This window comes from Mytilus edulis, chromosome 3 (assembly GCF_963676685.1).
Source record: "Mytilus edulis chromosome 3, xbMytEdul2.2, whole genome shotgun sequence".
NCBI lineage: Eukaryota > Metazoa > Mollusca > Bivalvia > Mytilida > Mytilidae > Mytilus > Mytilus edulis.
The window spans coordinates 76,737,903-76,848,012 of NC_092346.1; the positions used below are offsets into that span (position 1 = coordinate 76,737,903).

The 110,110-nt window shown below is 32.7% G+C and overlaps 4 protein-coding genes across 5 annotated transcripts; 2 read left to right on the forward strand and 2 right to left on the reverse strand.

The window, feature by feature from the left end:
- Nucleotides 1-3,871: 3,871 nt before the first annotated feature.
- Nucleotides 3,872-71,474, forward strand: LOC139517483 (CARD- and ANK-domain containing inflammasome adapter protein-like). Of its 2 annotated transcripts, XM_071308591.1 has the most exons (28): nucleotides 3,872-3,905; nucleotides 4,305-4,509; nucleotides 6,968-7,276; nucleotides 7,501-7,561; nucleotides 10,176-10,234; nucleotides 11,544-11,621; nucleotides 12,595-12,690; nucleotides 15,204-15,287; nucleotides 15,931-15,977; nucleotides 18,515-18,603; nucleotides 22,128-22,271; nucleotides 23,439-23,556; nucleotides 24,053-24,126; nucleotides 29,636-29,776; nucleotides 32,297-32,411; nucleotides 35,067-35,090; nucleotides 36,252-36,331; nucleotides 38,076-38,225; nucleotides 39,189-39,267; nucleotides 39,795-39,880; nucleotides 41,898-42,038; nucleotides 45,177-45,273; nucleotides 49,440-49,516; nucleotides 52,901-53,035; nucleotides 55,331-55,541; nucleotides 68,719-68,810; nucleotides 70,460-70,606; nucleotides 71,148-71,474. In XM_071308591.1, the coding sequence occupies exons 1-28, from the start codon at nucleotides 3,879-3,881 to the stop codon at nucleotides 71,266-71,268; spliced, it is 3,087 nt and encodes a 1,028-aa protein (XP_071164692.1). In that variant the 5' UTR covers nucleotides 3,872-3,878; the 3' UTR covers nucleotides 71,269-71,474. The 2 variants fall into 2 exon arrangements, with proteins under 2 accessions (XP_071164692.1, XP_071164693.1); XM_071308592.1 differs by lacking the exon at nucleotides 35,067-35,090.
- A 6,493-nt stretch (nucleotides 71,475-77,967) lies between these two features.
- Nucleotides 77,968-78,504, forward strand: LOC139515432 (uncharacterized). The gene has a single exon (XM_071305002.1). It carries the CDS (start codon nucleotides 77,968-77,970, stop codon nucleotides 78,502-78,504), a length of 537 nt encoding a protein of 178 aa, XP_071161103.1.
- Nucleotides 78,505-81,206: 2,702 nt separating this feature from the next.
- LOC139517447 (uncharacterized) lies at nucleotides 81,207-86,498 on the reverse strand. The gene is made up of 4 exons (XM_071308481.1): nucleotides 86,147-86,498; nucleotides 83,401-83,560; nucleotides 82,815-82,971; nucleotides 81,207-81,600 (listed from the first exon to the last, which is right to left on the reverse strand). The coding sequence occupies exons 1-4, from the start codon at nucleotides 86,278-86,280 to the stop codon at nucleotides 81,479-81,481; spliced, it is 573 nt and encodes a 190-aa protein (XP_071164582.1). The 5' UTR covers nucleotides 86,281-86,498; the 3' UTR covers nucleotides 81,207-81,478.
- An 8,561-nt stretch (nucleotides 86,499-95,059) lies between these two features.
- On the reverse strand, nucleotides 95,060-97,030 carry LOC139515433 (uncharacterized). Its single transcript, XM_071305003.1, has one exon. It carries the CDS (start codon nucleotides 97,028-97,030, stop codon nucleotides 95,060-95,062), a length of 1,971 nt encoding a protein of 656 aa, XP_071161104.1.
- Between the last annotated feature and the right edge of the window lie 13,080 nt (nucleotides 97,031-110,110).

Below are 110,110 nucleotides of genomic sequence, written 5' to 3' on the forward strand. Positions count from 1 at the left end.
TCGAACGGTAGTGTAAAACCGGTTACATCGACATTGAAAGCGTCTCTTGCTATACTAATTAACCAATGCGAAGCCAAAATGCCACAATTGCAAATAGCAGGCATTCGGGTAAAATTGCAGACAAGACCACAAGTTGGGACACTAATATCCGTATCAGATAACCAATTGGTATTGTCTATTTCAGTTGTTCTTACTCATAACTCTGTTTAAACATTTTCTGTGGAAAGAGCGCATAATTTCTATCTCGCATAGGCATAAACAAACAAGTTCTGTAAAACTTAAAATATTAACTTAACTTGCGGAACCAACGGGGTTAAAGAAACTGGCCATTACCTCACTGGTTAAACATTTATTTCTGTGTCAATGTTCTCTTTTTGACAGTTTCCTTTCAAGCAAAACTGTTGGGAAGTCCTATCTCACTTTGTTGAAAATCCTAGATTTGCCATTTGTAATCACAGTGATTTAATGAGTTGCACACAATTTTTCACTTAAAACCATACATGTCAACAGCAGTCTAAGTTCTTTCTCATATTTATCTTACTGGTCTTGTCATAATCTTGGCTACATTATTCCGATGAAGCAGAATCGGTTTACCCTTTTGGAGCACTCGAAATCGCCACAGTTTTTGGTGGGGTTCATGTTGCTCAGTTTGTTCCACTTATGACTTTGAATTTACCTCTGGCCTCTCTTTTACACTAGCTTGGAAATCGTATTCGGTCTAAGTAAAGCTTTCGGACAATATTATAACCAAAATAATTCGAAAATTTATGCATCAAACAATTAAGTTCTACAATTTCAAAAGTAGAAAAAAAAATCCATAATTCAAAAGAAATGCAAACATGAAGAAAGGATAAATAAAAACGGAACAAAAAAAAAAATTTCATCGCTAAATTCTCGTAGTTGTAGGCACTTTAACAGTTTAAAGTTATTACCTACCTGATCTATAAATATATCCACCCGATTAAAATCCAGTTTATTTATAAATTATAACAGGGAAGTTGTATATATATGTATGAAAGCAATATTAACAGAGAAGAGAAATGAGGTAAGATAGAGACTAACAATTATAATAACTACATGTTTATCTGTAATTGTGAATAAATGCATACCCAACTTAAGTTAAATACTATAAAATTTAGAATTTATATGTTTCTTTCGGTTATATAAATAGATATGGGCACACATTACATGACCAAACCTGTAGCAAGTAAATTGTTCATACAGTTTTTATTTTTGTTTCTTATTAGTTTTACGTAGTGTTTCTACGATTTATTTTTAACATTGTCATAAAGCGGGAGGTTTCGTATGCCATCAGACCAGGTTCAACTCACCATGGGGTTTTTTCTCAAAATGTTCTGTACCAAGTCAGGAATATTGCTATGTAATCAAATAGTTCGTTTCTACGAGTATATCTGTTCGCGTTTGTTTTGTTGAACTTCGGTGGTCCAGTTGTTCCTTTGTTTTCCTCTAATGGTTGAAATGTTATCTTCGGATTTGGTCTATAACCCGGATTTGTTTCTTCTAAATCGATTATGACTTTGAAAAGGGGTTTACTACTTTTGCTTTTATTTATCAATTAAATAATTCAATGAAAATACAACTTAAATTGTGTATTGATATGTTTTGTTCTGAAATTAATTCCCATTCCTTTTCAACTTTGTATAAATGACACTACTCTGAATTTTTACTGATAATTAGTCATTTATTACTGTTATTGTTCCTAGCGCAACGCGTTGCTGTTGATATAGAAATATCTGGCGTCCGTTCATCCATCTGTGTATGCGTGCGTCTGTACGTTCGGTCTTTCAAGCTCTATTACATGTATATCTCGCAAGATTTATGATTTGTTTTAGATTAATGAGTTTGACTGTCCCTTTTGTATCTTTCGTCCATCTTTTAAAATAAATTTATATCAAAGGTTAACATGTTTTAAAATCGGTACAGATCAGCAGTATTTAAAAGAGTTATGCGATATAATTCTCCTCAAAAGACAAAACGACACAGAAATTAACAACTATAGGTCACCGTACGGCCTTCAACAATGAGCAAATCCAATATTGCATAGTCAACTATAAAAGGGACCAAAATGACAAATGTAAAAGAAGCATGTCTTCCTGCAATATTTATATGTAATATTACACATAAAAAATAAAGGGAACAGTAGTATACCGCTGTTCGATAGTCATAAATCGATTGAGAGTAAATAAATCCGGGCCACAAACATGTAGTAAACACATCAACTATAAGAGGAAAACAACGAAACAACAGAAACAACGAAGTGCAACAAAAACCAAAACGACAATGTAACACACATAGAAACGAACTATAAGATATCAAAGATAGGAATTAAGTCATCTGTATTTTTCGCCTTCAGCATATAAAAATAGAAAAGGAATTTCGATAATTGCAAAAAAGCTTGAACTTAAATACTGGTCTCCAAGGTAAATTTAAAAAGGATGATTCTATAAAAGAGGGACGAAAGATACCAAAGGGACAGTCAAACTCATAAATCGAAAATAAACTGACATCGCCTGGCTTAAAATGAAAAAGACAAACATCATAACACATGACACAACATAGAAAACTAAAGAATAAGTAAGTTGACCCCCACCAAAAACTAGGCGTGATCTTAGGTGCTCCGGAAGGATATGCAGATCCTGCTCCACATGTGGCACCCGTCGTGTTGCTTATTTTATAACAAATCCGGTATATAGTCTTATTCGATAGGTCTTATTCATGAAAGGGAAGAGGATTGTAGTTACGACGTAAGGAACATATCCGATCTCATTTGTGAAACGGTTATTCCATAACGGTCAACCAACTCGTGATGGCGTCCGTAAAATTTACGAAGGGATGCTTTCAACTTCACTATTTGGAACTCTTGGTAAAATAGATTCATTGTGACCAGCAACCGTCTATCAAGACAATCATGATAGGAAATGCAAGCACGGGAATATCGTATCAATTGGGAAATATATACTCCGTATGCAGGAGCTGCTGAAATGTTGCTACTTAGAAATGTAAGTTCACAATTGGGAAGCTGAAATCATCTCTTTTGTCGTAAAGTTTTGTTTTCAACCTACTCTCATTGTCAATTTCTAGATGTAAGTCAAGATATAAGGCCGACTTGACTGTATCTGTTGTATCCTTTATCTCTAGTTTGATGGGATGGATGCGTTCAACATAGTCACCAAATTTTGAATTATTTTAATAGTGAAAGAACGTCATCTATATAGTTGAAAGTAGAGTTGAAGGATATGGCTAAATTCTTATCTTTTTTCCTAAGAACTCCTGTATGAACTCAGCCTCATAATAATAAAGAAACAAGTCGGCAAAATGAGGGGCGCAATAGGTTCCCATTGGAACACTATAAAACATTGCCAGACGAAACGCTAGACTATGCTAGTTAACTAAACGAATTAGAAACAACTGTAATTTTGACTTTGTACGCACAACCTCCTAAATATAATCGGGGTTTATATTTAGCTTTATCTCCCACTTGCAATTTTCGTACACTAGAACTAAATAAGATAATGCAGTCGGTTCAATATCTTATGTTGCACTATCGAGCGACAAAGAAGATATTGACCTTAATTATGCAAATGAAAGTCTAAGTTTAAGTTACTGTTTAAGTGTTGATTTTTTTATCAGAGATATGTGTGGGTATAATATTTAACAATGTTGCAAATAAATGATTGCAAAATTTTCCGAGTCTAAACCAAAACAAATTAAGTCTATCGACCTATGGGAAAAACACGCATATAGTGCATCAACATTGGTACCGTAGTTGTTGTTACTAATATTACTCTATATACCATTAATGTTTTAAGTACAAAAAAGATAACAACACTCCTATTTCTTTTTTAGATAGCAAACTGATGGAATTTTTTACTGTATTACTAGTTGTAAGTAACAAAACAGTATAGTTAAGTTTATTCATTTTCCAATGTTCGACGGTAAATCATGTAGTAGTTATCACATTTTGAAATTGTAAGATCATTGATTAATTGAATTTCATCTCATATTTTAAAAACTAGATGGTAAAATTGAGAATGGAAATGGGGAATGTGTCAAAGAGACAACAACCCGACCATAGAACAGACATCAGCAGAAGGTCTTCAATGCAGCGGGAATTTACCGCACCCGGAGGGCATTCTTTGTCCGTTTTTGATTTTTTTTTCCAGTCAAATATTACTAGTTATTAGAAATTATGTAAACATGTGACGTTGTAAAATAGTATGCTATTGAACGTATCTCGCCTGATTGAACCATTAACTAATTGCTTATTAAAATTCTGAATTAAGTTACAGGTACCATTGATAACAATAAATGCCAACTTTCTCGGGATAGTTAACCGCACAAGAGGTGGTCGCTGTCCACGTACACTTCAAGAAAGACAAGCAAGATCGGAATTAGTGAATTGTGCGCCAGTTGAAAAGTATCATTGTTTATTTGACTCAGAACTCATATTAGTAGAAGCCTGTTCCGACTATAAACAACTTCCTCCAGGTATAACTTTAACGGGTTTCATTTTTTTAATGAAATACTCTACCATGCTAAAAATGTAATGAAATCAACAATCAAATATGAAAAAAATATACGACATTCAAAAACTACCCAAACTTGAATTCACCTTTTTCTCATGAAACACATGAATGCAAGTTATCAATTCAATGAAAATTTTAGATTTATCTTAACATATACTTGTGGAAGCTGTAAGCATAGCAAAAACACAGATGTTATGATGTTCTCTCAACAAATAATTCAAATTTGGTAAATATGTTGAACGAATATATCCAATTGAACTCGAGATAAAGGATACAACAGAACAGTTAAGTCTTTCTCATATTTTGACTTCCATCTAGAAATTGACAATAAGGGTCGGTTGAACACAAAACTTTACGACGAAAGAGATGATTTCAGCTTCCCAATTGTGAACTTTCCATTTCTATGTAGCAAAATTCCACCCGCGCCTGCATACGGAGTATATATCTCCCAATTTTTACGATATTACCGGGCATGTATTTCCTATCATGATTTCCTTAATAGAGAATTACTGCTCACAATGAAGCTATTTATCCAAAATTTCCAAAAGGTGAAGTTGAAATTATCTCTTCGTAAATTTTACGGACGCTATCACAAGTTGGTTGACCGTTATGGAATAACCGTTTCTCAGATGAAGTCGGATATGTTCCCTATGTCGTTACTTAAATCACCTTCCCTTTTCACGAATGTGACCCACCGAATTAGACTATTTATCGAACTTGTAATAACAGTAGAAACACGACGGGTGCCACATGTGGAACAGAATCTGTTTACCCTTCCGAATCACTTGAGATCACCCTTATTTTTTGTTGGGGTTCGTGTTGCTTTGTAATTAGTTTTCTATGTTTTTTCTTGTGTACTTTTGTTTATCTGTTTGTCTAATTTTCCTTTTTTTTGGCCATGGCGTTGTCAATCTATTTTCGATCTATGAGCTTGACTGCCACTTTGGTATCTTTCGCCCCTCTTTCTTTAACTACAAATAAGAAAAATTGACTAAGAAAGTGGTCTATTGTCATCAATTTTCTCGGTAATACTTTTTATAACAATACTTATGAGATCTGCCTGACTACTGATACCTTTAGAACTTAGTCCCAATAATGGCAACAGTAGTAAACCGTTGTTCAAAAGTCACAAATCTATTGAGTGAAAACAAATCCGGTTTACAAACTAAAATCAGGGGAAACACATCTACTATAAAAGGAAAACAACGAAACAATAGAAACACTGAAGTGCAACAAACAAAAAAAAACAACAATAACACAAACGACAATGCACCATACATAGAAACGAGGTATTACACAACAACTGCCATATTCCAGACTTGGTACATGGCTTTTTAAGAAAGAAATAGTGGATTGAACCTGGTTTTGTGTCTAGCCAAACCTCGCGCTTAATGGCAGTGTTAAATATATCCAAATCGTTTTCTTGTTCAAATAGATCAAACGCAAAATATCCATTCAACTTTCGAATTTGATTTCAGATACATACTAGTAAATAACAAAATGAAATACAAATGACACATTGCAATCATCTCTTGTGTAGTGTAACTATTTCTTGAATATGTTTTACACTAGTAATTTTGGGGCCCTTTATAGCTTGTTGTTCGGTGTGAGCTAAAGCTCCGTGTTAAAGGCCGTACTTTAACCTATAATGGTTTACTTTTTAAATTGTTATTTGTATGGAGAGTTGCCTCATTGGCACTCACACCACATCTTCCTATATCTATTATTCACAAAACACGTAATTTTTTTAGCCCTAATATGGATTGCCTTTGACGTGATGGTCACAATTATTTCGGATTTTTTTTGGTATTAATTAATGATCTTCAAATTCGTGTTTGATTGGGTTTTGCTATTGATTTCATTTGTGTGCTACTGATAGATCTTATGAAGACGAAATGAGATTACGGTGTATCAAATTACATGTATAAGTCTAATACCTTTGATGGGTTATTATTATTCAGTTTGAACACTCCACCGGTTGAAGCTCAATGTATGTTGCAAATGCCGAGTATCATTGCTTTGGCTTTTTTTTTACTCGAGAGATACTTGTGAGTCTTATGACAATATGCTTCTTGGATAGAAGAAATGTCACTGAAGAAAACACTTGGACTGACAACCATATACTACGGAACTAATGGTTCAAACACACCATTGATAAAACAACAAAAATATTGTCAAGTAATTAAATAGATATAGGAAGATGTGGTATGAGTGCCAATGAGACAACTCTTCATCCAAGTCACAATTTATAAAAGTAAACCATTATAGGTCAATGTACGGTCTTCAAAATTGAGCCTTAGCTGACACTGAACAGTGAGCTATAAAGGCATGTTGATGATTGTGATAATGATTATTTGTTTCGTTATTTGCATATGAGTGTTTTATGACTGCTTTTGTAATACACTTTGAAATGATTGAAGGTAATTATCCAAGATTTAACAGTTATGCCACTGGAAATCCTATAGACTATGACTCTTGTCCAGATGATAGATTCCAGCCTTGGCCTGTGAAGTCCTATGAAATAAGTGAATGTATATCAATAAAGTCAACATGTAGTGGTGAGGGACAAGACATTTGTGAGCCTGGGACTGATCGTACAGACAGAAAATGTCAGTGTGATTATAAAGCAGGTTATGCAATGAATGGTGGTGTATGTTGTTCTCCGTCTGAACTACCAGACTGCTTTTGCTACAAAAAGATATGTGGCATAAATATGGAACTTGATGAAGGTAATGAATGTTTCATTTTGTTGACCTATCTTTATTTGGAAATTAGCATATATTATTGATGAACTTATCTCAAAATAATAAGTAATGTTAATGTAAAATATACTTTTTATGATATATAACAAAAAGATATATAACTCTTTTTAAAAAGAACTTTTATGTTCATGAATCGGACACATTTCTGTTATTTTATTCTTTTTTTGTCAAATATATTTGTCACTTTTCAGGATACAACTGCATAGAAAAGTGTAGTATATTAGATGCTAACGGACGCTGTTCAAACCATAGGTAAGTTTTTGTAATTCGAAGAGTAACTATAACGGAGTTTCTATTATTGATGTTTACAGAAGTAAAAAAACAAATATGGATGTAAAGACACTAATTTCCCGGAAATAAAAACAGAAATGCTCCTGTATTTTTCATTCAAAACTATATTACGACAAATGGAATAAACCGTAATGAATTAAAGTCATACGATACTTTAAAAAATTGGAAAGTTTTACTGTAAGAACGTGTACATATCCCTTTTTGTGCAAAATTCTTCAAAAATGTAATGCTACTGAATTATTTGCTTTTTGTACTTTTTTTTCGACAATAGCTTAAAATTGGGAATGGAAATGGGGAATGTGTCAAAGAGACAACAACCCGACCATAGAAAAAACAACAGCAGAAGGTCACCAACAGGTCTTCAATGTAGCGAGAAATTCCCGCACCCGGAGGCATCCTTCAGCTGGCCCCTAAACAAATATATACTAGTTCAGTGATAATGAACGCCATACTAATTTCAAAATTGTACACAAGAAACTAAAATTAAATTAATACAAGACTAACAAAGGCCAGAGGCTCCTGACTTGGGACAGGCGCAAAAATGCGGCGGGGTTAAACATGTTTGTGAGATCTTTACTGTTTTTCAGTGACTTTAACCAGTATTTCATTAGAACTTCGACAATCGCACAGCAAAAGTGCGAGGCGAAAACCTTAAGAAAAGAATAGGATACATATTTGGATAGAAGATTGCATAAGCCGATTATTAAATTTGAAAAAAAATACACTTAATCTTTAAAAAAAAAGGTGGTGACAAAGTTTAATTAACAAATGGTTAATCATGGAAAACATAAACAAAAATGTATATCGCTCTTTTGTCTCACTTATGTTTTTACGTATTTCATGGTAAAGTAAAAATCCGAAGGTCAATTTAAAATCACAGGATAAAATCTTTTGTATCGCTTATACTGTATAGATTCGTAAGAAATGTTATAAAAAAAACGTACACAAAGAACTAACTTGAAAATATGTACATGTAGAAGTTCCATAGTTTCATCAACATGATTATGAACAGAAACTTGTTTCAGGTGTCTTAAAGAAAATAGAGATTATTGAAGGCCAATATCAGTTTTTATATTAAGATTATTTTAGTACTAAGAACCCCGGACCTTCATAAAAATCTTTTAAATCCTCTGGACAAGGTACAGTTTTGGAAGGAATCAAATTTAATGTAAAGTTGGACACATCAACGATCAGATATTCTTAAACATTTAAAAACTGCTTCCGATATTTAAGTCGTGGAAATAAAATACAAAACAATCAGTAGTTTATTAAGGCAATTTTTCCTGCATATTTATCTCAGTTAAAAAAAAATCATCAGTGACTTTTTCATAAAAATTGTAATCAAACCTTAAGCTGTTTTAAACTAAATGGGGTCCATGAAGACTCTTTTGCAAGTATATTCAGTCTGGAAGATAAAAAACCAAAAAAAACAGTCAAAAATCGCAGCTGTTTCCGATATGTCACATTTTGACGTTGCAAAAATAATAATTTACGCTAGCAACGTCGCTACTTCCCCTCTAACTGTATCTTATGCCCTTCAGGGTCCTAAAGGGTCATTTGATAAATAAACTACAAAAAAAAATTCCCTAAAATCCTGACACTTTGTTAAAAAAAACTGTTTTTAAAGAATTGTCGTACATATTAAGACCATATTTATGTAAAGACGATTTTCATAATGTGTTTATGAAAATCCGCATGTGTTTATCTGTTGTAATGAAAAAAGTTAGGAGTGTCTATCCAAAAAGATAGAAATGTAAAAAAAAAAAACCATTTAGATAGAGAAGATATTCGACATGCTTTTGCAAAAATACGCTATCGTTAACCTTGTAAAACAAAAAGTGAAGCATGTCTTTCTAAAGGATAGAAATGTCAAAAAAACAAAAAGTCAAGTAAGTGTCTTAAATTTCAACCCAATTTATCTCTAAAAGTGCAAATGCAGGTATATTTTTATTACATATCTGAATTGACTAGGCTAAAGCTTGTATGCCAACTTTCATCAAATAGTTATCAAAGGTACCAGGATTATAATTTTGTACGCTAGACGCGCGTTTCGTCGACATAAGACTCATCAGTGACGCTCATATCAAAATATTTATTAAGCCAAACAAGTAAAAAGTTGAAGAGCATTGAGGATCCAAAATTCCAAAAAGTTGTGCCAAATACGGCTACGGTAATCTATGCCTGGGATAAGAAAATCCTTAGTTTTCGAAAAATTCAAAGTTTTGTTAACAGGAAATTTGTAAAAATGACCACATTAATGATATTCATGTCAACACCGAAGTGTTGACTACTGGGCTGTGAGATAAAAAAAAAAAACTATATCGAATGCCCTTAATATCGCGTTGGTTGTACGTCTTTTCTTCGTCTTCCGATATAGCCATTGCGTTGTAGGTTTTCTTCAACTACCAACCTGCGAGTTTTAAAAATCCCATTGGTATTCCGCCTGTATATCAAGTAACTCAAATCAAATTGTCAGAAGTAACCCAAACCCCTTTCCTTTCTATAATTTGGATTATATTATACTTTCTCCGTTCATGTTATTAACATTTAAACAGTGTGTGTATCTTCTTTTTAGTGAGCATGTTACTTTACCATTCCGGCATACATCTACACTTAGAATTAAAGAAACGAACGGTGAGTATGAACATTAAAATACCTCTTGTTTATACGATATATGTACTGATTTACATCTTTAGAGTTGTAGAATATAACTGCCTTTAATCTGATAAATTCATATTTCTCTATGATATTGGAGACTCCACTATGGATATGTAGACTTTTTATAGTCGATTGTGACGTTTGTATGTCTTCCTGCAAATGATGCTTGTGCAGTGAAGCATTGATTTAAAAAAAAAAGATGCTAAACATTTAATTTTTAGAAATTAGTTCTAATTTTTACGTTTCAATATGTTCTTGCCCTTACTCTTTTACAATAACAGGAGGGATATTCTTTTTATAAATGATATCCCTATATTCTTTTCCACAAAGCAGGACAGATCTATCTTATAATATCGTAATCTGTTTGCATGAGTCACATGCAACATATTTTCTTAAAATTATACAAATTAGGACATATATCAACAGCAAAAAAACTTACCTTTTTGTTTCTGTCGATCGAGCGATGGTATGTATTTTAAATCATAATCTCCGGCGCAGAGTTCATATCCGTTCGAAACATGCTCCGCAATACTGCACTTAAGATGACCTCTGCCATACATATTGATTGTAGTGTTACGAAGTATTGAACAGATTGAGAGAAAAACATATCCGGGTTATAAACTAAAACTGAGGGAAACATATCAACTATAAGAGGAAAACAACGAAACAACAGAAACACTGAAGTGTTAAAAGTAAAATACTTAAAATTCTAAACTCCGTGGAAAATTCAAAACTGAAAGTCTTAAACCAAATGGCAAAATCAAAAGCTCAAACACGTCAAAGGAATGGACAACTGTCATAATCCAGACTTGGTACAGACATTTTTTTATGTAGAAAATGGTGGATTAAACCTGGTTTTATAGCCAGCTAAACCATTATAGGTCAAATTACGGCCTTCAACAGTGAGCATTGGCTCAGTCTGAATAGCAAGAGTTAATAACATGAATAGTGTAAAACCATTCAAACAGGAAAACCAACGGTCTAATGTATATAAAAACGCTAAACACTTATGAACCACATCAACAAAAGAAAACAATTGAACAACGGGTACGAGTCTATTTCTGACAACAAAAAATGACGTCAAACGTCGGAGCTGTTTAATTCAAAACACAAGAAATGGATCATGATTTCGAAAGTTGAATGTTGTTAAATATCGCATTTTTTTTTTTAGGAAATTTATTCGGATTTTATAATTCATCCCTTGCTTATCCGGCGTATTGTAGTCCTTTGACACCAAGTGTCATTTAAAGATGTCAACCTAAATAAAACATTGGTTTTTTTTCAGAGGTGGTATATATTCATTACACTGGCGCTTATTTCATATTTATTATCGTGGCCATATTTTCCTTCTTCTGCTTTATTGGTGAGTATACGCATATAACACATTTATTACACAACAGGATAATACTCATTTTGGGAAATTTAAAATCTGTTTGTTGGAATCGGTCAAGTTAACATACTGTAAGCAATCCGAGGTTTTCATGTCCAAAAACAGAGTACTTTACTTACATACACTCACCAAATTCACTTTCTTCTCCATGAAACACCTTTACAGAAATATCGTCAGTTATTATGCTATATTTTGTTCTTCTGGTTGATTAATATGTACATTTACATCCTAAATAATTTTCTATTTTTGTTGCACTTTTGTTACTTGCAGCTTATCATGGTTTTAAGTTGTGAAGCAAATTTAGTTTCACCAAGTTATACGAATATTTTTTGTGTATGTACCTAAGCTTAACAAATGCAGCCGACATTGATATTGATGGGGTCCCACGTGGTGGAAGATATCTTGTGTCTGCTTTGTATCGATTTGATGAATTAAAGAAAGCCCATTTCAACTGATTGTTTGTTCTATTTTGTACCTTTTACTACTGTTCCTTCTATGGAAGGGTCATCGCCTTCAAACATGAATAATTCTGCCTCATTCTTCATGTACCTGTCCAAATCATGAGCCTGTAGTGGTTGTATTAAGTTCATATCTTTTTTTTTATTCGGTTTCTTTCCCTAAATTGGTTGGTTATTGATTAGGCCGTTAGTTTTCTCAATTGAATTAACTTTTCTATTTTTTCTTTTTATAGCCGACTTATCCTTTTTAATAGCTTAAGACGAGTATTTTACGAGTAACCTATTTCTAGAAGAAAAAAAGAGTTGAATACAGTATGCATGAAGTCAAATAATTCACTTGCAAGTGAATAATTCATCAGCGATATTTCTTTACCTTATTTTGACCAAATTGTCATAAAGCAAATTATTATTTTATTTATAATTGAACCAAAATAAGTCATTTTTTAATTTATGTATTTCTCGAAGCTAATGCACTTTAATTCATTTAGGTGGTTGGTATATCCTGAGACGACACCTGTACATAGGACGAAGACGAAAATACATATATTTGCTGTTCCTTGGCTTAGTGCTTTTAGGCAATTGTGGTATGATTATAATTTTTTTTCTGGTATTATCTTTCTTATTACATTATAATCAAAACTTAACTGGTAGGAGCCTACACTTGGTGAATTGTACATGACAAAGAATATACAAAAGATTGTTCATTATATTTGCTAACATTTACTCAATTTTATAGAGTATTGCATGTAAAAATTTTCCTTCGAACTTTTGATTTATTACAAATCTGAAGATAGTGGCTTGACGTTAGGCTTGATATGAATAAACGTGGGCGTAAATAAAAAAACACTACAAAAACGACTGAATTAAGTGCGTCGACATGATTAGTTCCCGAGCCAAGAAAAACAATAACCTTCACAGATATTTATCGCATGCTTGATTGAAGAAAGTTTAACATCCAACTTCAATACTATAGAAAAATGAACAAACGAAAAGATTGCTATAACTTGTTATTACATAATATTTGCATAAAGTGTAATTCAAAAAATAGAATGCTACTTTTTGTAATTTTACCGGATTTGTAAAAGCATTTATCGTGCGCCATTTTTAGTATGAAGCGTAGAATCTTTATATAAAATAGCCTTAGTCAACGCTTTAATATCAAAACGGATACAGAAAGAAGTAGTCATTTTGTTATTACAATGTGGGCTTCCGGAGGGATTTCCGGGATTTACCTTCATCAGTAACGCTTAAATTTCAAATTATCTCAATTGCTATTTAACGTACGTGTACATTCATTTTATAAAGATATTATTAACATATGCAGAAAGAGGAACGACTTAAAACTCAGGACCCCAGTTTTATGATCACCATCATAATGACGGGCAATAACGGTTGTTCGATATGATGTAAATGTTTCTCAACTCATAAGAGACACAGCGTCTCACGTCTTTAGAGATACCAGAATGATTAGATTAACAAGATTTAAACATCGGTAATCCATTGTATTGTAACTTGTTGAACGAAGCCATTTAAGGCTCCCTGAAAGAGGATGCAATAGTTCTTTTTCGTGCAAACAGTTAGGCATTTCTTTACCAACGGGTTTCAAATCTAACGTCCCTATTGTACCTTGATTGAATTTTTGTAACATCCCACTAAACCACCATCGTCACTTGAGGGGAAGGAGTAAGTATAGGATATCGAAACCGTAAGCCGCATAAATTGTTCACAATTTCTTAAACCTGGTTTCTCTTCCAGTCTAATGCCGAGAAAAAATTATCCATTCAGGTATTGTGTCGTTATAACTTATATGCATGAACATCATAACATTCTGTTGAAATCTTATGATAATCTAGACGATTGTGTTGCCTTTATCAAAATCAATACTTCATAATACTTGAGCACACAATTCAACGTTTCCCATTATGAATACAACACATTTAAAAAGATAGGAAACGATCCATGTATTATATTGAAAATGTCTGACAGAATGTTTATCAAGCTTTTACTGAACATCACATTGTACATACTGTGTATTGGTTACACAATTATTCATTACATATTTTTAACAATTTTCTTTATCGTTTATAAATTATGCAATTACTGTGAAACAAAGAAACTAAGGTTCCAACTGCCTCAAGCAAATTTGACCTCCGACGAAATTGGCTATTGATTTTAGTCCTTTTACGTCATTTACCTACATAAGGTTTTATAAATTTATACGCCCCTGGCTTAAAAATGTTTGGTTTTGAGTGTTCTTGCAAAAGGTACATATAGGAAAGCGCTTCGGAAACACAAAATGTATTAAGGGGGGACAAGAGGAGGAACATTCAAACTTATAAATCGAAAATAAACTGACAACGCCATGGCTAAAAATGAAAAAAACAAACAATAGTACACATGACACAACATAGAAAACTACAGAATAAACTACACGAACACCACCAAAAACTAGGGGTGATCTTAGGTGCTCCGGAAGGGTAAGCAGATCCTGCTCCACATGTGGCACCCGTCGTGTTGCTTATTTGATAACAAATCCGGTAAATAGTCTAATTCGGTAAGTCACATTCATGAAAGGGGATGGTAGTTAAGATTTAGGAAACATATCCGATATCATTTATGAAACGGTTATTCCATAACAGTCAATCAACTCGTGGTGGTGTCCGTAAAATTTACGAAGTGATGATTTCAACTTCACCATTTGGAACTCTTGGTTAAATAACTTTCTTGTGAGCAGCAACCCTCTATCAAGAAAATCATGATAGGAAATGCAAGCAAGGAAATATCGTATCAATTGGGAGATATATACACCTTATGCAGGTGCTGCTGGAATGTTGCTACTTAGAAATGAAAGGTTCACAATTGGAAAGCTGAAATCATCTCTTTTGTCTTAAAGGTTTGTTTTCAACAGACCCTTATTGTCAATTTCTAGATGTAAGTCAAGATATGAGGCCGAATTAACTGTATCTGTTGTATCCTTTATAAGTCTTATATCAAGTTCACAAGAAACTAAACTTTAACAACATCAACATTTGGAAATCATACCATAAACAAACACAATGAATCCTGAGATGTAACTTAATTTAAACCTTTGTTTTAGTTTTTAGCACTTTTATATACTTAGAGAAGATACATGTGGATTCCGAAATCGCCTTGACTGCTTTGTTCGTGGTTCCAGTGTTTGGTAAAATCATTAGATATAAATTATTTGATCTCTAAATTTATTTTTAAAAAAAACATCTATTCAGAATTACGTAGAAATAAAACACTTTATAAAGAGTTCATTCATCGCAAATTATCTTAATTTTGATGAATATATTTAATGTTCTTAAATATACTTTCTTCGAATATAAACCAATGTTTCAATTAAAAGATAGTATTGTGATAAAGTTGCATCCGGTTTGCGATCGCTTGCATTTAACGCAAATTTGAATAAAGAATTTACATCGAAAATAATAATCAAATGGGATGATATATTCCAAAGAGGAACGGCATTTTGCTTAATATGATCTTTATGTAGATATTTCGCCGACAATTGATCGACAATCATTCTATTATTTATAATCCTAATTATATCGTGTTTTCAGTTTTAAGTTTTCGCAATATGCACTAAATGACAGTGATGCATTTCAATAATTAAGATGATATGTTTTTATTTCATTGCTGATATCAGCTTCTTAAATTATTATTTGAAAATTGAGGAATCGCAAACAAAACTGATTGCCTCATTCAATATGTCTCTATTTACATTCCCAAATAGAAAACGGAACTGAATGCGTATTGTAAGATTGGTTTTATTTTCAAATTAGAAAATCTGTTTTTTTCAGGTTGCATTTTTGCTTTGAGCATGATTTTCATCTATGAAATACAAAAGGTGTGGTAATTACATTATTTTAAATTACTTCTGGAAAATCACACTGGTTTTCCATGCGTTTGGTTTGGTTGAGCTTTTCATGTTAGCTTTTTTTTTATAAAGGACCTACCGTTTTGAGTTTCCCTTGGAGTTCAGTATTTTTGTTATTTAAGTTATTTCTACACTTACATCAAAATTTTATTGTCATTCTTGAAACAACAATTAACCATATATAAAATAAAGAGATGAAGTATTATGTTCCATGATTCAAATATCCCACACAGTCCAAATGAAGTAGATTTAACGAGGCTACTACGTTTCAAGATTGTTAAGCTATTTTTTCATCTGTTTTTAGTATACAACTAAAGAATATGATATCAGTTGTCTTGTATCAAACTTACGCCACAGATGGGGTTGAGTGATAATACGAAATCGCTGTTTTTTCCATTTTAAAATTTTATGAAAGAAACTGAATGTAAATGAATGATACTTGACCTTCCGTCTTTTGTATCTTTCGAATGTATGTGAACCATGTTACTTCAACGATCTGTCTGATGATATTTTGAACACGAAGTTGTATTTCCTATCATACAACTGTTGGTTTTATTAATTCTTCTGGACACCGATGTTTGTGGATTCATGAAAACTTACATATTTGTGCATATTTGTTTTAATTGTTTTTGCTAAAGTCTGCATAAAATCCGATAGAAAATTCGCAATTTGTTGTACATTCAAATTCGATCCAAATATATACAAAAAGTTTTATCCAAAGAGTGCTTATGAATCCAGAGTATATGAAATCATATTTTTCCCTTGTCAACATAACAGCAACATATATTATATGCCAAAGTAAAAATCATATTCATAACTAAATTGAACAATAGCCTCCGAGGAGTATATATCACTATAAATATTTCTGATAGAATTTTGTTTCCTTTTAAGAATGCTTTAACATTTCTTTTTAATTAATAAAGTCTTTGCTGACGTCTTTCATAGTTACCGTCTATAAGCAATTATGAATTGTTCACATTATATTGTACGCACATAAAAGTTCAAAATAGTTGATTGGGTGATTGAAATATATGGTCTTGGGACTTCTTACATTTGTTAGTCAAATTCTTGCTTAACTGGTCTGTCCGTTTTCCTGCGCGGGATTTGTAGCTACGCGTCAGGGTCAGAATGATGACTTTAAATCATATAACTAGTGTATTGTGAGTAAATTAGTTTTCGCAAAATGTTATCAAAGATATCCTCATTTCCAGTGGCAGTCCAATTTTGTGGACCGATAGCGCTGATTACCTTATAAGCAGATCGTACCAAAAAAGACCTCAGGGAAGTTTTGAAATAGTACGTCAAATTCGAGGAAATTGGGTCCTACCTACCTCTTCATAACATATCAATATTTGATTTTCAATAAAAAAAAAATCATATCTATGCATGCTAACAAATCATTTGGAGCCACAATAGGGGATGGTATATAAAAGAAATAGTAGAGGAACAAATATATATAAAAAAAAACACATCACATTTGGTTTAAATACAAGGATTCGAGTGAATAATTAGTGAATGCATTAAAAAATTTGATTTTTTTTTTTCTAACAACTCACCTCTAATATATAAGAAATCTAATTTGTTATTAGTTTCCAACAGCTTTTATAGATTATTGTAGATATAATACACGTCATATTATTTCATTCGAAAAATATTCATAGCTTGGGGAAATTATACCTCCAGTATCGATTAACAATAAGTTCAAGCTTCGCCTTGGTGTAAAATTTTACGTGTATACTATTCGTACAAAACTATTAAGATGCGTATGTTTATATTATCTTAGATGGGTGTCTCTTCAACATAATAAATCAGCAACAAAACAAATATATTATATTTTTTGTGACGTATGTTTCACTCGATGTGTTTCAAAGTTCAAAGTCTATATTACTTATCCCACTCTTAAAATAACAGTGAATTTTGAAATTGATGCCTTACTTGTGACCCGGATTTGTTTTCGCATAATCGATTTATGACTTGTAAACAGCAGTATACTACGTTGCCTTTATTTATTAACAAATAGAGAACATTGAAATCGTGTGACTGATAAATCGTTGATTGCAGAAAAAGAAACCACGGTTAATGAACTACCAAAGGTTTTGTACAAAAACAGTTTAAAATCTTAAAATTGAAAGATGTCAAGTCTCTTGGACCGCTTCCAAGAAAACAAGACAATGAACCAGTGATACAATTATCTAAGAAACAAACATCACTACTGCTGTCGGTAAGGCAGATACCAGAGAATCTGCGATCTTGTCAGCCATTTATACACAGCACATGTTTTGTACTGCAAATTTCGTACAGAACTAAGATCAGAAATTTAAAATAGTAAAGCAATTAGATAAAAAATAATCGTTTGTATAAACGTAGATAATATAATACTAAAAGATATTAAATAAATATATGTGCCTTTGATTTATTCACAAGATACTAATTAATTGTTAGAGACAGAAAGACAAATTAAGAGGTTAATGTTAATAATTAATAACGAAATAATTGATACCTTGTAGGATCGCAACATATATAATGAGGAATATGAAGTAAAAATTTCTGAACTCCTGTATGCCGCTAAACAAGGGGACGTTGTTGAGCTGCGACGGTAAGAGCTTTGATATATTCCTGTGATGTGTATGCTAAAAAGTTTTGAATGCAACGAGACTGATGGTTAATTTTTACCAGCTAAGTATTCTCTATACTTAGATTATTCAACACGACATCATGAAGTTCAAATAGTAGTATTTCCATAGAAGAACCTCGGTTAAAATTCATTAATCAGTAATTCAAACCTAATTGTTTAAAATAAACTGACGATCCGACAACGGCATGGATTAAAAGGGGAAAGGCAAACAGACAACCAATAAGGGGCCTCCTGAAGGACACCTCCGGGTGCGGCATTTTCTCGCTGCATTTTAGACCCATTGGTGGCCTTCGGCTGTTATCTGTTCTTTGGTCGGGTTGTTGTCTCTTTGACACATTCCCTATTTTAATTCTTAACTTTAATAGTACACAAAACACAATATGGAAAACTAAAGACTGAGCAATATGAAACCCACCAAAACTGTGGTGATCTCAGGTGCTCCGGAAGGGTAGGCAGATCCTGCTCCACATGTGGAACACGTCGTGCTGCTCATGTTAGTACAAACCCGTTAATATGTCATATGCGATAGGTCACAGGGAAAAGCGGATAGGATTGTAGTTACAACTTAAGGGACATATCCGCTATCACACGGATATTCCATAACGGCCAATCAACTCGTGATGGCGTCTGTAAAACTTACGAAGGCGTGATTTCAACTTCACTACTTTGCACTTTTTTTTCAAAGCTTCCTTATGAGAAGCAACCCTCTATCAAGGAACTCAGAATAGCAAATACAAGCCCTGGAATATCGTTTCAACTAGGAAATATATATCCCGACCGTGCAAGGGCTGTATAACCAGTCAAGGTCGTTAAAAATTCCATTTGTTGTTGTATATATTCCGTTTGCAAGCACTGCTGGAATATTGCTGCATACAAATTCAAAATTCACAATTTGGAAGCTGAAATCAACAAACGGAATGTTCACAATTTGGAAGCTGAAATCAGCAAACGGAATGTTCACAATTGAGAAGCAAAAATTAAAAATGGTTGAGGCCAAAATATTTGAAAATCAGAAAAATATTACACAGCTATTCAATACAAGCAACCTCGATGTACATTTCTATGCATGGATATAAACTTTACATTACCAAAGATGTATATGAAACGTAATCTGTGAAGCTATACATGAAATGTACATCAGTAAAGCTGTATATAAAATGTACATCTGTGCATAATGCATATCAACAGTGCATTTGTAAAACTGTACATTAACTGAACAAATGTGAAGATTTATATGAACTGTACATGTTTAGTGCTTTATATAAACTGTACATTTTTAAAGCTATTTATAAACTGCACATATGTTTAACTGTACACTAACTGCACAATTTTAAAGCTTTGTAAAAACAATTCATATGAATATAATTAGATTTGGTATGAGTGCCAATGAGACAACTCTCCGTCAAAGTCACAATTTGTAAAAGTCAATCATTATAGGTCAAAGTACGGTCTTCAACACAGAGCCTTTACTCACACCGAATAGCAAACTATATAGGGACCCAAAAATGAATAGTGTAAAACCATACAAATGGAAAAAACAACAGTCTAATTAATAAAGGAAACTATAAAAAAGAGAACCATTTATGAGCCACATCAACAAACGAGAACCCCTGAAAATCAGGTTCCTGATTGAGGACAGCGGGTTCAAATGTTTTAATAGGTACCAACCTTCACCATTACCTGAAACAATAGTGTAACATCAGGACATAGAAAGACATGTTTAAATACGTTAAAACGGTACATAAAAACATATATGTAATATATTTGGGATAAGATGATAAAAATGTAGATCTTATGTTCAGTTTATATAAATCGATAAAAATGTATATTTCTGTACAGCTTCGCAGATGTACAGGTTATATACATTCTTACAGCTGTTCAGTTTATGTAAGCTTTAAAGATGAACAGTAAATATTCAGCTTTAAAGGCGTATAATTTATATACAGTTTTGAAGATCTACATTTGATATGCATCTTTAGAAATGCTCATTTAAATTGTTTGTACTACAGTAACTGTGTACACACGCTAAAGGGCTAATAATACCAAATCGGAAAAAAAGTCAATTCAAAACAAGACAGGGAATTAGAGCCATGAATGAGGGAGTTACTAGATGTCATCAGTGATGCTTGAGGCCACACCATAGCAAAAATCAAAAAATATTCCAAAAGTTGAAGAGCAGATAAAACGAAAAATAACCAAATAAAGCCATAACCCGGTAAATTTAGAATCAATAACTTTTGTGTAAAATCGGGTTTATGGTATTCGCTTATATGTATTGCCAGTGTGAAACAGCATTTATTACCAAGAGCAACTAAATACAAAACAAATTATAATAAATACATTCAAACCAGATCAACAAGCAAACTATAATATAAAAAAGAAGATGTGGTATGATTGCCAATGAGACAACTATCCACAAAAGACCAAAATGACACAGACATTAACAACTATATGATGTTCATGTTAGTTGATAGAACAAACCGAAGTTATTCTCTAAGTTCACGAGATGTAGTTGAAGAAGCACCAAACGGACAAGAGCAAAAGTTATAAGTATATATAAATAAGGGCAACAGTTACATACCTTCTTTTTATAGTCATACATGTAATTGAATAAAGCAATAAAAATTCTGTGCTACAAACTAAAATCGTGAGAAACACATCAAATACAGTAGAATTCTAGGAAAAGAAACACTTAAGTACAACAAAAGTACAAGACAACATACACAGAAACGAACTGCAGATAACAACTGCCATATTACTTACTTGGTAAAGGATATTTTAATACGAATGGTGGGTTGAACCTGGTTGTATGCCTAGCCAAACATCCCTCTAAGAATGCAATGTGAAATTTACCGCTAAAATAACACGTATGCGTGACATATATACAGTATAAACAAAAGCAATAACACCCAGCACAAAGAAATACATACATAAAAAGGAGTATAGTATATAACAATATCTAATCAGCAAAAAATTACAACGGCCACCTCCCAATAATTTAAGATAGCATACAAAGACAAGATAAACGAAACAGAAGCATGCACGAGATTAAATTTCTCCGAAAAGCCTAATTCCATCTTTTTAACGTTCTGATTGTGCGCTTTTCATATCCAAGTAATACACATGTACTAAATTTATGAAAAAAAATATACTTGGCATACTAATTATACTTGGAAATGCGAATTTATTATTGAATAACTAAATGAAAAGTGTCCAAATAATTTGTAAAGACCCATTACTTTTCCGTTCCTCGACGATAATCATTTAGGAAATATCTGCAAGAAATCATTTCCAATTTATGTAGTATTTATATATTCAATGTCATGGATACGACACAAATTGTGAAAGTAATTTCGGAAAATCATTAAGGTAAATAATCCACGATTATTGATAAATGGCGTTATTATCATTGATAATTGATTATTATAGGTAAAATTCAAATGTTTCCACGATGAAAATAATATATTTGGTTGTATATTATTTAGCATTGCCCACGAGAAATACGTAGAAATGCATGATGTTGATTATGACCAGCGCAGTGCTCTACATTTAGCTGCTTGTGAATGCAAAGTAGAAGCTGTTAAATACCTACTAGATCACCATTTCTGCAGTCCAGGTGCAACTGATAGGTAGGTATTTACTTAAACCAGTTTAGATAATTGTAATATAAATAATGACAATTAATTGCTAAAGGTTATACTCACAATACTGATGTTTGATAACTACACCCACTATTTTAGGGAACAATCATCAATGTTTCTTTTTATGTCCCATTTATGGACATTGTGTTTGCTGGTCTGTGCAGCCGTTCGTTCGTCGTACCGTTCGTTCGTCCGTCCGTTCGTCCGTCTGTCCGTTCGTTCGTTCGTTTGTCCGTCCGTCTGTCCCGCTTCAGGTTAAGATTTTATGCCCCACCTACGATATATAGTAGAGATGCATTTTATTTTCTGATCTGTGCGTCCGTTCGTTCGTTTTTCCGTCCGTTCGTTCGTTTTTCCGTTCGTTCGTTCGTCCATTCATTGGTCTGTCCCGCTTCAGGCTAAAGCGTTTGGTCAAGGTAGTTTTTGATGAAGTTGAAGTCCAATCAACTTGAAACTTAGCTCACATGTTCCCTATGCTATGATCTTTCTTATTCTAATGCCGAATTAGAGATTTTATCCCAATTTCACTGTCCACTGAACAAAGAAAATAATTGTGCGGATGGGGTACCCGTGTACTATGGAAACAGTCTTCTGTTATATTGTTTGGCCGTTTGGCCATTGCACAATATAGGTTTTTCCACAACTATATATATTTAAAAAAGGAGATGTGGTGTGATTTACAATACGATTTATAACTGATGGTGATCTCATGTGCTCCCGAAGGGTAAGCAGATCTTGCTCTACACGTGACACCCGTCGTGTTGATCATGTTATTTTAAACCCGGTAAATAGTCTGATTCGGTAGGTCACATTCGTAAAAGGAACGGGTGTAAGTTATGTAAGATAATCAGACATATTAAACGATATTTATTATAATTTATTCATGAATAAACTAATTGTTTAACTAAAGATGCAAATTCTTTGAACAAGGTTAATGTTTTATAATTCATTGTAAAGGCTTTTTCATTTTGATAATTACAAAATGTTTTTACATTTGCTTCAAAACATCTAGTCTTAGGATAACCTGATAAAGTCATTCTAGGAACACGATGAGTATTTTATCTTTTATGGCAGATTTATATTTTTTTGTATGATGTTAATATTCCGATAAACATTGTTTGTTCATTGTATGAAGTAATGAAAATGTATCTACAGATGGAATCGAACAGCAAGTGAAGATGCAGAATGGCACAAAACATATGATGAAAAGGAAATGGACTATATCGGAGTTATCAAACTTTTAGCCCAATATAAAACAAAGAAAACCAAAACGGTGAGGTTAAACAGATATAACATTAGCCCAATATAAAACAAAGAAAACCAAAACGGTGAGTTTAAACAGATATAACAGAAGATATTGACTGGATAAAACTTTCAAAAATTTAAAAAAAATAGATTTGATTTGATTTTGATTTTTTTTAGTTTTAAGGCCACTTTTTATTACCGCTTTTTGAGATTTTTTCGTGGCGGCCAGTTTTTATTGGTGAAGGAAACTGGAGGTGCCCGGAGAAAACCATCGACCTTCGATAGGAAAACTGACAATCCTAATCAATAAAGATTGAAATCGAGTGCAACCGCACGAGCGGGGTTCGAACTCACAACTACAGTGCTGACTGGCTAGTGATCATAGTAGAAAGTACTTAGACCACTCGGCCAAAAATATAACACTTAAAAAATATTAGCATGACACTTTATTGATAAAATATTGATGAATGATTTAAATAAATTCTGACTGTATAGTTTCTGATATAAAGCGATATAAATTGCAGGAACATTTCAGAGAAAAATGTGCTACAGAAATAATACATGCAGCGAAAAATGGAGAAATTCACACTCTTAGAAGGTAATTTCACTCTGTTAAATCCAATACTTATATCGCAGCTGAAATTGCTAATGGTAATGTATAACACGAAATTTGTGTAAATATTCGTTTAACTTCATATAAAAAAAACATGTTTTACCGTAAGGGTTCACACACACACACACACATACTAGCATGGAGATAGAATTAAAATGTAATGAATTGATTCTAACCATTACTCGAAATATTCAACACAACTTGTCTGCTAAACAAATCGATTTACTTTTCCGTATGCAATTTGTTTTATCAACGACAAAAACTCTTATTGTGACGCTATTGTCAAATTTACACTGTTTTGGTAGCTGGATTCCAGTTAGTGTCACTATAATGTCTGTTTTGGTTGCTTGCTGAGATTTGTATAAATTACGAACCTATAAGCAACTGTCAAACAAGTGGGAGGTTAGCTAGCTATTGAACCAGGTTTGGAAAATGACTGAGCAAGTCTTAGATATGGCAATTGTTTTTATATTCTCCCGTTGATTGATGACGTTTGATGTTTTCAGTTTTTATGGAATTCCCCCTTTTTGAATTTGCTTTACACGTCGGTTTGTTTTTGTATTTTTTTTTTTTACGAATTGTGATATAGATTTCACAGATATATCAAGTTCAGTTAAGACGTATTTTTTTCTCAATTATTATATCTTATGTGATAATACAATACACAATGGAAGTTGCTTGCATTTTTATTATTTGTGAGTTTATTTTAGTGCATTTAGTATAAATCAGATGAATATTTTTTTCACCATTGCCGTATCATATGCAAAAGAATATGCCATTTTACTATCTATGTCGTTGTATTTGTCAACACGTATATGCTTTATTTACTCTTCACGGAGACACTTGATTATTTTATTTACGAGAAATGTCAGTCTTCGCTTTACTTGCACTTATCGAAATCATCCTCCTTAACATTGAGGCATAACAATTGAAATATTAATTCATTCAATACGACTGAGAATTTTCATTTTTTGTTGTTTTTGTTTATAAAGTTTATCTACTACACAAATGTTATCAAGATTTTTATCGACACTATGCAGTAATCTATATGACATGACATTACAGGGGATCTCTACATAATTCAACATTAAAACCTGAGATGTGAATTCCCATGAACATAAGTTTAAGGAACCCAATCACATCAATTGGAAACATAACTTCAAAATAATTTTGAATTCCATTGAAGATTACGCTAGAGCATGGGCTAAATAAGACAAAGTTGAAGTGAACACTTTGTCAGAATGCGTCAAAACAATCAGGTCTCTGATAAAACGTCGCATTCCTAAGTTCAAAAACTGTGCGAATGATCAACCAAAGTTCTTTTTCAGAGAAAAAGAGACAAACACAAAGAGACTGTGAAATGTCAATCATCTCTTCATGATAAGTGTGTTGTTTTTCCTGCGGACAAAGCTTCAAATAATATTGTTTTTGTATTGCAATCGTACTACTACGAGTGTCTTGTAAAAGAATTAGGAGTAAATAAGTACTCATGTAATCCCACATACAAAATCTTTTGGCAAGGATGAGATTTAGGCGAATCATAAGTCCTTCATAACATCAAACATTGGATTGTAAAACAAATCAGAGTACTTATAAAAAAAGACGATGTGGTATGATTGCCAATGAAACAACTCTCCACAAGAGACCAAAATGACACAGAAATTAACAACTTCAGGTCACGGTACGGCCTTCAACAATGAGCAAAGCCCATACCGCATAGTCAGCTATAAAAGACCTTTGTTTGTATTGGATACCTAAGCTTCACAAAATTACGTACAAACAACGGTACATTGCCGGCTCATCTGCATGTAATACAAAAGAATTGTCAACAAGATTGACTAAAATTCTGTCCGCAGTGATATAGGGTTTCCAGAAATACTGTGAAAATGTTTGCTCGCATAGTGGTACTAACCATTTGTGGAATCTGAAAAGAAAAACCTGAAGAACTTCTGGATCATTTTAAAACTCAAACTTTTTCTGAAATTGGTTCTATCAAATTTTTTGATTTCTCAACCATGTATAGCATCATTCCCTTGTGAAAAAATCCACAATGCTTTTCAACATAGAAATGATAGCATATGTAAGCGTAATTTCATTTCACCGTGTATACACCTAATCGCTTTTTATTCCATTCCGGATAAGTTCTAAAATTACACAACTTTTTCATCCAGTTGAAGCTATCTGGGACCCTGTTTAAACAATTCACCATGCATGATACTTTTTAATAAGACCTGTTTAAACTACCGTAAATACTTCAAACAAAATATTTTTTTACTTCAATTTTAATTTCGAAACAAGTGGATCATACTATATCAAAGTTTCTTGATGATCACTTTCTAAAGTTTTTTCTCCCTCAGCTCACTACTGATGACCTCCATTTTTCGGCCGGTGACCCAAACAGGAAGTTGTATAAATGACTGTTTTCCCGGAATGGACTAAATAGCGATAAGGTATCTGTTTTTCACTAAAGAATATTGGGTGAAAATAGTGTGAAAGGGTCAGTGTTGATAACGCTGTTTTGTTAATTTTAGACCGGTTTATTGTTTACATAAATTAATGGATTGGAATAAGAACTGAATCAATCTAGTGTTTTATGAATAAAGTATTGAAAGTCGTACATCGTATATACTAAATAAATATAATAATGAATAATAAATATAATTCAAAATACTTTAAACAATGATCAAGGCATTGAACTTGATATAGATCAGAAATTCCAAATATAGAAGATCTCCTAGTCAACCAAAATTACATCCGAAATTAAATTATTCGTTAATGACATAAAGCATTTTCGTGTTATCATGTGTTCAAAATGAGTACTTAAACACTTCATCAATATATGGATCTAAAACACTAGTGTAATCAAATCCAATTCAAAATTACTAGTGGAATCAATCCTGGTACAAAATCACTAGTGTAAGAATTCCTGGTTCAAGATCACTAGTGCAATAATTCCTAGTACAATACTTGTGTAATCATTCCTTTTAAAAACACTATGTGAACATTCCTTGGAAGAAAACAATGGTTTAATTTGTCCTTTTTTTTGCTTTAATCAACTATGCAGCCACGTTTAAGTTAATTCAAATATCCCCAAAAAATACCAATCCCCATTTTTTTTTATGATGAGTGCTGGATATTTTACACTGGTGCCGGATTTAAAAACCTAGGGATTTTTGTTGGTGGATAAAAAAAACACCAGGAATTCCTCCTGATAGAGTTCACTGTCTGAATCAAACCACTGTTACACATACCCTATAAATTTATTTCTTTGGGATACCATACGGCTTATTTTGTTAATAGTGAACAAAAAGGTAACACATGCTTCGCAGAGGAACAAGTAATCAGTATCATGGAGTATCAGTATCATGGAGTTTCTTATTGACAACATATTTGTTAAATTTAGAGGCAGAATTTTTCAACAAATCGTCGGCATTCCTATGGAAACGAACTATGCTCCTCTTCTTGCCGGCCTCTTCTTATTTTCATATTAACCGGAGTTCCTTCAGACACTAGTAAAAAAACAAGAAGATTAAAGAGGCCGGGTCATTTATCTTCACATTCAGATATATTGATGGTGTTCTTCCCATTAACAAACTTTTCTAAATGGGTGCCAATAATATATCCCCAGAACTAGACATTAAAGAAACAATAGACCCGGCTTCTTCCGCCTCATTTTTAAACTTATACCTCGAGTTTGTCATGAAAATTAAAATAACAAAAAAACTGAACTCCGAGAAAAAATCAAAACGGAAAATCCCTAATCAAATGGCAAAATCAAATGATGAAACACATCAAACGAATGGACAATAAATGTCATATTTCTGACTTGGACAGGCATTCTCAAATGTATAAAATGGTGGATTAAACCTGGTTTTATAGCAATAAACCTCTCACTTGTATGACAGTCGCATTAAATTCCATTATAATTATAACGATGCGTGAACAAAACAGACATTATAGGTAAACTTGTCAAAAAAGGGAGACAGCCATCAATACCATGTCACAATCTCAATCAGAACAAAACAAACAAATATATAACAAAGAAGCCCAAAAAGGAAAATATAAGATTACACAACCACATGCATTACTACTTATATATGTATTTAAAATCAACCCAAATGAATGCATGGCGAGGTTCCACGTGTTTGATGTTGGAATGTTACGTCAAACGAAAAGATATAAAATAATTTTGTCGTTCAAAGTATTTTCAATATTATAATAGAACATAACATTATAACATTATAATATAACAATAACATATATGGTGGGATCTAAAAAGTACAAAAATACGTCATATGTACCAAAGAAACACAAACGTAGCACGTACAAAGCACACCAGCGAAAATGAATGATATTACAAACAACACATTGATATAAAATAATTTTGTAATTCAAAGTATTTTCAAAGTCATAATAGAACATTAAGATAATGACCTTTTAATAGAACAAAAAACATAATGACGGGATGTTTAAAAGTACAGAGTTAAAATGAAAATCGTCACTTTTGGCATAGATTCTGGTACTGAAATGACTACGTATGTCAAATTCGAGGTATAAATCCAAAAATGAGGCGGAGGAAGCCGTGTCTGTTGTTTCTATAATGTCTAGTTCTGGGAGATATATTAATGGAACCCAATCAGAAAAGTTCGGATTTTTAATTGAAAGAACATCATCAATAAATCTGAAAGTGAAATTAAATAATCTGGCTTCTTTGATCTTCTTGTTTTTAAACGGTCATCTCAGTACCAAATTCTATGACAAACGAGACGTAATATATCAAGATAATATCACACAGTCTATTAGTAACATCATGTGGTGTATAATGAGTCATCATCTTTTTTTTATTCAATACTGACGGCGAATAACCCTTTACGCTACGTTGTCATTGATATGTTCATAATTATAAATTAACTGTTAACAAAACTTTGAATTTTTGAAATACTAAGGCTTTTCTACCTCAGGAATAAATTACCTTAGCTGTATTTGGCAAAACTTTTAGGAATTTTTGGTCCTCAATGCTCTTCAACTTCGTACTTTATTTGGCCTTTTTAATATTTTATGATTCGAGCGTCTCTGATGAGTCTTTTGTAGACAAAACGCGCGTCTGGCGTAAATATAAAGTTTCAATCCTGGTATCTATGATGAGTGTATTCACATGATTTAAATTTTTGACCGTTTATATCAACATAGTTTAAAATAAGGATGTCCATATCAGTGTTAGGTTGTAGCATGTAAACATGCAATAATGACAGTGATCCGTTAGTTAATCATTAAGGATGTGCTTGTATCGTTCAAGTATGTTTATGATACTAATACAAGGTTGAAAAATACTAATCACTTGCAATATATGCTTATGATATTGCATTTTCATTGGAACCTTATAATTGTATTATGTTTCAAGAATTTACTATTCTATTATACATATCCGTTTATGAAAGGTATGTTCTATGATCATATTATATAATATCATGGTTCTTCTTTCTTAAATCTCAAGATTACAGGAACAAGGTGTGGACATGGACCTTTCAAACTCAGCAGGTCGGACTGCCTTGCATGCAGCGGCGGTAAACGGTATCGAAAAGGTTGTTGATTTCCTAATTGATGAGTGCAAGGTTTCTCCATTCGTGAGATGGATGTAAGTATGTTGTATAAGACTTTTGTTCTCGTAATCTAAAATTTAGAAATGTTCTATTTCTATTATTGTTGTTTGTTTCTTCTCATTAAGTTTTTTTTAATAAAATACATTAATTGGTAATTTGTCAACATAAAAATATTTTGAAACTCATTTATAACATATTTAAACGTTTATCCAAATTGCAACAAGGAGCAATTAAAAATGCGTGGAATCAATATTTCGTGTGTAATTTAAAATAGATCAAATTGAGAATGGAAATGGGGAATATGTCAAAGAAACAACAACCCGACTAAAGAGCAGACAACAGCCAAAGACCATCAACAGGTCTACAACGCAGCGAGAAAATCCCGCATCCGGAAGTAGTCCTCATCTGGTCCCTAAATAAGATTTTGTACTAGTTTAGTGAAATGTCACACTTAACTTCAAAACTTATAAATGAAATAAAATTAAAAATAAAAGACGCCATCTAATCAACCATCTAGATGCTCACCGTCAATATCCATAGGTTATTTGACCTGAAGTAGACATAAAAACAAACACAATATATAAATATAAATATACAGGAAAGCAGATGCAATCGCAAAACGACAATTTATCAAGGTCTGTTTGATTTCATTTCAGATTAAATATATATATATATATTGTCACAGCTGTTCTAATGCACTGGCTTTAAAAATTCACTTTTATATATACATATTTATTATGTACAAGATTTTTCTACATAAGAAAATGCCTGTACCAAGTCAGGAATATGACAGTTGTTATCCATTCGTTTGATGTGTTTGAATTTTGATTTTGCCATTTAATTAGGGATTTACCGTTTTGAATTTCCTAGGAGTTCAGTGTTTTTGTGATTTTACTTTTTTTCATATATATACACTTTCATTAAATTACATTGTTCATTAGAGAGACACATCTATTCCCTATCACTAACTATATTCAACTCTCTTCGCATCTCAACATTCACCAACTTTATCATCGTAAAGGCCTATTCTACTTTCACGACTTCCTCACACATAAATTGTCATTTACCTTCAGATCACACAATTATAGTGACAGAATATGAACAAACAGAAACATAGATTATAAAGCTTCTAATTGGAAACGATTACAGTTAAAACACATCTGTATCATACATTAAATTTAACTGTCAATCAGACAGTCTGCTAAATTTCATAAAAACAATAAATCTACAAATACTTAACACGATTGACCATAGTAAATTAATAGGAGCAACTAAATAACGATTTCAGATAAAAAAATGAATGTACAAAATTTTACTCTATGACAATATGTATCGTTGTTTTAACTGTAGTAGGAAGAATTATTTTTTTTTGTGTGAGCAAAACCAGTCAATAAAATGAATCTTCCAGGTGAATGCATCATTTCACTCTCATTATTGACATTCATTCTTTTCTAATAACTGAACATGCCTAGTCCATGCGTAGCCCATCCTTAGTTATAGGGTTAAATTGAATTTCATATGAATACGGATTCAAATGAGTTGAATTATTGACTTATAAGCCATTAATACAATATTGATATTTTTCACCTTGTATTGATAAAATTTAACTAAAACTGAAAGCTAATAGCGAAAAATCATTTCATCATTCAGCTTTTGTAAGTGTTTGAAACAACAAAAAGGCATATTTTATTGTCATAAAAAGTGTGCATTCGTCTTGCCGTGTATTTGAATCGAAGGATACATCAGCAGATAATTTGTTTATCATTTTTTTGTACATTCTGTTAGAATCAGTTAGCTCTATGAGGTAAATACACTTATGTGCAACAAAAGTGAGTTTATGATACAATGATAGATTGTACCGTTTTGTTCAGTAGATAGGTGTATATTTGACATGAAACTTTTAGGAATTTTGTAATTGATATGGGGACGCTCCTTACATGTTTCAATATGCAGCCACTTTTTCAATAAGGAGCTGATAGAAGAACGTACTGAAGTTTGGTGACACTCAATTTCATAAAATATTCTAATCCCTCCTCCCCTCCTTTCCACCTTGAAAAGAGTTTCTTGAATTTTTTATTTAAAGGTGATGAAAAGATGTGTTATCTGCTCTGAGATGTTACACTATAATCAACAAAGTTGTCGTCAAGGGAGATAACTCTAAATTGATTGACTCTTCAAAAATTTCAATTTTGATAATTGATGGCTTTTGCCTTTTCACTTATTACATATTTTGCTTATTGGTTCAGATTGTAATGAAAGTATTGAATATTTAAATTCACAATTGGTACTTATAATTGTAGTTTATGCCAATTTTATACATGTACCTTTCGATATGATTGATTTTGAAACATAAACTGTCACATCATACCATGTGTTAGTTTTTATTTGACTTCAGCGGACCATATTTATGTATGTGATTGCAATGTCTTTTTTAATGCTTACAGGGAGTTTGAGTCTCAGTGTTCTTTTTATTATTATTAAATGCAATGTGTAATGATTACTTCGTCAGACTGGAATCGTTTCTATGCAATAATTTTAATTCATGGCGTTTACAGGCAGAAACGACCTATTGATTATGTACCCGACAACGATAATCAAGTCAATCGGCGCATAAGGGAGAAACTACGTGTCTACATGGATAAGCTACTAATAGATGCAAGCGTATCAGAGGTAAATCTCGATTGATGACAATACATTTAATTACCGTCCAACAAATAATAAAATACAAAAGTTTAATCCTGGTATTATTCATGAGTTTATTTATTAAAGATTATCTGTCAATGCATCTTCCAATAAATTAATTTATTTGATCCATACTATTTATCCATAGATGAGTAATATCGCTTCCAGTGCAAATATTGTTTTAACATATGTGTCATAAACTGTCTTTGCATCAGATTTTTAACTGTTTAAAAACGCAAAAATATTGAGAGCAACATTGAAAAAAAAATATTTTATATAACAAGATCTTTCTCTTTGTCTACATTTTTTTTTTAATTGATAACTAACCAAATAGTAAAGACAAAGTTTAGAGTGTCTATTATGTTGTAGAAGTTGCAAAACAAAATTGAGGTAAAAGAGGGTTGAAGTGAAATGACTAACTTATTTTACACTTACTAATATAGTTCTAACAATGTCCTTGCAAGTGTCAGATGGTTATAGTAAAGGTAGTTCGCAAAATTAGTTGGACTACTTTTTGTAAAGTCTTTGTCTTTTTGTATTTGATAATGTCTAACAACGTCATAGACAGAAATGAATTAATTGAGACGCTGGTTATTTATTAGTCATTGTAAACAAAAATAATTGTAAGTTTTACCTTGTAAAAATGCATAACAGAGGTGACGTTTCCCTCAAAACATTGACCCTAGTTTCCACACAATATCGCGGAAACAGTTTAGCTATCCTATTTTTAAGGAAACAGGCGGGTCTGAAGGGCGTAGGATACAGTTACAGGGAAGCGTTGCTAACGAAATCTGTTATTTTTCGCGACGTAAACCTGTAACATATCGAGAAAAATGCATTTTTCCACTGTTTTTATCATTCAGACTAATTTAATCAAAAAACGAGTCCATGCTCCTCTCTTTTTAAATATGACACTTGACTTGGTAATATATTTCAACTATTTCTACCAATTCGTATGGCCATTCCACCGATGAAATTTTTAAATCAAATGCATATACAGCCAGAAATTCTGAAATCATGAAAATGTGATAAAAAGAAATATTTTCAACGAATTGTTAATCAAACTTAAAACACACTTATGTATAGAGGAAATTCCTAATGTGTTTACAAAACTCTGCTTGCTTTTCTTTTTTTAAACAAAAACGTTAGGTATGACTTTTAAAAGGATAGAATTGTCTAAGAATCCGAAATGCCCAGAAAATGTATACGATATAAATCCCATTTGTCTGTAATTAGCACATGAAGGTATATTTTTATCAAGTTTTTTAATTGTCTAGGTAAAAAATAGGTTTCATGCAAATTTTCGTAAAATATTCAACCTGAGATCAAAACTGTATCGTATGCCCTAAACCTAAATTTTATAAATCGAGTGTATACATCTCTATGAATGCGCCTTCTTCGTGCAGTCCTTTTTGTAGTTGCATTAGCTGGTAAATTCATGTTCACCGATTTGACTTTAACTCTCATATTTGGTTTATAATACACTAAAAATATATGAATATTACAAGTTCAAAATAAACATTGACTCAATAATATGTATCAATATTCCGTGAGTATTTCGGTATAGACGCCATCGAAATTACCATCGAAATGACCTGCGAAGACTATAGACGGTCATATAACCACATATAAACATAATTACAAATAAAAATAAAAATAGAAAGCAAGTGCGTGTTTTGATTTTTATAGGTCTATTTGAATCTGAGTTTTTGTTTCATGTTTTAGGTTGAAAACCATCGTATTTACCTGTATACATATGCTTTTTGTGAATTGAATCAGTCAACCAAATGCTTCACCCTTGTTTCACTTTCAATGTTGACATCATTTAACTTTTAATTTCTGAACACGACTGGCATCTTTAACTAAATGGTTTAATTGAAGGTCATATGAATACGGATTCGATGAGGATACATTACTGACTTGTAATAATGCATCAGCTAGATATTGAGCTTATTTTTACAAAGTTGAACCAAACTTACTGTCTGAAAAGATATATTATTACAAAATTCTCTTTTATCAACACTTGAAATAAAAAGTATAGTATTCCCCTTTTTTTGCTTTAAAAATATATAATGCCCCATTAGGTTTTTTTTGTCTTTTTCTATTTCAGTTTTTTTTTAATTGTTTGATGGTATTTTTGTTTGTTCGTTTTATTATCTTTTAGAAATGTGTTTTATCTTTGTGCTTATCACACACAACGAACTTTCCTTGAAACCAAAGTAACAGTGCAATTTACATTGTTTATTTAATTTACTTGTATAGCGGTATAAGTAGTACTTTGTACAATCTTTATACCATAGAGATCAAGTAATGTTTATAGCACCATTTCTGTATAGTAGTGCTTTTAAAATCAAAATGATATGATGAAATATATAGCTGTTTATTGGTATAAACCATTTTCATAATTCTTTGGTAAACTTGAAACTTACTTGTTTACTGGCTAGTAAATGTAGGATTGAAAACAATGTATTGATGAAATATGTTTTCTTTTTCATCAGGGTAGAAGCATCTTTCTGTTTACTTTTAATTCCATGCGACAGTGCTGATTAGCATACTGTGTGCGTTTGTTTTCATTTTTTTTCCTTTTACTTGCCTGCTATTAATTTTCAAATTTAATTGTATTTATTTCCATTTCCCCTAAAGTTAAAGTTCGTTTTGGGTGATTTCGTGAGTACATGTATTCTGTTGTTATTCCACTGTTTCTTTCTGTTCACTTCACTTTTATATATTCTTATATGTACACAAAATTATATGTGTTGATTTTCTATAGCTTATATTTAATAAAACTGTTTACATAATACATCATTTACTGTTCCTAGTTCACCAGAAAATATGATTATTTACATTGAAATAGTATAATCGAATTGAGGTGAATTTTATCTGTATCAGAACAAAAAAATTGTATGTTTTTATTATTTTTATTTTTTATTTTCTAAAAAAGAGATTAATGTCCTGGATAAAATTTCATGTTAATTTTTTATGCCCTACCTACGATAGTAGAGGGGCATTATGTTTTTTGGTCTGTGGGTCCGTTCTTTCGTTCGTTCATCCGTTCGTTCGTTCATCCGTTCGTTCGTTCGTTCGTTCGTTCGTCCGTCCGTCCGTTCGTCCGTTCGTTTCGATTCAGGTTAAAGTTTTTGGTCAAGGTAGTTTTTAATGTAGTTGAAGTCCAATCAACTTGAAACTTAGTACACATGTTCCCTATGATACGGTCTTTCTAATTTCAATGCCAAATAAGGGTTTTTACCACAATTTCACGGTCCACTGAACATGTAAAATTATAGTGCGAGTGGGGCATCCATGTACTTTGGACACATTCTTGGTTTTTTTCTCTAATCACATATGTTTATTGTGTAAAAGGCTTCGTTTCTGCCCTTTATAGTCGATTTGGACGGTACAATTCTTAAAACATTAGCTATACCTTGGTCCGAAGTTATATTGTAATCTAAAAAAGGCCGGATTATTATAGCTTATTTAATAAATGCACATTTATACCCAAATGGGGTTGAAGGGCACACAATTATAATTCATCAGTAGCATTATTATTTTTAAAGTTATGTTTCGTAAAAAAAGTTTCGACAAAGTGAGGGAATTTTAACAATATCGGAAACAGCAACTGTCCTAACGGGTACTGTCATTATGAACCATTATATATATATAACATTTGGATGAATTATTCTTGTAAACTGGAAATGGTTTATATTTTAAATATACATTTGTTTGTTATCTATGTTTTAGAAATGAATATCTCCTTTGATAAAAACTTATCATATTTTATGCAAACATTCATTACATGCATTTTCATCTTATCTTTTTTTTCATAAATAGGAACTACCACCCGATAACCAAACACAAATCGTTCGTTTATTGAATTGTGCATCTAGGGGAAATATTCAACGCATGAAATCGTAAGTTTTTTTACATTTCATATAAAAATAGAAGCAAAATAGCTTTGGTTGAACATAAATATAATAACCAACGAATCGAACACTAGTATGCTTGTACAAACAAACTTAATACTCCATGACTAGATCAGACACACTTTATAAATCTGAGCTATAGATGAATGAAACAACAGATAATCAGTGTTCAATAATAGACAGTCGACTATACAGTATCGCAAGCTGGCAAGCTCAAAATCGTCGATATTTCTATTAGAATGAATGTTCCGAAAACGAACTGTTGAGATTTATAGTCCTAATGTTTAGTGAAGGATCTACATATTTGATAAAGAAAATGAATATATATTATTTGGTTTACATATAATTTGTCTGAAAAATAATACGAATCCGTACTAATTTCAGACCATGAAAATCCCCTTCATACAATGCGCCCGATCATCGATGAATTAGAGCCGGTACTTAATCGCCAAAATAGAAAATGCACTTGAGGGTATTCTGGAAATGCGAATTCTACCAAAATTGGTCAAATTTTGCGTTTTTGTTTATAATGAATCCATATAAATACTTCGATGCCGAGACGATCGAATTCGTGTATACAAGCGTTTGTCTGAAACTCCATGATAGAAATAATTTTGCGGATGTAGTATAACGTTGTCGAAACACAATTCTTTAACAAAGAACACAGTAGTTTCCAACGCCTAGCAGTATGTCTGCTTTGCGATCTCTAGATTATTTTCTTCAACTGAATTTTTATGCTCCACCTAGGATAGTAAAGGGGCATTATCTTTTCTGGTATGTGCGTCCGTTCGTCCGTCCTTCCGTCTGTACGTCCGTCCATCCTTCCGTCGGTCTTTCCTTCCGTTTGTATGTTCAGGTTAAAGTTTTTGGTGAAGGTAGATTTTGATGAAGTTGAATTCCAATCAACTTGAAACTTAGTACAAATGTGCCCTATGATATGATCTTTCTAATTTTAATGCCAAATTAGAGTTTTTACCCCAATTTCACGGTTCATTAAACATAGAAAATGGTAGTTCAAATTTCAGGTTAAAGTTTTTGGTCAAGGTAGTTTTTGATGAAGTTGAAGTCCAATCAACTTGAAACTTAGTAAACATGTTCCCTATGATATGATCTTTCTAATTTAAATGCCAAATTAGAGTTTTTACCACAATTTCACTGTCCACTAAACATAAAAAATGATAGTGCGAGTGGGGTATCCATGTACTATGGACAAATTCTTGTTTGTCTTGATACCAAGACGAAAAACAAAATTCGGCATGTTGACGCTATGCCGCATATAGCAGTGCCACTGTTTATTTCTTTGCGTATCAGAATGTTAGTGTGTGCATTCCAATGAAGATTAGACTCATCTCATAATTTGCCGCGGGATAGGCAAAGTCGGTGATTGTGAGAACATCCACTAGTCCTGCAACCACTTCAAGATTTCAAGCAGTTGAATTACAAAAAAAGTATAGGTAGTTAGCATTAAGATAAATACCAATCAGAGATGTGGTGCAAATAAAGATTGACCGAAACAATATTTACATTATCCTCCGTTCAAATGATTGTTTATTTCCATTCATATTCATAAAAATATATTTTGACTATCAAAATGACCGGTGTACATTATGTGTATATGGTTTGTTGCACTTAAAATTTGATTTGTAATTTTATGAATAAATATGTTGGTCTCATATGACTCTTGTAAGACACACTGTTTTCAACTCTCTTTACTTATCTTTCCAATTTGTAGTTTTAAAGAAGCAAAATATAAAATGGACATTTGTGATTATGATAACAGAACAGCTTTACATATCGCTGTTAGTGATAACCAGGAACATATTGTCGATTTTCTTTTGGGCGAGTGTAATCTTCAAAATGTAGCACGTGATATGAAAGACAGGTATTTTATTTAAACAAGATGTCCAAAAGGAGAGTTGAGAGTAAAGTCTAAATAATTAGTCATCAATAGTCTCATTGAAAATGAAAAAAAAAATGGAATAATTGCCAATAAGATAACTAGCCACTAGATAAACAAAGGCCAAGAAAAATAAACAATAGCAAAACCCTTACTTTAGTACAGTTGCACTGAAACCCTGGAATAACTAAACTTAAATCAACCTTAAAGAGGAAACCAGACATCAACAAAGGTCAACCGTTATATTACAAGCTCCTGACTGAGACGGTTTTATAGCTAATATGACGTGATTAACCATGTACGCAAACTCCCAACCCTATACTTATTAAGGGACAGTAGTGTAGCGGCACAGCTGTAACATCATGCAAGAAAGGCCTTGACTAATAAAATATACCTGCACAAAGTACAAAATACAACTGCCGATAAGACAAACGACCTGACGAAAAGACAAAAGACATGACGTGCCGATCAAAAATTATTCCAAGTAACTAAAAAAGCTACCTAAAAACTAAAGACAACTTTCTATATAATCATGCTGTACCAGACTATCAATCAGTATTGTTCATTCCGGATAATTTGGTCTACTTTACAAATCAAATATCGACATTACACGAAAAGGAGAGTGGAACAAACAAAATACACAAACTTAAAGCGTAAGATGATAAAAACTTGAAGGTTTTTTTGCGTATTCGTAACAATGTGCTTCTTTAAACTATTGATAAACATTACTTCTGACCTATAGCAACATATGAAACCAAAAGGACTTCAAACATACAACAGTCAGCAAAATATCACACTAGATATCACGTTAATGTAGCTGAACTAAACTTGGGTTTTACTCAAATGCTCCTCAAATATTAGCTATTCCTGCTTTATTGGTAGTAACTTTGTGTTGTTCATTTGTGAATTTTATAACCATGATAATTTTTTTTAACTTTCTTATTTTAGATGGAACAATACCCCATTATCAATTGCAAAAGAACCTGGGCATGAAGAAGTGTACAAAGTGTTTTTGAAGCATTGTATAGTAAGAACATGTACTTTAATGATTTAATGTGGTTACTGAAATGTGATAAAATCGGTTAAACAATATTGCATACAAATGTAAACGTGTTCTACTTATTGCATTGTATTATTTATGTATCGTAATAATTATTCACTTGTTTTTTATGGAAGATATTTATTCGATAATTTTCCAAAAAACTATATTTTGGTCCCTGTTTTCAAGGGTACATGTCGATGGCATCGAGAACACAAAAAAATCAACGTTGTCAGAAGCTATACCGATGCAAAAAGCAGCTTACCAAGAGTTTCATTAGTTATAACTGCATTCAGTATTTGCAACATGCATCAATATATAAGCTTTAAAAAGTGTTCATAGTTCATCTAACTGTTTCAAAGTGTTGCAGGCACTAGTTCTCATCGCTAGATTGTCATAGAATGGCTTGACAGAAGAAAAACATCTCTTTTTTAATCGTAAAACGAATGCAACCATCTCTCAGTAAATACATTTTGATTCTTTCTATTGTAACTCTTCTGTCTTTATTTGTATAGATATTAGTAGATACTGAAAATGACGAATATAGAACTTATGAACTACTTGATGCTGGTGCTAACGGGAAAATAGAAGTACTTAAAAGGTATTTGGCTTCAGTTTATATATATTTTATTAATTATTACACCTAGAAATATTTGACTGTTTATGGCATTTAGATATAAAATTGACTCGGTAAAGACTATGAACAGTGGTATGGAGGGTTAAATAGAAACCTCCATAAAAAAAACAATCGAATTTAAAATCACGAATTTAGAAAATCCTGATCAGGGAATAGAATTATGAACATAAATTGCATAATTCGTGATCACAAGTTATAAAAATCAGTGATCAATGTTTTTATCTGTAATCACAAATATCAACAATCTGAGATAACTACTCGGATTTGTTATCACGAATTTAATACGCGATATCGATTAATTATCGCAAGTGTGTACTGCTATGTAGGTTTTTTCATGGCCAATAATAACAGGAAGTCATGTTTGGTTATTTGCCCTCGGGGCCAATATCGATATCAGCCCTCGAAATCCATATCAAGCCCCCGAATTTGAATTCCGGTACAAACCTGTCAATCAAAAACTATTTGTAAACAAGATGTCATCTGAGTAGCTAGCCGAGTTCAGTATCAAATGACGTTTTAAGTAAATTCATACAAGAAATGAAAAATGAGAATCCAATGGAGAAAAAAACAATGAATTGTGTAAAACAATAGAAAGTTATTAATCTGCTGTAGCAGAAAAAAATGTAAAAATCACCAGTGGCAATATTTCTTTTCCGCCATTAGTGGATATCACAAAAGTTGCTAACAAATGTTGACGTCGTAATAGAGTATATATGACGCCACAATTGAAAAGTGATTGTTGTAGGACATTGAAAGTTCAAGCTGAATTGATTTCCAAATATCGATACGTATAGTCTTCCTCAGAATTAATTTAAAACGTGACACTTAATATTTAACTATGAGAAATAATATGTGTATTGTTAATTATTTCTTACTTTTCACAAAACTTTGTTATCTCACTGTGATACATTTTTTCATATTTTTTTAAATGTTTTTCGAATTTTTGTTGAAAAATATTAAACACAATTTGATGTATGCTTTCTTTTTTCTCCAGCTTGAAAATATGTGATAAATAGATCATTAAATGTCATTTTCCATATTGGTCGTGGTATCAGCCCACAACCCATATCAAGCCCTCTCGCTTGATATGGGAGTCTAGGGCTGATACCAAGGCCAATATGGAAAATGCCATGTAATAATCTATAATTAGCAAAATGAATAAAGGGATCACTAAATGCAATACAAATCAGTTATGTACATTTATCAAAATTTAACAAAATTGATCAAATATATAATAGAAATAACTCTGCACTATTAAATGTAAATTTCTTACACTTTAAAGTAATCTCAGTAACTTAAGATTTTTACCGACACAACATGTAGTTGGGATAAACCAATTTTACTTACATACAAACTCCCACATTTGCCCATCAAGACCATATGTCCTTTAGCTTAAACTCATAGATTGAAAATAAACTGACAACGAAATGACTAAAAATAAAAAGACAAACAGACAAATAATAGTACAGATGACCAAAAATAGAAAACTAAAGACTAAGCAACACGAACCCCACCAAAAACTGGGGGTGATCTCAGGTGCTCCGGAAGAATAAGCAGATCCCGTTCCACATGTGTCACCCGTCGTGTTGTTTATGTTATTACAAATCCGGTAAAAAGTCTAATTAGGTAGGTCACAATCGTGAAAAGGGAAGGGTATTGTAGTAACGACATAAGGAACATATCACTCAATAAATAACATGCACCTCGTAACTACCTAAAGGAGGACTATAATTGAAGAGGAGGGCCAAAATATAATCGCTACTACAGGAAAATAACTAGAGTAGCTTCATCTGTTGGTTGAATACTGCCACTAATATCAAGTAAAATCCAATTAACATATATTTTTACATAAAGATGTTCTTTTGTACATTGATTCGGTTAGTTGTCCTATTAATTATGCCCACATTTATCAACATTTTTTACTTTTACTTCTTGTCTTGGCCTTCTAATGTGCAGCATATTTTAAAATGTCTAATTACAGATTGCATAGCAAGAAGGTTAATATGAATTTAAGAGACTATGATGGAAGAACAGCATTACATCTAGCCGCTGCTGAAAATCAGATCGAGGCCGTTGAGTTTCTTGTAAATGAAGCAAACGTAGAAAAATCTATACCCGATAGGTAAGCATATGTTCTGAAAAAAGAATACATGGTAAATATCATTAATTCATAACAGTTAACAACACAATAAGCATATAATTACACAAAAGCCAGTGGTAAATTTCATTATAAAAAACAGAAATGAGATTATGAAATTAGAGAACTATGTATCGAAGACTAAAAAATTGAAAACAACACGTTTAATAATTCCTTGCGTCCGAAGCGCTTTTCTGGATTTACCTTCATCAGGAACAGGATATTCTTATTTCCATCTATAGGTCAGCGAAGTCACTTCAACGCCTGACTAAACATACTATTGCATATAGGCAAAATGTCATCCCGGTATAGAAATGGAAAAATTACAATTGTCCACGAATTATACTCTGGTTGGTGATTTTAGTTTGCATTTTCTATTTTTGAAACCGCATAAACCCAAATAAATAAATTGAAATCTTTTGATGTTCATGAAAGATTTTTTACATATTAGTCTAAAAGTATTATGTTAATAGAATATTCATTATATTACTTCCTTGAGTATTTAAAAAAAAACATGAACCAGATTAATGTTATTTACTTGATCAATCTAAACGAATGTTTAATGAGTTTGGCCTTAAATTGAATTCTTACATGTATAGCTGGAGATGACAGATTTCAGTTAATCTAGTTTTTTTCACATTGGGTGGTGATATCCACCCAGTCGGTTAAGTTGATTTCAACATCCTTCTTCTGAACTTCTATAAATCTTTAAAACAGTTAATGCATATGTGGTATCCCATCTTTTTATTGTTGTCTTTTTAATGTTATAGTTAACATTGCCATAAAAGCAGTAGGTTTAGCATGCCACAAAACCAGGTTCAACCCATCATTTTTTTACTTAAAATGTCCTGTACCAAGTCAGAAAAATGGCCATTGTCATATTATAATTCGTTTCTGTGTGTGGTACATTTTAATGTTGTGTTTCTGTTGTGTCGTAGTTCTCTTATATTTGATGCGTGTCCCCCAGTTTTTGTTTGTAACCCGGATTTGTTGGGTTTTTTTCTTAATCGATTTATGATTTTCGAACATCGGTATACTGCTGTTGCCTTTATTTCTTATTGTTATAAAAACTCAAACAATTTTCCATACCTGTTTGTCAATTATACACTCTATAGAAAGATAAAACAATAAATAAAATAAATAGATAATTCATCGTATTTTAAGTGTCACCATCCAATAAACACTATAAAAAAAGTAAAATCACAAAAATACTGAACTTAGAGGAAGATCAATTGGGAAAGTCCATAATCACATGGCAAAATCAAATAACAAAACGCATCAAAAAAAATATAAATATATACAAGTCTAAATTGAAAACAACGTTCAAACCTATGATTGCGTTAGATAAAAACCGCATTTTTTATACATGTGCATGCAAAACAAAATTTTTGATATACCTAATTGCCGCACAAACAACATTTTTCAAAGGATGAAAAAAGTGAAAAAGTATATTTTTAACAAAACGCATTTGACTAGCAGTTTGAACAACGGATTTTCATAAACCCTGCTTACTGACATGACGATCACCACATAAATGGGTCACCAGATGTTACAAAATGGATCTTTGTTATATATTTAATACCAAACAGGAAACAATAAACTCGCGGAAAAAATGGTAAATGTGAGGTGCAAACATTTGTACACCATATCCGGATTTCGATAATTAATGTCTCTTATGGTGACTTGAGAAACACCGGTATCACTCAGATTACAATTCTACCTTGACAGGTAAGTTTGTATTTAGCCTATAAAATACTTATTTAGCCTTGAGAATTGAAAGGTCAGTTTATCCCATTCATACAATAGAAGTTGATAAATTTGGCTTCCTGCCATTTACCTTGTCCAAAATTGAGAATGAGAGTTATTTTTAAGGCTATTAAAAGAAAAATGCCCTAAAAATTTAAAGAATACAGATATTAAAAAACCCATGCAGGTCCTCATGTCATTTACATTGTCAAAATATAGGACACATCTAGTCAAACTGGTTTTAAACTAGATATCTAGTCAAACTGGTTTGGTATAACTGACTGTTTCTTGCCCTAGATGTCTATTTCACAGTGACCTTATGTGTTAGTGCTAAGATTACATTGTACTGTCATATTTATTGATTTTCTGTTGGGACATGACCTACATTGTTAACATGCAAAACAGTGGCTTGAGATTTCAACTGATATTAGTATAATAAATCAATATTTGGAATGTTACATCCTGGTTGATGATGTGTTTTAGGGACCAAGATGTTTTCTTCATTCTTGTTCACATTATGATTATTTTAACCTTCAATGCACATTTAAAGATTTCAGCTCTCATTGAAAATATTTTGCAACTAAATAATAATCTGTCAGATTTGGTGTAAACAAAAAACAAGACAGTGTAATATATAACCTGCAAGCATAGTCTATTTCTATAAAGTCAAGCAGATAGTTTTTTTAATATCTGAAAAAAAAACTACCAGTTTTTTTTATATCTGAAAAAAAAACTACCATGTAAAGAAATATGCAATTAAAAGGCCGAAATAACCCCAAAAATTCAACATTAACAGATTTTTAACAATTAAATCAAGATGCACAAAGTTTTTAGTATTGGTCAGAATATAGGGTTCTTTTGTACTTTAACAATATCACAATAACAATAAAGTGACCTTAATTTTGGACAAGGTAAATGGCATGAAGCCAAATTTATCAACTTCTATTGTGTGAATGGGATAAACTGACCTTTCAATTCTCAAGGATAAATAAGTATTTTATAGGCTAAATACAAACTTACCTGTCAAGGTAGAATTGTAATGTGAGTGATACCGGTGTTACTCAAGTCACCATAAGTGAATCGAATATATATATATATTTTTTTGTTCTTCCCTTGCCGGGATTCGACTCATGCTATTGAGATATCGTGACACCAGATCGCCTTGCACTGTATCCAACGCGCTAGTATATTCATATCTCAATAGCATGAGTCGAATCCCGGCAATGGAAGAACAAAAAAATTGTGAAGCAAGTTTACAGATCTAACATTGTTCGGCTGATGTTTAGAGGACTTATATATATGTTATATCAAATATCAAGGAAACTTTTGGTCGTAGATTGTGAAATTCATTTTATCAAAGATTTGTGTTCTGTTCAGGGAAAATAGACGACCTTTCAATGAAGCTACAAATGAAGATATAAAATCTCTATTGCAAGCCTCAGATACTGAACATACAAATGCTACGTATAACGAGGTGAGTTAGCACATAAATAAAAAAAAATATTCAAAAATTTATTTATGAGCTCGATTACTGATATTACAACATGAGTTTTATGGCAGGCGGACACCTCTTAAAAACTGACACCCCACTGATATGTGTGACAAAGTTTTGTTAAAACTTAAACGTATTTTCAGTGGAGAGTATTTTGTAAAACTTAAAGAAATACCATGGATAACGACGACAGACAACAAGAGATGATAAAGCCCACTTGGCTCTATTGGCTTGGTGAACTATAACTTAATAGTGATAGTAATATGTAATCTTCAACATATCACATGACTAAATCCCCTTAGACGTTATGACACCTTATAGAAGCTAAGCTCTTTTATAAATATAGAAAATTCTATTTTCCATAGAAACTCCTTTTACGGCTTCATCTGTTCCACCTTTACTCTAAAATTTCGTTAAATATTATATCTTAGAATCGAAACTCCATATGCACTACTATTGATTTCGAAGATCAAAACACAGGGCTGCGCGGTATATTTTCCGCACTTTTATGCCTCGAACTTAAGACTTTAAACTTATTTTAAAATTCAATAACCCTCACTTTACTTTGGATCTTTCTAAGAATTCAATTGCCTTCTATCCGTGTGTAGTTATACTTTTAACAGTCCCATGTTATGCCTCTATGAGATGAAATAGACAGGTCACATCTGAGAACCAGAACATAAACAAAACAAAAGATCTATAAATATTATATGTTTATAATGTTATAAAAGAGATATGGTTTGTGACATAACAAAGTGCAACCTATATTAACATGTATTCAAATAGAAAAACTCTAAACAATTTTACAAGGTTTTTTCCATCATTTTCTACAATAAAGTCAGGAATATGACAGTTGGCATCAATTCAGTTGATGTGTATGAGCTATTGATTTTGCCATTTAATCAGGTTCTATACGTTTTGAATTTTCCTCAGAGTTCGTTTTTCTTATATCATATTATCCTATGCGCATGTTTTCTGACTTGAAATGCCTAGAACTTGTAGGAAATTATTCCGATAACAAAATTAAGCATTTTAGAATACTATTTATGTAAACCTAAGTAGTTAATCATTTCCACATTCTAAATTATATAAAGTGTCTAATCCTGGATCGGTCTTCAGTCCACATCTAACTGCATGTCTATATATCTATAGAAGTTCACAATGTCTGCCTCGAATGGTTAGTTTAAAAAAAACATGTCACAATAATATCATCTCTAACCATATATCTAACATAACTGGGCTAAAATGCGAACTAGAATTACTTAAAGAAAAGCATCTTTTCAAAAGTATGTATGAAGTTACCAGTTTGATTTATGAATTCATTAATAGTTTTATACAACTAACTGCTCACATCATTTTTTTTCGTTGAATTCTGTATTCTCAATAAGTTTGATATCTGTCTTTTTTCAGTTTAATCGAGTAATTTTCGTTTTATATTCATAAAGTATTATGGTGGTCCAAATAATTATGACGTAGTCACCGCATTTTTTAAAATAGCCTTTCAATACTCTCATAATAATTGTTTGGACTTTTATTGTGAAAATATAAATTTCAAGATTATGTATTCGTTACAAAAATACGCCTCTCTTTGTGATGTAATGTGTTGTTGTTATTTATTGTAAGATGTTCGTTGTTATTCTGCGTTGTTACATGCTGTAACGACTATTTTATTATTTATTTGTGCGTTTCTCTGTGCTGAGTGTTCTTTCATTTGATTGTGCTGTATTTCTGTTACGTATTGTTGACATTTTAGCGATATATTTAAACATTGCCATGTAAGCGGAAGGTTTAACTAGCCATAAAACAATGTTGTACTCACCGTTTTTTCGTAAAACTACCTGTACCAAGTCAGGAATATTGCAGTTGTTATCAAATAGTTCGTTTCTATGTATGTTGGCGTTTTTTGTTTTTTGTTTTTTTTTTTCTTTAAGTTTTTCTGTTTTCCGTTGTTTTCCTCTTTAAGTGACGTGTTTTACTCGGTTTGAATTTGTAACCCGGATTTGTTTTCTCTCATTCGGTTTAGGTAGCAATACACAGTTAGAAGTTTAGTTTCGCATTATGACCATGGTGAATGTTTTAAAGATGATTTTTAGATAGTTAAAGAATAATATATTTTTCCAAGTGGGTTTATATGAACATTTATATTGTGTTAGCATGTTTTAAATGCCATTTTTCTGTTTAACAGTCAGTATTTTCCTATCCGTACCGCTCATAGGTCCAGAAATTATTTTATTGTTTTTTCAACAAAAATTGGACGCTCGATCTTTTCAATTTAATGTTATGACAAAAGAAGCAGAAATGCATGTTTTTGACCTCTCGATAGATAAATGTCTATGATTTCAGGAAAGGTTTGACTCTAATTGATTGAAATTTTCATTTGGACCTAATTTTGGAGAATTTTGTGACATTTTCATCCCCTTTTTGCAATATTTTGTATCAAATAAATGCAGACTGTTGCCTTGGTTACACAAAATAGAGATGATTATTTTTCACCAGTATGACTATTGGAAATCAAATCTATGAATGATTTTTTTTTCCATAAATATACACATGCATAACACAAATATTAAGCCTAACTTGTTAGAAAGGAAAAAAAGAAGGTGTATAAAAATTATGAGTGTCAGTTTTAATTTTTTTTTTCCTAACTGTTTATTGCTACCTTATGACTTTTGAACAGCGGTATACAACTGTTGCATTAATTCTGTATAACGTCAGAGCAATGTTATTGTATTCTATACAAAAGACCTTTGAAATAATAAAATCATATGTTTTATGACAAAGGATTTAGGGATTTTCTCTGTTATTTGACACTTGGACTTCAAATTTGCTAAATAACTCTGATGTTTCAGTGAATATGGAATATTTAGTTCATTTTAAGGATAGACCACACTATTTTTAGTTTTATTGGGGTATGTTGAATATCTAGCTTGTACTTCTTATACCGCAGTCACAAAAGGCAAATGCAAATGTTTTGAAACTTATAGGGTTCCGAAAGGACAAAAAAACATACACACACCCCGCAACCCCACCCACCCCCCGTTTTCAGGGTTCATATGGCTTAGTCTTTAGTTTTCTATATTGTGTCTTGTGTACTGTTATATTTCTGTTTGTCTGTTTATTTTTTTAGCCATAGCGTTGTCATTTTATTTTCGATCTGAGTTTGACTGTCCCTCTCGTATTTGTTCGCCCCTCTTTCATCACGGATCCATGATTTATGATTTACAATAATAGCATAGATAAAAAAAAAAATAAGTACTTCTTAAATATTTAAAATACAAATATGCATATATTAAACTTATAGGGCTTTAGGTAAACTGTGCATAAGGAAACTGTGAATTTCGGCATCAGTCATCTCAATTAAGGTCATGGAATATTTCGACCGTTTCCCTAAATTGATCGCCCTGAAGATCATAAAAAAAAACATTTTATTTTTGGTTTTGATTTTGGAAAATATTGCCGGTATTTTTAACGACCATTCTCTTAAAGAACAAATTTCTGGATATTTTGATAATACTGAACTCCCTTTTATTATGGGCCGGCACTAAGCCGGTACATTAAATGACATGGGTTTGAGATTGTTATATGAGTTTCTGCGGATCAGATATTTTTATTATCTGCGATATATGAAAATTAAAGATTTTAGGTTATTGAATAAGTTCATTTTTTTTATTACATTTTTATATAGGAAAAAGATGCCAAATATTTAAAACAATTAATGTTCATTGTTATATTGTGCACAGAATGCATGACCCGTATTTGGGGATTTCCCAAACCAGGTTATGTTTTAGAAATGTAAAAAGTTCTTACAACTACTCGTCGTCGGAACATTTTTTCAATCAAAATATATAGTTAGACCCTATATGTGAATCAATATTATTTCCAAAAAATATCATCATTAATGACTTGACAACAGTTTAGTAACTATATTCCTTCTGAATAGGTCAGTGTAAAGTTTTTGATTAACTTTTGAGGTGAATGGCGACATTTGTGTGCATTGTATAGAATATTACCATGAATTATGGGATATGAAATAAATGAACGTAAAGGATGTCTGCACATAGATTTATATTTACGAATGATGTCCTTGTACCGATGATAAAAATTAGTAAATGTTTTATGTTAAAATTAATGTTTATTAAATGTTTTAGCCTTCTACGAGTAGCCAAACAATATTCCTGGTGATGGACGCAGCTTCAAAAGGACAACTGCATAACCTTAAAGACAGGTATATAAACACTTGTATTATGTCTTTCCTACCTGATTTATGAGGTCAAATGAGTTTTTTAACAAGCTGTTCCTAACATAAATTTTGACCTGAACTTATCATCATCAATGTTTAGCTTTTCAAGATACCTCTGATCTAAATTGTTATACAGTTCAGTCTACCTCATATCTTGACTTACATATATAAATTGACGATGAGGGTCAGTTGAAAACAAAACTTTACGACAAAAGAGATGATTTCAGCTTACCAATTGTGAATTTTTCATTCCTAGCGCCTGCATACGTACTATATATCTCCCCCATTTGATACGATTTTCCCGGGCTTATATTTCCCATCATGATTTCTTCACAAGGTTGCTATTAAACGTAGAGTTCCAAATGGTGAAATTGAAATCATTCCTTCGGAAATTTCATGGACGCCATTAGATTTATTTCCGGGTTTGTACTGACATGAGCAACACGACAAGTGCCACATGTGAAGCAGCAATTGCTTATCCTTCCGAAGCACCGGTTTTTGGTGGTGTTTATGTTGCTAAGTCTTTATTTTTGTATTTTGTGAACTATCGTTTGTCTGTTTGTCTTTTTGCTTTGTAGCCATAGCATTGTCCGTTTATTTTTCGATTTCTGAGTTCTGTGTCCCTCTGGTATCTTTCGGCCATATTTTGTAGAGCAATTCTGTTTTCAAGTAAACCATTTGCTGTCAGCAATTCGAATGTTGGATTACCAAGTGTTTTCAAAAATAGTATAGTGTTGCCGTAGTAAGGATTATTTGTAGTTTTTTCGCCGCTGTTGTTTGCTTTAATTTGATATTGCGGCATTCAGTTGTTTATTCGCAGAAATCTGTATTATCTGTATGTTTGATTCATATTTTTGTTTCACGACTTCAATTTCCAATGGTATTGAAAATTCATATTCATAGTTTGACACCAATTTTATTTAAATTTAAAATATTTTTATGCCCCATTTAGAGGCATTATGTTTTCTGGTCTGTGGGTCCATCTGTTCGTGCGTTCGTCCGACCGTTCATCCGTCCGTTCATCCGTCTTCAGGTTAAAGTTTTTGGTCGAGGTAGTTTTTAATGAAGTTGAAGTCCAATCAACTTGAAACTTTGTTCACATGTTCCCTATGATATGATCTTTCTAATTTTAATGCCAAATTAGAGATTTTTTCACGGTCCACTGAACATAGGAAATGATAGTGCGGATGGGGCATCCGTGTACTGCGGACACATTCTTGTTTTATAAAGAAAATATTTCACACCATGTTGAATGATAAAACAAGCAGATAAGAATCGCAGATTCAAACGCTGATGCACCAGAAACTGCTTAAAATAAAGTCAATGATTTAGTCAAAATTTTGTGCAGTGGGATTATACTTAGTTGAGATTCGAAATAACAGTAAAGGGAAAATAAAGATTTACGTTTTTTTTTTGTAAATAAGTTCATGTGATAATAACGTAACGTCACAATTGCGTTGGCCCTTGGGCCTCAACCGTGGCACTCAAATGTTACCGTAGTGTTTTTTAATAGGCCGAATAGGTCGTATGGCAGAAAAAAAGGTTAAACAATCCTATCTTGCAATAAGTTGCAACTATGTTGGGTTTTTTTTTAATTTGAATATTGATTTATAACGAAAACGTATAGTTTCAGTCGGAAACCAGGTTGAAATAGAACAAAAGAATCGAAGCTCTTTGTTAGAGAAGGCGATAAATGTTTACTGTATTGTTTACTATTATAGTGACAAAATTTTTTAAAAGTTAATAGAAACAAACAAAATTGCAATTTTTTTCTCAATTACGAGTTGTTTTATTTTAAAAACACCATTTGCATAAGTTTTCAATTTATTTAGTTCATAGTTAAGCAGAACAATTAGATATCAAGTCGACGACATGGGTATCTTTCAAGTTGGATGACAAAAATGCATAACCTCCGATTTTTTTGAAAAAATTACCATGGACGGAAACCATATCAATCTATTACTTCAGTAATTTTCGTGTCTGCCCTTCTATTATGTGACTGAAGAAAAAATTCCAAAAATGGGTAACAATTGTATCGAAAAGAGAAAATTGAGTGCACCGTTTTATGTTGGGGCGTGTTTGAGTTGAGTATTTTGTCTTGATATCGCACAAAGCAAGAATATTTCATACATCGTCTCGCTTCAAATTCTATCATTTTTATACATTAAAGCTACAGGTTGACGTTATAACACAAAAAAATCACAGTACTAAAAGATGAAATATATAGGTCAAGTGAAATACCTATCTAATGAGTCACAAAAACAGAGAAGGTGTGTTCGAATAGCTATTTTTTTTACTGAAAGTACTTGACGACAGTCTTTCAAGTTGGATGATGAAAATGCATATCTTCGAAAAATTCCAATTTTTTGTGTGTGATAACTAGAGTTTATAGTCTTCATACACTAAAAAAATCTAGTCTGCCCTTCCACGAAATATTTATTTAGAATTTTTTTAAATGTTTATGAATTTTCGAAAATTCCACCTGACAACCGATCAGACAATAGTTTTAAGTTGAATCAATGCAGACAAGATTATTAACTGATGCTCATTAGCTAGTTGATACATTTGTCTTTAAAAATACAACTGACATATAAGGATCGTAATGGTGCAATATGGATTAATTTATCGGTTTCCAAGAGCAAAATTTGTAGCGCGTCATCCCTACAATGGCTTCCGTTTCTACGATTGTGAAAATGAACTGGCGTAATGGGGAGATAATTTTGACGAAGTAGGATCCTGACTAGTTTTGTATCTTAACAATGGCAAATAATATTTAAATATGGTTAAATTTCTATATATAGATTTAGGAAGATGTGGTGTGAGTGCCAATGAATATCTGTATATATATTAGGGATGACAAAAGATCTGAAATTTAATACTCGGATACTCGGTCATGATACTCGAGTACTCGGATGAATCTTAAACGTCTATTGAAAAGTTTAGATTTTAGGTGGAATACAGTGATTTTGGTATTACCTTTCATAAACATAAGACAAATGTACTACACACATAGCTTGCTCCTCTGTTTTTTGTGTCAATTAAAAAACAATTTCTACAAATCACCTATCATAATAGCAATTATTGTTAATAATGTACGTGTTCATGAACCCAGAGACATATAATACAATTATATGTCTCTGATGAACCAAATTTTAATAAAATCAAAAATATTTGCATATAAAATCCGACAAAGAAGACTACATTTGTATTATTCAATTTTTCTACAATGAATATTTCAAAGTAGAATGTTTTGTGTTAAATATTCAATTAATCACAGTATTTACCTTTTATTAATTTTTTGGGATGAGCTAAGGCTATTGTTTGGAGAATTTGATTAGCATGTACAGTCTACACTATTCTTTCTTTCAGATTTTCATACTTTCCGATGGATAGTTGCGATTATTTTAAAAACACACCTTTACATGTTGCTGCATCAAAAGCCAAGTTAAAAGATGTGAAATATCTTTTAAATGAAAGGAAAGTTTCTCCGTTTGTTCGAAATAGGTACATACTATGACCAGAATCTTGTTTAGTGTATTACTGTATGTCTCAATTTCCCTGTTTGCATTTCTTTTCTTCCACTGTTACAAAAAAAATTGGCATACTAGGAAATACCATGTGCATAGTACATATTTTAATGGTAAAATATCTTTAAGTTATTTTTACTTCACCTCATATATATCATACCAAATCTGCATTGCTTTAATAAAGTAGTTGATACCGCTAGCACATGCAGACATGAAAGTAACAAAAATTCCTAACACAATGAACGATACTGTTAATAAAAAGATAATTCTGGATTAGAGAAATATAGATTCCATCACTGTAACAAGTGTGTATCTCCACATGAGACAATTAAATTATAATATTTATTAAAGCGCGAGGCTTGTCGAGCTTTTTAATTAATTAAAATTTAACTGTTGGCAGTGGAGAAATATCGTATTACACGAGTTATAGTGGTGGAATCTGTTTCTCTAACAATTTTTCTCCATCCTTTAATTTCAATGATTTGCAGAAAGTTATGTTCTTTATTTATAAACTCATCATAGGTACCTGGATTGAAATTTTGTATTTGCGCCAGAAGCGCGTTTCGTCTACAAAAGACTCATCAGTGACGCTAGAATCAAATGTGACATCATCTGCGATAACCTTTTTTCAGGACGTCACAATAGGAAATTCAAGAAATTTAACGTCATAATTAATTCGACCAATCATTTACTGATAACAGATATTTCACTAGTGTTGAGTAATATTTTTTCTCACACCGCCCAAGAAATGTGAAAGTAGCAAAACATCTAGAGAAATGGTAATAGTCTATCTATTTAGTTATGTCAACAAAATACGCCTCTGTACTAGAAACGAGACGGGACCATCGCAAATATACACCACCATGGTTCAAACTGTGTGCTTAGATATTCTACTGTCAATCGTTTAAAAAAATCTGAATTTCCCATTTTCTTTGTCAACTTTTTCTCCTATCATTATCCGGCCTTGATTCTCTATAAGAAGAGGTCAAACACATGCCGGTTTCTAGTACAAATAAAGCTTCGAACAACTTGTTGCCATTACTTTAGACATTCAAACTCGTGACAACTACTAGAAAAATGATGCTTTTTACGTAGAATTCAATAAGTGTTTTTGGTCATCGGTCTCATCATTACTAGCTATTTTTCCACAAAAGTCTTGTTAAGAAACAAAATCCGATTATGTAAAAAAATATAGCAACGCCGGTGATTTCTTATACATTCACCAATTAAAATGCATCTAAGATTTACAACTATACAGAATGACAGCATGACATTTACAACCAAGGATGTAAAATCTATCGCTAACGATGTCTCATGCACGTCGTTCCCACACGAATAAGTCCTGCCTGTCTCTAATTAAACAAGTGAACTTGGTATTGTAAACAGTGAACAACCCAGAAAGTTGGTAAAACAAAGATCCGATATAAGGAATGCCGAAGCCCATCAACTAGAAGTTTTGTCATATAGTACGTAATAAAATTGTCACTGATAAGCTAGTTTTATCGCAAGTATTACATAAATATTGTGTAATGTTGAAGAATATTAGTGATTTTTATACAACACAGAATTTTTATTGAATCTGCAAATATTGTAACCACAAAAGTTATAATTTTGCAGCCCTCATTTCGACCAAATATTTGTAAAAATTAAAAAACCACCATGCATGATGATCAATTTGTCCTAACTATATAACTTTATCATTTTTTTCTTGACTAGCAGTCCACCACCAGCAGAGGCATAGAACAAGTGGTAGTAGTAATGTCAACTGTACCAATTGTTCTGAACAAGCTGCGAATTACGACAATAAATATCTCTTCAGCGAAGCTCGCGGCAAAAATATTTTGAAAATCTAAAGCTTATTTAAGATACAGCTATTAACCAAAAAGGACAAAACAATATGGGCAAATATGAGAACTTAATCGGGGCTAATTTAAGTTAAGATTTGTTCCACAAAACGGATTAATCTATACATCCTATGATAGATTAGTACTACGATTTGATATCTTTACTAAAGTGGTTTTCTGCGTATCCGCCCAGAGCTTTGCATGAGGAAGATAGCACTATTGTGTTGCTATTCCGTTACAAATTTTATCCTCTTGGTCAATCAAAATTTCATACCGAAAATATTTAAATTATGTTAACGTTTTATGTTGCAAGATTGTGTTGCGTAAAACATAGTTAACTTTTCAACATTTTTGAAAAGGTTCAAATGAAATTTATTCTGGATAAATAACATCCTAATTGTCTCTTGACAATTCTATTTCATTTCCAGCTTTTGGAAAACACCGGTTCAATTAGTGGAAGAAAAAATGCTATATTGGCAGAAAAGGGGAATGATGGCTCCTGAAAATAATGTGAGACTTTCAAAAAATGAATCTGATGATGCTCTGAGAAATATCAAAACATTAAGAAAACAAGACTTTAAGGAAGTTAAAAATGTACTGGAATTGGCTGAAAAAGACGCAAGAGAAGTAAAAGCTGAAGTAAGTTTTTTTGTAAACAACATTTACACCAGGTTGTGTATACATATTTTTATCATAAGAAAAAAGACAAATAGTATTACATAAAAAAAAAGTGCAATATCTCTAGCCATAGCTGCAAACGTCTTATTAGCATCTCCTACATTTTAATATTTGATTCAAGCAAAATTATGCTCATGTATATTTCCATTCCTTTATCTGCATTGTCCACTAGTTAACCTGTAGTTAAAAAAAAATAAGGATAGCAGGATGTGTTAACGTATGGTGTACGCTGTATTTTTTATTGGTGTAAGTTGTAGTCATCCCTGTTAGACTAGACCACTTTTTCCCCATAGACCCAATGTTAAACCCGCCATTTTGTTTGGTGGAGGGAATTTTCGACAAGGGTCAAGTGGTCAAATCTATAAGGCATCCTTCTTTCTTTGTTCTATAAATGTAAATGAATGGATTCTGAAAAAACAAATTATCTTAAAAACAAGTATGTTTACCCATAATTCCGTATTATTAAATATAAATATATAAATTGAAACACTGGATAGATATATCAGTTTACAGCTGCCTTCGTGAGAGAACAGATGGACGATAAAACGTGTCCCGTATGTCAACTTCAATTTTCTAGAAAAGACGTTATGATGCGACAATATAGAAACAAACATGGAACTACTGAACCATATCCGCAGAGCAGTCATGAAGACCCGCCACCGCCGCCGCAGAGGGAAGGAACATCACCTCCGCCGCCGCCACCGCCGCAAAAAGGGGACCTGCAGCTACCGCGTAATGAGGATATGCCGCCGCCGCCGCGTGATGAAGATACGCCGCCGCCTCGGAAGGCGGAAACACTTTGTTTTTAAAAATCCATTCACGATGACGGTAAGCGGACCAACATCATGTGGCAAAACATTTTTTGTGAAACAACTTCTTCAAAATTTAAGATTGATACAGCCCACTTTTCACAGAATACTATGGCTATACAGACGTTGGCAACCACTCTATGACGAAATACAAAAGACGGTTATACCATATGTTGAATTTATACAAGGGATACCAGTTGATTTAGAGAAGGATAGCTATATAGACCCAAGTGTAAGAAATATGATAATTTTGGACGATTTAATGTCAACATCAGCAAAAGATCCTAGAATCACTGACTTGTTTACGGAAGGTAGCCATCATAGAAATCTATCAGTTGTAGTACTAAATCCGAATCTTTACTTCAGTAAAGATCCTACACAGAGAAGAAATTGTCACTACTTGGTATTATTTAACAACCCTGTCGATAAAAAACAGATAATGACTTTAGGCAGACAAATGTATCCGGGAAAAGGACTATATTTGTTTTTTAAATTTGAAGAATCAACTAGTCAACCATTTGGCTATCTTCTTCTGGATTTAAAACCAACGACACCCGAAACGAACCGACTGCTTGGAAACATTTTACAGCAACAATCAGCAAAGACCAAAGAAGTCATTCCTACTTCAAATGATATAACAACAGTCCAACATTCACCCGTTCCTTATTCTTACGAAGACGGTCCTGGTGAACAGACGTATGAAAATATGCCCTCCTGTTACGATTGTGGCATGCACGATTTACAAAGACACATCAAACATTGGTGTCCAGAAAACGAATATTTGAAAAGGAAAAGAGACAACGAAGACCTAGGAAATGAAAGTCCTTCAAAAAAATCAGCCTCAGAATGGATTAAATATGATAGCGTTTCAGACGATAGTAGTGAAGATGTTAATATGGACGATAACGAAGGATATAAAAGCCTATTACATGAAGCCATTGATACAGCGAAAGATACTTGGGATACAAAATATGACAAGTACGTGAAAGAGGGTATGAATGAGGAAGATGCAATTCAGCGAAGCAATGAAAAAATAAGCCATATTGTTCAACGTCAATTTTTTAAACGCTATACTGAATTGTTGAAACTGATAGTTCCCCTAGATGAAAGCAAAGTGCACTCTGACATTGTACAACAAATTCAGGATATTGCTGAAAACGATACAGATTACGAAACTCAAATTCGGCGTATTCTCATGAAAAAGAGTCATCAATTTGATAAATTATTTGATGATGATTACTTTGAAATAAATACTGACACTGAGGATAATGACGATGAGGATGATGAAGAGGACACTGACGAAGATATACAAGAGGAAGACTAGTCCTTTATAACGTACTGTATAACACGCGTTTCATTATATCCATTTTGATATTTGTGTTGACAACATGTCTGCATGGGAGAAATATCTAAAGGAAATTTACTTCATTCCGTCAAATCCTGCTAGTTTTTCTGGACCAGACAAACTTTATAATTATGTACAAAAAGAAGGGAAGTACAAAATTAGTAGATATAAGATACGAAAATGGTTACAAAGCCAAGAATCATACAGTTTACAACGACCATAAAGGAGACCACAGAATAGAACGGAAATTGTTGGCATAGATGACCAATGGTCTGCTGACCTTATGGATATGGTGAAGTTTTCAAAATACAACAAAGAATATAAATACGTATTGGTAGTCATCGATGTGTTTTCAAAGTATTTATGGTTACGAAAACTAAAAGATAAAAAAGGCGAGTCCGTGGCAACTGCATTTCAATACATATTTAAAACAGGAAGAGTTCCAAATAGAATAAGAACGGATATGGGACAGGAGTTCAAGGCAAAGAGAGTTCAGACAGTTTTTAAAAAGGAAGAGATTAATCATTTTTATGCGTTGAATAAGGTCAAAGCATCAGTGTCCGAGCGCGTTATAAAAACAATAAAAGCGAAAATATTCCGCTACTTTTCGTACAACCAGTCTTACAGATACATAGACAAGCTTCAAAGCTGAGCAGATGGATACAACGACAGTATTCATAGCACTATCGACACGGCACCCATAGAAGTAAAAAAAGAAAATGCTGAAACGGTCCGCTTATCGAAATATTTTTCAAGACCACATTCTGGACAGTTAAAGAAAATTTACCACTCCAGGTTTAAACTTGGCGATCGAGTTAGGCCGTGTTCACATTGACCTAAATTCGGTGTTGTGTTAGTGTAACTCACACATAAACTAAACACAATTGCGTTCCCATTGATAAAACTCAATGTTTACATGTAGTTTAAATGATGTTTTATCTACACACAGTCGATAGTCAATGTAGGCCTTGTGTAGGTTAAGTGTAAACAAAACTAGGCATTTAGGACATTAGTTTTACCGTGTATATATTTAAGGAGGAAACTATTTTTGAGTAAAATTGATATTTTTGATAATTATTAGTATAGTTCTTTACAGAAATTGTTGTCTAAATTTTACAGTTTTTTTTTGTTTTTTTTTAAATAACGTACTTCATTAACCCTGATCAAGACTCAAAGCAGCATCATTGCCGAACCCATAAGGCAGCTACCAATTGATTTTCGGGGGGAAGCTATTATTATTGTTGAGTATAAAACATAAAGGCAAGGGGGTGGGGTGGTGAGCTATGGATTTTGTTTTGGAAACAAGAAATGTTTCCAGTTTTTGGCCCTGAAAAAAAATTGTTTGTTTCACCCTCAGCTGCCACTATTTATAATGCTAAAATTGATTTTGACTTGTCACCAAAATTTGTCCTGAAAAAATCAATAGCTCACGTCCCCCGTCCTCCGCTCCCCCTCCCCTCCACAAAAAATGAAGTAAATAGTTGCTGCCTAATTCATTTGAAAAGGTCTTCCCGAATCAACTTGACGTACACAGAAATATTCGCCACTGGTCTTTACTCAAACAACGAATCACGCATACATGCATGACTAAAAAAAGTGTGAGGTAAATGATATGTTTGTCTAGTATATCAGATCCGTTAAATAACACTTAAAATAAATAAAAAAAACGTTACCCTATTCCTTTACTAAATACTCCTTGGAGAAGAAATACCATTTGAAACGAACAGAAAAGATAAAAATGTAGTGATCCCTAATATCTCAATCCTTTTTTTCGGCTGTAAGCACGCTGCTGCAGCTAACGTTTTCTAATGCGTAATCGAGACATCTCTAGTATATTCAAACTACTACAAATTATAAAAATGGCTTTTATAAAGTAGCAACCACTTAACTTAAAAAAGGGGGAGGGTTATTTTTTTTTATCTGAGTCAGATTTTTTTTTCGCGCGTACGTTTTTATTCCTTTTTTTCGATGCTGGTGATCAAATTCTTTTTTTTTCAATATTTAACACTATAATGTATGGGGGAACTCTTGATTCAGAATATTTTTTTTATCATATGTATGACCATTTTTATTTTATCAAATTGGGGATCGGAATATTTCCATTCCCCCCCCCCCCCCCCCCCACCCCATCCCCACCCCCATTTTGAAGTCAAATGGTTGTTTCCTTATCGCTAGAAAAATTGTCCAAATATTTTGAATTTAGTTCTACGTAATGAACATTTAAATGACATATAGTTTACAAGTGGGAACATATCTTATGTACAGGTAGCTAAACAAGGTGTATAGATGTGAACAAATGTAATGTGAAACCAGTGTACACTACACTAAACTAATTGTAAACATGTTTACTCTACACGGCGTTTGGTGTGAACACGGCCTTAGACTTGCATATTTGAGAAATATTTTTTCTCGGGAATATGACGAAAAATGGACGGGTGAGGTATTCACGATATCCGGACGATTCTGGAGAAGCATGACACCGTTATATCGCATCAAAGATTACCATGGAGATGAAATTTCTGTATCCTACTACCATTCTGAACTTCAACAAATAAACGTCAAAGACAATTCGTTGTGGAAAATTGAGAAAGTGTTAAAAACAAAAGGAAGAGGACCCTATAAACAATATTATATCAAATGGTTAAATTGACCAACCAAGTTTAATTCATGGGTGAAAGCCAGTGATGTTAAAGACTTTTAATCTAATTGTTTTCTTTTATAATTGTATTACAAATAAAAAATATCAAATTCACAGTGTATATTATTTTTTTTTTTGTACCAAACTTTTTTTTTTATTTATAGTATATGTATTTTCTCGAATGTATTAACTAATAATCATAAAAAAGATAAATATACATGAAAATCTAAACATTTCTGATGCCCTTTACGAGAAACGTTCAGAAGATTTCACGCTGACTCCTAAAAGGGCAGAGTCTCCCCTCGATAAACGAGACCATGCATGTGTAGAATCGGATGAATAGTCAGACTCATAACAGTGGACAGGTCATGTCAAGCACCAAACATCCGCTATTGGCTAAATGACCTCAACTAGAGCCTCATTCACATACATGCACGTGGAAATCTACTCTAGATGTTCATGTATATTTACCTTGAAATATAATTATTACTTATTAAAATACGTTTGTTCATTAATTAAGTTAAGAATTTAATAACCTTTAATAAGCACCCTTATATCAACAGAGGTGGCGTGTTGATATCTATTCCAAGGTAATTGCGAGCATAAAGGACCACACTCTCTGCCATTGGAACGGAGTTATTCTTTCAAGTTTAAGAAAATTAGTTTATCTCCATATATCAGAATATTTTACGGTATTTAAATACTTCAAACTATTTTCAGTTCGAAATGACGTGGTGGTTCCTTGGAACTTTAACTCAAGAGACATGAACTCACCTGAGTTTTGTCTTATTTATAGTGGTTCGTGGACCGGTTCACCAATAGGGGAAACAACTCTGATGTTCACAAATTAAAAATTAAATTTTACCTGTTCAGTTAAATATGTCCGCCATGTTGATAAGTCGTGTTTTTATTGCTGCTACCAGAAAATCACATTTTAACATGATTAAAATTGATGAAGTGCCCAAATTATCGGATAACGTCAAATATTTATTCATGGAATTGATTAACGTTAATAATTATCATTTATTTCACATGGAGTAATTTTAGTGACCACTTATTATCTCTCTGTAAAAACAACAAATCGTGTCGGTTTTGGTGGTTTACTCCTGGTTTGCCCACTTTTAATTCTACAAATTATCTATTAGTTATGAAAACAAAAAAGACAAAAGGTTTAATGAGCATACAATTGTATAGTCTGTTCCAACTTAGGTAAATAGTTTGTAAGTGTTTTCTAAATATTCAGGTTGTTTTATTGTATAGCAAAATAATAAAAAAATCAAATATTTTTTCTCAGTAATTTAATATCAATTCAATCAATTAATTCAACATACATATACAGCAAATAACTAAAAAATGATTTTCAGTTATAAAAGTGTCTTTATGTTCATTAGTTTCTGAATGATTTTCGTGATAGAAATATATTTATACACTGAGTACTCTTTTATTGCAAACTTTATTTAATAAATTAATTAATTTTATAAATGCATTGCATAAGGAAATCAATTAAGCACAGAAAAGTAATAAGGGCACTACATGTAAAATGATGAGAAATACAGTCTTTTATATATATACATCAAAAGTAACAAAACATTTAATATATTTGCAAAGTCACAATTAACAATAATTCACTTCATTGTTCAGTTCAAATGGAGAAGATGGGATGTTGCGTCAGAGTAATCTACCACGTTGATGGGTCCTTGTTGGTATCTGTATATGAGTCTGGTGTCTAATTACTTTGTATGGTCGTCTTTAAGGTGGGCGGGTTCCTCCTGCTGCATACTGGATAATGTTGCATTCTGTTAGTGCTTTTGTCTTCTTCAGTAGCTCAATGGTCTCGTAGATGTTTGGGTGGGCGTGTTTGAGCCGCTTCTTATGTTTGTTGTGCCATCCTTCCAGGTGATTTGTGCATGGTGCGGGGTCCTTCTGTGTAATAGTGGTTCTATAGAAAGCGGTAGTTTTCAACCCAAAACTCTGTCACGTAATCTGTAACTGAACTTGTAGCGGGTATGTTTTCAGTTTCTCTAATGTCTTCTAAAGTGTTTAGCCAAACATCGTCAACAAGGTGGGGTGGAACAAGAGGTACCAGTAGTACTGCGGCTCGTCGTATCAGTTAAGTAATGTCTTCATTTTCTTTATAATAGGACTGTAGTCCATATTTCTGTGCCTTTCGCCATATACACTGGGTGAAATGGAAGAAGCAGCCTTTCATGGTTACCCCTGGACATACTGTCTGTGTTGCGTTGTTGGTTGCTGTCTCGTAGTCAATAGATAGTGTTTCTGGTTGAAGCTGTAACTAGTGTTTTGATCAATGGCTACTGAACAGTTGCATTTATATTCTAGTTGTTAAATTTAATTGGATAATTTTATATTTTACTAAATTTTGAAACAGTGTATTGTATTGAAATTTAAAAAATAATAAGTTGAGTAAATTAAAAGATATTCAAATGAGATTTATTCTATTTAATCTTTAGTTTCATTATTTTACTTTTCACCTTTTTTTCAGAATGTACCAATAATTAAAAAATATTTGTTGATAAATTAAAATATTTATTCATTTTAGTACACATTTTCCCTATTTTTTTGGAATAAAATACATTATCCTGCCAAATATATATAAACTATAGAAATTTTTTGCACATTTTCCTTGATTTAATAGCAGAATATAATATTCTTTTTTAATTTTACAGGTAAAATATAAGGTAAAAAATTTATTTATAATTCAGAAATAAACTATAATTGTTAAAACAACAATTCCCTCTATGTTTACATATACATGTAATTAAAAGTGGGCAAAAAGTAGCGATATATTCGCTTTTATTGTTTTTATAACGCGCTCGGACACTGATGCTTTGACCTCATTCAACGCATAAAAATGATTAATCTCTTCCTTTTTAAAAACTGTCTGAACTCTCTTTGCCTTGAACTCCTGTCCCATATCCGTTCTTATTCTATTTGGAACTCTTCCTGTTTTAAATATGTCTTGAAATGCAGTTGCCACGGACTCGCTTTTTTTATCTTTAAGTTTTCGTAACCATAAATACTTTGAAAACACATCGATGACTACCAATACGTATTTATATTCTTTGTTGTATTTTGAAAACTTCACCATATCCATAAGGTCAGCAGACCATTGGTCATCTATGCCAACAATTTCCGTTCTATTCTGTGGTCTCCTTAATGGTCGTTGTAAACTGTATGGTTCTTGGCTTTGTAACCATTTTCGTATCTTATATTTACTAATTTTGTACTTCCCTTCTTTTTGTACATAATTATAAAGTTTGTCTGGTCCAGAAAAACTAGCAGGATTTGACGGAATGAAGTAAATTTCCTTTAGATATTTCTCCCATGCAGACATGTTGTCAACACAAATATCAAAATGGATATAATGAAACGCGTGTTATACAGTACGTTATAAAGGACTAGTCTTCCTCTTTCATATCTTCGTCAGTGTCCTCTTCATCATCCTCATCGTCATTATCCTCAGTGTCAGTATTTATTTCAAAGTAATCATCATCAAATAATTCATCAAATTGATGACGCTTTTTCATGAGAATACGCCGAATTTGAGTTTCGTAATCTGTATCGTTTTCAGCAATTTCCTGAATTTGTTGTACAATGTCAGAGTGCACTTTGCTTTCATCTAGGGGAACTATCAGTTTCAACAATTCAGTTTAGCGTTTAAAAAATTGACGTTGAACAATATGGCTTATTTTTTCATTGCTTCGCTGAATTGCATCTTCCTCATTCATACCCTCTTTCACGTACTTGTCATATTTTGTATCCCAAGTATCTTTCGCTGTATTAATGGCTTCGTGTAATAGGCTTTTATATCCTTCATTATCGTCCATATTAACATCTTCACTACTATCGTCTGAAACACTATCATATTTAATCCATTCTGAGGCTGATTTTTTTTTGAAGGACTTTCATTTTTTAGGTCTTCGTTGTCTCTTTTCCTTTTCAAATGTTCGTTTTCTGGATACCAATGTTTGATTTGTCTTTGTAAATCGTGCATGCTGTCAAGCACTACTCCACAATCATCACAGGAGGGCATATTTTCATACGTCTGTTCACCAGGACCGTCTTCGTAAGAATAAGGAACGGGTGAATGTTGGACTGTTCTTATATCATTTGAAGTAGGAATGACTTCTTTGGTCTTTGCTGATTGTTGCTGTAAAATGTTTCCAAGCAGTCGGTTCGTTTCGGGTGTCGTTGGTTTTAAATCCAGAAGAAGATAGCCAAATGGTTGACTAATAGATTCTTCAAATTTAAAAAAAAACATAGTCCTTTTCCCGGATACATTTGTCTGCCTAAAGTCATTATCTGTTGTTTATCGACAGGGTTGTTAAATAATACCAAGTAGTGACAATTTCTTCTCTGTGTAGGATCTTTACTGAAGTAAAGATTCTGATTTAGTACTACAACTGATAGATTTCTATGATGGCTACCTTCCGTAAACAAGTCAGTGATTCTAGGATCTTTTGCTGATGTTGACATTAAATCGTCCAAAATTATCATAATTCTTACACTTGGGTCTATATAGCTATCCTTCTCTAAATCAACTGGTATCCCTTGTAAAAATTCAACATATGGTCTAACCGTCTTTTGTATTTCGTCGTAGAGTGGTTGCCAACGTCTGTATAGCCATAGTATTCTGTGAATAGTGGACTGTATCAATCTTAAATTTTGAAGAAGTTGTTTCACAAAAAATGTTTTGCCACATGATGTTGGTCCGCTTACCGTCATCGTGAATGGATGTTTAAAAAAAAAGTGTTCTGTTTCCTCCTTCCGAGGCGGCGGCGTATCTTCATCACGCGGCGGCGGCGGCATATCCTCATTACGCAGTAGCTGCTGTTCCCCTTTTTGCGGCGGCGGCGGAGGTGATGTTCCTTCCCTCTGCAGCGGCGGCGGCGGGTCTTCATGACTGCTCTGCGGATATGGTTCAGTAGTTTCATGTTTGTTTCTATGATGTCGCATCATAACGTCTTTTCTAGAAAATTGAAGTTTACATACGGGACACGTTTTATCGTCCATCTGTTCTCTCACGAAGGCAGCTGTAAACTGATATATCTATCCAGTGTTTCAATTTATATATTTATATTTAATAATACGGAATTATGGGTAAACATACTTGTATTTAAGATAATTTGTTTTTTTCAGAATCCATTCATTTACATTAAAAGAACAAAGAAAGAAGGATGCCTTATAGATTTGACCACTTGACCCTTGTCGAAAATTCCCTCCACCAAACAAAATGGCGGCTTTAAAATTGGGTCTATGGGGAAAAAGTGGTCTAGTCTAACAGGGATGACTACTGGTGTAAATTTTTTTTAAAAGGTATGCGACATAAAGTTTCCCAATAACAAATTCGAAGGGAAATAAAAAGGATATTTGAAAACATAAAATAAATAAGGTCATGAAATGTAGGAAAATCAATGTATTGAACGAGTTGAAGTATCCTGACGCCTTCAGCAAAACAAATAAAGGCAACAGTAGTATATCGCTGTCCGAAATTCATATCAGTCCTCTACGTCGGTGTAACTTATGTGCTAAATTTTAAAGTTCAGCGAAATATTAAATACAACTTTTATACGAAAAATGTTTAACTGACACATTAAAGGGCACATACTTTATCAATATACATGTTTACAAGATACTACGCTTGGAAGATGATTTTGAAATCCCATTCTCCCATAAAAGATGCTTAAACTAATAAAGTAAACAAGGATCACGGTAGGTACAGTGTCCGGCTAGAGTCGTGGTTTAAAAAGTTAAATTTAGAATTAAAATGCATTTAATCCAAAATACCGAATAAAGCCATTTTCTTATACATACCAATGCAAATGTCGACGGAAATGCATACATGGAATCTATATATCCTTAGATATACAGACACTTTACAAAAACTATTGTTATTTCATTGAAAACGACATTTTGAGACTAAATTAAGTTTTTTTTTTTTGGCTTTTTCGAGTGTGTCCTTTTTTATTGAGTGATTATACACATTTCTTATAGCTAAAAATTTTATGTGTTTACGTTTAAAAACTATAAAATAAAGGCTTTTAAAAATTAAGTACTTTCAAGGCACATGGTCTATCAACACTTGCATTTTATCATGAAACAAGTATCGTTTATTTGTATATATTCTTTTTCTCACATCTTATAAATTGCATGTACAGTATATATCCGTGATGTCAACAATCTAATGTAAGTCTTCCGGACCATATAAGTATGTGGACCTCATGGGATAACTATTACTGAACAGCAAAATGTCGACTTGGAAGATAACTACCAAAAATGTCTTAATGAACTGTTAAACAAGAGTTCACCTGTTTTACTAACTGACAAAAAAAGTCGATATGATACAGAGTCGAATAATTGATACAAGAGACGGACAGAAAACAGATACACCCAGATTAAGACAATTAATTGAAAGACAATGGGTTTCAACTTGTAACTTGTGCTGTTTTGGGTAGCCTTTGAACTATATAATTAATTCATTTCATGTAACCGTCATTGTTATAGATAAGTTTATTGTATTATTGGATCGTTTCTAATGTATACCTATATGGTCCCAAATGGGTTTCCCCTTTGACTTTTTTCGCCAAGTAACATAAATATATCTTTCGTTTAAAATTTTACTTTTTTAATACCCCACCCCACCCCTAAACCATTAGTTTTCCCGTTTGAATGGTTTTGAACTAGTTATTTTGAGGACCCTTTATTTTTGAAATACTAAGGCTTTTCTACCTCAGGAATAGATTACCTTAGCTGTATTTGGCAAAACTTTTAAGAATTTTTGGCCCTCAGGCAATGCTCTTCAACTTCGTACTTTATTTGGCCTTTTAAATATATTTTGATACGAGCGTCACTGATGAGTCTTTTGTAGACGAAACGCGCGTCTGGCGTAAGTGTAAAATTTTAGTCCTGGTATCTATGATGAGTTTATTTATAGCTTGCTGTTCGGTGTGAGCCAAGGCCCCGTGTTGAAGGCCGTACCTTGACCTATAATGGTTGACATTTATAAATTGTTATTTGGATGGAGAATTGTCTCATTGGCACTCAAACCACATCTTCCTATATCTATCATATGGTCCGACCATATACGCGCACAGTTTGACCATATGAGTATACGCATATGGTCGTGACCATACGCGTATGGTCCTAATACTCATATGGTCCGGAACATAAGCATAGACAATTCGAATTGAGACGTACATACATATATTGTATAAGATGAGATGTATGTTTGTTCTTAAAAGAGTATGCATCGTAGATATTTCATTATCTATTTGTCTTGTATCTTGTGTTATTTATTTTATTGTTTAAGAAATGGAAACCGAAAATGACTAAATGCTGTGAGGAGGAGTCTGATTATGCAAATATAATAATTGATCATACAGCAACTAAACACCATATTGATGGTGTATATGTAAAAAAGAAGATGTGGTATGATTGCCAATGAGAAAATGACACAGAAGTTAACAACTATAGGTCACCGTACGTATGTTCTTTCCATTAACAATCCAAGCATATCCTCATGAACTCCATCATTTGTATAGTCTTAACTCGAATGCGACAACAGATGGTCATTTTAGCACCAGAATCTATGACAAACTAGAGGATTGAACTTCGCCGTAGCAGCAATATGCTTATTTCATATGCGTATGGAGAGTACATTTCTAAACTCATATGATATTCAGAACTTTCAGTTGCTTCTCAAATTTGTAAAATGTCATCGTTGTCTGAGCAAAACATATTTGAGCCATGGTTCAAAAAATTCTCGTACTTTTTCTTTAAAAGTTCAGCGTAATAGATAATAATACAGAATGGCCTTGAGTTACAGGTGTCAGGTGTCTTTTTTGCTGTTTTGTTTGTTTTGTCGTATGACTTTTGACGTGACATGGTACTTTTACATCCTACCTTCGGGTTTTTAACTTTTTTATATATTTTGGGCATTTGTTACAGGCAGGTCATGAGGTGCGATAGTGACACAAATGGTTTGTGTAGTGTTGTTTCTATTTGGTTTACCCTTGTATATATATTTACTGATGTTTTACCTTATTTGGCATGTGAATACTTCATATGGTATGTTCTATCAACAACAACAACAAAAATATTGAAGTCATTGTCAAAGTTTGCGTCTTTGTAAGTGTGTATAGAGGTACCCCAAATAGTTACTACACTATAGTCACAACAGATGTGGCCGGCCTTATACTATTTACCTGGTTTTTTTACGAAAATAACATTGGTTTGTGGTGCGAATGAAATGCAACTTGACGCAAAAGCAAGGAACATGAGATCACCTATGGATTACGTTTGTGGTTTTTTTTTCTTCATTTTTAGGAAGATGAAAACTTTAAACACACATCAGACCAAGAAAGGATATATATGTTTTTGAATAAAGCATCAAAGGGCGATATAAAGGCAATTAAAAGGTAATTTGAATTTTAGTTTACATCTACCGTATACTATAGTATAGCAAATGAATAAACTAGGTTTTTATGAAGTTGGAAATGTTATATATTGCAATCCAACTGCTTCATAAAGACTGCAACTAAATAGTATACAGGTAAAATTTGCTCACGTGAATTCCACATGAAAAATTTCACGTGAAATTCACCTCAAACAAGCTTATACATGACACTCACGTGAAAATTTTCATGTGAATTTCACGTGAATTGAGATTCACATGATTCTCATGTGAAAAATTTCACATGAATTTCACATGAATTTTTCAACAAAAAATATTGGTATTTATAATGATTTTACTTAAATTTGAAATTTAGATGTTTGAATTACTTTATATCAAAAATTCATATGAATTTCACGTGTACAAAATTCATGTGATTTTCATGTGAATTTCACATGAATTTCACATAAAATTCATGTGAAACTCACATAAACTGATTTCACGTGACTTTCACGTATAAGCTCGTTTGAGGTGAGATTCACATGAATTTAAATTCACGTGAAATTGATGTGAATGAAATTTGCCTGTGTATATCAAAAATAATATTTGGTCAAGAGAGCGTGGTCCTCTCCCTACAGCTATGTACATCCCCAAACTCCGAAATAATGGTGACGTTGCTTCATTAGACTAACAACGTAGCAAAGAGAACGTTACCGCTGTTTCGTAGTTTGGCACAGTCCTGTGATTTCACACGCCATACAACTATGTGGGTACATCTGTATTTATATGTTTATAATAAAACCACTGTGAACAATTATGTGAATCGTTCGCATAAGCAGGCTACATTTGCAAATCAAAGAACTATTTGAAAATCGACTAAAATCTGCTTTTAACGAAGATCCGAAAGAGCCCGGATTGAAACGTCATTAACTGATGACTGCCTTGAAACTTGAATAACTAACTAGAAAATTGGTGAGACGAACGTCGACCACTCAAAGGATTATTTTCGATTTAAAGTTCGAGCCTTATGATTTATTATATCAAATTACTTTAAAGAAGAACACCAAAGTAAATACTGTATAGGTTTTATTTGCATTCTATACTTCTATAGAATAGACGTGCATTTCCATGATAATGTGCTTTTCAATTCTTAACGCACCAAACGCTCCTACTGCAGTCCAGTTCTTTAGCTCAATTTGGATTTGTCATATTTATGCGAAACAGGTTGATTATCAGGAAATAATGTAACAAAACGATTTCAGCAGCCAATCTCTCTCCTGTAACATTGAGGTGGCATGATCAGCAAAATCCCTGTCAACCGATTGGATTTTAACTATTGAGTACTAATGTGTTACATATTATTTAGAGTAAAAAAAATCATATCAAAAATGCAAAAGTAAAAAAGTAAAAAAGTAAAAACGTATTGGATTATTACAATCCATCAACATCTCGGGCGTATTTGAATCATTTAGTAGGTAAGTATAATTAACCAACGACATGAATCATGAGCTGGAAATTGGATTTTTTTAAATGTGAAACAAAGTAAGAATTCACGCTTTGGGGTTAAATTTTCGTCCCCTTAATTACACAACCTCGTTACTCACTTTACTTCTGGATACATAATAGTTGAATTGCATCAAACTACAACAGACTAGGTTGTATATTATTTTATAGCTACTTAAAGACTGATGCAAATCTCCTTCGAAGTAGTAATTATGACAGGAGAACTGCATTACATCTAGCGGTTGCAGAAGGACATTATGATTTAGTTGAATTTATCATTGGGGAAATCGAGAAACATCAAATCAATAAACCAGACAGGTAAGACTGATGTCCTTACATTATCTTGCTTGTCTTCATTTATCCCTTTACGAATTCTTAATTCACGTGTAATAAATTCATATATTTATTAGTTCATGTAGATCTTTACAAATTCGCAATTCACAAATACCTCAAATTCATCACCATGATCTTATTTATATTGTCGGATCTAATTAAAGTTGTTAGAGACCATATATGCGTTCATAGGGTAGTTTGCCAGATCTCTTGATATTTCGGTGTATTCTGATACTGTTCCTCAAATTTTTCGTTAAGATTTCTTTGACGGAAAAGATGTTAAGTTGCATCTGGCATAGTCTATAGCAAAATAAACATGTAGAACTTCTGCTTAACAAAACAAAACTTTGATTATTTCTTTTTTTAACGATCTACAAAGTGCAAAGCAAATAATACTGCATATTTTGTTCTTTCTTCGGCATTTCCACTTTATTCCTTTCTTACTACATCTATTTTCATGTTAAGTTAGTAAAAGTGATTCTACGTCATATACGTAAATGAAAATCTTGTTTACTTATTTATTCAGATGGGGAATTACACCTCCGCATGAAGCTATGAAAAATTGTGACGACGATATAATTGAACTCTTCAAAAAGAACATGAAGGAATCCGAGTTTTTGACATCATTTATGCAGTCCCCTTCATAGTAAAGAAAGGGTCTAATTGTTATTGTTTATACTTGTATATAATCGAAATTAACATAGATTTTGTTGAATATTTTATATGTTACAATATTTTATTATATATACTCTATTGAGATTGTCAGTATTTGTCTGTGATATAAAGAATGTAGAAATGTTTAACTATAGTGCCGAATGTTTGTGTCATTAAAAACAGAATATTTATAAGACAATTATTGCGTCTTTTTATCCTACTAATAAAGCTCGTGTATTGATTCTGCAAGTACCATTGAACGAACTAGTCGCTATAAATAAATATGGATCACATATGGAAGAAATAAATAGGTTGTAAATTGAAAAATCAAGCATTCCAAATGATAAGTTCCTTTTCAGACAAATATTTGTTTTGCTGAAGTTAGATGTTTTACAGAGCATAAAATTGTCCCTAACTAACACCCGTCAATGCTGATCAATCATTTTTATGATACGATCTTGAACTATTACTTCGTGATATTTGTTTCAAAATAAGAAAGAGGAATACAGGAGTAAAAAAGAAGATAATGCATACGATTTAATAACATTTCTCGAGGATGGAGACGTAGATTGTATTTACTCTATTATTTACATGATTATAATCCAGTGGTTCAGGTACTACAGAAAAAAAGGGCAGGAACCGTTATTTTTGATCACATTCATGTTTGCAAGGTAAAAAACAGTTCTGCCGAAATCGTTCATCAGGATCGAAACTATGTTACTTCTTGAATAATAAATTGTAACAGATTACATGAAATAGGTGGAACCTGGACTAAATAAAAGCAACAGTATTATACCGATGTCCAAAAGTCATAAATCGGTTTAAGCAAATTTAAATCAGTGTTACATACTAAAACAGAGTAACACACAACTATAAAAGGAAAACAATGGAACAACAGAAACACTTAAATGCTCCCAAAAAAATCATGTCTTGTTTTAGGATATTTTAAGAAAAAAAGTGGGTTGAACCGGAATTATAGCTAGCCAAACTTCCCTCTTATATGACAATATCGCTAAAATGGCAATACTACGCGACTGTATGATTTTGATTGGATTTTTTATGATGTTATTTTATGTATTTTAGTGACTATGTAAAGAAAACTAAAATATAATTATATTTGTAATGGTGTTATTATTTGTATTTCCTAACATGTCAGTCTTTTTTCTGTGTATAAACAAAACAATCATGTGTACATAGTTGTTTTCAACCTCAAATCATACAAATGAAATAGCTTGAGTTTTTTTTATCCTAACTTTTACATCCATGTAGGAATAAAATTTAAATAAACTAACTGTAATATAAGGCAAGATAATGTAAGACCAAAACGAAAACACACTTAAAAACAAACAACATAAAACAAGAACATTTTAGACGAATCACGAGTAACTCGACTATACTGACAAATGAAGCATAAGTGAAAAATACCAAAAATACAGAATTCAACAAATGATAAGACGTAACACAATATCCAATCGGCCGGGAAAAGAAACATCAAACTAAATACATGAATGTTGGATGTATAAATACCGAGACACGTTGTATAGTAATGCGAATTCATATTCGGGAAAAGTCACGTTATGTGTTTAGCAGACCAGACGGCGTAGACAGTAAACCAAAATCTAAGATCGCTAGTTAGTTTAGACACAGACCCATCGTATATTTCTACCAATTCATGATGGTGTTTCAAAAATTTAACAAAGTGTCAATTTGAATCTTAACTCCGTTGGAGCAGTTTCTGCGTAAGGAGCACACTCCTTTATATGAATTCCGTATAGAGTGAACATGCACAAGCTTAACTTATATTACCAATGAGATATTTACACACTATACGATTGGGTCGATAGTATGTTACTGCTGGGAAGTTTGAAATTGTTATTTGGGAAGTACTGAAATTATACTTTAGTATGAAGTCGTCACTCTGTGTCAATATTGAGTAAAAATCAAGATTTGAACCAGTCCTTCTAGTATCAGTAGTATCCTTAATTTCAAACTCACTGGGATATATGAGATGCAAGTACTGACTGAAATATGTGTTATAATGTGATAGGACATCATCAATATATCTGAAAGTAAAAATAAAGAATTTCGCTGCGTGCTTTTTTCTTTTTGTCTTTTAGAAGTAGAAGGTTCTGAAGGAATTCTACTTCATGCGAATACAAAAACAATTCGGCCAGTAGGGTGAACATAGTACCCATTGGAATAGCGAATGTCTGTTGAAATATCAATTCTGCAAACTCAAATAAATATATTGTCGATCAAAAAGTCATGCATTTTGATAATATAATCTTCAGTGTATTTTCTGATAGAATCAGTGTGGTTTATCACTAAATAAGAATAATTATAACCCAAAACAAGAAATTCATATCTAAGATTCCAGTTTTTATAGAAAAAAATCTCTTAAATGAGATTATGATGTTGATTTTTCTATTGAGCATGGAGGATAGTAGTGTAAGCGTCGAAACATTTAATAGAAAATTGCAGAAATTGTGATCTAAAGTTTAGTAAAATTGAGAATGGAAATGGGGAATGTGTCAAAGAGACAACAACCCGACCAAATAAAAAACAACAGCAGAAGGTCACCAACAGGTCTTCAATGTAGCGAGAAATTCCCGCACCCGGAGGCGTCCTTCAGCTGGCCCCTAAACATATATATACTAGTCCAGTGATAATGAACGCCATACTAAGTTTCAAATTGTACACAAGAAACTAAAATTAAAATAATACAAGACTAACAAAGGCCAGAGGCTCCTGACTTGGGACAGGCGCAAAAATGCGGCGGGGTTAAACATGTTTGTGAGATCTCAACCCTCCCCCTATACCTCTAACCAATGTAGAAAAGTTAACGCATAACAATACGCACATTAAAATTCAGTTCAAGAGAAGTCCGAGTCTGATGTCAGAAGATGTAACCAAAGAAAATAAACAAAATGACAATAATACATAAATAACAACAGACTACTAGCAGTTAACTGACATGCCAGCTCCAGACTTCAATTAAACTGACTGAAAGATTATGATTTCATCATATGAACATCAGGTACAATCCTTCCCGTTAGGGGTTTAGTATCATACCATCATAACATATATGAGAAGAAAATAACCCGTGTCATGCCAACAACTGTTTTTAGAATAAATGTGTTTAGTTCCGATGCAAAGACCTTATCAGTGACTCAATATTAACGCCAAAATATGCAATCTTTAATGACTTGACAACAGTATCGTAATTATATCCCTTCTTAATAAGTCTATTCAAAGGTTTTGTAAGTTTCTGAGGTGAATACTGACACTTTTGTGCTTTATAAAGAATATTTCCATAAAAAATTGGATGTGAAATACCTGAACGTATTAGAAGTCTGCATGTTGAGCTATATTTACGAATGATGTCTTTATACCGATGATAAAATTTAGTAAATGTTTTGACTAGTTTGTGATATCGAAAACCCTGGTGTAATAATTTTTCAGTAATACATAAATTTCTCTCGTTAAAATCTAAAACATTGTTACATACACGAGCGAATCGTACAAGTTGAGATATATAAACACCGTAAGATGGTGACAAGGGAACGTCACCATCTAAAAACGGATAATTAACAATAGGAAATGAAAAATCATCCCTTTTATCATAAATTTTAGTATTCAGCTTTCCATTAGTGATATAGATATCAAGATCGAGAAAAGGGCAGTGGTCATTATTAGTATTAGCTTTATTTAAAGTAAGTTCAACAGGATAAATTTCATTAATATACATACTGAAGTCGTCATTATTGAGAGCCAAAATATCATCCAAATATCTAAAAATATTATTAAATTTGTTTATCAGATGTTGTTTCGATGGGTCTTTGCTTATTTTTGTCATAAATTGTAACTCATAACAATACAAAAACAGGTCCGCAATAAGTGGTGCACAGTTAGTCCCCATTGGAATTCCGATAATCTGACGATATACGGAATCCCCAAAGCGAACAAAAATGTTATCTAGTAAAAACTCAAGGGCATATATAGTATCAAAGCATGTCCAATTAACATAGTTTTTTTGTTTATTGCTACTAAAAAATGACCTAAAAGAGTTTGAACATATATATTCACATTCTGATTTTTTGAATGCCCATTTAATTAGGTGTGTGAATTTTTTCTTATTAGATGTTTAGCTTTTTTAAGAATCCACATCTGATTGACACCACTTGTTGAATACACCACAATATATTTGAAGGCCATCTTTTATTTTATTTTAAGCTGATTTGATATATCTTCTGATAATCACAAAAACAAATTATATGGTTCACTCGAAAGGGTCATCATGGCAATTCAGGTTTTGGTGTAATAATTATGTATTTGATATCTGACAATATACTGGAGCCGGGGTTTTCTGAGTTACTTTTGGACTTTGGTCAGTCTTTCAAGGCTGAGTTTAGTACTCTATCCAGTCGTATGACTCTACTGGAGAATAGAGTATCTTCTCATCAACCTTCTCCAGCTAAATCTGTAGAATATGATGAGAGGGAGGATGAGGATCTTTCTGTTTACCCTGAGGGTCACAAAAGGGCTTTCCTCACTGATGAGGATGTTGAAAGTTCTTCTTCTCCCAAGGTATCGAAGACGTCCCCTGAGCCTACTTCTAAGTCAGTTCAACAACCTCCCACCAAGGATACTGAGGATACTCCATCCTTAAAGGATCTTAGGGATAAGGTGTATACCTTGATGAAGGATGAAGCCCATATCCCTTTTGCCTCTCCTTCTAAGCCGAAGAAACCTTCTTCAACTTTTGAAGCTTCCTGTGATATTTCTCAGGATACTGTGAGTTCTCAAAGTTCCTTGCCTGGATCTGGCCATATGGCTTTTGTTTTATAATTCATTAATGAAGGTATCGCTAATTCTGCGAAAAGGTTGCCAATAACATTAACTCAGGATTTGGAATGTCATCCTATTCTGATCAGGTTAAGTACAAAGATTTTGATATCTGTGACTCTTCATTGGGTAGACTTGTTCCCATTTGTGACAAATCTCTTTCATCTTTATTGTGATTAAATCCAGTGGATGGTCTTCGTCTCACTCAATCTGTTTGGTCTAAGACTGAGAATCTCCTTCGTAGTGCTTCTAAAAGTCTTGGCACAGCCGAACATTTTCTAGCTGCAACCGGGCATTTGCTTTACAGCGAGGATTTGGTTGTTCCAGCAGCAGTACGACCCTTCTTACTTCAACTGGATAAAGCTCTAGGTTCATCTCAGTTGCTTTTAATGGGTTCTATTGCTAATTGAACCATATCTAAAAGAGCAGAGTTTCTTGAAAACATTTCTGTTGCTGAGTCTTGGAAAGATTCTTTACTAAAATCTCCACTTACTGACAAGAAGTTTGGTTTACCCGTACACGGGTTCAAGAGAAACTCAGCAAAAACCCTCCTCCAGTCAAAGTTAGAATACAAGTTAACACTGGCAAGAGGTCTGTTAATGCTACTTCTAGTTCTACTAGTACTTCTGCTACAGGCGGTCCTTCTTCTTCTACTAAGAAAAGGAAGAGTAACTACCGCAAACCTCAGAACAAATCCCATGACTCCGGTAAAAGCTCAGGTAAGCCTTCTGGTGGTTTTAAGCGTTCCAAAAACCTGGGTCTAGTACCTAGGTTCTTGTCCCCTCGTACGTTATTGACAGCTTCCCCAGGGGAAAATTTACAACAAGTTCCTCAAAATTTAATATCAGTAGGGGGAGGATATTTTTTTTCCTAAATTAGTGGAAAAATTACCTCAGACTGTTATGTGCTGTAAATAATTTGAGGGGAATTAACACTTCAGTTCAAGAACCCACCTCCTCTGTTTGCAGTTCCGATAGGTTTGTATCATACTCAAGACCCAGTCAAGTATCAACTTCTATCACTAGAAGTGGACAAAATGTTACAAAAATCTGCAATAGAGGAGGTGTCGCTCTTAACTCTTTCTCCAGGATTTTATTCCCGTCTTTTTCTGGTTCCAAAGAAGACGGGAGAAATGAGACCGGTCAAGACCTTTCTATTCTGAACAACTTTCTTTCAAAATGAAAACCAACGGGTTAACCAGAGCTTCAATCCTACCAGGAATGTGAACTACTTCTCTGGATCTTTCAGATGCTTATTTCCACATTCCTATTTCCCATACTTACAGGAAATACCTTCACTTCGTTTGGAACAACAAAGTTTTCCAGTTCGAGGCTCTCCTTTTTGGCCTGTCTACAGCCCCTTTGGCTTTCACCAAAATCATGCAGGCAGCTATAGCTCACCTACATTCCCTGTCTATACAGATTCATTCCTACCTAGACGATTCCCCTCTCAAGGAATCTTGCCCAATCAAATTGAGGGTTCAGACAGATTTGGTATTTTCTGTCCTTACGGAGATTGTTCCTTCTCAAGACTTTGTTTTCCTGGGAGAACATTACCTAACCAATCTAGGACTAGTTCTCCCACCAGAGGAAAAATTTACAAAACTATGTCAGAAAATACGTTTATTCCTGAGGGTTCAATCAGTCACAGCACGTCAATTCTTGCAACTTCTGGGTCTATTGAATTCTCTGGCAGATGTAATACCATTGGGACGCCTTCACATTCGTCCGCTTCAGTTTTATATGCACAAGGTATGGATTCCAGCTTCACAAGAATAGGAAGCATTGATTCCAATCACTTAGCCTCTATTTCCACATCTTCAATGGTGGTTAGTTCCGGAAAATTTAATGAGGGGGCTATGTCTGTCCCCTCAAGTTCCCAGTCTAACATTATTCACAGATGCCTCCTACCTGAGTTGCGGAGCATATCTGAAGGGGCTTACAATCTCGGGAGTCTGGAATCAAGATATTTTGGAAGAGCATATCAATGTATTGGAAATGAAAGCAGTTTTGCTTGCACTGAATCATTTCCAACTGTCTCTAAAGAATCAGTCTGTCATTCTGGCCACGGACAACACAACAGTTGTAGCTTATCTCAAGAATCGGAGGAACTCACTCACCTTCTCTTTATCAGATAACCAGAGAAATTCTCCTTCTGTGTTTTCAACTCCAGGTTCATATAGTGGTGAGACATATTGCGGGACACCTCAATATTCTTGCGGACACTCTATCTATATCCCTTGTTCCAGTAAACACGGAGTGGGAACTACTTCACGAAGTTTTAAAAGCCGTGATCTTTATTGGGGGTCACCTCAGATAGATCTGTTTGCAACCAGTCTCAATCACAAACTTCCAACATTTGTGTCTCCGGTTCCAGATTCATAATATTATGTAGTAGACGCAATGAGCCTATCTTGGAAAGGACTGTTCGGGTACGCCTTCCCTCCTTTCAGGTTTCTCACCACAGTACTTCAGAAAATAGCAGGGGAAAATTGAAAGATCACAGTTATTGCTCCAGCATGGCCGAAACAGTCCTGGTTTCTAGACCTTCTGGGCCTATGATGTGCTTGTCCTCTAGTTCTACCTGTAAGAGCAGCCCTTGTCTCACATCAAGGGCAAGGTTCTTTATAAAAATCCGGAAAACTTCATCTGCACGCCTTGCTTCTCTTAGGGTTACTCTCAGAAAGAAAGGTTTTTCTGAAGGAGCAACCAAGCATCTCACAAAGAGACTTCACTAGCATTGTCTATGATGCAAAATGGTCAATCTTTACAGATTGGTGTAGTTAGCGGCAATTGATCCTTTCAATGTCACTGTACAACAATAAGCAGACTTTCTAGTTTTTCGTTTTGAATCCAAAAGATTATGTCTCTACTTTAAAGGGCTATAGATCAGCTATTTCAAGAACTATTCATATTTCAGGTGACCCGGATTTTGGAAACAATGAGCATATTTCACTTTTGGTTCGTAGTTTTAGTTTTGAAAGACCAAGACAAAAAACTTTAGTTCCTATGTGGAATCTTGGACTAGTTTTGTCCCTTTTAAAACTTCCTCCTTTTGAACCAGCAGAAATAGTAGATTTAAGGTTTCTTTCTTGTAAATGCTGTTTTCTTTTAGCTTTGGCTTCTAGTCGGAGAAGGAGTGAAATCCATGCCTTCTCCATTTCTGATTCTTGCCTTCAATTTAACAGGGATAGCTCTTCTGTAACTCTTTTAACTGATCCTGCTTTTTTAGCAAAGAATCAGATTTCAGATAAGGTTGCAGAATCAGTCGTGATTCCTGCACTCCCTATTGATTCCATTTCTGTACTTTTATGTCCAGTAAGAATCTTTTCTATTTATCTGGATAGAACGAGTAGTTAACGGTCTGTTTCCAACTCAAGACATTTTATTCCTATTAAAAAAAATCTCAGATCTTTCTGTTAAAACTATTTCTACTTGGATATGCAAATGCATATCATTAGCTTATATTTCTTCTAATGCAGAACTTATGAATAGTTTTAATATTAAAGCTCATGATGTTATGGGTATATCTACATCCTGGGCTCTGTTTAACAGTAAATCTTTAGAAGAGGTACTGTCTGCAGGTTTTCTGGAGAAATGAGAACTCTTTATATCTCATTACCTCCAATCTATGGCTACTTTTGCTGAGAGCTTATACTCTCTTGGACCTATAGTTTCTGCACAAAGATTGAACTTCCCTCCTGTTTCTTCTTTTACAGGGGATTCAGCTTTACGTTAGATTCTGTTACTCAGAATTTATGATGGTAACGTATTTATAGCTATAAAATATTTAAATTTTAAAAAAAAATTGGATTTTATTAGATAAATACTTACCATCATAAATTATAGGTCCCATCCGCCTCCCATTCATACCCTTTCCTTACGTTTCTGTCTTGAGGAAATTGAATGGGAGAATATGGGTAAACAGGGGTATAGGTGCGGACCAGTGAGAGTAAGTTTGTTTTTAGTCGAGGCTATTTCCATCTGACTTATGATGCAATTGAATTTATGATGGTAAGTATTTATCTAATAAAATTTGAATATTTATGTTTCAATCTGCCAATACACTACAGTATAGAGTAACACTAAACTTAGCTACATTGTAAATGTATATTATTAGAGTCACCAATAATATTCACAAACTTTTTTTAATTATTCTAATCAAAAGAAATCTTAAGTTTCACTGGCACATGTTGGGCATTCATTAGTATAAGAAAATGTTACATTTTTCTTATCAATTATTGATAGGACAGGGAAAATTGTTTAAAAAAAGTATAAAATCACAAAAATATTGAACTCCGAGGAAAATTCAAAAAGGAAAGTCTCTAATCAAATGGCAAAATCAAAAGCACATCAAACGAAAAATATGAAAAGGATTACATAAATAAATTAGATAGAGATTATGCAAACACTGATGTCGAAGTAAAACTTTAAATGATTGAGAAATATGGTATGCCCCTGTCATAGTTATGAGCCACTGATAAATGTGGCTCTGGTGTGATAAATAGTATTTATCAGATGAAAGGTCATCAGAAAGGCATTTTTAACCACTGTTCAATATCCTGTCGTTAATGAAGTCTTAAGCTTAGTATTTGTGCCTTCATACGACATGACATAAAGATTCTAGCTTGAAAACTGTTGAACAAAGTAGCTAAACAAACCATGCACTACCCTCCTTCATATTTTCATCAAAACTTGAAAAAACTCAACATCCTTTTGTGGAAATTTTATAAAAACATCTAAATTCTGACAGGCACATTTTACGTAAGTTTACTAACAACCTGTATAGTTCTAGATCGAAACTGTTTGAGGAGTTAAAAAGACGAACCATATTTCCACGAAAAAATTAAAAACATTTTGACATTGTCAAAGAATTTACTGAAAACCAAAATCCTGATAATATTCACACGTTAATTATATGTATTTTACATCCTGTATATAATAAAAGTTCTTTCTTAAAAACTGAATGACGAGTAGCTCCACAGTTTATTTAACATGTGTGAGATGGTAAAATTGACAAACAGAGGTAAAATAATATGATCCCAAATATTTTGAAGTGGGTCATAAATAATTAACTCAGTAACAAATTTAAATATTCAAAGATTTTATAATCTTATAAAAATATAATCAATAACAATAACATATAACATTCTTTTCATTAATAAATACAGGTGTTCATTACTTTGAAGCATCATGTTATCATTTACTATTTCCATGACAACAGTCATATAAAGAATAATGAAAATATGCATTTATAGTAGATATATGTAATCTTATATTATTTTTAAATAGTACTTTCAGTAAATTTTTGATAAAGTATATGTAAATAAAGTGATTATGATATCTGCCCTGGTTGTTGTTATGTTTTACTGGACTGTAATGGAAATTTTTCTGCTGCAATTTCAAACATTCTCTTGAAAGCATCTGGTTCTTGTGCTCCTGAAAACATTTTCTGTCCATTCATGTAAAACGCTGGAACTCCTTTAAAATAAAGACAAATAACTTTTTAATATTTGTCATACATTTAAACACTCAAAGCTAGGATCCAGTTTATTAAATTTAAAAAAAAACCTAACAGAAATAACCTTTAAAACCCCATTTCATTGATATGAAAAACAGAAAAATTTATAAAATAAAAATTAGGAAATGCTAAAACAATTCACAAAATTAAACATCTAGAGGTAACAAATATTTTGGGTTTTTTAGCATATACTTCAAGCCTTAGACTCGAAGCTGTATAATTTGTTATAAAAATAAACAACGAAAATTAATTCTTTATTGACAGGACTTCAGACTTGAAACAGTCACTAAGGCATGTGTAGGAGAATCAGACCCTAAGTTCAAGCTCTTTCCTCGATCAGAAACAGGTATCAGTGTACATGAGCGTAACACACTATTACAAAATTATGAACTTTTATACACATATCAGTATCATTTAAGACAGCAGAAATATATTAATAAAAACAATAGGTCAGAACGATGTTCTTTCGATGTTTAATTTTTCTATCATCACAGGTTTTCCCTCGCAATTGAACTGTCCGATTGCAAAAGTTTCATGCCTCTGCTGGTGGACTATTAGTCCCCGAGGGTATCACAAGCCCAGTAGCCAGTACTTCGGTACTGGCATGAAAATACGGATTTTTTGTGTTATTAAAATTTACTGTTACAAAATGATGGAAATTATTATAAATTAAGGAATGTATCTCCTTCATGCAAAGCTCTGATTCCTTTCACGGATTTGGCTATACTTTTTGGACCTTTTGGATTAAAGCTCTTCATCTTTTATATAAGCTTTGGATTTCAAATACTTTGGCCACGAGCATCACTGAAGAGACATGTATTGTCGAAATGCGCATCTGGTGCAACAAAATTGGTACCGTTAATTTTATTCCAACGAAACGTGTCATGGTTAAGGTCACTGCATACGGAAAAGCTGTAGGTTGATTATAGTACAGGAAGACAATATTTCAATACCGTTACATTTCTGAAGCTTTTTATAAAATACAGGATATTCTTTTATAGGAAAGTCTATGTACATGTGTTTATTACTAAGCCATTTTTAAAAAGTATATAAAAAAAATGTTTTATAAAATTTCAAAATTTTAGGTACTTTATGAGTTTGAACGGTTTATTTGATAATGGTTTCCATTTGATTTGGTCAAGGTGATATAGAGTTTCGTCGTAAATATACTTACCAGATATACCTTTGTTGGACCACATAAGGGCTTTCTGACGTACATTTTCTTGCTGATTGTCAATAAATGACTTTGCTTCATTCTCGTCAAATCCAAATTCTTTTGCAACTGAAAGCAATGAATCTTCTTTCAATGTGTCTGCCTCCGAAAAGTATTTCTGAATAACAAAATATTAATAATTCTATTATGTATGATGAATAATATTGTGAATGTTGTTTTCTCTTAGATACTTTTTGCATTGAATACTGGAGAAATAATGGTTACTAAGTATTGATATAAGTTAGTCCACGTATTAAATTAAGAGTAAAGATATACTTTTAAGATTTTCCTATGATTTCCATTTCTATGAAAGTAGATACTAGTTCTAGTATTCATTTCATTAATGTTGACCAATCAAGTACAAAGCCTTTTTGAGACCAATTGTTAAAGTTTCTTCTAGAAATATATCCTCTTTTTTTATCGGTGGTGGCAATGGCTGTTAGTTGTCTACCCTTCATCTCACACAACCTGTAACCTTCTTTGAAATAGACAGATCTCTGTTGCAAACAACATTCAACCATTCACTAAACATGGTGAATAAAATTACCTTAAATAACCTTTCTGCAACGTCATCCTGTTTCTCTCCTCCATTCTTAGTTTTGACAAACTCCAATAAGGTATGAGCTTTCAATGTACTCGGAAATACTTTTGGTTGATTGTACAACTCAATACCAAGCGCTTCTCCTGTCTTCCGCAACATAGCAACTCTATAATAAGAAAACAAAATCTACTTAGTTTTGATAATCTACATGGAAAGACAGAAGACCACATGCTGTGCCGTTTTAGGGCGAAAAGCATGTGTGAATATGCTGATCCCACTTTCCCTGATTTTGAGCAATTTTAGAGTAGCCAATTGAAATACTAAGGCTTTGTTTAACATGTTTAACTTTTTTGTAATCGAGCGTTAACTATGAGTCTTTAATAGACGAAACGCGTCTGGCGCAAATACAAAATTTCAAATCTGGTATCTGTGATGAGTTTATTTACAACCAACCACTGGGACGATGCCACTGCTGGTGGAGTTTTTATTCATCGAGGGTACCACCTGTCCAGTAGTCAGCACTTCAGTGTTGACATTAATTAAAATTTAGATGGTCATAAAAATAAATTAACTGTTAACAAAATTTTGAATTTTTGAAATACTAAGGTTTTTTTACCTCAGGAATAGATTACCTTTGCTGTATTAGGCAAAACTTTTAGGATTGTTTGGTCCTCAATGCTCTTCAACTTCATACTTTTTTTGGCCTATTTTATCTTTTTTTTTATTCAAGCGTCACTGATGAGTCTTTTGTGGACTAAACGCGTGTCTGGCGCAAATACAAAATGTTAATCCTGGTATTGATGATGAGTTTATTTACAACCACTGGGTCGATGCCACTGCTGGTGGATTTTTTATTCCCAGAGAGTATCATCTGCCCTGTAGTCAGCACTTCTGTGTTGACATTAATTATGATCATTGACTAAGGCTTTTTTTACCTCAGGAATAGATTACCTTTGCTGTATTGACAAACTTTTAGGATTTTTTGGTCCTCGGTGCTCTTCAACGGCCTTTTTAACTTTGTTTTATTCAAGCGTCACTGATAAGTCTTTTGTAGACGAAACGCGCGTCTGGCGCATATACAAAAATTCAAACCTGGTATCTATGACTAGTTTATTGTATACCGTAGGCTAAATTTTTTACAAGAGCATTTGTTGATATATCTCAACCGTGTGGCATGGCAACGGAAGAACCACGATATGTACATCACATGGATTGTGTTGAACAAACATTCTGAGAGTATTGCATGGTAATACATTGTCCACTACCGGTTAAGAATTCATTGTACTCGAACAAAATGCTAACTTGATCTGTAATTTGTCATGGTGTAAACTATATAACAAATATCAAGTCAATATATTCAAGCATGACGAAAAAGAGTGGAAAACTGATTAGTTCAGTAAATGGGTTAAGTCCAAGGACTATAACTATGCACACATTCATCAGACTAGAACAAAATCCGAAATTGATATGTAACTTGTCATGCTAAACCTATATACCAATTATCAAAATAAGAAAAGTGCGGAAAAATGATTATTGGCCTCCAAAGCTCCAGTTCATATGTAAATATGATGCTTCCTCTTATCCAATAGTAAAGAATTTTTGTGTATGCATCACATACTAAAGCTGGCATAGAGTTCAAGATTATCAGTTCTTGTTTTTAAAATACTCTCTGATCTTCTCTATATCTGCGGATTTTATCATGTTTGTCCTTGGTCTTAGTATTGGTCGCACAATATACATGTATACAACATCAATCACTACTTCAAGTTCATCAAAGGGAATTGAAAAATATGACCATGTTTACATCACAAAATATACTCGGAGCACAAACAAAACCATGCATCAAGGAAAGTTTAGAGGCATTGCTGGATCTATAAAGTTAAATGTGGTTTATGTTCAAGAAAAATAAAAATAACCAGTGGATTTTTATGTGCATCGTTTTGCAGTCTGCACAAAATCTTGAGTTTCATCTGATGTGGTCCGCCCAGTTACACCGTTAAATCAGATATCAAGTATTCATTTATATCAATACAACTCACAACATGTATTATGTAAGTGGAGCTTCTCCAGTGGTGGATCCAATTTGGGGGGGGGGGGGGGGGTCCGGGGCTTGGAAAACCCCCCTTTTTTTTGGGACGATCAATGCATTTGAATGGGGACATGTAGTTGGACCCCCTTCTCCTTGTTCTGGGTTAGGAACCCCCCCCCCCCCCTTTTAAAATGGCAGGATCCGCCCTGTTCTCAAACCTCTTTGCCAACTTAGTTTATATGTTGTACCTTCTGCTTCTTCTGTATATACAGGTATTGAAAAAATGAAAAATAACACCTAACGTTATACTTAAGTTTTTACTATTCAGAAACTTAAAATAAGTTTAAATTCCGTATATATATGGGTCAAGCCATGCCCTTAAAATATTTGAGTTGCACAGGGGTGTCAGTACCAGAGTGAAATTTGTGGTGTAAATACGTCCATAATATGATCATATATAAATGATAAAAGTAAAGTCAGCTAATGATCATGATGATGAACCTTGAAAAAAACATAAGTTGAAGTTTCTCCTTCCTGTCGTCAAGTCCAGTGGTTTCCAGTGCATTTATACATATATGTTTGATACCCGAGCTGAAACCCACACTACTGACCACCTTTTGGTGGAATATTATATTTATATAATATAGATATAAAATATTATTATTTTCACTCAGTTTTATTTAATAACCATTTTTTTAGTTTTCACAACTTGAATACACTTACCTTGGATTTGAAGGATCTGTATACGTTGCTGGTTTTGGCGAACCATCTGCTGGGGCATTAGGGTTGAGAAGAAATGGCTCCCAGCGAACTCTAAACTCAATTTTATCTTTGAGTGAGTTCATAGCCAGTTCCATTTTCTTCTTCCCAACCCAACACCATGGTCAAAGCACATCGCTGACAATATCTACGTTCACTTTTGACATAGTAGACATTTTTCTTTTCAAGCCACAACTCTTTATGTGTATCTTTGTCCCAGTTCCTGCTAGACAAAAAAATCTCACTTTATTTGTCCACAAAAATTGACCTCTACTGATAAACATTCTAAAATAAAACCCGGATTAACTCCGTAAAGTGTAGTAGCGGTTATCGCACTTTGACTAGAGATAAACATATGCGTGTGTTATTCGTAAGGGTAACACAGTTACTTCCCTGTAGTGTAAAGTCTAGTGTCATTATTAAAAGCTTTTATATGCCACTGATATCTGTACTGTATAAACTTGTATGGAATAGAAGATGTCGGTTGGGAATTATTGGTGAAGAATGTGCTAATGAAAATGATATTTTGTTTAATGCCAAGAAATCAATGTGCATTATTCTTAAGGCAAATTATATGACTGAGATGTCTTTTTTGTCAATATTTTATTTATGTGGCAATTTATGAGAATTTGTTAGTGAATTTAGATATATATTGGATATACGTAGGATTGTAATGATTTAGGGATGTTTCGGACAGTTGATGATTTAACAAATATTATGTTCCTAATTGTATACAGTGGCGTAGCCAGGGTTGAAATGATGTGGATGCCTTCGCCGAGCGGAGCGAAGCGAACATTTTTTGGACTATTTTATGCAGAAAATTATATTTTTTCAGACATTGTTCCTGTAAGCACATGTACTCCCCTAGAATCCAACACTAGTTAGATTTTTGTTTAATTTCAAAATACCCACTAATTCATATAATTATATTTCAAACAAAATTTTAATGTTTTCTCGAAATTTTCGAAATTGAATGTACTTCATAATTTATTCATTTGATGTAAAAGTTTCCTACCAATCTTATATTTGACATCTCTCATAAACGGCCCCATCACAGCGGCACTTCTGTATAAAGGAACTGAAGTGATCCCCTTTCCTAGCATTTCTGAGAAAAAAAAACCGGCCTTATCACAGCGGCACTTCGGAATATAAGAACTGAAGTGACCCCATTAACGCGTCGTAGGGGACATCATCGAAATACCTGGTGTCCGTCCATCCGGTCTTGTTTGCACTCTCATGTGTACAATTCTGGCCAGATTTTTATATCATCAGCAATGACAATTTCGAAAATAAGTCATAAGCTTTGAACTTTTGAAATATAAATTATACGGAACTCCCATTGCATTTTCTCTGAAGCTTTTGTTTCTCCATTAAAAATATAAGGAAAAGGAAAAACATTATTTTTTATTAGTTATTGCCCTTGTTCGGCCTTGGTTACATAAAATGTGTGCAATGCAGGGGACATAGGAACTTTCTTCTTTTATTGAAAATAAAATTAATATGTGGACTTAGGCAGCAACCATTTGATTTTCTGGGGGGGCTATGGTTTTTTTTTTGAAAAAAAAGTTTGTTTCCAGTTTTTGGAGAAAAAAATAATTTGTTTTTGATTCTGAGAAAAAAAAATTGTTTGTTTCACCCACAGCTGCCACTATATGTAATGCTAAAATTGAAAGAAAAAAATTGTTTTTGACTTGTCGCGAAAAAAATAGATTGTTTTTCGCCACAGGCGAAAAAAAAAGTTTGTACAGAAAAAAAAACAATAGCCCCCCCAGAAAATCAAATGGTTGCTGCCTTAGATAGAAACTTGAATTTATTGATAAGCCTAGGAATGATCACACTCTATTACAGATTAGTTTTTTTTCCACGTCGTCTTTCATGTCATAGGAAACGATATCAGGATATGGTGGTTTAGTTGTCAGTTATGTTGTAAGTCAGTTGTAGAAGCCATCGCTCCGCTAGGCTCAATTTCAGATGAAACATGTCCGAGGATCTGTGCATCATCCTCTGCACTGGCCGTAGCCGACGACGTAGTCTTTTTACGAAAAAAAAAATAGAGAACACTTTTCTGCGATTTATCCATCTTGTTTTATTACATGCACTAAACTATCCTTAATAAAAGACCACGCATACTTCATCGGAAATAATTGGATGTTATCTAACCCTTGTTACATACGGATACCTCCGAGTTTAACTGCTGCGAACATATCTTTATTTATATTTTTTCCCTGTCAAAATGATGTGGATGCTTGAGCATCTGAGCATACATGCAAGCTACGCCACTGGTATAAATGTTTTTTGTGTATGTTTGTAGTCTAAATGCAAGTCTGTATCTTTATACGAAATTCAACTTATGTACTTTGATATTTCATATTGAAAACAATGCGTTGGGAATATAGTTGGAGAGCGAGTAATATATGAGTCGTGAATGGAGTCCTTCGATGAAGTTATGCGAAAGTCAACTATTAGGTCGCTGAAAATATTTTAGTCTATACAATTCTCAGTAGTGATTGTATTCTTCGACATTGTTAAGAGTATGGTACATTGGGTTATATTTGAATGTTTTACCATAATAATTTACTGTAAATATTTCAAAATCTCATCTTGTTCTGACATTATACTTTTTGACATTATATGTCTATGTATATATGTAGATTGATGTGATTCATTTTTACATCATTATCAAACCGATGAAGGATATGTGTTGTCCGAATAGAAAATAAAGATCAATTATACTTTCAAAATAGAAAATAAGGATCAAAGAACAATAACTCGAGGACGTCACAATTCTTCAGTGGTCTCATGCTCGGGTCGGGTGAGGGAGGTTGTTCGATCGATTTCTCTTATCGAATCAAACCAAAGACTTAAAAATGGTATGTGCTGCTTAAGAATTATGTTTGCCTTTCCCGTAAATGAAGAATAGATGCCATGGCAACAGTACTTAACTTTCAGTTTTGTGTTTAATATACATGTACTTTTTCCAAGGGCTACAATCTAAATTATTGGTTAATTTGAAAAGCAGATCAATCGGCAGAAGAGTAGATTGTGTTGTCGCCATTTACTTTAGTATAATTAATTCGCTGTAAACTAACCGGCGTATTTTACTTATATTTGCCAATATCGTCAAGGCTTAGATATGTAAATAAACTTCTTATTCTATAGTATTTAAACGGTTTTCTATTGAGGAAAAGGGGATCCTTTTATTTGTGATAATTCATCATTAAAATACTTAAATACATGTATTTATTCGATTTGGTTGACAAAAAAGAGGAATTGTACAAACTACTTCAGCGAATGAATGGAAAAACATTTATCATTGATCATGAATACCTGTACGAAGTCCAAAGAATTGACTCGTCACATTTTATAGAAAGTATCTATTGATATATGTTCAAAAATATAATAAAAATGATAGGTCACCGCGCATTTTCTCAAGCTTCAGGATGTGACAAAAAAAACACCGTTTTGTGATTAGAAACTAAACAAAATGATAGAATTGTAAAATAAATTAGAAAAAGTTAGCTCTCAGACATTGCCTTGAGAATATCAAAAGAAAAGATAGGGTCACCTTACGTTTTTTCCGGCTAAAATACAAATTGGAAAATTCCATGTAAATTCCTTCAGAAAATGCACTGTTAGAGTTACCTCCCCTTAAAATGCCAATTTAAAAACATTATTACCACATTAAATTGTTCCGAAATCATTTTATTAGCTTTGAGAATTTTAGGGGTTACTGACCGACATCTTTCATTCATTAAGTCTATTTCAGTTTTTATTTGCATAAACGGAGAGATCTTTTCAAATTTGCCTTCGCAGCAAAAATAAAGTTTGACAGACAGATTTAGGTCTATATAAAATAATGTTCATTTAAATGTATATCTTTTATTGAATTGATATCACAACTATGTATTGTCTAGATCAACCCCTCGGATTTTATATTATAAAATTCAATCTGTGTGATTAATTTCTGATCGATAATTACCGTAATGTCTGTTGTAAACTTTACTAATGTAAATAGTAAATGAAACTTACGGGCCCCCCTTTGAATTTCTGACTTCAAAAATATCTATTTAAACCAAAGATTTTTACTGTATGGAGTTTCGATTTAACATTCAGCTGTTGACTTTTTAGACGAAGAACAGCAAAAAAACGTGTCGTACCTTTAAAAAAAGATTTATCTTGCAAACGTCCATGCCATAGTTTGTGAAACGCGACGTTCGTGCAAAAAACAATTCGAAGGGACGGCAAATTGAAGGTTTTTTTTATGGTCCATGGGGATGAGACTTAGTCAATATTTAATATTAACTTATTCAAATTAAACCAATGTATTACATGGTTAAACTGTTGGTTTCGGCGATTACAATTAAGATCTACTAGTACCCTAAATTCATTTAATTATTTATAATTTCATTATTTTCCCATCCAAATGAGTATACATTTGAAGATTATTTTTTTATCACAGAACAGACACAAGAAGCCTTTACAAATTAAATACACCTAAAGTTAAAGTACACGGGTGTAGACAAAAGCGGCATATTTATGGTATACGAATACAATTACAATATATATACACATTTACATTCCATTGTAATGTTCAAATAAAAAGTAGTCCCGGCTGTGGTATGTTTTAACCGTTGCTAACAAACCTTACTATTGTCATCTTTATCTTATTATATATATGACAAAACAACAATATAAATTATTTATTATCAATCTAAGGAGACATTGCAAATAATTAAACGCCGTTTAATTATAAACAAAACCTGATTTGTTATTCATCTTATAGCTGAATTAACTTGAAACAAGGGAACATCTACCCGGGATCAGGTTTCCCTTCATGTGATAACCAAACTATATCGATGCACACGAGCTCATGTTATAACATATACCATCAGATAACAAATTAAAACATGTGTTGGATAAAAATCATCACAAGATAATTTACTTTTTCAATAGTCTTCCACAGATAAAGGTTTAAATGTCATAAAATAGTTGTAAAATTTGACGTGTTTCATCATATGCAATTTGTCGTTGTATTGGACATTTTACTAAGTTTTTGTTATTATGAGTCATTTGGATCGATTTGATACAAAGATGAGTCTTACGAATAAAACGCGTGTAACTTAAATGCATGTGTTACGTAATCCTGACGGACAGATACTATTATAATTGTCAAGTGCACATTGGAAATTTAGATCTGCAAGAACTCTGAAATAAAAAAAACAGCTGGTCTAAAAAATAATGATTCTAAATAATCTCAATGCATTGGTAAAATGTATTCTTTCCAAATTGAAGTCGCATATGAAATCTCATGCGGAGGACATTTTTTTGTTTGGCTTTCTGCATATTCTTTTGTTGTGCCAATGAATCGGTGATTATTTTTTTTTTGAAAAAAAAACAATATACAAAAAGTGGAATATGTTTATTTGATCTAGCCAAAGATGTAAATCTTGTTCGCCCTCTTCTTTCTTCAACATTTTTGCATATTTCATATATAAGATTTTGCTATTTTCTTACCGAGCAGTACCTGAAAAGCGAGGTAACGTTATATGACCAACCCATTTTTTTTTGTGATTATATTATATAAAAATAAGAAGATATGGTATGATTGTCAATGAGATAACTCTTCACAAGGCCCCAACCGACACAGAAATTAACAACTATAGGTCAGCATACGGTCTACAACAATGAGCGCAGCCAATGCCACTATAAAGGGGCCTGAAATTTAAAAAAAAATGTAAATCAATTCAATCGAGAAAAGTATGTATGTATAAGATAATGAACGAAAAACAAATATGTTACACAGCAACAAACTACACACACTGAATAACAGTCCCAAGACATGCAACAGACACATACAATACATAATGTATGTATTTTGAAATTATTTATATTCTAGAGAAGGGAGGGTTTAATTTCGTGTTTTCCTTTTTTTTTCACGACCACCATATTGTTTTTGTGTTATTTGCATAATACTGAGGTTTTCCACATTGTTGAAGGCCGTAAGGTGACCTGTTGTAGTTAATTTAGTTATTTTAGTCTCTAGTGGAGAGTTATTTTGAGTCCGAGTTTACATAGTTTGCATTGCTGAGAACTGACCAATAGTAATACTTACCATCTCTGACCAGAAATGAAAAGAACCAAAGCTAAATATTTCAAAATTTTAGACGCACTCTATTTTTTAAAAATGTTTATGAAATTCCTCATTACATTTTCCAATCAGATTTATCCAAAAAAAAATCTTATACGGGACTCATTGTAAAATGTAACTGTCGAAAACAATAGTGAGCCAAACAATTATAATCATATGTCAAATGCAAAATTAAACAAAAATAGATGTATGATTGTTCCAAAATTTGCTCGATTGCCCAGGAAGCAGACTTATGACCACCGTTATAAGTTGAGCCAATCAGCCCGGAATACAGGAATCGAAAAAAAAGTCCACGTTGTTTGCTAAACATAAAACAAATTAAATTCAATATTTTCTTCAAGAAAATATCAACACAAATAACGTATGAAAGTTTAAGTTATTTTATGAAAATTAATGAAATAACGACTTTCTAGATATAAATACAATTTTGCATATTACACCACAATATTATTACCTATTCGAATGCACCGTTTACCACTGGAACTACTTACATAGATTATGAGTTAACTTAAAATGCACACAACATGACATCGTGATTGTTATCTCCTTTAGGAAAGGTGGGTAAAAGTAATTCATGTGTTTGACTTTACCTGTTTGGGTTATTATATTGCCCTTTTATATTGAGGACCGTCGCATACAGAATGATACGGTGTTTAAAATGTTGGTGAGCGATCAATCCTCCCCTATAATAGTATTCATAGATGCAAAATTGGTATTACATCTGTGTACTATTGTATTCAGTCCATTGGTGTGTAAAAGTGTTAGCGTAAAAGTGTTATCGTGTAAGAAACAGTTGTTCATGTTGCGTATAAAAAGACCAATAATGACTCTATCGTTTAGATATAGTGGCAATTTCAGACTCAAACATGTTCGGGATATAATTTTACCGAATTTTAAAGGGTTTTTATTTCATTTTTGGGCGATTATAGGGGAAATACTGCAAAGTGAAAAAGGTAAAATAAAAAGCAACTTCTTTTAATTATCTGCTCTTCTGACTTCTGGATTTTTCTGTTGTGGTGTTATCACTTGGAAGATGCTGATATTCAGAGGGATCACTAGATAGCAATTTATTCATTTTCTGTAAATTACCAAATTTTATATCATATCCCAAATGTGTTATAAAGACCAATGGGGGATATCTGCACGAGAAACACAATCCGTAAAGTTTCTTCCGTTTCTTCGTTTACTTGTATATTGTACATCCTCTTTGTAACTAAAAAAACATAAATCTGAGATCAGATTTATATAATACGGCATTTATTGTAGAAAAAAATATTGAAGGGACCATTGAGCCAGTCTTGTACCTTTCAGAGATAATCAAAGTACTGAAGTACTGAACATCGGATGAATGACCGCAAGTTCTTGTGGATGGTCAAAACATAGATGTAATACCCATAGATGAAGCTCAACCCTGACTTCAAAGGTTATATGTGCGTTGTAATGGTTTTCACACTTATCTGATAATGACATGAACCAGTTGGTCATTGAGATACAGATTGACAATCAGGACAATAGAAAACTGACAATTAAAACCTACTTAGCAATTAAACATGCTAAAATCAGAAAGAAACCAAAATCAAAATATATATTTTATATTGACTTGATTATAAAAAATAATATTTGTTTAGATAAAACAATATTAAAATTATTCTCGAAAAGAAACTAATAAAAAATGTGAATATTTTTTTTTAAGGCAAAACTTTTGTTTTGATCCTGTTTAAATTTTATATCAATTTAACTCCATCTTATTTTATTAATAGTCGTGTCCATTACCAATCCCAGCAAAACGTATTAATACCTTTGTCAATAAATGATTTATATATTGCTTCCTGTACAGACTTTTTTTTAAAACAAATATATTGCGTAACTTATACATTTATTTTGTAGTTATTTTCATCGTCACCTGATTTGACCTTTCTTATGTAAAATAATTACTGTTAGAAAGGTGTATGTCTGTTATAAGTTGAGGTTATAAGATTATAATGATGTGTGGTAATCAAGTAGAAGTATTCGATGTCCAGTGATGTAAAAATGATTAAGCTGCACCTGGTGTTTCGGATATCATTTAGGTCATTTTTGACCAAGGCCGTAAATCCTCATCAGGTACCCTAGCCTTGTATCATAATAAATACTATTTAATTACAATTTGATTAGTTCTTGCTCTGGTAACATATCAAATGTAGTGTTATTTTTAGGGCACTTTATTAATAGTCGTGTCCATTACCAATCCCAGCAAAACGTATTAATACCTTTGTCAATAAATGATTTATATATTGCTTCCTGTACAGACTTTTTTTTAAAACAAATATATTGCGTAACTTATACATTTATTTTGTAGTTATTTTCATCGTCACCTGATTTGACCTTTCTTATGTAAAATAATTACTGTTAGAAAGGTGTATGTCTGTTATAAGTTGAGGTTATAAGATTATAATGATGTGTGGTAATCAAGTAGAAGTATTCGATGTCCAGTGATGTAAAAATGATTAAGCTGCACCTGGTGTTTCGGATATCATTTAGGTCATTTTTGACCAAGGCCGTAAATCCTCATCAGGTACCCTAGCCTTGTATCATAATAAATACTATTTAATTACAATTTGATTAGTTCTTGCTCTGGTAACATATCAAATGTAGTGTTATTTTTAGGGCACGACACCTGGTGAATCTGCAATATCATTATTATTCTAATGTCCATTCATATCTAATAACTATTTAATTGTTTACAGTGATTATAATTTTGCCGAGGTCAAATACTCTTTCACGTTCTTATGTTTACGATAAGCAATCATAGGTGGTCTTGGAAATAAATTCTTAGCAGTTATATCATTTTCTATTAACTGCCAATGTTTTCTTATTCGTCTTCCCAATTGTTTGAATAGTGGATTAAATTTAGTTGCTAGAACTAGTGGTGGACAGTTTTGTTTATTTCTTTTTTTATAACATAATGTATTCAATCTGTTTTTTCTCAATGCTTTATCTATTAGTGGATTAATTTCATTTTCCGAGTATCCTCTTAGTGTAAGTTTTTGTTTGAATATTCTTATCTGTTTGTCGAGGTCATCTCTGTTACAACACGATCTAATGAACCTTGTAATTTCCCCAATTATAAATCCTTTGAATACAGATGCTGGGTGAGCAGACGATTTTTCTAGGTATTGGTAATTATCTGTAGGTTTGCGATATAATTTGACATCTAATATCTTTTCTGTTTCAAATCGGGTTCCTTTAAATATTGTTACATCCAAAAATTGTATTTCATTATTAGAGATTTCATGTGTAAATTTTAATAGTGGGTGAATACTATTTGCAATTTGGTAAAATTCCTTAAGAGACTGTTCGCTTCCTTTGAATAATAAAAATCCATCATCCCTGTAGACAGAAAGAAGAGAAATGTCAGACGAGTATGGGAACCGTTTCAATATTGCAGAAACGATTTCATATATTCTTATATCTGTTAAACTTGGCGACATTGGGGATCCCATTGGAACCCCAACTTTCTGTTTGAAGATTTGTCCATTGAATTCAAATTCATTATTTGCAAGGGAAATTCGTAGTAATTCCAGTAAAGCCTTTTTGGGTGGCACTGGGATGTCAAATTTACACTGCATTATTAATGGCCACGCTCTGTCGATTGCATTAATAATTTCAGTATGATGTAGATTGGTGTACATGCTTGAAATATCAAATGAGCTCATTAATATGTCTGCTGGTGCTCTTATTTTTTCCAATTTGTTTATGAAGGAAGTTGTATCTTGTGTGTATGTCCAAAATTTATTGACAACTGGTTTGATAAAATAATCGATATATTGTGCAATTTTTTCCAATGGGCTATTACATAAGGATACGATTGGTCTTCCTGGGACGTTTACATTCTGTAAATGATTGATATCAGTTTTAATCTTTTCTCTATCCGATTGATTGATTTTATGAAGTTTTGGTAGGAAGTATAGTCTCCCTAATCGTTTTCCCTGGTCATTTATTAGAAACTTAAATGTAACTTCATCAATGTATGATTCATTGTGTAGACGATGAATAATAGTGTTGATACTGTTTAGTACTTCTGTTGTATGAGATTCGTAAATTCGTTCATAGTGTACATTGTCATTTAATTGGTCATTTGCCATTTTAATATATAGCTCTTTATCAAGAACAACTGTTGAGGAGTTTTTATCTGCCTTTTTGATAATTATACGATCGTTTGAACGTAGTGATTGTAATGCTTTTCTTTCATGTTTAGGCAGGTTGTCCTTAAATGATTTAATTTGTATTTTTTCCAATTCAATTCTAGTTGAAAATAAATAATTTTCAATTGCATTATTAGCCAAGTATGGCTTATAACCACTTTTGGAAAGAAATGGATGACGATTGTACTGGTGAGATCCATTATCAAAATGATATTTGCATCTCATTTTACGGGCTAGTTCATTGAAGTCATTTATGAGAGTTTTCTTAGCGTGTCGAAGATTTGGACTAGGAATGAATTTTAGTCCTTTCGCTAAAACTAGAATTTCAGCATTACATAGCTTTTCTTTTGTGAATATATCAACATATTTTGCAGCTCTCTGTACTTTTTCCGTGTGTTTATATTGTCTTCTTTTGTGTTGTCGGTTTATATTGTATATTTTTCTTTTTTCTTTATTTTTAGCAATTTTGCGTTTCTTATCCCTAGCTTTGAACGATCTATTCTTTCTATTCGACATGATTGGATGATAAGTTTTCCTAATGTGCTTATTCTTATAAACATATAATCATTTACGTCTATGAGTTTGAATTGAGATAGGTTAGCTTATAATCTCTAATTGTGAGATATACGCTGTATTGAATTTCTATGGTGAAATATAGTAAAGAATCAATCTCCCTTTTTTTAGAATTTTTTTCCCTGATTGCGAAAAAATCTTCTCAGAGATGATATCTATAAGCGTATATATTTTGTATCTTTAAATTGTATACATTGATCTCGTTTTTTAGAAGTTTTTTTCTATTTCGAAAAAAATCTTCTCAGAGATGATATCTATAAGCGTATATATTTTGTATCTTTAAATTGTATACATTGATCTCGTTTTTTAGAAGTTTTTTTCTATTTCGAAAAAAATCTTCTCAGAGATGATGTCTATAAAAGATAATCTTGTTTCTTTAAAATTTTCCACATCGATTTGGTTTTTTAGAAGTTATTTTCCTTTTTGAGAAACCTTCTCTCAGAGATGATGTCTATAAGAAATAATCGTGTTTCTCTGAAATTTGCAAAGCACTAAAAGGCACGCTAACATCGCGTGGGAAAGAAAGTGTATATACGTGTTGGTTTGTGATTGGTACGTGAATATCTTCAGGAATTGTTGAAGACCCAAGGAAAGAGTTGATTGGTTAATGAAAAGCATCATATGTTGAACTGAACTACGTCACACAGTGTATGACTAATCTCTCAAATACTGAAATTATTTGTCATATAATGTAACTTCTAAACATCCTAAATAATATCTAATAAAGATACAAGCATAGTAGTATTTTATATAATTTAATGCAATAATATGAATTAGTAACAGTAATATTACATGTGAATATAAATTTATCAGCTGTTATAGAATCTCACATCTGCATTTGTACTAGTTGGTAAAAATTAACAAATTATCCGAGACAGATTTAATCTTGAAAATTTATAGTCTTCATAAAAATAAAACAGAATGTAACGCTAGTTTTATTACCTGCTGAGTTAGACAAATTATGCTATCACTAGCAGTGTCCATAAATTAATCCAGTTTATATAAATATATCGCTATCATAAATTATATATAATTCCTGTTGTAATGTTCCCTGAATGTTTACATTTTGCACTTTGAGTATTAAGCATTGTTACGTATAGTGTAATCAGTATTCAAAGTGGCGACGTCTTCCTCTGAATGATCCTCTATTGTTTCTGCTGTTTTTATTAATAGTCGTGTCCATTACCAATCCCAGCAAAACGTATTAATACCTTTGTCAATAAATGATTTATATATTGCTTCCTGTACAGACTTTTTTTTAAAACAAATATATTGCGTAACTTATACATTTATTTTGTAGTTATTTTCAACGTGAAAGAGTATTTGACCTCGGCAAAATTATAATCACTGTAAACAATTAAATAGTTATTAGATATGAATGGACATTAGAATAATAATGATATTGCAGATTCACCAGGTGTCGTGCCCTAAAAATAACACTACATTTGATATGTTACCAGAGCAAGAACTAATCAAATTGTAATTAAATAGTATTTATTATGATACAAGGCTAGGGTACCTGATGAGGATTTACGGCCTTGGTCAAAAATGACCTAAATGATATCCGAAACACCAGGTGCAGCTTAATCATTTTTACATCACTGGACATCGAATACTTCTACTTGATTACCACACATCATTATAATCTTATAACCTCAACTTATAACAGACATACACCTTTCTAACAGTAATTATTTTACATAAGAAAGGTCAAATCAGGTGACGATGAAAATAACTACAAAATAAATGTATAAGTTACGCAATATATTTGTTTTAAAAAAAAGTCTGTACAGGAAGCAATATATAAATCATTTATTGACAAAGGTATTAATACGTTTTGCTGGGATTGGTAATGGACACGACTATTAATAAACTTCTACTTGATTACCACACATCATTATAATCTTATAACCTCAACTTATAACAGACATACACCTTTCTAACAGTAATTATTTTACATAAGAAAGGTCAAATCAGGTGACGATGAAAATAACTACAAAATAAATGTATAAGTTACGCAATATATTTGTTTTAAAAAAAAGTCTGTACAGGAAGCAATATATAAATCATTTATTGACAAAGGTATTAATACGTTTTGCTGGGATTGGTAATGGACACGACTATTAATAAACTTCTACTTGATTACCACACATCATTATAATCTTATAACCTCAACTTATAACAGACATACACCTTTCTAACAGTAATTATTTTACATAAGAAAGGTCAAATCAGGTGACGATGAAAATAACTACAAAATAAATGTATAAGTTACGCAATATATTTGTTTTAAAAAAAAGTCTGTACAGGAAGCAATATATAAATCATTTATTGACAAAGGTATTAATACGTTTTGCTGGGATTGGTAATGGACACGACTATTAATAAACTTCTACTTGATTACCACACATCATTATAATCTTATAACCTCAACTTATAACAGACATACACCTTTCTAACAGTAATTATTTTACATAAGAAAGGTCAAATCAGGTGACGATGAAAATAACTACAAAATAAATGTATAAGTTACGCAATATATTTGTTTTAAAAAAAAGTCTGTACAGGAAGCAATATATAAATCATTTATTGACAAAGGTATTAATACATTTTGCTGGGATTGGTAATGGACACGACTATTAATAAAGTGCCCTAAAAATAACACTACATTTGATATGTTACCAGAGCAAGAACTAATCAAATTGTAATTAAATAGTATTTATTATGATACAAGGCTAGGGTACCTGATGAGGATTTACGGCCTTGGTCAAAAATGACCTAAATGATATCCGAAACACCAGGTGCAGCTTAATCATTTTTACATCACTGGACATCGAATACTTCTACTTGATTACCACACATCATTATAATCTTATAACCTCAACTTATAACAGACATACACCTTTCTAACAGTAATTATTTTACATAAGAAAGGTCAAATCAGGTGACGATGAAAATAACTACAAAATAAATGTATAAGTTACGCAATATATTTGTTTTAAAAAAAAGTCTGTACAGGAAGCAATATATAAATCATTTATTGACAAAGGTATTAATACGTTTTGCTGGGATTGGTAATGGACACGACTATTAATAAAGTGCCCTAAAAATAACACTACATTTGATATGTTACCAGAGCAAGAACTAATCAAATTGTAATTAAATAGTATTTATTATGATACAAGGCTAGGGTACCTGATGAGGATTTACGGCCTTGGTCAAAAATGACCTAAATGATATCCGAAACACCAGGTGCAGCTTAATCATTTTTACATCACTGGACATCGAATACTTCTACTTGATTACCACACATCATTATAATCTTATAACCTCAACTTATAACAGACATACACCTTTCTAACAGTAATTATTTTACATAAGAAAGGTCAAATCAGGTGACGATGAAAATAACTACAAAATAAATGTATAAGTTACGCAATATATTTGTTTTAAAAAAAAGTCTGTACAGGAAGCAATATATAAATCATTTATTGACAAAGGTATTAATACGTTTTGCTGGGATTGGTAATGGACACGACTATTAATAAACTTCTACTTGATTACCACACATCATTATAATCTTATAACCTCAACTTATAACAGACATACACCTTTCTAACAGTAATTATTTTACATAAGAAAGGTCAAATCAGGTGACGATGAAAATAACTACAAAATAAATGTATAAGTTACGCAATATATTTGTTTTAAAAAAAAGTCTGTACAGGAAGCAATATATAAATCATTTATTGACAAAGGTATTAATACGTTTTGCTGGGATTGGTAATGGACACGACTATTAATAAAGTGCCCTAAAAATAACACTACATTTGATATGTTACCAGAGCAAGAACTAATCAAATTGTAATTAAATAGTATTTATTATGATACAAGGCTAGGGTACCTGATGAGGATTTACGGCCTTGGTCAAAAATGACCTAAATGATATCCGAAACACCAGGTGCAGCTTAATCATTTTTACATCACTGGACATCGAATACTTCTACTTGATTACCACACATCATTATAATCTTATAACCTCAACTTATAACAGACATACACCTTTCTAACAGTAATTATTTTACATAAGAAAGGTCAAATCAGGTGACGATGAAAATAACTACAAAATAAATGTATAAGTTACGCAATATATTTGTTTTAAAAAAAAGTCTGTACAGGAAGCAATATATAAATCATTTATTGACAAAGGTATTAATACGTTTTGCTGGGATTGGTAATGGACACGACTATTAATAAAGTGCCCTAAAAATAACACTACATTTGATATGTTACCAGAGCAAGTAATTAAATAGTATTTATTATGATACAAGGCTAGGGTACCTGATGAGGATTTACGGCCTTGGTCAAAAATGACCTAAATGATATCCGAAACACCAGGTGCAGCTTAATCATTTTTACATCACTGGACATCGAATACTTCTACTTGATTACCACACATCATTATAATCTTATAACCTCAACTTATAACAGACATACACCTTTCTAACAGTAATTATTTTACATAAGAAAGGTCAAATCAGGTGACGATGAAAATAACTACAAAATAAATGTATAAGTTACGCAATATATTTGTTTTAAAAAAAAGTCTGTACAGGAAGCAATATATAAATCATTTATTGACAAAGGTATTAATACGTTTTGCTGGGATTGGTAATGGACACGACTATTAATAAATGGTCAAAACATAGATGTATACATCTATGGTCAAAAGCACATGTCACAGAAAAAGATCACATCTCTTTCCCTAAAACTGAGGTTAATTTACAGATATATTTTTTTTTCTGAGACAAGTACTTGCTTGGATGATGAATAAATGACAGGAAATTCAACCACACCGTTATAACTTTTATATTGTAGTGATACAAATCAGTATACGTGGGACTATTATATAGAGAATAATACATGGCAAAATCAGTATCATATGTCGTATCATCCCGAGACATCAATATCAGCCCAAGGGCCTTTAGGCCCGAGGGATGATATTGGTCGAGGGTGATACGGATTTTGCCATGTATTATACGCTTTATCATATATTTCAACAGAAGAGTATTATATTATATGAACTGTTTTCTGATCCATAGCACTGGGTTACCTTCAGTTCTACTTTTGTCTTGTTTCAAAGGCCTTAAAAGAACTGCTCAATTACTTATCCGAAGCACCTGGGTTACCTTACAATTTGCGTGCTGTTGTTTTAAAAATATTTTGTTTATTATTGTATTAATTTGTGTGTTTTGTATTTTTCATAGTTGCATTTAGTGTGCCAAAAAATATGAAAACTTGACGTTCGTGACGTCACATACAATATGAAAACTCGACGTTCGTGACGTTACATACCAAACAATGACGTCATTAAAAAAAATTACCTATTTTGAGGAAAACTTTTCCTAAGCAAAAAAAAACCAAAACTGACTTTATGTAAAAAAAAAAAAAAAAAGTAGGGGTGTGATAAAGGGTATGCGATAAAGGGTAGGGGTGTGATAAAGGGTATGCGATAAAGGGTATGCGATAAAGGGTGCGCATCAAAGTTGCGCGATATGGATTAAACAGCAGGCTATTTATCACATATGCAAAACTACTGTATTTACTACTAAACATATGATAAACTAATATAATAATACCTAGAGTATACTGTGGTTTGTTGTTATATTATATATTAATATAACAGTTACATGTATATATCATTCTATTGTACTATTCTAATAATAGTGCAGTACAAGTGCATGGTAGACACTCTTCTGTAAAAATCGATTTTTCTAAAAGATTTGATATGAGAAGCCATTCATATTTTCCCGCAAAAACAATACGAGTTACCGGTCCTTGCCGCGAGTGTCGCAAAATGTTCTTGGGATATTCTTCCGCGAGCTTTAACATAATAATTTTTCGGTACGTGAGCATAGATATTATCAATGATGTTTTACTTTTATATATATATATTTATTAACGACAAAACATTTTTATATTATAAAATTGAGTTTTAAAAAAAATATTTATAGGAGCATTCATTGAAAAAAATGAACTTAAAACAAGCGATAAGGAATATTATTTTGCACTAGATAATTTCCGCGAATCTATAATTTGTATAGATCGGTTGAAAACCCAAAACTAATTTGCATAATGGAAATTTAGGCAATAGCAATATATCGGAATGACATCACGGTCATCTCGATGTAAAAACTGATGGAAAAGATCAAAGTTTCATTTCTGATGAAAAGTTATAAACGAATGTAAAAATAAACGAGGCACAGATTTAGTAAAAGCACAACAGAAGTCAGTCAAATATGAGTTGATTGTAATACTAGTAAATGGAAATAATGTATTCAACATTTTTAATGTTGGAAAAACCAGGGGGGGGGGGGGGGTTAACTTCCTATTATTGGGTATACGGGGATGTGCCAAAAATATGGGTCATAATTTTGCAAGATTTTATATAAAAATTACCCTCCTTTTTAATGACATCCTATATTAAAATGCATTTACGTTTGATAATTGTATATTGATTTGGGGTATGATCTACATATATATAAATATGCTATTGATATGTGCACCAAACGATGTCAATACATTTTAAAAAAAACTTAAGGGTAGCTGGTATATTTATGAATTATGAGTGATGATGAGTTAGTGCTTATATAAGCATGGGTCATATTTTAAATATTGTATATAAGTATAGGTCATTCTTTCTTAAATATTTATATAACTATAGGTACTGAATTTCAGTGAAGGTTATATTAAAATGGGTACGTTTTTGAGGCAAAAATGGCACACCCCTACCAAAAAAATATCGAAGTTACCCCCCCCCCCCCCCCCCCCCCCCCCCCCCCCGTAGGAAAAACAATCTTCATATGAAGAAAAATCTTCATATGAAGAAAAAAACTACAATGAAAATTTATTTCCTCAGTACAAAATATTAACCTCATGACCACACATATGTACAACTAGATAAATAAACATTACTGTTTATAGTAACTCATTTATAATCATCAAAACTTGATTGTTTTCAGTCTGACGTCTGAATTCTTTTATGGACTTTTTATGCCGTGGGACCCATAATCAGAGCAATTTTCCAAAAGTTAATCTTATGCCAGAGCAATTGTGTACTGTTTTGATTGGTATTGTTTTATTGTTCAATCTGAATTTGGCATACAAAACGGCTAAAACATACGCACAATTGTCATGCATATAACTATGGTAGTAGTTTTCTACATGCAAGATCTTTCTTAACTGCATGCAAGCATGTTTTACTGTGTGATGCATGTTTAGATTCAGATCACTCATTTACTTCCTTATTACCGAAAATATAGTATACTTTATATTCTTACACATAATGACCAAGTATAAACTTTGATGCTATATTGTGTGATGCATTTTCAGATTTGTCGCTTCCCGTTTTCCGAAAACTTGTATATTCTTACAAATAATTTCCATGTTTGAAATTTTCGTCACATTTTATTATGAACATCACCCACCATCTATATTCTTGGTGTATAAGTCGGCAGCCTGTGGATAGAATCATTAGTTGTCGTTTGTTCATGTCTGTCATATTTGTATTCCGTAAATTTCATTAATAGCCCGTTTGTATCCTAATATTAAAGAAAAAACGGCTTACCTTTCGAAATTTTTTTTTTTTTATTTTTAAGTTTGTTAAACTAAATGTATATACAGTTATACAGTTTAAATCCAAAAGAATCTTTTTCTCGATGCAAATTTAATTTTTATCGAGCCTGCGACTTTTGTCGCAGAAAGCTCGACATAGAGATCGTGATCCGGCGTGATGTTACGAAGTTTCCGTCTGCCACATGTCCATTGTCCTTGACCTCATTTCCATGGTTCAGTGACTACTTGAAAAAAAAGTTAAAATTGTTTGTAATGTATATTTCTCTCTTATTATAAGTAACAGGATAACTATATTTGTCATAGTTACGATACTGTTGTCAGGTCATTAAAGATTGCATATTTTGGATTTAACATTGATTCACTGATAGGGTCTTTGCATCGGAACTAAACACATTTATTTCTTAAAAAAAACAGTTGTTGGCATGACACGGGTTATGTTCTTCTCATATATTTTATGATAGTATGATACTAAACCCCTAACGGGAGGGATTGTACCTGATATTCATATGATGAAGACATAATCTTTCAATCAGTTTAATTGAGGTCTGGAGCTGGCATGTCAGTTAACTGCTAGTAGTCTGTTGTTATTTATGTATTATTGTCATTTTATTTATTTTCTTTTGTTACATCTTTTGACATCAGACTCGGACTTCTCTTGAACTGAATTTTAATGTGCGTATTGTTATTCTTTTACTTTTCTACATTGGCTAGAGGTATAGGGGGAGGGTTGAGATCTCATAAACATGTTTAACCCCGCCGCAATTTTGCGCCTGTCCCAAGTCAGGAGCCTCTGGCCTTTGTTAGTCTTGTATGATTTTAAATTTTAGTTTCTTGTGTATAATTCGGAGTTTAGTATGACGTCCATTATCACTGTACTATTATGCATATTTTAGGGGCCAGCTGAAGGACACCTACGGGTGCGGGAATTCTCGCTACATTGTAGACCCATTGGTTGCCTTCGGTTGTTGTTTGCTCTATGGTCGGGTGGTTGTCGCTTTGACATATTCACATTTCCTTTCTCAATTTTATTGGTATGTGCTTACCTTGCAAGGTCTTTATGCCGGTTCAGACAGATTTCGCTTGACCTTGACCTCACTTCATGTACCAGTGAACAAGGTAAAGTTTTGATGGTCAAGTCCATATCTCAGATACTATAAGCAATAGGTATATTATAATTGGTGTAAGGAAGGATTATAAGTTGTACATGCCCAACTAACAGGTGTTATCTGACCTTGACCTCTTTTTCATGGTTCAGTGGTTATAGATAGTTTTTTTCGAGTCTGAAAAGTCGCAGAAAGCTCAACAAAGAAATAGTGATCCGGAAGTGGCGTCGTCGGCTACGGTGGCGTTAGCTAACTTCATAAAAGCTTTATATTTTAGAAGGTCGAAGACCTGGATGCTTCATACTTTGTATACAGATGCCTTGTGCTACGAAATTTCCGTCTGTCACATGTCCAATGTCTTTGACCTTATTTTCATGGTTCAGTGACTACTTGGGAAAAAAGTTATGTAATGTTAATTTCATTCTTATTATGAGTAATAGGATAACTATATTTGGTATGTGCGTACCTTGCAAGGTCCTCATGTCCGTCAGTTTTCACTTGACCTCGAACTAATTTCATGTATCAGTGAACAAGATTAAGTTTTGATGGCCAAATTCATATCTCAGATACTATAAGCAATAGGTATCGTGTATTTGGTGTATGGAATGATTGTAATGTGAACATGTTCAACTGGCAGGTGGCATCTGACCTTGACCTCATTTTCATGGTTCAGTGGTCAAAATTGAGTTTTTCTGCTTTTTTCTAATACTATACGCAATAGGTTAACTATATTTGGTGTATGAAAATATTTTATGTCCATGTCAATTTCCCAGGTATTATTTGAACTGGACCTCATTTTTACGGTTTATTGCTCAGTGTTAAGTGTATGTGTTTTTTTGGTCTGTTTTTCTTACACTATAAGCAATAGATCAACTATATTACGGTATGGAATGATTGTAAGCTGTACATGTCTGCCTGGTAAGGTTTATCTGACCTTGATCTCATTTTCATTGTTCATATGTCAATACTTAGATTTCTTGGTTCAGTCTGTTTCTTAGAAACCATAAGCAATAAGTCAGCTATATTTAGTTTATTCAATGATTGTAAGGTGTACATGTATTTTTAGTTTGGTTTATATGACCTTGACCTAACTTTTTTAGATTATGTTAAGTTTATGTAATTATAGTATTGCTTTCGAATTAGGACTATCGACATAATATCAATGGTAAGTAAAGAAGGCGATACATTTCAGCGTGTGCACTCTTGTTGTGTTTTTGTCTGTTGTTTCTTATTCTGTATGCAAAAGGTCTACTATATTTTGTGTATGGATTGATATTAAGGTGTACATGTCCAACTGGCAAGTGTCATCTGACCTTGACCTCATTTTCTGAATTTCATGATTCATTGGTCAAAGTTAAGTTTTTGAGTTTTGTGCTTTTTTCTAATACTATATGCGATAGGTCAATTGAGACAACTATATGTGGTGTATGGAAATATCTTATGATGTACATGTCAGTCTCTCATGTTTTATTTGACCTTGGCCTCATTTTCACGGTTCTTTGCTTAGTGACAAGTTTTGTGCTTTGGTCTGTTTTTCTTAAACTATAAGACTGTTTCTTAGAAACTATAAGCATAAGGTCATCTATATGCAGTGTATTGAATGATTTTAAGGTGAACATGTTCAAGTTTGGTTTATATGAACTTGACCTCATTTGCCTGGATCATGTTAAGTTCGTTAGTTGGAGTGAAGTGCATATTTACTAATACCAATGATTGGTAAAGAAGGCGAGACATTTCATCGTGTTCACTCTTGTTTTCAAATGATGGCTTATATCGTTAAAAAAACGAAGACAACAAGCACACAGACCTATCTACATTTTATCTTAATTTACATGTATTATACCGTGATTATCTATACAAAATTGTTTTATAAAAATCTAATAGGTATTTTTTATTTCAGTAGGAATTTCCTTTATTTACGTAGACAGGGCATACATACCATAAGTGGAATTATTGTGAGTTATTAGTTCTTTGTGTATACAGACAATAACATACCTAGGTTCTCCTCTATTTTGTTGTGAACCTCGCCCATTTTAAAGAGATGCTTAAAAGAAATGGGCTAACAATTTTGCTTTTTCAAAAGGAAGGTTTAACTATATATTTATCTTCTGAGAGGAGACTTAATCTGTGAAAGATCGATAACAGATATCAAATATCTAAAATGAGCCTTATGTGAATAAAACTCTTTTTGTAAATAACAAAATGTCCAACGAGGCATTATGACTGTCTAACACTTTTAAAAAGAACTATGTTTGTCGTTTTATTTATGGATGTATATATACAACGTCAATTCCGATGGTCAATTGTGGTATTTTACAACTACACAAGAAATAGTTAAGCAAGTTTCGTGTAGATTTTAAAACTGTTTAACCATAGTCATATGCGGATCCAGGATAAGGGCGTTGAGGGCGTACACCCCTTGTTTTCCCCTCCAAACCATATCGGGTCAGTGGTAATCACTTTTCTTACAATTTTTATGATTGTTTAGCACAATATCATCCATAACTATATGACTTGTTCCGCTCGTCGTTGTCTTTTCAATTTTCGAGACTTGCGCCCCTGCATGGTGGTAATGTGCATTTTTTAAATCCCACAGTTCAAAGAACGAATATTTGTAAATTCAACTATCCTTGAAGAAAACTTGTGTCACTGACAATTGCTCCGTCCTGATAGGAACAAATCGTGCTCAATCTAGTTGCTAATTTATAATTAAGATAATCTTGACGGATTATTTGATTATCGATGTAATTATCTTACTGATTAAATAACGGTATTATTCATAAATAAGTAATGTGATTATAAATTTTTGACGTTTATTGACGTTTTAGCAGGAAATTGTGGTAAACAATAAAAAAAACTTTAGGCTTACGATCAGACATGCTTCCCACATTTACGTACATGTATCATTTGCAGTTATATTATGGTCATACAAGATCGCAATGTTCTGAAAGAATAAATCGATTAACAATTAAAGTTCAACTTAATCAAATTTTAATCATTGATTTCCAACTGAGTATTTACATGTGTTGTTGGATTTCAATAAAGTAACAAAACGATTCAATGATTCCGTGACCAAAGGGTAAATGTGTCTACGATCCCATCTTGAAATCTGGCGATGCTTTAGGATGATAAACGAATTAGATCGTGGTCTTACGCATATGAAGGTCCCATTTTTATTTTATTAAAATGCCTCGACACTCAATACACAGTCTTGGTAATAAAGATCGTTTCTTTACTCCACATTGTTATTTACCACATCCTATGAGATTGAAACACTTAATTCATTTGTAAATTTGCATCATAAAAACGATAAGCAACAACCCCTTGGATCCGTTTATCAAACAAAAAGGGAAGACATACTAACCTCCATCTTGATGATTAAACTCTCTAAATTTATCCAAATAGCAACAAAGCATCGACAGTTTTAAGAAAGGAAACAATCATCTAACAAAGCATGTTTATCATTGTTAAATTTAATGATTGATACACGGAAGAACATTTAAGGTACATGTATTAATGCTGACATGGCGGATCCAGGGGAAGTGTGCCAGTTCCGGGGGTTTAATCCCCTTTTTAACTATCAGTGCTTTTGAATGGAAACATATGGTTGGACTCCCCCCCCCCCCCTTTTTATCCTGTGTTGGAATCCCCTTATAAAGATGACTGGATCGAACCCTGTGAAAGAACGGTTTAGGAACTTATTATGTTATGAAATGACTCGGGGTGGTCGGTGGATCATAGAAAAGGTCGATATTTTCAGCTTTATGTCTAGAAATGAAGGATAAAATATGACAAGGTTGCTTACTAATTCATAAGTATGAAAATATGAAAATATGAAATTAAGAATTATTCAGGTATTTGTCTAAACTGTTCAGTATCTCTCCAGGAAATAGCGTAATCCGATTATCTATAGCTTCATCTATATTTTTTTGCCAAAATTATATGATGTGACTGTATTTTTGTCATTCAAAATATATGAAGGAAATGAGGTTGTGGATCAGTGTTTTTTACTGCTCAGGAGCAGATCCAGCAATTTATAGAGGGCTATTTCAAACCAGGAGAAAGGGGTTTAAACCATATTTCCCTATATATTCTATATTTTTTTTTGCATTGATCGTCAAAAAGGCCGGGGTTCTAACAAATTGTTCCTATTCAATTGCATTGATCGACAAAAAGGGGGTTCCAACCCTCTATATCCGACACTGCTGCTCATCCATACAACATTGAACAAAAAGATTGGTGTGCGCACCTCTCCCGGCAATGATAAAGTAGGCCGGCCGGACAT

What these genes read in the sequence shown, in the direction of transcription:
- LOC139515433 (XM_071305003.1), bottom strand. Translation starts at nt 97,030, where the DNA reads ATGTCGAATAGAAAGAATAGATCGTTCAAAGCTAGGGATAAGAAACGC.
- LOC139515432 (XM_071305002.1), top strand. Translation starts at nt 77,968, where the DNA reads ATGAGGGGGCTATGTCTGTCCCCTCAAGTTCCCAGTCTAACATTATTC.
- LOC139517447 (XM_071308481.1), bottom strand. Translation starts at nt 86,280, where the DNA reads ATGGAACTGGCTATGAACTCACTCAAAGATAAAATTGAGTTTAGAGTT. An exon ending in ACAGATCCTTCAAATCCAAG is followed by an intron (nt 83,561 to 86,146) that starts GTAAGTGTATTC and finishes TTCTTATTATAG; the next exon opens with AGTTGCTATGTTGCGGAAGA. An exon ending in GTCCAACAAAGGTATATCTG is followed by an intron (nt 81,601 to 82,814) that starts GTAAGTATATTT and finishes TTTATTTTAAAG; the next exon opens with GAGTTCCAGCGTTTTACATG.
- LOC139517483 (XM_071308591.1), top strand. Translation starts at nt 3,879, where the DNA reads ATGGAATTTTTTACTGTATTACTAGTT. An exon ending in GAAAAATCTATACCCGATAG is followed by an intron (nt 42,039 to 45,176) that starts GTAAGCATATGT and finishes TGTTCTGTTCAG; the next exon opens with GGAAAATAGACGACCTTTCA. An exon ending in GATATAAAGGCAATTAAAAG is followed by an intron (nt 68,811 to 70,459) that starts GTAATTTGAATT and finishes ATTATTTTATAG; the next exon opens with CTACTTAAAGACTGATGCAA.